We start from the raw sequence: 144,179 nt of genomic DNA on the forward strand, positions 1-144,179 counted from the left end.
AATAAACTTAACGTCAATCTGAAGTGTATTGTAGCACAGAGAGCCGTAAATTTTGTTCTCAGCTATGTAGCTATTTCTTATTAAGGCTGCACATGGATTTGGTGTTAGAACCAGGATTAGAGGGGTCCCTGTTTCTTAGCCTATCCTAGGCTGCTGGGGCTTGACTCCAGACTTAACTGAAGTCCATATTGAATAACGCCTGTGTATCTAACCCTGCCCTAAGAAGCAAATGGCTCAGATCTGCAGAATGCAGGGGGCAAGGTCTAAGAACGTATCATATATCAAAAAAGAATTAGAACCAAGATCCCTTTTGAATTATTGCAAGGACGTTTTAAAACGATTTGTGTCTCCTGCTGTTCCTTCTCTCTCCTTTCTATAGACATGTCCATCCTGAATTGTGCCATGTCTTGCAATTAAAGCCCTGGGCTGGGACTCAGCGGCTTGGGGCTCAGTTCCTGGCTCATCCCAGATTCCAGGCAAGTACCTTAGGGTGGAGTTCTCAATCTCTCTGAGTGTGTCTACACTGACTGGGGATCGATGCTGCGGCGATCGATGCACCTGGGGTTGATTTAGCGGGTCTAGTGAAGACCCGCTAAATTGACCCCAGATCAATCTCCCATCGACTCCACCGGAAAAAGAAGCATAAGGGAAGCTGATGGGAGACACACCCAACATGGTGCAGACACCGCAGTAAGTCGACCTAAGTTACAGTAAGTCGACTCCAGCTACGTTATTCACGTAACTTTAAGTTGATTTAACCCCGTAGGGTAGACAAGGCCTTAGTCTCAGATTTTCATCTGTAATAATAATACATCCTTTGTCTATTTAAATGGTAAGTTCTTCAGGGCCGGGACAGTCTCTTCCAAGGTGTCTATACACTGCTAGCACAATGGGGCCCTGATCTGAGTCAGAGCCTCCGGATAGTACTGCAATACCAATAATTAATAATAATAAAGCAGCTTCTTAAGGTTATCAAATGACACTGATCTTGGCTCTGCCTGATTTCAGCAGTTTCCTCATGCATAACCTTTATATGTGCCTTGGCCTCCAATCATTTCTTACTGGATTGACCCACTCAAAAGGAAAAATATGTAGCTCTTTAGTAAGAAAATACATTTTTCTGGCCCGACTAGGCAATCAAGGTGAAGCATCAAAGCTTAATTTATTTCCACCTGGAATATGTAAGGAGCAAGTTATATTTGACTTTACTGTGCCATGATAAACTTCGTGTAGTATAACTTTTATAAAGGTAAAACTCATTTTCCATGACTTAAACCTTTGTGGATGGTTGCTATGCTATGGGCAATTAGATTTAACATCTCTGGAAGCTCTAAAGGCATTTTAAAGGACTCGGTCTTTTGTTCCAACTCTAGCTCTCAAAGAGACTGAGACATTTTTTGGAATGAGTTTTGATGGACTTATATGAAAATTTATATAACTAAGAATTGGATTTGTTCCTCTGGAATATTATGGATTATTTTTTATGTTGGAATTACACAAGTGTGCAGAGCTGCATGCAGTTGGCTTAATGTAACTAAAAATATATCTTGTGCTTTCCAACTGGATGTTTCCAGTTTTCCCTCTCATGTCATGACTTTATGGGTATGTATGGGTTATAGGCTATACGAAACTCTGAATTTTATATTAAAAGTGAGGGTTTGGAAATGGATTAATTGTTGGTTATTATATTTTTGAAAAGACAAATCTTGATGTGTGTCCCTGATTTTAAGCTCGACTGAAATTAAATATTTAGAAAACTTCTTTTAAAAACTGTAGCTACATGTAAACTCGGAAATGATTGAGCAGGTCATAAAATAAGATAGTGAGAGAAGAAAGTGAAAACTATAGGGGTTAGTGAATAGTACATATCCACAGAATAAGACGTGGCTTTGCAAATTCTTCTCCAGCATATAGCATTGCACATTTGCCTCTAATATAGCAGAAAAGAGTGGAGGTTATACTAGCAAGAGAAAATTCCAGGAAAATTAAAGATCACTTGCCATTTTTGTTACTGGCTAATATCTATCTATCTATCTATCTATCTATCTATCTATCTATCTCTAATCTGTGTTTGTGTGTGTGTATATTTAATAGAGCTGGCCAAAACTTCTTTAACAATTTTTTTTGTCGAAATGTGGTGTTTTGGCAAAGGCAACATATTCTGCAGAGGCATTTTGATTTTGACAAAGTTCCTGAGGTTCAGGGTGGACTGTCCAGTCCCTTCCAGAGAGAGGGAGACCCAAAGAGAAAACCTGACCTTTTTAATCTGAAAAACAGATATCTTGATACAATTCCATTTTGTGAAAACATTGGAAAGGTTTTGTTTTCATTCCAGTGCAGAAATAAAATGTCGGAGAAAAACACAGTTCTCGCTCTTTTCAAAACCTGTAATTGTCATTCTCCAGCCAGCTATAATATTTAGAGAGAGAGAGTGAGTGTGTGTGTGTGTGTGTGTGTGTAATTACTTTATCTACTGATAAAGAATACTAAAACTTTGGGGAAATAGATGATACCCATTTACTGGAATAAAGACGAACAAAGGATGTTCCTGTAACTTAGCTGTGCACTTATTACATAGCTTCAGCAGGTACCGTATAAAATAGAAGCATTAACAGGATGTTCAAGCCAGGGAGTTGTAAATACTGTACAAGACGAAACATACATTTTAACACTATAAAACTAAATTCTCAGCTGTCTTCTTACTCCTTTCTCTGTGCTCTGTCTTTTCTAAACAGGACATGTCACTTCAGTTGTATAATTTTCTCATATTTATATTAGACTTAAATCTTGTCCTTTCTCAACTGTGCTGTGCTAATGGAAGCCATTCATGCTTTTTATACAGTTGATCTAATAAAATCTCCCTCTCTTCTTTGCTGTTATTTTTATTTCATAGAAAAACATGGCAAAGCTGGCAATATACATTGTGTATACAGTTTAATGACACTGATGATCATTTGCTTGTGCACTCATATGATTCTTTTTCCTTTTGTGCCATGTTCATTTTAGTATAATGTTGTCTGGGGATGAACATAACTATGTTTCAGTTGCAAGATTGTCTACGACAGAAGCATAGTTTTTCAATATTATTTTGTCGTTTAACACATTCTGTTCTGGCATGCCTTCCCTAGAATGTCTGTGAACAGCTTTTTTTTCCTTTCAATTTTATAAGGAGGCAGCATGATCCACTGGGTAGTGAACTGGCCTCGAAGTCAAAAGAACTGGGTTCTATTCCCAGGCCTGGTGCCTGTGCAAATCACAATGACATCGGTGCCTCAGTTTCCCCATCTGTAAAATTGGGATAATAATGGATGCTCAAGCATTTTGAGATCTAGATTAATTCTGATGCATAATTATGTCCCCATTTGCCCCCCAATCTATCCCATTGAGTTTAGAGGGGAGGCAGAATTTGATCCCTAGATTTCGGAATTATATTATTACCCTTATTTTAAAGTGGACATCAGACACCAACTGATGTTTCTGGAGAACAAAGCCCTTTATTAAGGGAGCTGACGCACCACAGGCACTGCTCTTTACATTGTACCTTGACCCAGGGCACGGAGGAGCTACTGTAAGGGCCAGGAAGGGCTCTGTGTACACTCAATCCTTGGCATCTTTGCTCAGGGTACCTATTATATTGGTGGTGCTTATGATGTAGGCACATGCCCATTAGGAGTTGGCCTGGGTCCACCAACTCATTTTATATAGGCCACGGAACACAGATCAGATGCCAATGTTTCTTACTCACATGCAATATTTAGACAATCCAGGTCATTATGTGGGGTTCATTATTTTGCCTTTACTTGTTAGACTGTACAATTTATAGGCTGTACGATGAAATAATGTGCAATTTCTCAATAGAAAAACAACACAGGAATGATATAATCATAATAATTAGTAATTTATCTATATTACAGCAGTGCCTAAGGATCCTAATCAGAGTCATGCCACCACTGCCAGCTTGAAAGACATTGGTCATCCTGGTTAAGCTGAGATTGTGTCAGAAGGTAAAATCAGCCCCGGAGCTCTCAAAAGTTGGAGGATATTGAAGGGGGCCAATTCAGCCTGCTCTCCTCTCTATACCTGGCCATCTTCTTAGGTTGAGGACATGGGTCCTGGGTTCTTCTCCTGCACATCTTGAGGGATTCAGATTGCCATGGAGAAGCAGACGCCAGGCCTGTGGTCTGTGGGAACAGAACTGAGTTTCAGTGCAAAGCCTGGATTTCCATGATTATTTATTTTGTTTAACATTTATATTGCAGCAGCAGTGAGAGCCCAATCATGTCAGGGCCATGCTGTGCTAGGAGCTGTAAAAACATATAGTGAATGGCAATCTCTGCCTTTAAAGTGATTACAGCCTAATCCATGTTGTGCCCTACGCGCCTTCTGTGAAGTGCAAGGCCATTTTCTCCAGGGTGAGGTGAGGGAGAGGAGGATGCAGAGGAATCTTCATGAGGAGACTCTCAGAAAGTTTGCAGTGGACGTTATCCTTTTCTGTAGGAGGGGAACAAGTGGCTCGTTGTGATTGGCTCTCTCCTCCACCCAATCTGTCAGTGTTTTATGGATTAAAAATAAAGTTGCTGAAGAAAGGCAGAGTATCAGGGAGATGTTCCCATTTACAAAATGGTGATATTTTATTCCTTGTCTTAAAGAGTTGAGGTTTCACACATTGCAGAGCTGACATTCACTTTGGCAGCACAGCTGATTCTGACAGCATGGACCAATGATGCCACCCAAATGCCTCCCACTTGGGTGAGTAGGCCTTTCTCTAAGGGAAACAAAAAACGCAGCTCTGAATTGCTTCTAGTACCTGTGCTTAACCTGTCTGTACAATGTCTGTCTAAGTCTGAATCTGATGAATGGTTTTTGTCTGACTTGTGAAAGTCAGGTATGTGTGGGAATAAGATGGATCTCTAAATAGAAAAGCTAATTTCTGGAATATTTCAGGGGGGGAATTATTCTAGCCCACTTGCTCTGCTGTCTGATCAAAATGTGCTAAATAGTTCCTCTGTGTCAGGAACATGCAGTATGCTGTATTTTACAATTAACCGTTTTATGAGGGAAGACATGAACTGTTAGTCCTTTTGGTGATTAAGGTAACATAAGGATGAAGAACATTTTCCAGGGTTTCTTAGTTCATGCTGTAGAGCACAAAAATATCCATCTGCATTATAAAACAAGAAACCAAATAGCATGCCCCCATAACCATTAGGTGAGGAGACACTTCTGTACTATTAAAAGACCATCATTGATTGCTGCAGTGGTTCTCAAATTTTTCCATGTGCTGACCGCATGTCACAAAAGTGTTGGGAGACCTGACTCATCTAGCCATTGTTGTGGTTGTGACTCTCCTGGTCCTGTTCTCACCATTTCTCCACTCCCCTACGCACAGGTTGAGAACCCATGGATTCCAATATGAAGAAAAGCTGGCTTTGAAAGGTAATTGGAAATATGGTCCCAATTCTACAAAGGCTTAGTCAAATAAACCCCGATCCTGCTAGGCGATGCACGTGGACAGACCTCTTTGCTCCTGATGAATCTGACTGAGGCCAACTGGGTAAAGGTCCTCCAGAATGCATCACATTGCAGTGTCAGGGTCATGAGTAATCTTCCTTATCTTTTCAGATATGTGCATTGAAATCAATGAAACTATTTGCATAAATAAGGAAAGGAGAACTAATGTGAATAAAGGTTTGAAGGATGCAGACCCCTGTGTCCAGTTCTCCACACTGAAAATTTACTCCCTAGTAGGACATCTGGCACAGGATAGACAATTTGGAAACACACATTTTAATCCTTAAACTGGCTGAAGTTGAGAAAAGCTTGACATTGTATGGTACGTAATACAACAAAATGTAAACAGACCTATTCTACTCCACCCCCCCCAGCTGAACAAGAGGCACAGAAATCAGGTACAGTGGAGTCTACTGCGCCTTTTGCCAGATGCAATATATATTTTTATTATAATAAAAAGTGTTGAATTTGCAAAGGAGACTAAAAGGCCTTAAAATATTTATAAGAAGAGTATTCCAATCTAACATTTTTACTGTACGGTCTTTTTTTAAGAAAAGACATACACGAGTAGTTGTTGCATCTTTTTAAATCTCTTGTAAATTTCAGGGTTGATGCTCACATGGTATAAATCAGGGTATGTCTATAGTGTAATCCCAGGTGGTATCTGTACTGCCATGGGTTGTGATTGCAGCTCGAGTCGACCTACCCAAATTAGCTTTTACTGGAGTGGTACCCTGGGTAATTATTTGTGGAGCTAGCCTGCACCGGTCCGAAGCATGTACTACCAGAGCGTCACTGATCTGAGCTAGCTAGATTAAAGCTAGTTAGAATATGTCTGCTTGAGTTGCAGTCACAACCCGTGTAGTACAGACGTACTGTGCATTATAGCTGCACTGCTTTCAATGGAACTATGTTGATTTGTACCCGATGAGGATCTGATCTTGTACACTTTCCACAACGAGCCTGTTTTGGACCCTATAGGCACTCTGTTTCTTCCGTACTGAAATCAGTGGGCTTGCTTGGAAATCTGTGAGTGCACATAGAAAGCAAATGCTGCCACAGGGCAGGCCAGCTTCAGTATGTAAACCTCCCACACGAACGAGCAACTTATTGTATTTTCCTTTTTGCTCAATATGCAGATTCTCCGCCCCTTGGTAGCTGAATTTCCATCCTTTTGTTGTCACACGTGTAATGTACAATGTTCATTTCATTTTTATTAATCAGACCCATTATCAGAAAAGAAAAATACAGAGAGTGTTACAGACTGTAGTAAGTGCCTCCAAGTTGGATACTGTCATTTTTTATCTTTTGTGCATTTTTTTTTATCTTTTGTGCACTCATGTCTGTTTCCCAACACTGTTATTGCTTACAATATTTTGCTCTTTACAAAAAAAATCATACAAACAAAAATTGGGAAAAAGCGTTACTGGCTATCCGTAGGGAAATTCTCCTCTAGAAGTGTGCATTCAATTTCTATTAATGCTAATTAGAATTAAGGAGCTCTTTCCTAAACTAATGAACAATAGGTATAACCTGATATTACATAATGATAGGCACACACATTAATACACTGTTGAATTGCAGTACCCTGTTAAAATGCATCCTCTTCAAAATTCACTGGAGATTTTTTAGACCTTTATTGTAATTACATCTAGCATGGTTTCTAATTCACTTAATTTTCTTTTCTACCTAAACTGAGCATATAAGTGTGTTTTAAGAGATTGTATAAATACATTTTTAATTATAAAATGATGTTATAGCATACATTATTAATAATACCCCACAATATGTAATACATGTTTATGTATGAATCCATTAGGAAGATGACTTAATATATATTATTCCTAAAAGAATATCCTAATGTGTCTTATGTTTGTGGATGGAGGGAAATCCATGTTGAATGCAATAGAGAGATTTATAAAAGCATGAGACTGCAAAGCAATTAGCACAGCTGGTATTTAGGAATTTTGTTTTCATCTGTTGCAAGGTAGGAAACAGGTTTTCATTCTTTATTGGCTTCAGTGGCTTGTGAAATCATACAAGCAGAATTTTCTTTGGTAATGCTATACAGTTCTTCCAAAGGGACATCAGAGAATGCACACAGCCCTGGTTAGCAAACACTCCAATTATTTAAAAAATCTTATATCCTTTTTACTGTGTCAGTTTCCATTCAGACAGTTTGTGGGAATTCTGTCAATTGTTTCCTATTAGCGATAACAGACTTCAGAAATCTCCAAGGCAAGTTCCAGACATTCACTGGTTTCGTGACAGGATTCAAAAATGCTGCAATCAATGTCACAGTCACAGTTACAGTCATTGTTGGAGTGGTTTTCGCTGGAGGTATGGTGATATCTATAGGACGGACAGCACATATTTATCAACCAATTTTCACAGGTATTAGGCAGCATTATAAGAAAGTCCCAAAATTGGCAGAACAAGCAGGCCAGGATAAGAGATGCACATTCATCTAAGAAAAAAAGAAAAAGAGTGAGATACAGGAAAGAGAGGGGGCTTGATTCACTACCATAGTACTCCAAATTCAGGCAGATGTAACTACATTTAAATGAGACCCAGACGTCAGAGATCTCTGCAGACTACAAACTAAGCTTAAAATATAATTTTGAAGAATTACGGCAGTAAAACATATTACATAAAATGATGTCCTGTGTTGTTTGGTCTGGATAGAAAAAAACCCCACCATCTTTTGGATGAAAGTTTTCCATATGAGTGAAACTCACCTTTGTACAGAGGGATTTAAGTAGGGCTGATGCCCTGGGCTGGCCCTCTGCATAGGCGTGAATTTCACTCAATGAGGATACTCTCCATTGTACTACATTATTACAAAAAAGCACAATCATATCTCTAGTGTGATGCCAGTAATTCCACTCATACACAGCATCTGCCATAAGCTACAGAATAGATTTTAATTTTTTCGGATAGGAATTTGTAACTCAATGTAGAAATCCTCAGTCCCAATCTTGTACCCCTTCTGCAGGCAAAACTTCCAGTGGGGATTTTGCCTGCATGTAAAGATTTCAGGATTGGGCCCCTGGTGTTGAAATAATATTTTTCTGGGCTGTCAGCCCATCAAAGCATTTTAGGGCCTGACCTAATGCTCACTAAAGCCAACAGAAAGAGTTCCACTGGCTTCAGTGAGAATTGGATCAGGTCCTTAAAGTCTGCTAAAAGCTTAGTTATTAGTTGTTCAGATGGAAAGGGTCAGTTAGGATGCATATGATGCTGGATAGTTGAATCACAGAATTATGGCAGATGGATGAGGATTTAGATGAATTTATGGGTGAGAGCAGAACTCACTTGTGGAGTGGTGTAAAACAGCACAGATTAATCACATGCTTCTAGTCTGATTTTTATAAGGAGTCTGATTTAATAGATTCACAGATTCTAAGACCAGAAGGAACCATTGTGATCTTCTAGTCTGACCTCCTGTATAAAACAGGCCATAGAACTTCCCCAGAGCAGATCTTTTGGAAAAACATCCAGTTTTGATTTAACAATTGTCAGTGATGCAGACACCAATACAACCCTTGGTAAGTTGTTCCAATGGTTAATTACGCTTACTGTTAACAAATGATGCCTTTATTTCCAGTCTGAATTTGTCTAGCTTCAATTTTCAGTGAAGTTCAGTGAATGCTAGTTTGCAACACTTACCAAAAAGGGGGCGGAAAAGGAAGAGTACAGAGTAGAGTTAACACATTGCAGTTTGAACAGGAGTACTTGTGGCACCTTAGAGACTAACAAATTTATTAGAGCATAAGCTTTCGTGGACTACAGCCCACTTCTTCGGATGCATATAGCATATGCATGGTCCACGGTGGGCTGTAGTCCACGAAAGCTTATGCTCTAATAAATTTGTTAGTCTCTAAGGTGCCACAAGTACTCCTGTTCTTTTTTGCGGATACAGACTAACACGGCTTCTACTCTGAAACATTGCAGTTTGGTATTCTATGCTCTGCCCGGGGTCACAGTTCACCCTCTCTCTTAAATAGGCTTTTCACCTTCTAATTCACATGCTTGTTAATTTTTAAAAGGGAAAAAAATGTGGAAAAAGAGTATCAACTAGGAAAGATACATTTTAAAGGGAAGTCGTTTTCTTTCCAGCATTGTGTAAGGGAGTAACTCTTACATATCAGCAAGCATCAGCCCCAGAAGAACTAGCTTATGACTAGAGTAATTGTCCTGTAATAAGAACAGGAGTACAGACTAACACAGCTGTTACTTTGAAACCTGTCCTGTAATGTTGCAGGTGCTTTGGCAGCCACTTCATACTTACAGGATATATAACATGCCCCAGAAGGTTGCCTTAATGTGCTCACCCAGGCTCTGATTTCCCCATGCTTGGCCCCTAGAATTGGAGCCCGATTTTCCAAACAGCTCAGCTCCCATTTGTTAGCATTGAAGCAAGATAAGGTGTTCAGAGGCAAATCTGAACTATTTGGAAATTGGCGGAGACGCAGTTTGAAGTGCGGTGGATTCTGCCAATGATTTGCACTTCCAGTGCATTCACTTATTTCAGAAACCCTAACATGACCTTTTCCCTTGCTCATTCAGCTTTTTGTTTCTCTTTCTCTGTTGGTTGTTATTCTTAAGCTATACTTGTGGTGATACCATGTCAGAACCCACACTTGACTGCACCTTGTAATGCCTATCAACAAAGGTTTCTGTCTTTTTTTTTTTTTTTTTCCTCCTGAAGGATCAACGCAAGTAATTATCAGGGCCCAAATCTTTTCAACTGTTTTTTTTTTCTTTATTTTTTTAAGGAAAATATTTCTCAGTAGTGAGAATTGTTTTCACTGGTACTTTCAGGAAAAAATATTGGATGTTATCAAATATCTTGCTCTAGTATGACAAACTGTCAGATCCTACTCAGCTGCATTTGCCCTGTTGTGGCGTGATATATATCATGTAACATAATGCAACATGACCAGTGAAGTTAACTGAGAAGTTCACAGCCAGAAAGTTTCCAGAAGAATTTTTTTTAAAGCTTCCTTGATTAAAAAAAAATCAAATAAAAAAAAAATCACTCCAACGTCTTTATTTTTTTTAAAAACGTCTATTCAGCAGGTAGAATAAAGAATAAACAGCATGTGATTGAAATTCTTTCCGTAAGTAGCATATCATTGGCAATGTTATCAATTTTAATACTTACTTCAATATGTCAAGATCTATTTAAGTTCAGACAAGCACAACTAACTTCCCAGTCAGTTCTGTAGAATGAGAATGACTAGATTTTGGTGATACTTAGTAAATTCATGCTTATATTTTTTTCTGAGTAAATGAACTGAAATAATTAGAAAATTGAAACATTTTATAAGGTGACACTGCTGCATTTAATTGTATGAAATTTACAGTGTAGAAAATGTAATCATTTTATCCAGTAGTCCATGGTGTAATTAAGACTATTCTTTTTAGGTATCTTATATTTATGAAATTTTCCCCTTGCACCTTGATAAGATATATCAAATTCAAAATAATACAGCAATTAGGGATCATTTCAGCTTTTTCTAAAATAAAAAAATAAGATGTGTTTTCTAATAACACAGATTTTCCTGAATTTATTAACCTTCCTGGTGCTCACATAATCTTCTGAGAATAGATATAGTTCTTAAGGGTCTGCCCAGGAAAGGGACCACGGAAAAAGCACAAGACTTTAATAATAAAGTAATGTTTCAGCACAAAGTCTGTGATGTGCAGTAAAGATGCTTTTAAATTCCCATCAGAGCATACACCATGAACTGTGCTAATGGATGTAACACATCTTGCAAAATCTGCATGTGTGAGGCTTTTTTGTTCTGTTTTAAGTGGAGTAATGTATATAAATAATAGATATTAGCAATTAAGCATCCATTCCTATGCATTCATTTATATATTTGAAAATAAATTAGCCACAAACTGCACAAAAGAAGATGCAATCTCCTGTTTTCTCTTCTGTTTTCCCTGCTGCTTGTGAAAGGCATTATTGCATTTATCTCAGTGAGAACAATGACCTCAGCTCTCAATTTCTACATTATTAGATTAATTGCCACAAAAGAACTATTTTTAATAGTGTTCCGGGTCTGCCTTTGCTCTACATTTTCTTGCTCTTCGTGGCTTGTGAATGTCAATCCATCCTTAATTCATACTGCTGAGTCTCGCTATGGGCCTGATCCAAATCTCATTGAAGCCATGGGCCTCTTCTCCATTGACATCAGTGGATTATGGATCAGACTCTCCTAGAGCAGTTTCTGCAAAGTGAGCCAAATTCTTCTCTCAGTCATAGCCAGGTAACACTGCTGGCTTCAGTGGGGTTCACTGGCTTTAGGGTTTTTCCATGGCTGTATCAGAGAATAGGAATTGGCCATATGTGTGCCTAATAATCAGCTACAATAACGAGTCAGAATAGATTGAATGAAGTGTTCAGTGACAAACACAAATCTGGAGTTTCCTTGCCTTTCTTGGCTTAGGTCCAGTTCTTAACATTCTTAATTGAGCACAGATTGTTTTCGTTAATTTCCTTTGCTTTTCGTTTTTTAACTGTGTGAAATCTGTTATTGACTTCACATATGTACCACTCCTGTGTACCAGTAACAATTTACGAGACCAATCCTGTAATCACTACTCAGGTAAAACATCAATTTGTGTTGGAACTGCTGGATCAGTCCCCCTTAATGGAATAACTACTTCACCTCTTTAAAGAAGATTGAATGCACTCTGATATCGCTAGAAGTATATGAAGCACTACAATTATTACAGAATCGGTGATACAATATATCATAATGGTTCCTTTGGAGCATTGTGGTTTATTGTGTTGATCTGTACTTAGTAGTTCTTAATGCAAGGATCATTAACATGATATAGCTGACACGTTTCAGCTTTATTATAAAATGCCCACATAAGGAACTTTAGTCAAGGAACAAGAGCATCACAGATATGTCTAGGAGCATATTTAGGACTAGAACCTCAGCTGCTGTAAATCAGCGTAACTTCATTGACTTCAGTTTACACAAGATGTAGTCTGTACTAAATCTACAGAACCTGGGTGTTCTGCTTTGGTGCATGGATATATGATGGTTAGTGAAATTCTTATGAAAGCCAATGATTGTCTTGGTACATTAATGACTTGTGTAATAATGAAAGAGAAAGAAATAACTTGTTTTGTTCATATGAAAGAAAAACAACCCCAAATAATAGCCACATGCAAATTTTGGACCAGCAGCCAAATACATTTCCTTTTAGAAAGGGCGAACATTTCTTTGGGTTAGAGGTGCACTTGCAAAGTATGCAAAAGCCATGCGAGTTCTGTATTTTAACAGCCTTATATAGCATTTTGCTTTCAAGTTGGGAGAAAACAAGTTTTTAAAAACCCAGTCGTGTGACGTACTGAGATAAACATTAGTATTTTGCAGATATGGGGTCATATTGGCTAGCAAAGGCAGGCCAGAATCAAAAGCCTTAAGGCCATGCTTCACCTAGGTTCAGTAGCACATGCCTATATTTAAGCACATTGAAGTCAGTGGTGCTATTACCAGGCTTAAAGTTAGGCAAATGTTTAAGTACCTTGTCGAATCAGGGCTTGAAAGCAGCATAAGCAGGAGGCTGGATTCTGCATAAGTAGGGGCAGAATACGAAAAGGCCTCTTCACTGAGATCGTCTGAGAGTCTTTGCAGCAGGCTCACAGCGGCAGAATTGGGACTGGGGGAAGGGAAGGGGAAGGAATGGACCCACAACTATATGGATCCAGCAGGCAAGCCACTGTGCATAAGGGGTGTTCCGTACTCTTAGGCGCAGCTGCAGAAGCAATAACAATGCTATTCTGCTGCCTGGGGAGAGGGAGTCTGTCCCTCCAATGCCTACTGAGCATCCTATTTATATATATCTGAGCAAGACTATTTCCTAAGACCCATGCACAGGCACAGACATGTCCCCACTGGACTTAAATTCTCGTATTGTGGCCCGGCAATAGGAACCCTCATGTCATGGGCACTTTAAAGCAATCTTCCTTAGATTCCCAAGTCTAGAGTAAACAGTGTCTAGGACATCTCACGGTTGCTTTAGTTTCGATTCTTTAACTTCCTGTCCAAAGTTTAAGCAGGTGTTTCAGGGTATTCTTTAAACAGATATTATCTAGAAATCTGCTTACACTTAATCTGTTTTACAAAACATACCATCACTGTCTCTCTGATGAACTGATGCATCATTTTCGATGTAGGTGAATTGTGTCCTGCACTTCTCAAGGGAAGATAATGATGATGTACTAGAGTCTGACAATTTCTTCTCATTTTTGGTGTCCTTGGATGGAGCGTCTGTGATGCTGAATTCCGACACTGAACTCATAATACCTTTCATAGGTTTCTTGTCTTTATGTTTTTCACTTGTAAGCTGGTTATCTGGGGGAAGGGAATAAAAGGTCTACATGTAGTACTAAGCCAATGGACCAAAGGAATGACATTTTCAGACTTTCCCAACCTGTGGACCCAATCCTATAAGCCCTTACTCCCCAGCCTTCGCCTTACTCATCAGAGTTGTCCCAATGACTTCAATGGGAATATTTGCCTGGGAAAAGTGTATTCAAAAAGTAAGGGTTTGCAGGCTTACCGTTTAAGGTATTCTCCTACACCCAGAGAATTCAGTGGAAAAACTACCATCGACTTCAATGGGGCGTGATCAAACTAGGCTATACAGACTTTTATTCAAATGGAATCGAATTGGAGTGGCATGCTAGCCATTGCAACTATAATTCTTGGTAGTCAACTAGGAAGCAAAAAAGTTATCTTACTAGTTTTCAATTGCATCATTGTTTTCTTTAGACTGGCAGCCAGCTACATGATGTACAACTGCATGTAGGTGGTACCTGTGTGCAGCTGGGACAGCACAGATTGTTTTTTTTTTTTTTTGCCATGGCTCATAATTTTCTTGCAAAGAGAGCCAGGTGGTTTCTGATTAGAACCCTTACGCCGTGTTTCAGGACTTCCTTTTCATTTGTGCCTTGGATGTCCTAGTTCTGGGGACTAAAAGATGGGCTATAGTGATGTGAGAGATGCAGCTTAAAAACCAGGGGGGAAATTATGACTTTCCAAATAGCTCTTAATTTTAAGGACCAATTAGGGAATAGTTTAAGATAATTTTGAGCTCAGTCTAGCCTTGAGGAATGTCTCAGGCACTAGTAAACTTGCTCTGATATCTGCTTTCTACCTGCTCTCCAAAGTGACCGAGGGGCCAAGAAACATAACTAATAGTCAGTCTCACTGGTACTGGGATGATATAACCTCATCAACTCTTATCTCCAGTTGATTAATGCTGGCACCTCACATCACACAAAGCCTTACTTTTTATCTAACCTAAATCTCATGATATGCTTCCTCTTAAGCTATATACAGAAAATCAATCTCTACAAACAGCTCAGTTTTGCAAACATTTAATTCTAAGAAGAGCCATAAAGGTTTTCAAGAAGCTGGGCTGCCTTCTGCCGCAAGGATCCAGAAAGAGATCCTGCATGTCATTTCCCCCCCCCACATACTTTTGCTCTGTACTGTATAATAAGGAGCAGCTAAGGAAAACGTTGATAGCTAGAGAAACCTTGATGATTATAGAGATTGCAGTAGCTATTTACTTACAGAATTAATTAACAATCAGTTTAAATTATCACACATAGTCAGCCTGCATGTAATTTAAATTGCCTGTACACGAAGTAATTCGCAGAGACCAAAAAGTTGGCTAGAGGTTAGTGAAGTATAAGAACATGGGGAGAATATAAAGTTGAAGTACGGGGCTGTATATTTTACTTTTTAACTTTGAGCCCTTTTTTAAAAAGAAGACAAGGTACGCTACGAAGGAACTCTGGAGTGAAAATCCCTCCTTTGTCCACATAGGCTTCTAAGGGAGCTGAGCTGTTGTTGGTAAAACTATTTTTATTATTACTAAGGGGTGCACACTCCATAGCGTCTGTAGCTCCTTGCCTCCCTTCATTCCCTCTACTAAGTTTCCAGTATGCACCCTCCCATCCCCCTCCATTCCAGGAACTTCCTGCAACTCTCCCCCCATCCTCTCTGCCAGAGGTTCCGTGTGTCCCTCATTGCCCCCTCCTGACATACCCAGGGTCCCCCATTTCCCCCCCATCCCAGCTGCTCTGTGTATATCCCACTTCCCTCCATGGCAGGGGCTGTGTGCCCCCATGCCATGAGCTCTGTGTGCCCCCTTATCCCCATACCATGTCTCCCCAATCTCCCTCCCCCCAGAGGTTCTTTGTTCCCCTCATTCTCTCCTCCACCCATTCCCGGGACCCCATTTCGCCCCATGACTTCATGTTAACCCCATTCCCCTCTTTCCTGCTGTGCACCCCATTCCATCATGCTAGGCACTGTAGAAACACAGAACAAAAAGACGGTCTCTGCTCCAAAGGGCTTACAATTCAAGCAAAAAACAAGAGACAACTGGTGAATACAGGCAGACAAAGGAGCACAAGGAATCAATAAGGCAGTATTGATCAGCATACTAGACAGTGCTTGCAGCACACCCAAGCCTTTGGGAGCTTTGCAGGTGTTTAGGGGGAGCTCCTCCCGAAGTGTGAGGGGCAGCACAGGGGAGGGCTTGTTTGAAAGGGGATTTTGCTAGTTTAATAATATACCCTTCCTGAAGATAACCATCTCGTTCACATCAACTGCATAAAATTGAACATATATTGATTCATTGTCCAGCCTGGTCAGTCCAGAATGCAGTAAAATTGACTATCTTGGAGTGTATTTACAAGCGCATGAACTGGCATTTTCCACCTTACATAGATGAGGGACTAATCAAAAATGTTTCTGCCATTTTTATTTGATGACACTGTACTATGTAGTATCTCCAAGTAGGAGAGGCTTAAAAAAAAAGAGGATGCACAAATAGAGGTATCAGATCTCTGGAGGAAGCAATTTACTTCTAACGTATCAGTAAGCTTTTCTCTGATATGGGTTTTATTGCATAGTCCACACTATAGTTATCTGACAAAGCAAATAAAAGTCATGCGCCTGAATATTCGTTGATAAGTACTGTGATAAGTACTCTCTGGTATCCAGTGGGTTGACTTAAACTGGAGTTGCACAGGTGTATCTGAGCAGAATTTAGTTTTCTGTGGGTTACAGAAATGTTCTGAAATGTTAGAACATGTTCAGGAAAGTGAAAGTGTTACAGGCAAATATGGAAGTCTCTACACCAGCAACCTGATTGTGCTTTGATAAGAGTTAAAGGCAACACTCCCATTGATTTCAATCAAACTTAGAATCAGTGACATTTTCCCTCTGGTCATATTTTGTTTAACTGATATGTTAATCCCAGTTACAAGTATTTCAAGAAGCAGGCTGGTTTACTACCATATACATCTTGTTCAAACTATAATATAGGTGTACAGATATAGATAGAGATATGAAAATGTGGATGTAGGTACATATGCGGGTGAATCTATTTTTATGAGTTGCTGATGATAGACCCACCTACAATTGAACGAATATTGGCTCTTACATTAAAGTACATTTTGTTTCATTTGAATTCTAAAACAAATTCTCACTTGAAAGCCTGGTTTTCAAAAAAGGCCAGTAATTTTTTTTTTTTTTTAAATGGAGATATCCTATCTCCTTGACCTGGAAGGGACCTTGAAAGGTCATTGAGTCCAGCCCCCTGCTTTCACTAGCAGGACCAAGTACTGATTTTGCCCCAGATCCCTAAGCGGCCCCCTGAAGGATTGAACTCATAACCCTGGGTTTAGCAGGCCAATGCTCAAACCACTGAGCTATCCCTCCCCCACATTAGACACAATCAATGTTTCCCCCACAGTTGATGGTCATGACCAATTGCAGGCACAAGGGATAGAATTTAGACAACTACCTGATTTGTGGGTGCAAAAGACATTCACTCTCACAGGTCACTCAGGTCCCAATCTTGCAAACAGATCCATATGGGCAGACCCCTCCATACCCACTCTGAGACCCACTGATTTCAGAATGTGCAGATCCAGGAGTCCATCCTATGCAGAGCTGCTTGCAAGATGGAGCCTAGTTAAAATTTTGATTTCTATCATTTGCACCAGCATTTGTTGGTGATCACAAACTAGTGTTTGACTGCAAATATAGAGGCCAGGTGGAGAATTGGACCCTTTCAAAATTTCCCCCTAACATCTGAGCAGGATTTTACTTTTAATAAGAAAACAAATATGTCAAGTGCTCACTTTGCCCTGTTATGTAACAATGCACTCGCCCTCACAATACACTTATTCCTTCAATGGAACTAGACTGAAAAATCAGATGGAAATAGTCAATAAGTGCCAGGCTAACATTTACTGCATCCACAGTCGGCTAGTATTTGTGCTTCAAGTCAAGTTTTATCCTTGAAGTGCGTTTGAGGAGAAATCAAAACTAGAAATATAAATGCATAGACACAACCTGAATTTGTCAGTACAGCACCGTCAAACAAAAGAGTAACAAAAGATGCCACTCAACGACTTCTCTGTTTTTTGAAGAATACGACATCTTTGAAAATACAACAGAGAGTCCTGTGGCACCTTTAAAACTAACAGATGTATTGGAGCATAAGCTTTTGTGGGTGAATGCCCACTTCGTCAGATGCAACCGACAAAGTGGGCATTCACCCATGAAAGCTTATGCTCCAATACATCTGTTAGTCTTATAGGTGCCACAGGACTCTCTGTTGCTTTTTACAGATCCAGACTAACATGGCTACCCCTCTGATATTTGAAAATACAGTACATTTTTCGTGTCAGACTCTCCCCCTAAGTAATGTTATACTTGTCTTGTACAGCTAGATCGAGTCACGATGCAATCATCATAGCAAGCAACTTGCTATGACCAGCAGGTTCCTTGCTTCCAGAAAACAATGCAATAGGGGAGAATGCAGTGTACCGTTATAGATCTCCATTTCATTTTTATGTAATTACCTTAAGTTCAGCTGTGGGTCTATCTGCATTATGTCTTTTATCAATTTAATGTTTGCACAAAGTGTCTAAAGAAATAAAGATTATGCTAGACCAGCATAAAAAAGTGGGTAGCATTTTTTTAATAGTTTGATACTATAATGGTCAGTAATCAGTTTAGTGCTTGGAAAAATAAATGAAGCCAAATAATCTTTAAAATATATTATGTACAGTTGATATTATTTATCATCAATTTGAAATGTGAATATAAAAAATAACTTACCATTAGAGATTGGCAGGAGGTCAAACCCATTGCCACCTTCTAACTATGTGTGTAGCATAGCTATCATATACCCATATATGCCGTGATTTTAACAGTCAAATCAACTTCAACAAACTATCCACTGAAACAAATCAAGAGGGGATGGGGAAAGAAATGCACCCTGATGAAGAAGTCTCTGTCTACTCATATACCTCCTCAGGTCCGTCTGTGCAGCCATAGACTGTACCAGAAGCTTCAGAGGAAAGTGTTAACCGCCCCCACCACCATCGTGCAATCTTGAAATAACATCCCTATTGAGCAAGTTTCTTCCTAAGCCCAGAAAGTTAGTGGTTGGCCTAAGTCCTAAAGCATAAGGGTTGAAATCTCTCATACATTTTTAATATTAAAGCCAATATTGTTTTTAATATCCCTATGAATGTCCAAGCCTTTTTAGAATCAGACTAAGATCTTTGCCTTAATATCATGTGGCAAAGAGTTCCACTGGTTAATTATGTATTATGTGAAAATTTTCCATCAATTTTAAATATTTTGCTTTTTAATTTTATCGAGAGTCACCATGTTCTTGTATCAGGAGAAAAGGTTAAAAAGGGAATGCCTGGATGATCTTCTTTATCCCATTATTTCATATATCTCTGTCATTCTGTCTATCTAATTTATCATGCACCCGTCACTGTAATAGCTATGTGCCACGTCCATTCAATCCCTAGATGAAGTAGGCAGGACTACATTGGACCTGAAGGAAAATAACTCTTGTATTTTTAATGTTTTGAATTGAGCTCACTTGGCTTGAATAGAGTCACAGCAAAAGTAAAACCAAAAGCGAAGGTTTGTGTTGCCATGTGAAAAGGTGGAACTTTCTAGCTCTTTTAGCTGACTTCAGTTTGGTCTGTTTTCCCAACAGCCACTGCCTTACGGAGGTACAGGGAATTTGAAGGCTGGGAAAGAAGTGGGGTCCGCGGGATTACAATGAGAATATGGGAAGGTTATGGAATCTTACCAAGAATCTAAACATACACATCCTCAGTACCAAACACTAGGTGAACTTCACTTGAGGTTCTGAATTGTTCAGCAAAGAAGCCTTTCAGGGGAGATGGGGCAGGTCCTGCAATTCTGCCACCAAGCCCCCTGCCTCCATATTTTACCTGCTGCGGCAGGTCTTCTGGGGGACTAGAGGAGCAGGCCCATTATCTCTGATGTCTTCCAGGGGCCAGTCACTGCAGGGGCAGCTGTATGGAACTCCTCGCCCTCTGTGCTGGATGGGCATCATCTCCCCCAGCGCAGTCTAAAGGCTGGCTAGCGAGCATACTCCTCCCAGAGCAGCAAGACCTTAGGTGAGGAGGTCCTGCTGTTATGGTCCTTTAAATCTCACTGTATTTTGGTGCGTTAAGAACTCTGAAATTCCATATCTTGCACAAGATCATTCCCTGTTTACTCATTGCCACTGTGAATACTTTGAGGGAACACACCTTAATAGAACTGTTCTGATTAATTTCAAAGAAAGAGAGAGCTGCAACTATTCTAAACCCAACTGTTAAAGGAGAGCATATTCATGGCCATTTTTACTGTCTCAGGCCGACCATATTTTACTGGGCGCAGGCTTTAGGATACAAGGGATTTACATGTTTATTTTTGCAGCATGGAAGCAAGGCTGTAAATACATGTTGGGCTTATCATGACATTGTGAGAGATCCTCTCTTCTGATTTATGATGATGGATTAGTAATGCACAGAAGCTTTGGGTTTACTGGGTTTTGCTGTTGGAAGGGTAAAGCTAATGATGTGATCTCTATCGGAGGGATTTTTGACCCCATCACATAAATTCTTAGTTCATGAATCAGTGACCCAATAGACTGTAAAGTCTTCTATTGACTCATTATAAGTCTATCACCGGGCTGGCCAAACATTTTGGCCCAGATCCTAAAGTCTGACAGGAATGTGTTGATTAACCCCATCCCATCCAGTTCCATTAATACTTCTTACAAATTATACAGATATTCTAAAAATTAATTAAGCCAATATATGTATATAACTTTAACTGGTTTTGAAATAAGAAACACCCAACCCCTCCCCCCCATTTTTCCACCTTCAACATTTTTTATTCATTTTAAATTTTAATATGATGAATGAAATTGAGGTTTTGGGGTTTTTTAAAATATTGAAATCTGTTCAATGAATGGTTTAATTTACTTCCCTTTACTAATCTAGATTCAGGAAGTGAGAACAGCTGGGCACAGAAACAAGGGGAGGCAAATGCGGAATGCAAGAAATGTGTGAGGAATAGATGGATATAGGAGGGAAAATAAAGAGGAAAGTCAATTGGGTTAGTACCAAAGCCTTCCCACCTAGTGACATAAAAATACTTGTGCACCATGGGTCAGATTATAATATATCCTTTCCCCCCTCCCTGGCCCTTATCTTGCAGAGGCTTATTATGCATGTGCTTAACTTTATGCGGTGTGATTTGATTTGATGACAAGGTCTTTGCAGGATCAGGCCTACCCCACCACCCCGCTGCAAGGCAGAGTTCCTGAGCTTCTCCCCCGTCTGGTAGGTGGAGAATGGGGTGGGGGAGAGGCTCTGTGAGCTGCACTTTAATGGTAAAAGAGCCGAATATGGCTTGCAAGCCACAGTTTGGCCACCCCTGTCATGGCTATCCACACTATATGAATATTTATACTGCCATCCTTACAGCGAGTAGTGCCTCTCTTCTGGAGTAATCCCCACTGAAGTCAATGGGACTAATCAAGGAATAAAGTGCAACTCTCAGTGAGTAAAGGTGGCAGAAGCCGGTCCAAAGAGTGAAATTCGTGCCAAGCAGGAGTCACAATGAGAGCTACGATACAACAGGGGACTACTGCACTGTACTCCACGCTAGCTCTGCCTATGCGGGCACGGTGGCATGCACAGTTCCAGTGGGCAGGAGGAGCCAGTTAATAGCGGTTTGGCAGGGCTCCCAAGCCAGACCAGAGATTGGAACTAACAGCCACGAAGGGGCTTCCCTGCACCTTATTCTTGTATTGGGAATAGATTCTATGGCCAAGATTTTCAAAGTGGTTAGTGATTCGGAGTGCCCGAAATGAAACATAGAAGGGGTCCGATTTTCAGAAAGTGCTGCACACCCACCCTCTGAGATTTCTCAAGTTGGGCATCCAAAATCACTAGTCACTTTGAAAATCCTGTTCGATGTCCCTAACTCCTTTAAATTGCCTGTGTTTAGCCTGTTTACTCTGGCTCTGTGCAGGCTTAAAGATGGAAGAGGTGAAGGTCAAATTCTGGTCATGTGCGCAACTCCCTTTGAAGTAAATGGGAGCCATGTGCATATATCTAAGCATAAACTTAGGCCCAAACTATAATTTTACAGCTGGCTCCCAGCTTCATGAATGCCAAGACAGTAAAAGGCTCCATCCGAGTGATCTGATCAACACTATATTTTTATTCTTAATTTAAGGCACACATGCAGTGGGAGCAGACTTTGTTTTCCTCACTCTCAAAATCACCCTCCTCCCCGGAGTTGATAACATCAGTATAAAATGTTGCTCTCATCCCACAAACGAGAGAGACAGCTGAAAATATATGTCAAATAAAATACACAACCTTATGTCTTTCTGACTCTTCAGCGGCTGTTTTTAAAAATAGATTTGTTAATTTTGACTGACTAAAAGGTTCCTTTTAGGGATTTCAGTAGGTGACATGAAAAATGTTAATGCAAGTGATCAAGACAATGGAGGTTAAAACTGTTTTGAAAATATGTTTCTTTTATAGATCTCAGCTGTTGGAAGAGTTACAGAATAAATATATGGTAGTGCTGACATTCAGTGCTGTTTCATCTTAGTAAAAGAGTTTTTTCATAAAGCAATTTCTTTTCAAGGAACATATTCTGCAGCCAGTCTTAAAAAAAAGAAAAAGAAAAAAAGAGAGAGTTCCCCCCCCTCCTAGTTTAATAAAATTAAAGTAATTTATGTCATATTGATATGTCGATATGTTTTTCAATAAACTTTTTCACAGAGTTTTTTTTAATTCTCTTCACTTTAAAAATTATAATTATACGTCTTCCTCCCACTTTGAAAATGGCATAAGGTGCTCATTTGCAGAGTTCTACTGTTCAAATCTTCACTGAGAATAGAAATGTCATGACTCAGTTAACAATGCTTTATTATTCACATTGATCTTTTTTTGTAGTGTTCTTTATCTCAAAAACATTGTAAATTAGATATCTTCCTCCCACTCTTTTGTTCATTTGCAAATTTTTATTATTCTAGTTTAAGAAAGCAATGGAGTGTCAAGAGTCAGTGTATATTGTTTATGTTCTTTTTTGCTTTAAAATTACTTTTAACTATAAAAAGTAAGGCTGTACAGCCTGCAAAAAAAAATAGCTGAATTTAAAGACGCTTCGAACCATGCTTGGAAGGAACAGTGTGTTTCTATTTTGTTTTCTCACACAAAAGATAACTGTAGTTGTAATGGACCTTGAAAGAAGGTTGACCAAGTGTTTTATAGAATATTTTTGGATGTGTTAATCCAAAAACACCCCTATTACGTTACCTATCTTATCCACTTCAGTTCTTAGGTATAATTTGTCCTCAGAATATAGATCTCGGCAAAACAGTCAAATGCATTTACAGTGTGTGAATCTGTCTACATGCATGTGTGTATTCAGAGCATTTTGAAATGCTCCGCACTCACAATATGGGTCAGATTTTCAAAGTATTTAGTTCCCAGCTGGCACCAAAATAAGTGGCCAGATATTCATGCAATCAGGGAAATCGCTCATGCAGACAATCATTCAATGGTGTTTGCCAATTTGGGGTGGGGTTGGGGTTGAAAATACATCAATGGTGATCATGTTTGAAAAGTTGGTCCTTTGAGTCCAGCATTATGTACTTCACGTGTACTTGGGCCTGAGCCGCCGAGTTTTGTTTCTGGATCAGAACCTCTACGCTGTGTGGAGGTTCTAGTCTAGAATTCTGGTTCCAGACCATCTCTAATTCCTACCAGATTTCTTTTTGGTTTGCATTGTACATTTTGGTGGTTGTGGTGGTGGCCTGAGGTTTCTGACTATAAGCTCTTCCTCATAATAATGAATCTGGCCACCTCAAGACCCCCTTTAACCCCGTATTTTTTTACTTATTTTTTTATTCTGAATTCTGTTTGGTTCAGCTGGTGGCAAGAAAATCTGTGTGAACTTTTCTATTTGCTAAGTCTTGAGAAGCAGATAAGCTCTTTGGGGCAGGGATGGTCTTTCTATTCCATGTTTGCACAGGGCCTAACACAATGGAGTCCTGGTCCTTGGTTGGGGCTCCAGGTGCTACCATACAATAATAATAATAAATAATGAATTGCTTGGTCTTTTGGGTAGGGATATTGTTCTCCAATTTGTCTATTAAACAACATATATGTTTCTTTCACTTTAAAAAATAAGCAAATAATTCTAATGTGGGGCTGGTGCAGAGAGCAGCAGGTCTTTGTGGCATTTCACCTTTGTGGTAGCTAATCTTTTTTCCCTGTTTTTAATTAATTCCCTCATGTCTGTGGCCAAGGCACACTGGCATCATGCCATGACGCTTTCTGCATTTGAGAAGGTGAGAGTCCCCTCTCGGAGACAGGGCCGGCTCTAGGATTTTTGCCGCCCCAAGCAGAAACAATTTTGGATGCCCCCCTGCCATTTTTTTCTTAGCCCACCCCCGGCCCCGCCTCAGCTCCGCCCCTTCCCCAAATCCCCAGCCCTGCCTCCTCCCCCTAGGCTCTCAAGCCTAGGAGGGAGGGGGAGAAGCGCCGCGCCGCGGCCACTCGGAGTCTCCCCCTCCCTCCCAGGCTCTCAAACCTGGGAGGGAGGGCGAACAGCGGCGCGTGAATCAGCTGTTTTGCGCGCCGCGGCCGCTCGGGATCTCCCCCTCCCTCCCAGGTTTGAGAGCCTGGGAGGGAGGGTGAGCAGCAGCGAGCGAGCGGCAGCAGCGGAGGTGAGCTAGGGCGGCCAGGGCACATTTTTAGGGGCGGCATTCTGGCGCCGGCCATGCCGCCCCTAAAAATGTGCCGCCCCAAGCACCAACTTGTTTTGCTGGTGCCTAGAGCCGGCCCTGCTCGGAGACTCCTAGAAGGTATGTCTCTGTTTCTGAGCCTGAAGTTAAGCTCCAGGTTGGATCACCTAAATGGCATAGCTGGTATGTTCTGGGAGGCAGCCCCACAGGGCTTTTGTAAAGAAGCTCTCCCGTTATTAGTTGTGGTTAGTGGTTTTTTTTACACTGCTCTTTTCTGATCTTTTTGCCACTAGGGATGATGGAACCAGTTCAGATCAACCCAAGCCTTTGCCTGAAACCACAACACCATCCTCCCTCTTCTGAACAGAGAACAGGTTTTGTATTTATATTTATTCTTATTAATGGAGCATGTTGTGGCCTGTCCTGGGCACCAGTGCAGGGGAGAAAGAGGGCTTGAAGCAGTCCTCACGCTCCTGACCTGGCTACTCATATTGTGGGCAGCAGCATGGTCAGAACCACTATTACCCCTGTACGTAAGTGGGTTGGGGAGTGGGCTAGTAGGCACTGCCCCATAAATCTACCAGACAGCACAGCTACACCAGTATGCCATCGGACATACACTGCACTGAATACAGGGCTGAGGCCAGGTCGGTCTCCTTTTTGGAGCGGGGAAAACCAAGAGGTGAATTCAGTCACAATATGCTTCCCTGGCTACCACTGCAGTAATGCAGCTATGTGCTGTCCCACACCTGGGGCTGGTGGCAAAGCCACCAGTGAGTATTATTATTTATTACAGTTAAAGAATAATTGGTACTGTCTCATTCACAGTATTCTTCACTGCAGATTGTGAAGCTTAAGAGTACGATGCATCTTTCTACCTGTATTGCTCAGCTTGTTTTGTTTTAAAAAATCCCTTGAAATTCTAGCTTTTGCTATGTGAATTCAGTCTTCCTGCATGCCTCTCAGGGTTCATTGTTCACCTCAAGTTAGACGATCTACCAATATGATCAAGTTTCCAAAACAAAATTTCTGATCAGAATAGGGGAGCCAAAAATGGACATTGTTTTATTAATACATTGACACTATTACTAAGGGTAAGTCTCCATCAGATACACATAATCATAGAAATATCGGGTTGGAAGGGATCTCGAGATGTCATCAAGTCCAGCCTCTCCAACTGCAGTAGGACCAAGTAAACCTAGACCATCCTGCGCAGGTCTTTGTCCAACCTGTTCTTAAAAACCTCGAATGATGAGGATTCCACAATCTTCCTCTGAAGCCTATTCTACATGTTAGATACCTGTACAGTTAGAATTTTTTTCCTAATATCTAATGCAGGGATGGGCAAACTACAGCACAGGGGCCACATCCAGCCCTTCAGATGTTTTAATCTGGCCCTCGAACTCCAGCCAGGGAGTGGGGTCAAGGACTTGCCCTGCTCCACACGTGCCGTGGCTCCCGGAAGCAGCGGCATGTCCTCCCTCCGGCTTCCACGGGTAGGGGCAGCCAGGGGGCTCTGCACGTTGCCCCTGCCCCAACTGCGGCCCCCGCAGCTCCCATTGGCCAGGAACATGGCCAATGGGAGCTTCAGGGGGTGGCGCCTGTGGACGGGGCAGTGTGCAGAGCCATATGGCCGCGCCTCCACGTAGGAGCCAGAGGGGGGACATGCTGCTGCTTCTGGGAGCTGCTTGAGGTAAACACTGCCTGGAGGCTGCACCTCCGACCCCCTCCTGTGCTCCAACTCCCTGCCCCAGCCCTGACCCGCCCTGCCCTCTAAACCCCTTGATCCCAGCCCGGAGCACCCTCCTGCACCCCCAGCCCCTCATTCCCAGCCCCAGCCCAGAGTCCCCTCCCGCACCCCAAACTCCTCCTTTCTGGCCCCACCGCCCACACCCCATCTGGAGCCCTCACCCCTCCCACACCCAAATCCCCAATTTCATGAGCATTCATAGCCCGCCATACAATTTCCATACCCAGATGTGGCCCTCGGGCCAAAAAGTTTGCCCACCCCTGATCTAACCTAAATCTCCCTTGCTGCAGATTAAGCCCATTACTTTTTGTCCTACCTTCAATGGACATGAAGAAAAATTGATCACAGTCCTCTTATTTGAAGACTGTTAGTAGGTCTCCCCTGATTTGTCAAGGTAGTTTTGAAGTCTAATCCTGTCCTCAAGAGTGCTTACAAACCTCCCCTCCTCCACCCGGGCTTGGTGTCATCTGTAAGTTTATAAGCATACTCTCCAGTCCATTATCCAAGTCATTAATTAAAATATTAAATAGTACCAGATCCAGGACTGATCCCTAGGAGTGGGACCCCACTAGATATACCCTCCCAGTTTGACAGCAAATCATTGGTAACAACTCTTTGAATATAATCCTTCAACCAGTTGTGCACCCACCATACAGTAATTTCATCTAGACCACATTTGCCTAGTTGGTTTATGAGAATGTCATCTGTGACTGTCAAAAGCCTTACTACAATCAAGATCTATTACATCTACTGCTTCCCTCCATCCATAAGGCCAGTAACCCTGTCAAAGGAGGAAATTAGGTTGGGTTGACATAATTTGTTCTTGACAAATGCATGATGGCTAGTCCTTATAACCATATCATCCTCTAGGTGCTTACAAATTGACAGTTTAATAATTTGTTCCAGTATATTTCTAGGTATCAAAGTTAGGCTGACTGGTCCATAACTCCCCAGATCCTCTTTCTTCCCCCTTTTAAAGGTTTTATGTTTGCCCTTCTCCAGCCCTCCAGGACCTCACCAGTCCTACATGAGTTCTCAGTAATAATTGCTAATAGTTTTGAGATTAATTTAAATTGTTTTGCTCTGTTTAGTCTGCTAGAATATTTTTAAAAAATTAAAAAAGGGGGGAAAGACTAATGCTGAGTATATTAGGAGGGAAATGTTTACAAAAGTCATTTAATGAAATCTTATGAACCACTTAAAGCTTTAAGTTTAATTTTTGTACAGTGCTATCTATTGAAAAAATGAAACATTTGCATGGATCAGAGGCCAGAATTTGTGGATTTTCCAGAAGAAAATTAGCACAGCCCCCCCCTTCCTGTTCCTTATTCTTTGGCAGTGGTTTACTTTCTGAATGACAAAGTATCCAAACCTTTTGAATATGCAAAAATTGAGCTGGAAATCACAGGAGAATCACCTTTTCTCAAAATAATTTAGCCTTGGAGGTTCCAAGTTGTACGTTGAAAAATGAAGTGATTTAAAAGAAAAAAATCCAAATCTCTTACTAATTAAAAAGCTTTGGTTTACATTTGATCCTAGAAATGGATGCAGATTCTGTGGCGTCTTGTTCCTTCTGCACCGCCCAGTCCTAACCACTATTCTTATTTTTGCATTCTCAACTTCATACACTACTTGAACATAGTCTATATTTGGGAGATAGGAGGAGGAAATTACTTTATTTTGAATTCTGAAGCATATGACAGTATCACCTGAACTAAAGCTCATTGAAGCCAATGGAAAGACTCCCATTAATTTCAATGGGCTTTGGGTCAGGCTCCAAAACAACTTTTGCCATTGTCCTCTCCAACTGATGTTCTCATTCAGTTATAGTTCTTGTTATCAAGGGGCTTAACAATTTTTTTATGGAACAGACAAGGATGAACCATGTTATTGAACTTTTTCCAAAACTCTTTTGTATTCTAGAGTGCATTGGGGCATTCTAAATCCATTTAGTGCACTCATCTATAGTGTTTTCTTAATAAATGCATTATTACACAGTCAATCCATGTCTGCACTGATCAAGGAAAGCATCATAACACCCTGCAAGATCTCTGGTTAAGCAAGCTTCTGGCTAATGTGGTTCAAATACTATACGACAGTGTAAGGGTGTGGGTTTAACAACCTGCATTTTATCACAGTTCTAGAGGAGAGGAGAGGGGGGCCAAAGGAATGCAAGTTTAAGTGGGATTTCATGATGTATAAAAAAAACTCCATCAGGCTAAAAGAATGAACTAGGGAGCCATGAATCCCTGGCATCGGATGCAAGCTTGTTTGATAACTACCTTGGAGGCTTCATCCAACTGTAGTTCCCCCACTTGGAGGCATATAATATTTTGTTCTGATTAATTTGATATATCAAAGTGCCAAGAGTGTGTTTGGTGCTAGAGAAACAAACAAACAAAAAAGACAATCCCAACCGCAAGGAGGTTACAACTGAAATAAGAGCAATTCTTCCTCCTTCCATAACGCCTTTTGCTGCCCCTGTTCTTGCACGGTAATCGCATCAAAAGTACTATTGGCTTGATTTGTTAGCTTTGTGGGCTTTGAAAGGCGCTTAAGAGAGTAAGGTTCCCAAAATCTGATTGATATTCAGTGGAATTTGGGTGCCTATCTCCCCTTAGGCAACTTTTGCAAATCTCATCTATAACTGCTGTGATGGTACCTCCCATAAGGTTTTATGGGAATATGACATAACTGGAATATGTTTTGTGCTGCCTGTGCCATGTAACATATCTCTGTAAAGGTTATGGTCTACTATATCTATATGGTCTACTATATCACTTTGTACCTGAGGTTAAGAATATTGTCCATATACTTGCTTGATTTCTAAGTAAGCTTTGTGAGGCATTTGGTCAGCTTCTTTAGGAAGGAATTTGCAAGGTTAAGTATCTGATCAGGAAGCATTTGGGGAACAATGAATTTTGGAATGCTCCAATCCACATAAGAAGTCTTCCTGGAGACATACGAGATACCATGTGGACAATGGCTTCTGCCTGTAAAGACTGTGAGTCATGCATGGACATGTGACTTGCCCAGCTGACTCCAGAACTCCATCTTGGAGCTGGACTTGCATAGGAGTGAGGAGGGGGGTCTCCACCCACAAGAGAAAGTCTATTTAAACCCGTGGGAGACCCCTCCATTTTGTCTTCAGCTGGCTAAAGAGGGAGCCTTTCCACCCCCCAGGATACTTGAAAGAAACTGGAACAAAGGACAGTAACTACAGGGGGTGTGAGTGATTGCTGGACCCAGGCTAAAAGGAGATTAGTCTGTAAAAGGGAGCATTCCGCAATCGGTGAGGATCTTATCTGTATTCAGTTTGATTAGACATAGATTTGCGCATTTTATTTTATTTTGCTTGGTGACTTTGTTCTGTCTGTTCCTACTTGGAACCACTTAAATGCTACTTTCTGTATTTAATAAAATCACTGTTTACTTATTAATTAACTCAGAGTATGTGTTAATACCTGGGGGAGCAAACAACTGTGCATATCTCTATCAGTGTTATAGAGGGCGAACAATTTATGAATTTACCTTGCATAAGCTTTATACAGGATAAAACGGATTTATTTGGGTTTAGACCCCATTGGCAGTTGGGCATCTGAGTGCTAAAGACAAGCACACTTCTGTGAGCTGCTTTCAGGTAAACCTGCAGCTTTGGGGCAAGTAATTCAGACCCTGGGTCTTTGTTGGAGCAGACGGGAGTGTCTGGCTCAGCAAGACAGGGTGCTGGAGTCCTGAGCTGGCAGGGAAAACAGGAGCAGAGGTAGTCTTGGCACATCAGTTGGCAGCTCCCAGGAGGGTTTCTGTGATCCAACCCTTCACAACTGCTATTTGTGCAAATTAAGAGCTTGATCCTGTAAATAATTGCACACGAGTAACTCTGCTAACATATATAAGAGTTTGTGTAATGACTACTGTTGGCCCTGGGGATTGAACTCAGGACCTCCATGGCCAAAAGCATGACCCACAGCCCCTTTGGTGTCCATTAGCTGGTAGGTGTAGTAGACTAAATCTTGTATGGACCAGCCACTTCTGAGGGACATGTAACACACACAGAACAGACTCAGGCACACTCAAGTTTGTCAACGTGCATCCCAGTATCAGTATTCTTTATTCACTTATACTGATGCCACTCTTCCTCTGTCACCCTTAGGACTTCTTCACCATTTTATGGATGTATTATAAGACTGTGTGTGAAAGATATACTACAATCTGGAACCTAACTGTAAACCTAACCATGAACCCATGATCCACATGAGTAATCGCACTGAAGTCACCATTGAAGACTCGTGTGAGTAACTCCTCCCCAGTGGGAGTAAGAAAGTCACAGCCTGGACCTTGGAGGTGAATTTAGACATCAACTAAATGAAAGAGGTGTCACCACTTTTACACCAAAATCAGGCAAATATCCAGTGCTAAGTCTGGCATTAATCCTTTCGGAACAGGGCCCTTGGTTTATTCCTCTTTGAATCTATTCTGTATTCAAAGCAAGTACGTTTTTTCTGTCACTATACCGCTATTGTTAACAACTATAAATGTATTAAAAACACAAGGGCATTTCAGTATGTGTATTGTGCATGAGAAATATTGTTACATGACAAGCTCCAATTGGCAAGTGAAAAGAGGTTTTATTGAAGGAAATAGCAGAAGCAAACAGTGAACTATGCAGAATAATGGTAATTGTTCCTTTAACATTGGCAGCACACGTTCACTTAATATGACTGCTCCTCTGTCTCTGCCTCATCCAGACCCAAAGGACCTGTTAGACAAGCAGGCAGCCACCTCTCTCTGGGATCAAGCTGTCAATGCAAACTTGCTTTCTTTCTCTTTCTCTGAGCTAAGCTATACCCCCAGAGCTCCAGAAGCTTTTCCTGAGTGAAAGCTTTAAAAAAGCTCTATTCTAAATTACATCACACGAGCTGTTCTCTTCAGACTGACAGAACAAAAGAGGGGGGGAAAATGCCAAAAGTGCAGTCTGAATTACTTCTTAGTTACACTGAACGATTTGCCTCATCGTGGTTTAGCAGCACAGATTGTCGCCTTGACCTTGCCCAACTACCCCTCAATGAGCTTCCTGCTAATTAGTTTCTGATCAAAGCAAGCTCAGTCAGTGGGGGTGGAGGGGAACAATCAAAAAATGCAGCACCGAACTATTGTATTCAGCTCAGTTCAATGCAATAGCAGAACATTCTGAGATCTATTCCAATGGTAACTAGTCTGATTTGTTTATTGAGTGCCAGAAGTGTGCCCGATACTTTACAAACATGTTAGATGCAAGCAGCCTATTATTATAACATCCCAAAATGTGCTTGGTGCACAATCTTATAAGCTCACACTCTAATGCAGAAACACAGAGAAGGCCAGGTCAGGGGTGAGGTGGAGTGAGTCATGCAGTGATCGTAATGGCCTCAATCGCCAGCTTTGTCTGAGGCATCTCATGCTAAAGGCTATTACAGAAGTAGAGGGATTGGATGGACGTTTTCCAATCCTGCTGCGGCTGAATGGGGAGAGGATAAGCAGGCAGACATCCCACTCCTTTAAGGGGCCTTAAGTTGGATTAAAGAGGTAGAGAGTCCCCTAAAGCAGCAAGAAGTGGCCAGATGTGAGGGGAGTTCTTTTGTGATCCTTTCCACTCCAGCAGATAAATAAAGGTAGGGCAGAGGTGCGATCTTTTGGGATGAGAGGTAGTTAAATTCTGGTTTAAGCAAAAAAACAGCAAGATTCATTAGGCAGCCAGCGATAGTTGCCCGGAATTTTCAGCTTTGCATCAACCCAAAGTAAACTGCCAGGTTCGGGCAGCTGAAATTCTGCAAACTGAAACGAGCTGGTTTCATGCAGCTCACATTCTGATCCTCGCGGCTATTTATCAAAAGATCTGTCATAAGGTGCTGTTGCAATATTCACAAGAGAAAGAGTGTTTAACCTAGGCATCCAAGCAAAGTGCCCAACTAAGGTAAAGTGGGTGAGATAATATCTTTTACTGGACCAACGGTCTAATAAAAGGTGTTACCTCACCCACCTTTTGTCTCTCATATCCTGGGACCAACACAGCTACAACAATATTGCAAACAGCTGACATAAATAAATACAAAGTACAGTTGAGCTCATTCTGATGGTACGGTGGCCTACATACATTTCCTTCGTAGTTCTGAGTTGGATACATTATTTTACACATCTTAAACTGTTGCTGGTTCTAATAAATATGCACACACCTTCTAGAGATGGGCTGACTTGAATCAGATGACAGATCAATAAATAAAGCCAAATGATATGGAGACCAGGTTCCCTATGCAATAGTAAATTATATGTAATTAAATTCTTTCTTCTGCATGGCAGGTGCTATATAAATGGTTATAATTACCGTAACACCATTTAATATTGCTCACAGACAGGTGGGGAAGCTTACCTGAGTCTCCAAGAGGCTGTAAGATAGGACTGGCCAATTCTGAAAAACAAGAATTAAACAGAAAGCATCATGAGGCTGGATTTTGTAGCAGCACTAGTATGGCCTGGATATCAGAAAACCAATATATGTATCCTAAAGCCCTACTATTTTTACGGAAGAGACAGAGTCCTCTCTTGTACCACTGGCATGCCATATGTGCAGAATTCCCATTGATCAGAATGAGCTCAATTGCACTTTGTAGGCTATGTCAATAGTAACTTTCACCCTGAATGGTCCCAGAGCACTTTACCTACAGAGGGATCATTTCGCCCACCAGTGGAAAACAAAGAGTTTTGCGGCTGTGTTTAACCTCCACTCTACAACACTCCACAAAAATTTAGGATGGGTCATCAAGAGGAATATTTTTTGAGATGGAGTATAGCTAGGCAGAATGAAGTGATATGTGCCCAGGACACCTGCTCTAATACTCTGCGTGTGCATTGGGATCGCAGGCAGGGACGGCTCCAGGTACCAGCAAACCAAGCAGGTGCTTGGGGCAGCACATTTTCAGGGGCCGCATTCCAGCCAGGCTTTTTTTTTTTTTTTTTTTTGGTGCTTGGGCGGCAAAAGCCTAGAGCTGGCCCTGGCAGCAGCAGTGCGTCCTGCACCGGGGGTGCCCTGGGGCCGCTGTGGTTCGTGTCGGGGAGCAGCGCCCGCACCTTATAGCCGGGCGGGCTCCGAGCACGGGACACTCAGGCTGGGGGCTGCCACTCGGGGCACATGGAGCCGCCTGCAGGTGTCTCAGGGCGGCTGCCCCCAGCACCGCAGCCGGGGCTGGGCGAAGCAGACAGAGCCGCCCAGGGACTGCGGCAGGGTGGCCAGGAGTGGGGCCATAGAGGGCGGGGCACTGCTGTGCGGGGCCCGCATCCTGCTCTCCGGGGCTCCACTCCCTCTGGGGCTGCCCTGCCCCGGCTCCTCAGCTCCATGCCGGGGCTGTCCCCGGCTCTGTCCTCCCCGGTCCTGGCCGGTCCTGGAGGCGGGAGCCCCAGCTAGAGGGACCCTGGGCTGAGGCGCGGCCTGGGAGCCGCACTGCTTACCCCGACCCTGCCAGCGCTGGACCGGCTGGAGGCGAGGGGGGAGCCCAGTGCTTGGGCGGCAGGTGGGTGGGGGGGCGAACCCAGGGTTGGGGCAGCAGGGGGTGCGGATGAGGGGCAGCCAAAAATTTTTTTGCTTGGGGCGGCAAAAAACCTAGAGCCGGCGTTGATCACAGGGACCTGGGGAGAGGAACCACCATGAGCAGCAGGTAAGGCATGAGTGTGAAAAGGTGGCTTCCCCTTTCCTTCCTCAGTGACTCTAAGATGGTACAAACAACAGTGCCTCTAGCAAAGGATTACATAGTGAAGTCCATTTCCAAATGGATGCTGAGAGTCTTCTTAAAAGTACAATTGAGAATTCTGATGTCTTAAACTCTGACAGTTCCTCAGAGGTTAAATGAACATGGGCTATTTATTCAATTTCTTTGTGCCCCGATTTATCTTCTGTAAAACGGGGACAACTCCTTTCTATAAAGTGATGTTTTGGACATGCCAATTCAGCTGCAGAAAGTTTAATCTGTGGTGAATTATGTTGCACATAATTAAATTTCTGTAGCTATTCAGTTTATGGCCACTAGTTAGCTCCAATAGCTAGGATAAACTTGATAGGCTCGCAAATGTCTTTCCAGCCTGCAAGTTTCCTGTTTTTTTTTCCCCTCAGTCTCATTTCTACACTTGCCAATACTCCCCCTCTTGCTTCAGAGCATTAGTAATGCCAATAAAACTCAGCGTGCCCAGTATATTAGCTAAGTTGTTTCCATTTTAACCAGAGAAAAATCTATTTAATTTAGTATATTTGGCATGAGGGAGTTGTATTTGTATCTGGGTTGGGCCACGATAAGCCAATTGTCTGTCAGAGGCATAGTGCATTATGTTTAATTTTGCTTTTAGCAGTACATTTACTGGAATCTTCTGTTTGGAAAGTTGGTCTGAGCTTTGGTAATCTAATTTTGGTCTGGTGGGTGGCGATGGAAATATGAACTATGGGAAACAAAATGTTATTGCCACATGTGCTGGATTGTGGTTTGGTAGCAGGAGTTGCCTGTAATCGAGTGGTCATCAAAGCATTTCTCAGGGGATGCAATATATATATCTATCAGTTTTCAAAGAGTAAAGAAAGGTACAACGGTTATTGTGACATAGGTTTTCAGCATGTTTCTGATTATCCTCTTGGCTGGAGAGTTGGGATTTCTAATTGTAAGGTTAAGGAATCCTTTTTATCTATCTCTTGCCTCCTAATCCTACGCTAGACAGAATTGTTTTCTATGCCTTTTGTCTTCTGCCGAAGGAGACAATCTCTGGCTCATGCAAACATCTTGTTAAAGTCTGTTGAGGCTTAGGGGGTGTGACAGTTTTCTTTCTGAGCCTTTTTATTGGGGATTTTTATGCCTGATTTTCAGGGAGGTCTTTGAAATGTCTTTTATGTAGCAATCATTTCCCTGTTTCTTTGTTGTCCCAAGATGTTGAGGTTGTATTTTTCTCATCTGTTCCTGTTTATATTTGGTTCTGGTTGGTTGTAACGCTTTGGCTTGAAACTCTGTGCTATTCTATCATTCTACACCATTCTGAATCTTAAAAATGTTGCTAACTGCCTTAGAACTGTAGCAAAACTGATTTTTGTTTAGAGCAAATTGAGTTTTAAAATCCCTGTTGTCACTTTAAGAAAGGATTGAGTGAAAAGTCTGAAATGTTATGAAAGGATTCCCACAAAAGACTACTGAAGAGAAGAAATACAAAGAAACCAGACAGATTTTCAATAGCGATCTGGGTCTGATTTTCAAGTAGGCCAGGTTTGCAAAAGTGCTCGGCATCCAATAGCTCGCCTCGTAAGTGTGATGCTTATGACCAACTTATCAAAAGGCCTCAGTAAAAAGGTTGGTTGAAACATTTCTAATTTGACATGTTTCTTTGAAAACAAGAAACGAGTTTTTCCTCACAAATTTTCATGACAAATTGCGCCCATTTTTTGAGTACCTGTAGAGATGGCCACAAAAATGTTCAATAAAAATGCATTTTTTGCTAAAATGTTCCCATCTTTTTTTTTTAACCAGATCCACTCAGCATGCACCACATTTTTGAAAATTGGCCAATTAGTTTGATCTGAAATGACAGCTGAGCCCTTCTGAAAAATCTGGATTTGAATGTGGGAGCTGATGTTGGGAAAATCTTGCCAATAGGGCACTTATTGCAAAATCCCAGTTTGCAGTGGTGAGCACTTACTCATACTAGTAGTCCCAGAGCATTGATTATGGCTACAACCCCGCAAGCTATGAGGGATCCATGCAGACTCTGGGGTCCATCCATGCAGATTCAGGATCAGGGATTAAGCGCTTGCTGACATGAACCAGAGCTGCATGCTCTAGTCGATAATGAAAATGAATACAATGCTTCTCTGGTTTTCATAATGGGAAAATGACTGCACCACTTCTGCCTCGCAAAAGAACTGGTGTAAACTCTTGACTCCATTTAAGTCAATGGCAAAACTCCCATTGATTTCACTGGGGTCAAGATTTCAGCTCAGCTTTTTTTCTGTATAACTCCCATTGATGTTAATAGGAGCAGGATCACATCCTTATTAATTGAAGAAGAAAGGGCCACCATTTAGCCGCTTTCCTTTTGCTCTAGTAATTACCTGTACCTATTTTTGTCTCCCCTACAAGCAACTTGCCCCATGTAATACATTGTTCCTCCTGCCCCATGTTTCAATTTCAGCTTCCCCAATTTTTTTCAAGGTGTTATGCCTTCTTGTTTCATTCCCTACTGCCCTTAAAACACTCTGTTCCAGATCTGATTTCATCTTAATTTATATTACCAACTGTGTGTGTTTTGTTAATGGGTTTTATATGCAGCATAATACATATTGGTATAGCACTGATGTTTATAAAAATCAAGTTTCATACTGTACTTATTTCTCTTTCGATCATATAAAATGCTCAAACATGGCACTGTTGCAGATTAACAGTCATTTAAAAAATAGACTTTATGTTTGTATTTTTTCTCACTCCCTTCATTACATCCACAAGTTAGTTACTTGGATTAGAGTAATGGAAATCTTGTGGGACCATCAAAAGGGCATTTATTTGCTATTGAAATATCAATTAAGATAACATGCAAACTAATATAGTAATCAAATAAACCTGATGGATAACATAAACTTTTTTAAAAGCTGCAGAGGCACGCTAACAAATCTATTTGATCAATATATGGGATGCAAAAAAAGGGAAGACAAGATTGACTGATGAATAAAATGAAACTGACACAAATAGGCTGACAGCCAGTTGTAAGTCTCTTTAGGGCAAATGCAATTAACTCAGAATAATAGACTCAAATTTGATGGTTAGAAATGCATTTTTATTAACAATCACAGCCTGAATCATTATGCACTCCTATGAATAAAATTGTACTTATATTGCGTATGTGTGTGTATATATGTATGTATGTATATGTACAAAAATAGACCTCACTGGTGAGAGCGTTGTTTTTGAGTGTCAAAGAGAATAACAGGATTTGATTTAAAATAGAAAAGCATAAACAACTGTAAATCTAAATATTTAAAACCATGACATAAAATCAAGCATACTACTTTTAAACATAAAGGCAATATGCACCCGTCTAAGGACTGCTGGTCCTTTTGGGATGTGAAATTGCAGTCAGGGATTTACAGATTTCTTTTTGAAGAAGAAAAGTCATTACTAGAAACATAAGCTCATTCTCTTTACTTTAATAGCTATTTTAAATCATTCATTTAGAAAATACATGAACAATTTATTGTATCAGCAATATGTTTCTATTGGCATTCAGTCTCCATGCTTTTTTATTTCAAATTATTTCATTAAAAGACTATTAGAATTAGCAAAATGATCCTACCAATTTCTGCAAATGCTACTCTTGAAAAGGATATTTTCCTGATTATTAACAGGTATGAAGTATTAACATTTTTAAGGGGAGGGGAGATACTCAATTGTTAATATGTCCTTTTTCTTTTGACCTTCATTACAGAGGTCGATTGCTATTTATAAATTACTTTAAATATTATTAATCTAATTTAATTTCTGAATAAATATAATCTCTAGTTTTGCATGGATCCCACAGGACACAGATATGAAAAGAGATGCCTTGCAGATATGCATATAATGGCAAAGTGTCCTTTTTGTCAGAAATGGGTACAATATACAGTACCATTCAATACGTAGAATCTATAGATGATATTAACAAGCATAATGTAAAATGACTACACTACTGAGGAACCCACAGTGCTTGAGGGTTACATCAATGTAAATATCATGGCTGGATGACAACAAAGAGTGCTTATAGAAAAAATAGGCTCCACACTAAAATTACTTCAGGTCAAATGCTGTCCTCTGCTTTGTGGTGTGGACAGGAGCAATGGAACAATGAATGGCCAGGAAATCAATAGAAAGGGAAGTGACATATTCTCCGCCCACCCACAGCCTGAGGAAACCCTTTTGTACAAATGCCATGCAGCTGGTCAGTGCAGCGCAGGTTTGTTGGGTTGGAGCCAGGAAACAGCTGCGCACAAGTTATGCTTCTTTAAAAGTGACTTTAACTCTCCCCATTCCTAGGAAGAAAGTGAGCAATGTACAGTTACACTGGGAACCTGGGCTACATGACCTCTGTTGGAAGAGGCCAGTGAGAACCACAGAGAGCAGAGACCAGATTCCCTTGTAAATCCTTAGGTTCAGACAGGTTTTAAGGCTGCCAGTTTACATGCCTCCTCCATATAGCCATAAAGTTCTTTGCCCGGAGGGAAGAATTTCTAGGAAACTCCAAAAGGTTAATCCTCATGGATGGAGCAACAGAGGGTCCTGTGGCACCTTTGAGACTAACAGAAGTACTGGGAGCATAAGCTTTTGTGGGTCAGAACCTCACTTCTTCAGATGCAAGTAATGGAAATCTCCAGAGGCANAGATCATCACCACATATCATGTGCATATACATGTAGATAATGATAGTGTGGGGTGGTATAGCATAAAGTTGTTCTGTTCTGAAATGGAAGCTCTTAGAAGCTGTTGAGAGTTTGGAATATTAAGGAGTCCCTATGGAGATGGATTTGTGGGCACAGTTCAGGTGAAGTGGTCAAATTTGCACAATCCAGGCAATTTATGATGTGGCTCTTCAACCTTACACACTTGATGATGATATCCATATATCTGTCACCGGATGCTAGGGGGAAAAAAATCTTTCTTCTTGCCTGTGATGTCATCAGAAATGCTGTATTTTGTGATTTCAGCATAACTACTGTCAAATCAGTCATTTTTAAATGAGGGAAATGCCCTAAAACAACTTACATGCAGGGCTTCAGGATGTAAACCAACTAAAGTTAAAGGGCCAGATCCTCAACTGGTGGAAATGGGTGCAGCTCCTATTGATCTCAGCAGAGTTGAACCCATTTACACCTGCTGAGAATCTGGCACTATAGGCTAGAGCCTCCTTTCATTTCATTGATTTTATACCAGTGTGACTCCATTGATCTCCATGCAGTTATTCCTGATCTACAATGGAGTAAGTAAGAGGAGAATCAGGCCCTGTATGCTGACTCTTCACTGATACGATCATCCTCCCACAAAACAAGAATGATTCATTTTATCCATAAATGTCTCGAAGCTTGAGACGGGTCACATTTAAACTGGTTTCACACCAACCTCACCCCATTGATTTCAATGTCACTCCTGAATTACATGGCTAATGTGAGAGGAAAACCAGGCTCTTAAAATCATATCTTAAATAATTTGTCTCTTACTAGTCTCTTAGAAATCATCTCTCTCCAAAAAAATCAGCAAGCGAGAAGGAGGCTGTTTTTAAGTGCATGCTATTTTTCTTAACACAATTGTCAGTAACAGCAATATACATCTTCAATAAGTGAGCATTTTCCACAGTGTTTACATTTTCTGTTCCCCTCATTCATTTTAAAACTGTATTTAAACTCAGAGCTTTGCTGGGTACATTCTCTGATGCCCCGGAGAGTGTTTAAAAGGGGATTGCTGGTGTGTAGGAATGCCACGGCAACACCTTTTATGCCCCAGTTGTGTATAGATGGCACAGAAGTTTTTCTGTGCCATTGGAAGACAACTGTATAAAGGGGAAATCCTCACGTAAGATGACATAAAGACTGCACCAAATAGCCAGATTGAATGGAGAATTTGGGCCAAGGACTGTAGAGTCTTCCTTTTAGATCATTTCAAGCACTTATTTCATTCCTCCTCCTCTCACCAGTGAGGTCCAGGAAGCAATGGCTAATTGTCCTGTGTTCAGAGCGATAAGGATTTATGCCAATAATCCACCTTCCCCATCAGTTATCCCACCCCTTTCTCTGATTAGCATGCCGTGCATGTGACTGTGAAGCAATAAACAGGCAAATAGGTCAAAAAGGCCATTTATAGTAGTAGCTTCTGTTTAAGAGGTGCAACGCTAATCAGATTCACTGAGTCAGCATCAGCCCCTAGGCTGGCTTCTACTAGCCATCATGTTGACTTAGTGCTACAGGCATGAACTGGATGAGCCTGGGTTTTGAAGCCAAAGAACAATGCCAACAAGAATCACAGTGGATGGAGTTGGAAAAGACCCCATGGGTCAACTAGCTAAACCTCTTGCATGGAGTGAAATTTTCCTGTAGGCTAATACCTTAGGTGTTTTCTCTAACCTCTTCTTAAACACCTCTTAGTGACAGTGCCTCAACCTCTTCCTTAGGCAGTTCATTCCATTGCCTAATCATCTTTGCTCTTAAGACGTTGTTTTACCATCCAAGCTAGATTTTTCCTTTTCCTAAATAAGCAGCCTGGCAGATGTCCTGCTGTGGAAACAGAAAAAAAACCTTAATGTAGTTTGGGGGGAAGAGTGGGGGAGGCAGAAGGGATTGGGAAGAAGTAAAGTGAAGCCGGCCCGTTCCTGGATTTACTTATTTATTTTAAAATATTAAAGGGCTGAATTCTGTTCTCTCTCTCACATCTACCTAAATCTGGTGTAATGCATCAAGACACAAAGGGAGTTACTCTGGTTTCACACTGATGTAAACAAGTTCTGAATTTGGCTCCAGGTTGCTAAGCTATGGTAGCTGTTTTATATATATTAGGTAATGCTGTGGTAATAAAATAAGATTGAAATTATTTTAGTTATTAGAGTAGCTCTAATAAGACAGTTCTCTAGGGTACTGAGTAGCTGGCACCCAAAAAACATCTAACATTCCCAGTATTATAGTACATAAATACCTCCAGCAATCACCTGAGCTGTTTGATTTTCTAGTAAAACACAGTGACCCAGCATTTTATTAATAGTAGTATTAACAACAGTGGCTAGAGACCCCATGACTGGAGCTCCACGTGCTCTACATACACATAGATGGAGGCAATCCGAAAGAGCTGACAATCTAAATAGAGTATGGAAGTCTGAGGATTTTACACATGGGAACTGTAGCACAGAGAGATCATAGAAGATTAGGGTTGGAAGGGACCTCAGGAGGTCATCTAGTCCAATCCCCTGCTCAAAGCAGGACCAATCCCCAACTAAATCATCCCAGCCAGGGCTTTGTCAAGCTTGACCTTAAAAACCTCTAACGAAGGAGATTCCATCACTTCCCTAGGTAACCCATTCCAGTGCTTCACCACCCTCCTAGTGAAAAAGTTTTTCCTAATATCCAAACCTCCCCCACTGCAACTTGAGACCATTACTCCTCATTCTGACATCTGGTACCACTGAAAACAGTCTAGATCCATCCTCTTTGCAACCCCCTTTCAGGTAGTTGAAAGCAGCTATCAAATCCCCCCTCATTCTTCTCTTCTGCAGAATAAACAATCCCAGTTCCCTCAGCCTCTCCTCATAAGTCATGTGCTCCAGCCCCCTATATCATTTTTGTTGCCCTTTGCTGGACTTTTTCCAATTTTTCAACATCCTTCTTGTAGTGTGGGACCCAAAACTGGACACAGTACTCCAGTTGGGCCTCACCAGTGCTAATGGGAATGCTCACGTCCCTCGATCTGCTGGCAATGCTCCTACTTATACAGCTCAAAATGCCGTTAGCCTTCTTGGCAACAAGGACACACTGTTGACTCATATCCAGCTTCTCGTCCACTGTATCACCTGCTTCCTTTTCTTCAGAACTGCTGCCTAGACGTTCAGTCCCTAGTCTGTAGCAGTGCCTGGGATTCTTCCTTCCTAAGTGCAGGACTCTGCACTTGTCCTTGTTAAACCTCATCAGATTTCTTTTGGCTCAATCCTCTAATTTGTCTAGGTCCCTCTGTATCCTATCCCTACCCTCCAGTGTATCTATCACTCCTCACAGTTTAGTGTCATCTGCAAACTTGCTGAGAGTGCAGTCCACGCCATCCTCCAGATCATTAATGAAGATACTGAACAAAACTGGACCCAGGACTGACCCTTGGGGCATCCGCTTGATACTGGCTGCCAACTAGACATGGAACCATTGATCAGTACCTGTTGAGCCCGATGATTTAGCCAGCTTTCTATCCACCTTATAGTCCATTCATCCAGCCTATACTTCTTTAACTTGCCGGCAAGAATACTGTGGGAGACCGTATCAAAAATTTGCTAAAGTCAAAGAATAACACATCCACTGCTTTCCCCTCATCCACAGAGCCAGTTATCTTGTCATAGAAAGCAATTAGGTTAGTCAGGCATGACTTTCCCTTGGTGAATCCATGCTGACTGTTCCTGATCATTTTTCTTTCCTCTAAGTGCTTCAGAATTGATTCCTTGAGGACCTGCTCCATTATTTTTCCAGGGACTGAGGTGAGGCTGACGGGCCTGTAGTTCCCCAGACTTCCCTTTTTAAAAGATGGGCACTACATTAGCCTTTTTCCAGTCATCCGGGACCTCCACTGATCGCCATGAGTTTTCAAAGATAATGGCCAATGGCTCTGCAATCACATCCGCCAACTCCTTTAGCACCCTTGGATGCAGCGCATCCAGCCCCATGGACTTGTGCTCGTCCAGCTTTTCTAAATAGTCCCGAACCACTTCTTTCTCCACAGAGGGCTGGTCACCTCCTCCCCATGCTGTGCTGCCCAGTGCAGTAATCTGGGAGCTGACCTTGTTCGTGAAGACAGAGGCAAAAAAAAAAAAAAAAGTGAGTACATGAGCTTTTTCCACCTCCTCTGTCACTAGGTTGCCTCCCCCATCAAATCATTTGTATAAGCTCGCACAGGAAGTCAGTGGCAGAGCCATGAACTGAATGTTGCTCATCTGTCCCGTAGGCCAGCGCCTTAACCACAAGCCATGATTCTCCAATTTTATATAGTCTTGAAAATTATCATCATCCTACACTGGGTTTCCTGAAATTATCATTTCACTTTATTCCCTGATCAAAGAAAGGGCTACATTTCCTATGTATGATTTATGTTTGAAAATGTTGGAAACTCATTTCACTATCCTCAGCAATAATACTAGCCTCTTCCAAGCTATGCTGTCTGCGGTGACTGTGCATTCATGGCTTACTGAAGACCCCCACGAATCACCTTATCTTTCATTTCAGCCCCTTTTTAGTTTAGTTTTTATTTTTGCAGGTAAATATTTGCCTAATTCCAGTGACACTCCTGAAATTGTACCGAGAGAAGGTGAATTTGTGAAATTTCAAACTATACTGATCTTAAATCAAAATCCCAAAGAAATCACCAGGAAGCAAAATTCCATTAAAATCAAAACAAAATAAAGCTATAAAATACTATTTTCCTGTTTTTTTAAAAAAAGGATAAAATTAGATAACTATTATTCTCTGGAAATTCACACTTGTCTACCTAGCTTCATAGATTTGTAAGGCCGGAAGAGACCACTTGATCGTCTATCGTGGCACAACACAAGCCGCAGAATTTCACCCAGAAATTCTTTCAGTGAAGAGAATTATTCTTCTTTACTACATAAGTGAACGCTGTCAAATCCAAACAGTAAGGTCAATTTAGGCCCCACATTTAGGGCTAGATCCTGCTCTCCTGGAAGTCAATAGTTTTGCCACTGATTTTGATGGGAGCAGGATCAAGTCTTTTATTTTCAACTTGAGGCACATAGGTTGGAATTATAAAGAATGATTATTTAAAATAGCAATGATGTAATATCAGTGTCAATTCCATTATTTTAACAGATGTAAATTTGCTCTGCTCTTGAACTCTGGTGAATTGTAATGGCAATATTAAAGAGATACTATTAAGACTACTTAAAAGAACTATTTGTAAAAATTGTCTCAGATAAAAAAACAGTATAAATTGCTTTTTTATTCAGTCTGTGCAATTATTTATTTGAATGGGTTTGTATATTATTACAAATTAATGGGAATAAGCCGCTAAAAGAGACATGTTAATAATACTAGTTGACACTGGATACAGGAGAGCGTACACTGTCTTGAGGATGAAGATGGCCTTCCTCCAAAGCCACTGCTAGAATAATCTTAGCTGCAGAGCAAACACAGTTATCGCAGTGCACAGCATTATTGCTCGATGATGTAGAGAGATGCTGTAACTGAAAATCATCAGGTTAAGTATGTTTAACTGATGGAGCATATTTGTGTGCGTGTGCAGGGCAAATGTCCTTTCTGCAAACGCTTCGGGGCCCTTTCACTGCCCTCTGTTTTCCCAGCATTCAAAGCATGGGTGCCGAGCTTCTTGCAGGATTAGGCTCTTATTTTATATAGTGTTTTTCATGGAACGTGTATACCAAAATATTCAAGAGTTAAAAAATAGAAAGCGAGAGAAACAAACACTGAGAGGTATTAGCAAGGAGGAGAATGTGTAGCTACAGCAGAGGTTGGAAATGGACTTTTCCTAACCCGTATACATCTCCTACCCAGAGAGGGCTGTATTTTCATCCAGTTCATGTTAAAATAACCAAACTTTCCTTCCTGAAAGCACTAAGGGCCTGATCCAAAGCCCATTGAAGTAAATCAGAGTCCTGTCTGCAGTATGAGACCGAGAATCAGGAAACCTAGACTCTAATAATGCAGTACTGACACTAGGTCACTTTGAGCTCGATCCTGCTCCCACTGAACCAGTGGCAGTTTTAGCTCCTTGTGCTGTTGGGCCACATTTTTCAAAAAAGGGCCAGTGATTTTGGGTGGCACAAGTTTTGGTTGATCAATTTAAAACACAGAGGGCCTAACTGTCAGGGCATTTACAACTCCAAATGAAGTCCATGAGAGTTGCATCTCTGAAAATAAGGTGCAAGATGGGCACTCTAAAATGAGGTAAACAAGATCAGTGGCCACTTTTAAATGTTTGCATTTCTGTGCTTCAGTCTCTCAACCTCTAAGATAAAGGTTATAGATAGGGTGAACCCAGTCTGCAAAGTTTTGATCTGAACTTCCTCAGGGTTCGAGAAGGTTCACCTGTAAGGTTTGACTTGGTTCATTATAGAAATAGGATCCAGCCACAAAGTTCAGATCTGGAGCAGAGTTTCACTCAAGTTTCCAAAGTTTTGGGTCAGGCCAACCTTCAAAGGTGTGAGGCTTCGCTCGTTAAAGTCAGCCAAGTACATTGACATCATATAGTGGAAGGCACCTGTCTTATTGGAAAAGTCAATGGTTTAAAGTTCTCTCTGCAGAGCTGTAAACTGTTCAGTCAGTAGAACTATGCAAAATGACTAGGTGTTCCCCCTCACTGAGTATTCATGGGCCCAACCAGAGATTTTCTTTTTCACAATTACTCATGAATTTGATCAAAGCTGAAATGCGTCTACTTCCATTAGCAAAGGCTGCTCTGCTCTTTTTTTCGGTGCAGATAAAGTGAAATATCGCAAAGGGCAAAATCCTGAATCCCTCCCCCGCCCCCATTTGCCCCTCAGGGTGTAAAGCAGCTTTTTTCATGGTAAAATGGCAGTCTTTTACTTGTGTAAAATTGCCTCTCATTTCTGTAAAAGCCAGGAAAAACCCAAGGAAGCTAAAGGTATAGTTGAAGGCAGCAGATATAAAACCTCTAGTAGTAGAACTCCAGATTTAGTAAGTTATCCATCCTGAACCCCATTAACCGTTTATCTATTAAACTGAAACACCAAATGCCCAGTTGCTTCCAGTGCTTTTTTGTTTTTTAAGCAAATGGCCACGACTTCACCCTGATTTGATCTGACTGACCCAGAGCAGAGTGCTCAGTGATCTCAGGCTCTCGGAGAGTCTCAGCCTCTTTGTAACACGTGGCTAGAGCAATCGGAACTCAGTCAGCACAACGTTTTAAAGGGCAGCCAAACCAACCCGGATGGGCACAGAGCAGTGAGCTTGGAAGGGCTTATTTGCCAGAATCCAAGCTCTTGATCTGCAGTTTTGCTTGTGTCTTAATGGTACAGTCTACACGGTGCTCTTGAGAATAATGAATGTATAATCCCATACGCCACAGTCCATTACCACACCGTATTTGAAAAAGTTCCCATTAACAAAACAAAATACACATAGGTAAAAATATCAATATGTCTCACTAAAGAGGAAAAATGGAAAATATGGCCAAGTCCTGGGCCACTAGGCAAAGCCACAATGGATTTACACAGGTGGAGTCAGGGGAGGACAGATTCGTACCTACCCCGTCAGAAAATCAAAGGGATGGTGCTAAGTAACATTGCACCTGGGCCACAGAGTGTATTACAGCCTATTGGCAGAAGTAATGCCCACAGCCTTCCTCATCTTCCTACCGCCTCCTGCCGCCTACCGCGAGGGTTCTGCTCCGGTCGGCGGGGAGGGAAGGAAGAGGACTGCCCTGCAGAGCGCTCTGGTTCTCCGCGCCGCCGCCCCCTACAGGGCGGCCGGAGCAGAACAACAACAACAAAAAAAGCGGCCATGCCGCCCTAGGATTGGGCAGAATGCCGCCTCGAACAATCTGCCGCCCCAAGCACCAGCTTGCTCAGCTGGTGCCCGGATCTGGCCCTGGAGAGTGCTATTGAAAGTGACAGATAGGCAACACTGGTATTACCATCTTCACCAGGCAGCCTGTACTCCTCAGTCCTGAATTACTGTACCTCTTGCTGGCCACTGAACAGCAGGTGTTCAGTCTGTGGGCAACGTTTGTAATGTGAATAAATGGTTACTAGGTACACTGAGATATTTGCATGAACTCAGAGAGCATTAAAAAGGATCATACGCCTTACTGTTATTTATGAGTCAGTAAACTCTGTTTTAGCACCTTCCCTCCTCTCCATCTTCCTGTGAGGAGTCCTGCCTCCTTCCCTGAACCTGTTCCATTCCCTCTCCAACCCTGAAATAAAATGAAGTAAACATGGTGGTTTCAGCTGAGTTTCACTTTTTGTTTCTGGAGCTGTTTAAACTCAGGAGGCACAAATCCACAAAAAGTGATACTGGGCAGAAAACTACATCTTTCCCTCCAGACTCTACCAAGCTATACAGCTCTGCCAATGGGGCCTAGTCCTTCAAACCCTGTATTAACAGCTCTGTACTAGCACATCTCCAAGAGTAAGAGGTATGTTGGCTTCTTTTAAACCAGACACCAGGATGTACTTGGGAGTGATGCACCCTACATTTGCTGTGCTTCACACTGAGTAAGAATCTTTCCCATGTTACCTCCAGACCAAGCCATCCCAGGAAGTGTTTTTCCCTGGATTGCCCTGAACCTACAATGAGCACAATGAACTATTTTTACCATCAGGCAAGCACCTGCCCTGGATCTTCTTACCACACAAGTCAGAGAAAGACTAAGTGAGATGGGGCAACTAGATTGGTCTCCACTGTGATATTGTGTGTCAGTAAGGGCCAATGTCAACTTCCCAGTGAATTTATGGGACGTGAAGTGTACTTGAGAACTTATGCAGTTTGCATTTTTAACAATGAGGGTAACTAGCCACTTTACAACCTCCTTTGTTAATCCGTTTAATTCTCTGTTTCTTGGAGTCTTTAAAATCGGATGGAATGTCTTTCTAAAATATATGCTGTAGTTCAACCTGCTTTTGTTAGCCAAGATGCAGGAATTTCTGGATGAAATCTATGGTCTATGTTCAGTCTATGTTCAGTCTAGACGAACATAATAGTCCCTTTAGGCCATGAAATCTGACTCTGTTTGAATGACAATGTTCAGAAGTGAAAAAATAAATGGATTAATCCTGGCTTCAGCTTGGTTCATTCTGCACAGACATCTGCCTCTAAACTGTACTCAATATCTTTATCTGATTGAACACGAGAGATGTCCAAAGCCCCTGCCACTTGGGATCATTCAAGTGTTTACTGGGATAGAGGGGGACCCCAACCAGCACCTATGCAGTTTGGTATTTAAGTTGAAATTCACCTCCATGCAGAGGGCCTTCATGAGGAAAAACCCCACAAAACAAGAAGGGGAGCCTAGAGAGGAACCTGCAATGATGGCCCTGTCCAGCCAGGACTTCTGGCCTAGTAAGGGTGTTGCTATGGTAACATGGCCTAGACCCAGACCCTTCAGGCGATGGGCTTGGCTGGGAGGCCTGTGCCTAGGGACTTAACCCTCGCCCAGCTTGGAGAGCTGAGGAGACACTCTAGGCTGCTCCTCTAGACAGGGTCTCTATGATTAGAGTCCTCAAGGACTTTAGACTCTAACCCCCCCACCCCTGCAAAGGTTTTAACCATAGAGTGGAACTATGGCTACAGTGACATGGATCAGCCATTTCTCCCTGACCCCAGGGGCCTGCTAGCTATAACTAGGAGCAGTAGGCAGGACAGCTAGAGCCCCTAAGCAAGGGGTAACGAGCAGCCAGGCCTAGGTACCCAACTGGAGCTAGCAGCCCATCCAGAGCTTCCCCCAGCTGATTTCAGGTGCCAGCCTACCCCTCCATGCCCCAGCCCAGGGCAAGCAGCAGCCCAAGCAACCCCACCACAGTTTTTTAGGACAAAGAGCAAGCAGGGCACCAGGCGAGTCAGCAGGAGCACTGCAATTCCTGTGTCCTTAAAGCTCATTCCAGGCTGCAGCCTCATCCATCTTACATTCTGGTAAGCAGGACATTTGCTGCCATCCGTGTAAACAAGATGATGCATGTTAATCAACTAGGCAAATTAAGTCATGTGAGTGAAATCTCCAGATTTCTGAAATGTCAGGCTTAACAACTGTGCACACCTAGCCTGGTTACACAGTGATACAATCGTGTTAAGAAGCTATGCTATGGTCCCACACTATGGTGGTCTGTAGAAGTGCAGTAGCATGGCTGTTTTCCTTGTCAAAACTGGCTAGGGAAATTGTGCTAGCAGTCATGCTAGCGACGGTTGTATTTGCAAGTCAGTTGCAAGCACAGAACAAGATAGGTACTGCATTTCGAGGTATAGTGTGGTCAGGGCTTCGAAGGCTAGAAATGACAAATGTAGATGGCTGAGACTGGGTCTGGTGGCGTTTCAATCAAATATGTAACAGCTTGTCTTATTCAGCGGTGTAGGGCAGCATGAGAGAATAAATCTCCCATTCCTTTGTTAGGCCTACTCAGCCCTGCTCTTGGGATACTCCTCTCTTACAGGCAAATTGATAGAAAGTGGCTGGAGAGTGGTTGGTAGTTGTTGGACCCTTGGTTCTTCTCTTCCTTCTTGCTGGGCAGGTGTAAGGGAGGAAATACACTACATTCTTTCAAGGGTTGCAGTAGCATACTTTCCCTCCTGGAGCAAGAAGAGGGCCTCAGTGTCATGCTTGTGAGACAAAATGCCTCCTAGGGTTGTGCACTACCCCTTGCTCAGATTTGGGTCTAAAAGCACAATCTAGCCGGAAGCATTTTCCAGAGCTGATGAAGATATGTCACTATATCCAGCTAAACGCCTCATTGTTGTCCTAGCTAAGCATTTTTGGTTGGCTGAAAATTATACACAGATAAAAAATCTTGGGGAAATTGTGGCATTTTATATATAAAACTGTCTTGTTTAAAATCTAACTGAAATTATCGTAATGAGTTATGTTAGGTGAAATATTGGGTTTTCCTTTTTCTTTCTTTCTTTGCCCTGGCCTCACACAGGCATATTAATGATTATTTGTCAAAGTCACACTGTTTGCTTACAAGGTACGAAGGCTTTTTAGACACTATAATGACAGCTTTTGATTCACTTGATAATATTTAGAATAAGCCATAAAAGCCAATCTCTGAACGAACAGACCGTTTTTATTGGCTTTTAGTGCTATTACTGCTATCATAAGTGGTAAATTGGCCTAATGCAAGTAATACTGCTGTGTCATACTGTAAAACCGCTGCTTAGTTTTATATTTTATTTATTTTACATGAAAACATTTTAAGGCATGGAGACTATACTATCCTTTCATGACTACTGGCGGTTCCCTGCTGGAACAATGTGGAGAAGTTTGCACTGCTGCTTATGTTCTATCTATTTTGTGCATAAATTCTCCTCTGGGTGAGTGGAGATCACATTGCTCAAGGCAGAGCGCATGAGAGCCAGGGACAAAGCATTCTCATTTGAGGGGATCCAGCTGTGGAATGAACTTCCAGAGGAGATTAGACAAATCCTGAGTCTGAGCACCTTTAGGAAATGCTGCAGAGCTTTCCTATTTGATAAAACTTTATCACGATAAAGAGAGCGACATTCTCAACCACAACCAACTCACACTAGCCACTTGAAATCAAGCAGATCTTTCTATAACCTGAAATAGAAAAAAGAACAGGAGTACTCGTGGCACCTTAGAGACTAACAAATTTATTAGAGCATAAGCTTTCGTGGACTACAGCCCACTTTTTCGGATGCATCCACGAAAGCTTATGCTCTAATAAATTTGTTAGTCTCTAAGGTGCCACAAGTACTCCTGTTCTTTTTGCGGATACAGACTAACATGGCTGCTACTCTGAAACCTGAAATAGAAAGACAGACTCCCTGAACTCCCTAGGGCTTCACTATTGCTAATCTATTTAATGCAGAAGATTCTCAGATAGTATTGATAATGGCTAGCAATACACAGCTTCTAAAATCTGATACAATCCTTTTAACTATGGTGTTATAGAAGAAGTCTCAAAATATAAGAATGGACTGCATAAACAATGAAAAAGTATTGGAGAGGATTGCAACTCAGCAAATGCTAGTCAGAATCCGATGAAAAGAAAGATTCAATTTGCAGGTGATATGTATGCAGTGTTGCTGAAGCCATGTTGGTCCCAGGATATTAGAGAGACAAGGTGAGGGAGATAATATCTTTTATTGGACCAACTTCTGTTGGTGAGAGAGACAAGTTTTCAAGCTACACAGAGCTCTTCCTCATGTTTGGGAAAGGTACTCCAAGAATCACAGCAAAATGCAAGATGGAACAGATTGTTTAGTACAGGCAGTTAGCACATAGTCTATGGGACCATTCAAGGTGGTGTGGCCCGTTAATAATAAAGTAGTGTAAGTTGTACCAGTTTGGCATTCAATGGGTATACAAAATGAGTGTTAACTCACAAGGTGGAAGGGTGAAGGTGGTCTCAGGAAAAGCAACTACTGGGTGTATGTAGATAAATCAGGCTTGCCTTTGCATAGTTGGAATAACATGAGAATGTATCCTAGGCTTTTATGCAGCACCTATCAGTTTGGTATTTAAGCCCTATGTAGCTGAAATTTATCTCCATGCAGAGGCAGGGCTGGCTCCAAGCACCAGCGAAGGAAGCAGGTGGTTGGGGCGGCCAATGGAAAGGAGCAGCACGTCCCGGACTTCGGCGGCAATTCGGCGGCCGGTCCCTCCCTCCCTCTCGGAGGGAAGGACTCGCCGTCGAAGAATGAAGCAGTGCGGTAGAGCTGCTGCCGAAGTGCCGCCGATCGCGGCTTCATCTTTTTTTTTTTAATTTTTCACTTCGCCACTTGGGGCTGCAAAAAAGCTGGAGCCGGCCCTGTGCAGAGGGCCTTCATGAAGGCTTAAGTGGGAATTAATTGATGCATGGACTTTGTGCTGGCTCTGAGCACACAGAGGTAAATTTCACCAACTGGAATAATACTTGGAAAAACAGAAATGGGAAATACCAGTATAATTTTGCATTTGGCTTTGGAAAAAGTCTCTTTGGGTATTTTTTTTAGTTTGCAAAATAAGGGTGGTTGGAACCGGGGTTCTGTATCTGAATAACCAAAGGTTGGAAGATAAATGATTCTGCTTTGGGCCAAAGGGATATTCTGTTTTAAATTAAATGAAAATATGCAGGCCCCAAATCTCCCCCACGTTGCACAGAAAATTCATTTTTAAAAACCCTACTCATTAGTTGTAAAGACTGAATAGCAATTAACTGAAAAATATGCATGCAGCTAACACAGTGATTGTGTTTAATATAATTTACTTGTTTTATATATGCTACGGGAATAGGAAGGAGATTTGCAGATTCAGACTTTGGTTTTGGCATCCAAATGTCTGTGGGTTCCTGTAGGTTATGTGATCTCCTTTTTGCCCACACACATTGTCTGTTTTCCATTGGCATAAAGCTATTTTGTTTTTGTTTTTTTCCTCTGTAACTGCTTTTCAATGTGTTGTTTGATCTAATACTTTTTATTTAGAAAATTGCCCTCTATAAATTACCAAATAGACAGGACCTTTCTCTCCTTAAATTTTATTCCTGATTGGTTTGCTTCAATGGGAAGAGATTAATAGGCCCTGTATTATTTTACTCTCTAGACCCTACTTACACAATCATATTGAAGCAGAGTACATATTTTCCTTTTCATTATGGATGCAGTGATACTGCTAAATTGTGTACCCATCACATCTATTTAATCTCTAAAAACTTTAGAGAACTTGGCACCTGCATCTTCTCCAAATGTTGGAACAATATTTCCTTTCCTTTCAAATTGCTTATGGGCATATTTCAGCAACGATGTAGGGAAGCTTAATTTGTGTTAGTAATCAGTTCAGAGATGCATCATCAGCACTGAAACCTTTTTATTTGGCTGGAGGAGCTCAACAGAGAAGAATTCATCTACTTTTCTATCTCTGGAGCTTGTCAACGTGTTCACACAGAGGTTTTTGTTACACAGATTTCTGGAGTGTGTCTATACAGAATGTGTGTGTAAGAATATATAACATTATCTTCTTAGACAGCGCAGTCATGGGTGCATTAAGAAGATAATAAACAATCTGTCTGAATTTATCATTTACCTAATTTTGCATGTTGTTTCAATGTGTTCATTGGGATTAAAGCCAGAAACTAGAAGGGAATTGGAGAAACCTGAAGAGGCTGCTGCCTTAAGTAGGGTGAAAATCACCTTGTGGAGAGGGCCAGCCAAAGCTTGCCCACCACTTAAGTGGTATTTAAATCATGCATAGATCTCATGTTGATCCTTTGCACAGGGATAAATTCCACCTGTAGTGAATAAGGCCCTACTTTGTTAAAAGAAAAGTGGGAGACCTTTGACCCTCCATAAAAACTGATCAGTGCCTCAGCTCTAATTTATTTTTCATTTTGAGGAATTCAATCAGGTCTTGTTACTTCAGCTGTCGCAGGGGCTCTCCTCAGAATGACTGACACTGCCTGATTCATTCTTCTTATCAATACATAACCTCGAAAAGCTGCAAACTATTTTCTGAAAATGGTACCTGTGCAAAGAGAAACTTTTGAACTATGAAAAAAAAAATCTTAAATGGTAAAAATGTGCAGGTGTCGCACTGAAATACTTCCCTGCCAATGGATGAATGTGGACTTCCATTTGAAAAGATGCATAGGTTACTTCAGAATGTATGCATCTGAAACCTGTTTATTTGCAGAAGGACTATAAACTCATTCAGGAAATGGGGTCCATCACCAGGTATGGTAGTTTAGAGCAGGCTCCAGCTTGCTCTAACCTATGCTGGCGTGATTGCCACCAACTTATTTAAAACTCCCCTTCAGGCTGGGTGCAGCTGAGAATCTGGCCTATACAGCAGATGATTTCTGATGGGTTATCTCTTAAGTAATAAAAAAGATTTCTAAATGAATTTTAGGAAAACCTCAGTGAGACAGTGACAATTCTCACTAACAGGAGTGCAGACTTCTTTTTTACAGTAGTAAGCCTTCAGATACACACACAATATATGTGGCTTCATCAGGCCTTATCCTCCCCTGAGACCAGTATAAATCAAAAGCTACCCACTGAAGTCAGTACAATTATCCCAGAGTACAACTGGTGTCAGTTATTATTTGTTTTTTGAGCCTTCAAAAATGTTTCCATTGGTTAAGGAAAGTAACTGTATGTTCCCCTTTACCTTAGAAGAAAAGCAAACAGCTTACTGGAAATGATAGATGTACTAGAGCAGGCCTTTTTGGCCTTAGGGCTGCATCGGGTTTTGGAAATTGTATGGAGGGCTGGTTAGGGGAGGTTGTGCTGCCCCAAACAGCCAGGCGTGGCCTGGCCCCTGCCCCTTATCCGACCCCCCTGCTTCTTGCCCTCTGACAGCACCCACCCTGCCCCATCCAACCCCCCCTGTTCCCTGATAGTCCCCCCATCCATCCCCTGCTCCCTGTCCCCTGAATGCCCCTGGAACCCCTGCCTCTGACTTGCCCCCTCCACCCCATCCAACCCCCCCTCTCCTTCCTGCCCCCCCGGGACCCTTGTCCCATCAACCACCCCTTCTCCCTGTCCCATGATTACCTCCAGAACCCTGCGCCTGACTGCCCCCCGCCACCCCATCCAACCCCCCTCCTTCCTGACTGCCCCCCGGGACCCCTGCCCCCATTCAACCCCCCTGTTCCCCGCCCTCTGACCACCCTGACCCTTATCCACACCCCTGCTCCCTGATCACCCCCCGAACTCCCCTGCCCTCTATCCAGCTCCCCCACTCCCTGCCCCCTTACTGTGCTGCCTGGAGCACCAGTGGCTGGCGGCACTACAGCTGCTCCGCCCGGCTGAAGCCAGCCACGCACTGTGCAGCACAGAGCACCAGATCAGGCTGCGCTCTGCTGCTGCGCTGCCCCAGGATCTCGCAGCCCACAGCCTGGAGCATTGCGCCAGTGGCGGAGCGAGCTGAGGCTGCGGGGGAGGGGGAACAGCAGTGGAGGGGCCGGGGGCTAGCTTCCCAGCCCAGGAGCTCAGAGGCCGGGGACAGCGGTCCCGCGGGCTGTAGTTTGCCCACCTCTGTACTAGAGTCAAACACCAACAAATTCTTGTTAGAGAGAGGATTTATATTCAGGACCTTTAACAATTCCATTATGAGTCTTCTGAAATACTCACCACTTTTATTGGCAGTAAACGTTCTTTATAATCCAACATAGTTATTGTGCCGATTCACATACGTGCATCTTTCTGGCTTCTACTGGAGTACAACAGACCTGTTTCGCATTTAATAGGTCCTTAACCGAGATGAGAGGGCTTATGCTGAGACACCTTGTGAATGGAATGTTTGGCTCTCGCTGCCTCCTGAACGCCTGGCTGTCTCTGTCTGCAATGTACCGAATCAAAGATGGTTTCTACTGGCTACTTTAAACATACTGGGGCGAATTTAGATCAGCTGTAAGCCAGAACAACTCCTTTGCTTCAGTAAAATTGGTGACTGCTTCAGTAAGATCTTGGTCTTGCAGCTTGTAAGCGCACTTGAGCCAAATTCTGCAGTCTTTAATTGTTGACACCTAAGAGGACTAAGGAAATGGAGTCTATTCTGGATTGCACATCACCAAGAAAATTGTCAATTAAATTGTAGCTCTGGCGCAGAATTCTGCCCTTGGTTATACCTGTGCAACCAAGGGCAAAATTTAAAGACCATAAAGTTGCACAGAGCAGAATTTGGCCTGCAGAATCTTTATTGATGCATGAGACAAAAAGAACGTAGCCTATTTTCAGAGCTTGGCTTGTTTACCAAAATGCTAGTTAGAACAACTAGTTTTTCCTGGCAACTGAGCAAATTTGAACTGAAAGGAAACAAGACTTAACAGACAGGGAACCATTTTTACAGTTGACTTTCAGAGTGGAAGTTTACTTTTCAATATCTTCCTATTGCTGGGGAACAGTGTGCCTTCTTGTTCAGATACTGTACATTAGTACTATATGACTGTAGTTGATTTTTTTTTTCATTTCCAAGGGGTCTGCAGTGTAGAGGTCAAGGACTACTCAGTTTATAAAACTGCCATTAGGAGCAGTGAACTGGAATCATTCTACATTTCATATACTCCATTTCCATTGGAGGAGAGTCTTTAAATCTACTGTTTTACAACTTAAAGGAAGGGTTGTCTTAATTAATTCATTTGGTCATAGTCCTGAAGCTGACATGGCACCTTCCAGGAATTCCAACCCTCTGGGATCAGTAGCATCAGCAACATGTCTTCTTTTTCTTGTCATTTTTAGCTGGACAGTGTCAGCTAAGATTACAGCATTCATTGTGTAGGTATTTGGCTATTTTATTTGTTGCTGTATGAATAGGCCTGAAAGATCCTACTTCACCAGCAGCCTTTTATAAAACTGTCCAAACCCATTACCAGAATTCATGCTGGAAAGAGAGACTGAAAGCTTCTGAACCAAATCCCTGCCTTCAGCTTAATTTGGGAAGCCAGTTTATGCGTGTATGAGCAGATTTGGGTCCACTGATTTCTGAATCTTTAAGGGTTCTAATCTGCTTAATTAACCTCCTGAATTTAGGCTATGTCTACACCTCAAACTAAGGTGTGGGTAGGCATACCTGCACTAGCTTTAATCTAGCATGGGTAACAACGGTAGAGACGTAGTGCCCTAGTATAAACTCACTGGGGGTGCACTCAGATTGCTATTTGCAGTGAAATTCATGTCATGACATCTTGACTCATATTGTTACCTTTGTTAGCTAGATTAAAGCTCGTGTGGGTATGTCTACCCACACCACAATCACACCTTAGTTTGCAGTGTAGCATACCCTCCCATCGGGAGGTAAATTAAATAGGTTTGGACTCTTGCAAAGAATCAGAAGTGAGTGGACCCAATTTACACTGTAGACATATGCTTAGACCCCCTAAGTTATAGTGAGGGCTGCTAAGACCTCCAGGAGAAGTCCAGAAAGCCATCTTAGCCCTGCTCCAGGCTGAGAATTCTGTGTGGTGCCATTAAGAGATTCAGCACAGGACCTTACCCCGTGGGACTACTTGAGGAGTAAGGTACTAGTTGGTGTGAATATCATGATTACAATCAGGTCCATAACACTGCTCTACAGCCAAAATGCTTCTGAAATAAATGTAGTCAAACATTACTAATTCTGAGTCACTGAGAATGAAAATGATGCTTAAAATTGTTGATTGGCTCTAGTTTTCAAGATATGCTATTGGGTCAGTATATACGACCCTTGACTTGGGAATGGCGGAGGATAAGTGAGTTATAAAGGGAAGGGATCTCAATTTAAACCAGAAATGACTAAAATACATCTTTGACTGGATCTATGAATAAATCTATGACTGGGTTTGGACAGTACTTGCTTTTTAGGCAAAACAATGAATGATGCAATCTGAAGCTGGTATTGCATCATACATGATATGAATTGCATCATGTTATTCCTAGAAGTCATGGATGATGCAATCATAACGAAGCTTACATCACTCTGCTGAACAAATTGCCCTATATCAGCTCTAGAAATCATACAGTGTCATGCTCTCTTATTTGTCAGTGTTTGATTTTGCAAAAGGACACATTTTTGTTTAGCCAAAGTGAGCAGAGATGCTTGTACTTGTGTGAACAGTGCAGATAACTTCTGCTATGTTTGTGGTGAAGTGACTTTTGCATCACAAAAGCGCAGTATAGCCACTATGATTAAGAAAGCCTACCACCTTTATTTTGGCTGCAAAATTGGAGATCAGGACAAGAGATGGCCCCACACATATGCTGCAACACTTGTGCAACAAATCTTCGCCAGTGGTTGAATAGGAAAAGGAAATCTATGCTTTTAGCAGTGCCAATGATTTGGAGAGAGCCAACAGATCATACCAGCAATTGTTACTTCTGCATGGTGCCTGCAGTTGGGAAAGGTGTGTCAAAGAAGAAAAAGTGGACTGTGCATTATCCAAACATTCCATCAGCTATACGCCCAGTATCCCACGGAGAAGGACTGCCAGTTCCTGATGCACCAGAATCATTCTCACTTGAGGAAGAGGAAGAGGATGAAACTTCTGGTCCTGAACCATCAATGTCACAGGACCCACATTTTCTCCCATCCTCCTCCTCTGAACCACACCTTATAACACAAGGTGAACTGAATGACCTTGTCAGGGATTTGGAACTACCCAAGAGTAAGGCAGAGCTGTTGGGCTCCAGACTACAGCAGTGGAATCTCCTGGCAGGTGATGTTAGGGTTTCCATGTTCTGTGACCGTCAAAAGGATCTTGTCCCATTCTTCTTCATGGAAGGTGATCTTGTAGCCGGCAACAACATCGATGGTATGATGGCAGCCCTCAACATCGTTCAAGATCCAGATAAGTGGAGACTGTTCATTGATTCATCAAAGACGAGTCTTAAAGCTGTTTTACTGCATAATGACAATGTTTTGCCATCAATTCCAGTTGCTCATGCAGTTCATATGAAGGAAACCTATGACAACATGAAACAACTTTTGAGGTGCATAAACTATGACCAACATCTGTGGCAGCTTTGTGGCGATTTGAAGGTTGTTGCTCTCTTGCTTGGTCTGCAGACTGGATACACAAAGTACTGCTGTTTTCTCTGCAAATGGGATAGTCGTGCAAGAGATTCCCACTACATCAAGAAAGATTGGCCACTCCGACGGTCATTGGAGCCTGGGAGGAAAAGTGTTCAGCATCCACCACTTGTTGAATCAAGGAAGATTTTGTTGCCACCCTTACACATCAAGCCGGGTCTGATGAAGAACTTTGTCAAGGCCATTGACAAAACACAAGCAGCTTTCAAGTACCTCCGTGGAAAATTTCCAAGGTTAAGTGAAGCTCAGATAAAGGAAGGTGTCTTTGTTGGTCCTCAGATTCGTGAACTTCTTCGAGATGATGCATTTGACCATGCACTGCGTGGCAAGGAAAAGACAGCATGGAAAGCCTTCCAGTTAGTGGCAATAAATTTTCTCAGAAACAACAAGGCAGACAACTACAGGTTGTTGGTGGAAAACCTCCTCAAGGCATACAAAAGCCTTGGTTGCAACATGTCACTAAAGATACATTTTTTGCACTCTCATCTAGATTTTTTTCCACCGAACTGCGGAGCAGTGAGTGACAAGCACGGCGAGCGATTTCACCAGGACATTGCAACAATGGAGAAATGCTATCAGGGCAAATGGAGCCCATCAATGCTTGCCGACTATTGCTGGACAGTGACAAGAGATGCTCCATTTAATGAATACAAGAGACAAGCCAAGAAGCGCCGAGTAGACACTGAATAGGACTAAACTATGTACATAATCGTTTTTTGCCTTTTGTTTCATAATACATTTTATTTATATAACCCTTTTGCTGATTTTTAAAGTGTTACATAAACAGGACAGGTGAAATGTTATCATGTAAAGCAACCGTAAACACATGAAAAGACCTAGGTTTACAATTTATGATTAAAACTCTACTAGCTACACAATATACATAGACATAAAATGTAAAAACTTAAATATCTTAGAAACAGTAGCCAATCAGTTGTTTTAATTGTCATATTTGAATTCAGCACATCAAAATACATAATAAATAGCACATTTTATCTCTGAAGCAGACGACTTCTCAAAAATTGTAGACCAGTGTAATAGAAGCAAGACTCACTTAATATGTACTGCCTTCTTTGGGAGGTTAAATTTACTCCTGTGCAGAAGTCTTTACTACTTAAACCCTATTTTGTGGGTAAGTGCTGACATTGTTCTGACCCACTGCACTGGGCTCAATTTCACTGTAGGGTGAAGATCTATCGGTTAGAGCAGGGGATTAAAAGTCAGGACTAGAGACGTACACACTATTTGTAAGAAAATGAACCAACAAAAGCTATTTTTTTGCCAAAATGTTACTAATATATAAGAACTTTAGAGTGGAAAGGGGCTATTTTGGGGAAAGGCTGGAGATTCGCATTTTTTCACACGTTTGGTGGAGGAGCGAGGAAGCCAATTCATTCAGTTTTCACAGAAGTTACATTTGGAGGGGGATGCATGTGTGCAGAGCTGAGCGGACTGAAACAGTAGATCTTTGTGTGAAAATGTCATGGAACAAAATGTGAATTTTACACAAAGAAAATTGTTCTAGTGTCACTTCCTGGGTCCTCGCTCTAATCCCTTTGGGTGAAACCGACTGCTGTGCTTGGAGCCAGCACGAGGCTTACGCACCTCTTACATCCCATAAGTCCCACTGAAGCCCTTACAATAGGCACATAAGTGATGCATAGACCTGTTCTGGCCCCTGGCACAGGAGTCAGTTTCATCCTTTACTACTTTAAGCAAGTTTCGTAATCTCTCTCTGCCGTAGTTTATCCATACAGATATAATTAACTCATGTTGTGAGACTAAATTTAGTGTTTGTACAGAACTCCAAAGACTTCTTTTCAGTTGGAACTTTGAACCAGGTCTTCAGCTGGTGTAAATTGGTATAGGTTATTGACTCCCCTTTACCCCAGCTGAGGCTCTGACCACTATTGTGTTACCACTAGACCACTATAATGATGCAAGTGAGAGTTTGGGGGGCCATTGATCGGTTACTTCCCCCCCTGCATTCACATTTTCAGAAGTATCTCGGTGCTTCTTTAATATTGTCTTGATTCAATTTAAACATTTAAAGAGTGTTCAATAGTGCCCTCAGTGTTGTTTCTTACCTGGGGTGTGATGGTCTGGTGGTTACACATCTGGCTGGAGTGTGAAACCGGTGGGAACGATGGGTTACGACCGCTCAAAGGACATTTCTTTAACACTACCTGCAAGTTACATCAGTGTCTCTTTACTCATTCATATTTAGTACACTAATAAAATTGATGAAATGATGGGGATACTGATCCAAATTCTATGTTGGCATAACTGGGCAAAACGCCACTTAATTTAGGGGAGCTGTATCCATTTATGCTAGCAGAGAATTTGGCCTATCGTATTTTTTAGAGAGAAGTAGGTAAATGATTTTATACAGTAACATTCACTTGAGTTGAGATGTTACATATATGTTTTCAGTGTTTCACTTTGTGCAGTTTCACAGGCCGCCAGTTTTATAATAGCACAAAATACCTGGTTTCACTGTGAAAGCTGTTTGTGCTTAGGATATAGGTCCACTTCTCCTTATTATCAGGCCTATTTCAGTAGAAAATGAGCCAGTGTTTGCTTCACAAAACTGTTTGTGTACCTTAGCAAAATTTTTCAACCAAATGGAATGCAAAATTTTCCTCACAGTGAAATGTAAAAATCCTTGAATTTTGAGTTGTTTTGCATTTAATTACCAATAGTTTATATACATAAGGTCCTGATCTTGCAATCAGATCAACATAGACCCATCGAGAGTCCCATTACCTTCAGTTTGCAGGAAATCTGATTTATTTCTAGATGCATTGACCAATCTCTGCAGTCCCAATCCAATTGGAATGAGTGAGCTAGCCAACTGGAATGAGTGACAAAGAGAGTAGTTCCAATTATGCCTGTTCTGAGACCAGTTGGCAGCCTCATCCGATGGGAAAAGCAATCAGAACAGCTCACTTGCGGGAATATGAGGGGCCAGATCCTTGGCACCCCATTCTAGCTGTTTGGCACTGCATTGGGAGCACAAAGCAGCTGGAAAGCAACTCTAAAAGAGGGAGGGGCATCATGAGATGGCAAAAAGCCTACATACCAAACTCTACACACCCACTCAGCTCTCCATTGAAGCAAATGTATTGGAAGTGGGCTGCTGTCAGGAAGAGCTGTGGTTGAAGTCTCCAGTGATTCCTAACCGGTGGAATGAGGCCATTACTGCTGATTTAACTTACAGCAGCCCTTGCAGCAGTATTATGGTTCTAAACCTGTGGAGTCTTTCATATGGTGATCCAGTTCTAGGTCTACAAGTTTGACCCAAGAGGTATATAAATGTGCCAGGACCCTTTAACAGGCTAACAAGACAGGGCCACTCATTTTCTAGTTTAATTTTCTATAATTATTCTATTTATTTAAATTACGATAGTGCCACAACATGCTAGATACTATACAGACATAGGAAGAGACCGTCGGTGCTTTGAAGACTGGCTTGTACAATAGCAACCACCAAAGCAGGAGGGAAAGGGTTAAAACGTAACAATACAGTCAAAGTTTTCACTGGTGAGCCAAGATCTGCAGGTCGGCTGACTGTGTTAATCAAATGAACATAATATATTTTTATAATGCCATTAAGCCCATTTGATGGCTCTCTTGCTTTTGTGGCCAGAGGTTTCACCCTCAGTATAGAGCTTTGACTCTTACCCAATGCTAACACTATAATACAGAGTCAAAAAGCCTCCTGTTAGCAGTGCCATACTTTGGAACTAATGTAACACTAAGGTCCTTTCAGCTAGTGCTGATGAGGTGGAAGTTCAATATCCCTTCCAAAAAAGTAGAGAATAAATAAAGAGTTGATATTCGGGTCAACGTTTCCTCTGTCAGTTAACCAGGTTCTTATATTCAAGGCCGATGAGCACATGATGGGTCTTTCATTTGCATACAGAGTCACTGCACTACAATACGTAAGTTATTACTTTATAGAGCACTTTGGGAAACCTAGAGTATGACAGACACTATATAAAATCAAATTCTATACTATATTTCCTATGCATATTTCTGCTACTATGTGGTTCATGATTGTTTTTTCAGAAGGAACAAATAATCAATACAAAACCATGAATAAAAATAACTTGTCTTTAAAAGTGAATGCTAAAAGAACATACAGCTTTTACTCTGCCTAAAGAAAACTCTTTGTTTATTGGGATGGCTGAAAGCTATGTTATTATTTTTAAAATGTTTAAACATAGAAGTCGAGCTACTGCTGCAGAATGTTTGGTTTGCTCCTAGCTTGAAAATCGGAAGCGGTACACAAGTATTTAAAATAATGTTTGCACACACACAAAAATGTAAAAACTATTAATAAAACATACAAAATCAATAGAAATAACAGAAAAATAAAAATGTCTATCTCTTCCAAGAAATGTCACAACCATTTATTAACTCAGCCACCGTGAAAAACTTTCAGGGCCCAATTCTACTCTCAGTTACCCTCCACAATAAATTGTCATCAGTGAGTAGAATTTGGCTCTTAGCCTCCAGAAGCGCCTGATAACCTGAGAAAAATATTATTAATGCTAATGAAACATAGGACCCTGGCTCTACCTATCATTTCATCAATCAGGCATCCCTGAAACACACTCCTCAAGAGAATGAAGTAGATACATAATGAAACAGATTCATAGATTCCAAGGCCAGAAGGAACCATTGTAATCATCCAGTCTACCTATATAACACAGAACTTCCCCAAAATATTTCTTAAAGCATATCTTTTAGAAAAAGAGCCAATCTTGATTTAACAGTTGCCAGTGATGGAGAATCCACCCTGACCCTTGGTAAATTGGTCCAATGGTTAACTAATGCATGCATTATTTCCAGTCTGAATTTGTCTAGCTCCAGCTTCCAGCCATTGGATCTTGTTATAACTTTCTCTGCTAGACTGAAGAGCCTGTTCCCCATATAGATACATATAGACTGTAATCCATCACCTCTTAACCAGTTCGTTAAGCTAAGAAAATAGAGCTCCTTGAGTCTATCATAAGGCATGTTTTCTAATCCTTTAATCATTCTCATAGACTTTAAGGTCAGAAGGGACCATCGTGATCATCTAGTCTGACTTCCTGCACATTGCAGACCCGAGAACCTCACCCACCCACTCCTAAAATAGACTCCTAACCTCTGACTGACTTACTTCAATCCTCAACGCATGGTTTAAAGACTTCAAGTTACAGAGAATTCACCATTTACACTAGTTTAAACCTGCACGTGACCTGTGCCCCATGCTGCAGAGGAAGGTGAAAAAAACCCAGGGTCTCTGCCAATCTGGCCCAGGGGAAAATTCCTTCCTACCCCCATGGTGATCAATTAGATCCTGAGCATGTGGGCAAGACCACCAGGCAGATACCTGGGAAAGAATTTGCTGTAATCCTTCTTGTGGCTCTTCTCTGAACCCTCTCCAATTTATCAACATCCTTCTTGAATTGTAGACCCCAGAACTGGACACAGTATTCCAGCAGTGGTCACACCAGTTCCAAATACAGAAGTTCCAAATTAGCCTATCTGCTCCTACTTGAGATTTCCCTGTTTATGCATCCAAACATCATATTAGCCCTTTTGGCCTCAGCATTGCACTGGGACCTCATGGTCAGCTGATTATGCATCATGTCCCCCAAATCTTTTTCAGAGTAACGCTTCTCAGGACAGAGTCCATCACCCTGTAAGTATGACCTATATTCTTTGCTCCTAGATGTTTACATTTACATTCACCATATTAAACACATATTATTTGCTTGCACCCTGCTTGCCAAGGAGTCCAGGTCACTGCATCTTTTTGACCTATCCTCTTCATTATTGAACTCCACCAATGTTTGTGTCATCTGCAAACTTTATCAATGATGACTTTGTTTTCTTCCAGGTCATTGATAAAAATGTTAAATAGCGTAGGACCAAGAACCAATCCCTGTGTAACCCAACTAGAAATACACTTGCTCGATGATGATTCCCTGTTTACAGTTAGAAGACCTATTGCTTAGCCAATTTTTAATCCATTTAATAACAATTATTAATAATATAAATAATAATTATAAAAATTATAAATAATAATAATAACTTTGTGCTACGTTAATTTTATATCATTCTAGTTTTTTAATCAAAATATCATGTTACACCAACCAAGTCAAATGTCTTTGAAGGAAGTCTAAGTATATTATTTCAACACCTTTATCAGCCAAACTTGAAACTGCTTCAAAAAAGGGTACCAAGTTAGTTTGAAAAATACTGTTGATGAGAGTCATCAGCCTATAATGCAAGGATCTGCGGATCTAAGAGACACAAAAAAGCTATATCCTATTTGAGCCCATGCCGACAAATGGATATGATTAGGGTCAGGAGATCCAAACTCCCACCCACCCCCCTGGAGTCTTTCTATGATGTTAGGCTAGTCTCTTAACTTCCCTGTGCTTTAGTCTCCTCATCAATAAAATGGTGAGAATGATGCACCTTTTGCATCATGTCAAATTGTGTGTTATGCTGGAATGGATTTGGTCTCATTCAGTTGTAGTTTTGATGTTACAAGTGCTAGTGCAACATTGTCTTGTTGCATCAGAAACTTCTTTGGTTGTCTCTATCGGAACTATTGCCTTCTGTGACTCTCATCCTGCAAACCTTGCATACACAGAGTTCCCCCGACACTGGATTTGTGTGCAGAAGGAAGGAAGTTGTTACTGTTCAACCAAAAAGAGAACCTCTGTTGCCCAATCAGTTTTGCCCAATGCTATGATTTTCATTCTTTGGAAGTGCCACCTCTACAATGATCCTATCAGCACAGGGAGTGAGAAACAAGAAAAAACTCAAATCTGTTCTGTTTAATTGCAGGGCCAATTACTCCCAATGACTAGACCTTAAAACTCAGTTAACATACAGTAGGAATAACATAAATATAATTTTCTAGATTATAATATAATAATTAATATAAATGAGCTCTTCTTTCTTGCAAACCTATGCATCTAGTATTTAAAAATAACAGATCACTCCTTTTTACCCCTCTTAAAAATTGTTAGACTAAAAAGTCATTTTATATAATACAAGCCATAACGCACTCCTGAGCATGGGGTATGTGAGAAATGCATTTCATAAATCTTGTAATGTTTTACCTTTAGAATCTCCACTCTTTGGTGCACTGTTATCATATATACACTATGTGAAGTATTGTGAAGTATCATACAGTGACTCCACTAATCAAAGTCTTTGTGTCTGTTTATATCTTGTAATTTGTTATGCATTAACCTGGAAGATCAAATTTTAGAGTGTAAAATACTGAAGAAACTTCCATCTTTACAATTGTAGCTATGTGCAATTATGAAATAAATAACATAACCTTATATGTATTTTCCCTCTTAAATGCTTTTAAACAAATCTTATACTTGATAAAATCTGAATGCTTTTAATAATGATTAGCAGTCTCCTACTGTGGTACTTCTCTTCACTTTTCTTAACATTTGGTCATCTTCCTTACGCACAAAAAGAAAACAATGCTAACGGATGGATATTGGAAGTAAATTATAATATTGTCTTCCCCTAACATAGATAATATAGGGCCAAACTCCCAGGTACTTACTTGTTACCCATCTCTGTGTAACCCGTACAAACTTTGATTCACTTCACTCGTATTTTGAGTTAGTAAAACCTTGGAAAGGAGCTTTGGGTTTGGTCCATAATGCTTTGTGGACGTAGCAGGTTTATAATAATAAAATATTATTATTTATAATTAATAAACAATATAATAATTAATTAATAATAATAACGCTTCCCCTATGATTGCAAGCTCAAACCATTGAGCAGCTCTAAATTCTGAAACTTAGGCCATCTGGAAGACACAACAAAATCACTTGCACGTACTTCCAGCTAGAGGACTCTCAGGATGAAAGCTGGGCCCTATTGAAGTATTCTTTTGTCTTTCTGCTGCAATAAGTTTTAATAAACCAAAAGAATTATATCTGAATATAAATAGAAATTGTAATAAATAACAGTGCAACCTACCTTCATTCAACCAAGGGATATTTTGCTTGTCATTTTGAAAGCTTTCAGTTGCTCTGATTTTTACCTTGTCTGTCTTGTCTTCTGACATCTATTTGGGAGAAAAGAATTTGGGGATGTCAAAAGTTCCTCTTTAAACCAAGGTTCCAAAGAAGAAGTGTATTCTCTTCTTAGATTGCTGATATCATGCAATGAACTGTGAATACATATACTATTTTTTTCTGATCCCTGATATACTGTATAATCTCTCACACAATACACTCATATAGTGTTTCTAAATCAATATTAAATGATTGCTGATTGTAGATGCAGTCTTCAGTAATATTACTATAAATTATATTATGAAATGCATTAATAATACATTCTTAACATGGTGGTAATACAAGTACATTATAACACATTGCATAGATACACTACGGCTAAAAATATCCACTCTGCCTATTTAATGCAGTTATAAAGAATGCTATCAAAGTAAGCGATAATTAAATAAATAACAATAAAGTATTTATAAAGGTAACTTTAGCAAAGTGTAACCAATAAAATCTTTACTATCACTTTCAGCAATTTGTTTGCTCTAACGAGAATCATCCAACCCAAAGCATGCAAAGTTACAGTACCTGAGGGTATTATATATACAGTAACTATTAGACCGTACATTGTAGTTTACTTCCATCGTTTGCTAGGAATAACATTAGGCTGGCCAGTCTTCTTCTAACTGCTTTTTTATTCATTAAGTCCAGTTATCTAAAGCATTTCAATATTTTTACCTGTATATTCCAACCAGAAGAGGTAAAAGTCGTGGGGTTTGGAAGCAGTTCAGCAGTTCTTCCTGCAGCCTCCTTTGTTGTCTGTTGATGTCCAGCATTCCCTTACACAGACAAAACTGAAAGGATGAGCAATGCGCTCTCTTCCTCCCTGACGTGTGGTGCTGGATTTGTCTTGCTGCCAGAATCAGCCAACTTACTGCTGGGTTGGTTTTGGTTTTTTTTTTCATGTACTATCAAATGTGGAGAATTGGGGGTGGGGGATGGGGGAGAACAACATCCCAACCCTATCAGAGTTGCATAAAAACATCATCTTTACAAACCAAGAACTGTTTTGAAACACATTTGTGTTGCAGTTCATAACTCAGTGACTCTGTAAAAGAAGGGAAAAGAGCCGGGAAATTAATAGCGACAAATCAGATAAACGTACCAGAATGTTTTGGCTAAATGCAAATTAAAATAATAATGGATGTGTGCAAACGAGTCCAGAAGTGCCCCTTTAGGAGAGATGTAACCTAATCCTGTGAAGTGCCATGCTCTTTCAAACTCCCAGTGAGTTTAGTGGGCCATTGTAGTGAAGGGTGCCAAAGGGAGCAGGCCTGAATTAAGTAGGATTTATTTATAATTATTAATTGTACTGCAGTAGGGCCTCAATCAGGGACAGTCTCTGTCCCAAAGAGCTTACAGTCAGCGCCTTATAGGTTCAGAGCTATTGTCTCTCTCTGGCCTGATCTTGTGAGGTGCTGTATGCTTTCATTAATGGGCTGTATAATGCTCTCATCAGAGTCATTGGCAAAACTCCATTGACATTACTGGAAGCAGGATCAAGCCCAATGCTAGTGGGATTTGAGGGTGCTCAGAAGCTCACAAGATCTTGTTTCCAAAAAGATGTGTAATATGCAGCAAGAAAGAAAAAGCCACTCATTTCCAGAGCTGAATTTTGAAAATATTAATTGTGGAATAAATTCAGAGTTACCCATTTATCTTACCTTTTTGCAATATTTACAAAATTTCAAGCAGTATTTGTAACTAGATACTGTAATCCAAGATCCCAGTGCTTAAGTGTGGCCAATAAATAATAACACATTCCCTTTGTTATGACAATATCTTCCTCTCCTCTCCCATCACATGTCATTCTTTCTCACAGGGAAAAAATATTGTTTCTTTCTCTTTTTAAATCTCCGGTGCCAACATGACTGAGATTCTTCTACTATCCTGGCTAATTGTGAAATGCATATTAGGCTTTTATTATATATCACCATGATGCAAGAATGAGGCTTGTATTGGTTTAAAAAACGTAATTTAAACAGGGTAATTTGGGAATGACTGCAACCACTGGTTGGGTGGCAGGGAGATATAAAGGAGTATGTCCACACTCACATTTTAATATTCTGGGTGGAACTTCAGGAGTCAAGTGTTCTCACCCCCTGGCTTCCCCCTTCAACACACACATATCTTTTTCATGTGGTTACACTTGTGACTTTGGGTAAGGAAGAGAGGCAAGTGCTTGGAATCTACAAACAGCGATGCTGATACCACAATTGGATCCACATTGTTGCAAGCAGACTCCCGTGTCTGTGTAGAGTTCCACTGAAATCAATTGGACTTGCACAGGTATGCCTACATAGATCTGATTGTAAGATCAGGGCCAGTGCTAGTATACTATCAGGAAGTACCATGTCAAATGAAGAGATTGGTTGATTTAAAATATATCAGAAACAGACCCATTTAGATGTATCCATTCAGACCCTGCTTTGTTCCAGGGATTTTCTCAAGGTCCCTAAAGCCAAAACAACCCCCAGAACTACCACACCTCAAAAGTGTTCCTGGAAGGAGTCATCTTCTGGAATCCAAAAAAATATATGTAGTGTTGCCAGTCATCGACATTCCATTGGTAAATGTCTCCCTGCACACCTGTAAGGATTCTGTTTGTCAAAAAATGATTAAATAAATTGGGGCATGTGCTCTATAACCGAAGAAAGAAAAGATTCTCCTCTGATCTTCTAAATAAAGATGGTTATAGGATCCCTTTCAAAATAATAAAGCAATATATGTAGGACACGAAACTTATGTTATGGTTTAATATGAAGCAAAAGAAGGAACCTCCAAACTGGTTCAGAAGAAGGTCAGAAGAATTTCCTGATCAAAATGGTCTCCATTGCTGACTTTCAATGAATGGTCCTAGTATGTTTTCTATTCAGGAACATTAACTGAAAACTTTTATTATCTTGGTCAACTAGTTTTCAACTGAGACATGTTCCTGTGTGCTATTTTTGGCATCATTTAATTATTTTGGATGAATGCATCAATATTTTTATTTCCTAATCAGTCTTAAAAAAGCTAGAGGAAAGGCCGCTGTCATGCATTCTCGGCAGTGTTAGGCTTTGAAGGGGAGAAAAAAATAACATTATGCAAGAAGGTAGTTAATATATTGAGTAAACTTGTTTGTATTAAAATGGTAATTGAATTTTTAAAGCCATGGCCCATTTTAAGCAACCGAACTTTAGTTTATGGGTTCATAATTCATTTTATTTTTATTTTATAGGTTTTATTTTATAGCTATTAAATGGCTATGGGCCATCACTTGTTCCTTTTCTTCCAGATTGTGAAATAGGGCATTTATATGGAGGATAAAAAAAAATCATCATGCCAAAATAGATGTGATATCAATCTGTTGCCAGATAAATGTACTGCATCAAATGCTTGTTGAAATTTAGGCGTATAAAAGAGTTTATTTTTCTGGTCTGTGCAACTAGGAATGCATTCAAGGACTTCATAGAAAAGGATCCTTTAACAGCTTGTAATATCCATCAAATCCAGAGAAAAAATTCATCTAAATCCCAGTCCTAGCAAATCTCCAAACTGTCAGGATTGCTTTGCATGCTTAGGGCATGTCTACACTTACCTCCAGAGCGATCCATCCAGCGAGGGTCGATTTATCACGTCAAGTGAAGACGAGCGAGAAGTGTAGGAGTTGACCTACCGCAGTGAAGACACCGCGGTGAGTAGATCTAAGGGTATGTCTACACTACCCGATAAATCGATCCCTGATCGCTCTGCCATCGACTCCTGTACTCCACCGTAGTGAAAGGCGGAAGCGGAGTCAATCCCGCGCCATGAAGACACTAGGTAAGTCAACCTAGGATACGTTGACTTCAACTACACTATTCTCGTAGCTGAAGTTACATATCTTAGGTTGATCCCCCCCTGCCATTGTAGACCTGGCCTAAGTACATCGACTTATTCACGTAGCTGAAGTTGCGTAACTTAGATCGATCCTTCCCGGCCCCCCCCTCTCCCCCCCCAGTGTAGACCAGGCCTTAGTGTTAGGTCAAGAGTCCAGGACCATGTTCAGTCTCTGAATCTAAAGTGAGGAATAAAGATCTAAGAAAGTCCTAGGTATATTCAGATGGCACAGAGGTCAACATTATATTTCTGTGTCTTAAGTGACTTTTATCTGAATATATGAAGTATATCCCTAGTGGTTTCATTTCCGAGAGAGGTCATGGTAAATGAGGACATTTGCATGAACAACCACATGAAACGTCCAAAGCACAGCATTCGGTCCAGCAGTTATATTTCTCTTTTGCCTTATACTGACAGCATGTAGTCAGCTCAATGTGTTCTGGCAAGTGGTGCTTTGTAGCTTTGGAAAATCCCACGCTACAGTAAATTTGCACAAGAAGCTCCATTCCTCTGCTTCTTTTTTTTCCATGATCATTTCCAATAATAACGTATAATGGGATGTGTCCTGTCAGAGATAAGGACTCTCTTCTTGATCACACTTCTGTAGGTAGAATATTAAATTGAGGGAATATAAAAATGTACCGCCAAATTATTCTGGTGACTTCATGTACCATGTGTGATCTTTTCAGCCACACCGTCCAGTCTTGTGAATGTTTCAAATGCAAAATAGCTTGTTTATATGGACCTCCTCAAATTTGAGATATCAAACAAATGTTCTATATATTGCAACCACTCTGAGCAGTACAAAGAAAATAAAGACTTTGCAGAACTTCAGAAAGCTAATGAGTTTTGCAGAAACTCTGTGTACCACACTGCGAGCTGTGGAACTTTGTTTTACTTTGTTACTCACTGGCACAGCAGACTTGTGATGTGTGGCACTGTGTTTAAAGAGGGGGAGATGGGGAATAGACGATTATAGGGGTTTGCAGTAGAAGTGTAGCCAGAGGTTACTAATGTCATAGAGGAAGCAGTAGGAGAAAAATACTCCAAATACTCCCATATTCCCACTGTAAAATTAAAAAGAAAAATACCAATGGCTTGGCTACATGAACAGCTTGTTTACAGCAAGCTGGGATACAAATCTACCCTGCACTAGCCTGCTGCGTAGTGAGTGTCCGCGTGACACGCACTAACAATTCTGTAGTGCGCTTTGATCTACTCCCATTTGAAGGCAGGGGAGAGCAAAGTGCACTACTAGAGAACTGTTAGTGTACGTCAGTAGGGTCCACATGGACAGTTAGTGTACAGCAGGTTAGTATGGGGTAGATTCACACCCCAGCTTGACGCAAACTAAACATTTGTGTCCCAAGAAGCAATGGTAATTGTGAGAGCAGAATGTCTTTTCAGGTGCTAAGCCTTGTTTTCTTTGCCGCCAAGTCCTTTTTTCCTTTATTACTTCTCAGTTGGTGCCTGTGGTTCAAATGATATCAGGGCCCAACTGTGCTGGGTGTTGTAGTTACACAAAGTAAGAGAGAGCTCCCTGTCCCAACCAGTGTGCAATCTGTATAGATGACAGACAAAGGGTAGGAGGGAAAACAGAGGCTTAGAAATGTGAAACAATTTGCCCAAAGTTACACAGCAGATCAGTGGCCAAGATGGGAATGAAACTTAGGTGTCCTAACCCACAGTCCAGTGCCCTACCCACCCGCAAACTCTGCCTGCCCTTTCAGGTGTTAGTTCTTTCTTACTCTCTCTGTTATCTGGCCTTCTCATTCTTCCTCTCTCCTAACACAGTCTATTTCAGCTATATTTTCCAGCCATCTCCTTCCTGGCTAATTAACCTCAATGGGCTTCTCTTTACTGCAATGTGAGCTGGAGGTGTAACACGAGTGTTGCCCCCAATCCGACTTCTGTCCAAACACAAAAATCTCCAGCTTGAGTTAGGTGGCACTGTAAACCCAAGCTAACTGGCCTATATAAGGGTATGGGTTGAAGCTGGAATATGGCTGTTCAAGTTAGCAATGCAGTGGGGACGCAGCTGTCTGTGATGCTAATCCAGTCAGTTTGAGTGTTGTTTTGCAGTGTGGCTGCTTTCATTCGAGCTAGGCTAACAAGAGGAATTAGCTGGAGTGTAGATAACTTGAAGTGAAGATATACCCTAGGTCTTAGTTCCAATGAAAGTACTGTGATTTTAAACTGGAAGAAAACCAGACCTAAACATTTTCCCTATCTGTATAGATGACAGACAAAGGGTAGGAGGGAAAACAGAGGCTTAGAAATGTGAAACAATTTGCCCAAAGTTACACAGCAGATCAGTGGCCAAGATGGGAATGAAACTTAGGTGTCCTAACCCACAGTCCAGTGCCCTACCCACCCGCAAACTCTGCCTGCCCTTTCAGGTGTTAGTTTCCCCTGTTTTTTTGCACTTCTATATAAACTACTTTCCACCAGTCATCCTTAAAGAAACATGGCTTGATTGCAGTGCTACGGAGCTCCTACAACACCAGCTGAAGTCAACAGGAGCTGTGGGAATTCAGCACTTCTGAAAATCAGGCCCAGTGTTTAAATGAAACTGAACTTCAAAAAGGGAAATAGTTTTCTGGTCCTTTTGGATCCCAGAATAGGTATTTATTCTAACATTTGATCAGCTATTCACAAATGATGCCTTTGCATCTTTAAAATAACTACAAACCAAATTTAAAACTGGAAGCTCTCATCTCTAATGTTATCTGCAGATAAGATAAAGCTTTGAAGCACTAACAGCGACTAATTGGAACAGAATACCAATACAACCCCAAATTAATGGAAAACACAAAAACTGTGTGGGGGTCTGTAGCTTTAAACTAGGACCATTTATTCTCAAATGCTATAGAATATTTTTTTTAAAAAAGTTCAGCTCATTCTCTGGAGTGTAGATGAAAGACCAGAATTTTCTGATTCAATGTATGATGCTGCATACTTCAAAAACAACCATGAGACATAAAAATACAATTAATACAAAACAAAATAATTTTACATAACTATCAGCCTTTGTCAAAAATAAAACCAACTAGAGCTGTATGGAAGAAAAAATGTGTGCTATAGGTGGCAATGGTACCAAATGTACATTTTTGTTAGTTTCTGTAAAGTGGCTCATTTTTTTAGGTTTTTGATGATTTTGGGAAAGGATTTCTTCCATGAATATGAACCACAATTGTCCAAAGTTTCTGCAAAAAACAAAATTCAAGAGCTGTATAGAAAAAGCATGCACCAAAGATGAAAATATTTGTTACCAACTCTAGGTCTTTGACTTCTATAGGTAGATAATGGAAGACGTCATCAGTTCTCAGAACGTTTCAGTGATATCAAGGAGACTAAACTCTTGCCTCATGGCCCCAGCCTAAAACTCCATGGTTTGGCCACTTCTGGTATCCCTGCCACAAGGGGTGTTCCAGGGGCAGGGAGCAGGTGTGTCAGGGCCAAGAAGGACTGGAACCAGAATATGATGCATTCTGGGGAGCCATTATACTTGATTAAAGTTGGAATAGTCCTGAGGGTGCTCTAACTTCCACTGGGGGCTGTGTCAGCCAGTGGTCCTTCCTATGAGCATGCAGGCAGTTCACAAAGATGGGTGACCAATGTCCGCATTTCTAACCCCAAGTTGCATAAAGAACTGCTTTCTTCCTTTGGAAAAAGGTGTCATTTATAGCTACATGTAAATGTAGCTCTTTCCCTTTGCTTTCTCTCTAATTTAAACTATATTGTATAAAACAAAACCAAAAGAACATTTAGATTGCAAAGTCAAGCACTTGAAAGTAGGAAATGCCAAAATTAGGTTGCCCAAGCAACCTTATGTCTGCTCCATTGTGCGTACGCATTATACTACAGTTTTTAAATTATATGAGCGCCTATAGTCTTTTCCACAGGACTCCTGCCATATGCTGGTCTCAAGTTGAGGGCCTGGTCTGACTCTGTTCCCCCCACTTCCAGAAAGGCTATTTGCTCCCAGTGCAGTGTGTGCTGCTGATGCATTGATGGAGGCATGGGGCCAGCTCATTCGCGTGTTCATGTTGAGTTATTATTTTGACATGCTGCCAATATTTTGCTGACCATGAAAGTGACAGAAGGGAATTATCAAAAGTTTATATCTCTGTCAAACCTCCATGGAAACTAATGGAACAAAGGAAGGCATTTCTCTGGCCCAAAGGTTCTCTCTCTGACAAAGGTCAAAGGTGGCTGCAAACAATGGCGATGTTAGAACTTCTTTTAAAAGGTTGCTGGATCCACCTTACAAAGTTTTTCTCTCTCCCACACACTATATTAGTTTGCACGCATTGAACATTATGCTGTATTTCAATATACTCAGTATATTTTTGAGTGTTTTTTGCCTCTCTCCTTGGTTATGAGATTTTGTTTAAATGATACATGTGGTTTATCAGACTTTAAGAAGGACAACATGATGTATGGCAGTGGGAAACTGTTTATATGGATTTAAAGATAGAACAGGGAACATGGTAACTTGCCATATGAAACATGGATTCATGTTCTGAATCAACACTGAGGTATTCAGAACACATACAGTGATATTAAAAAATTTTTGAAAGTACCCCAGAGAACACACACACAAGATACACAACCTTTTAAAGTATTGATTAGAACACATAGAAGTTTCAAGAAAGGAATATCTCAGTAGTAATCTACATAAGAAGTAGAAGTAAAAAGTGTATGGAAGTAGCTACGATGGACAACTTAGGCACGGAAAATGTACTCCTATGGCCTTGTCTATACTGCAAAGTTAACTCAAGTTATAACTTGAGTGTTGGGTCTAATCTGACTCCCATTCACATATAAAAACCTCTAGCTTGAGTGTGGTGATGTTTTAAATTTCAGCCGGTTGAACTGTCAGTGGGTCAAGGTTGAAATTGGAGTCCTTCTAATGCTCAAACTACTGCTAGCTGCCTAGATGCAGCTAGAGTCCATTTGTGTGCTGATAATCCCTTGATGCCTTCCCAAAACTCCCCCTGAAGTCTTTGTTCTGTCTGTCTACCTACCTACTCACTGGTTCTGGACCAGAAATGACCTCCAGCCAGTATGAAAAGCCTGCTTTGGCCTGTGGCTCTCTATACCGGTAGAATTTTTTACAGCAGTTGTATTGCGCTTGTCAGATCAAAGGGCATCTAGGAGAATGTCCTCCCATCATACAGCTAACAGGCCTGAGGCTGACACCAAAGTTATGGCAGACCTGTGACATGAGGCCACCAAACCTACAATGTTGGGTTTAGGACCAGAAATCAAAAGCCTTATGATGCTATGTCTGTGAAGCAACCTCAGGAAGGGATCCACTGGACTGGAGAAGAGTCAGGAGAAGAGCCTCAATAGGTGCCCTTCCAACAGTGAGTCATCACTCCAGGCATATGGCGACCACACAGCTGCACTGGCTTACCCTTCCCACAGAGCCTGCTGTGACTCAGCCTCCAGGCATGCGACACCAGCCTATCCCTAAGCAGAACCTGGGTCAGGCATTTCTCCAACTCCGCCAGAGCTGCAAATCAGCCTGTGCAGCAGCACTAACCTGCTGCCTTGCAGTGTATCAGACTCTCAAAACTCCCAGCCTGCTCTTGACCCTGTTCCTGCCCCACTGTGGCCTGAGTCCTGTTCCAGTCTTGTCTTTGCCCTATTCTGACCTTGTGCCAACCTTGTTATGGACCTCAGACTCTGAGTAACTGGCTTTGACCTTTGGCCTTTATATGGACCCTGGCTATGATACTGACTTAGTTTGCCCCTGGACCACTCGACTTTGACTCCAGCCTTGTGTCCAGATTCCAGCGACGGTATTGATTCTGGCTTGACTATAGACTCTGATTTCAGTTCTCTGGATCTCGAGTCCAGCACCACCCTTGGCCCAGTCCCAGCCCAATGTCTAGCTTTGACCTCCGCTCCAAACACTAGGCCTGACTACTAGGAGGCATTACTGACAATTGCCTTCTTCCCTGATCCCCAAAACTCCTCCTTCCCCTGGCAAGGGCAATGCAAGATTTTTTAATACATTTTAAACATGCAAACATTGCTTTATTGCGGCACACATTGTTGCATGTGTGAAAACCAAGGATTATTAATACAAGCCTAGCATCCCTGTGAAGTCTGAAGCAGCTTTAGAACAGAGAAATGCAGAGATGGTGGAGAATGAATGCCAAGGAGATAAAAGTTGCAATTTTTCCTTTGGTGTGGTGCAGAAAATGGAAAGGAAGGAATATTATTTTTCTCTCCGGGGATTGGGGAGAATAAGTATTTCATTGCTTTTCAGGGCCATCTGCCCCAGTGCAGGCCAGGCACCCACCTAGGAGATTACTGACAATCAGCACCAGGGTCCAGCACTTCCGAAGCAGAAGGAAGGGATGATGTGTTGATGGCAATGCATTGGGATTTCATCAGTAGGTCAGACTGCCTCTTTGATCTGCAGAAAGAGATGATGGCGCAAGTCAGGCAAAACAAAGCTGCAGCTGAGAAGATGCTGGAGAGGGAGCAGAGAATAGTTGCAAACTGCATTGCCCATGAGGGACCAGGACCACCAGCAGCAGAGTGACCTGTTTTAGCACATGCTGAGGCTGATGGCCAGAAGTTCCAAGATCAGTCCAGGTCCGGCCCCAGCGTAGGTTCCACCCAAGCCTCCTATCATGACATCCCCTCCACATTACCACATCCTGAAACCAATAACCTTGGGGTGGGACGTTAGCCAGTCCATGGATGGATTTGCACATGGTCAACTGTACCCTGTTCTTCATTCCAACCCTGTGCAGTTGTGGTGGAGGGGCAACAGTTACTCTAATGATGTCCACTTCCAGTACTGTGGCATGGTACTGCACTGCTTGTGCACTTACTAGAATTGCTTGGGAATTAATTGACAACACGTTTTTCCCCCCTCAGAAATGCCAATTCATCACAACTAAAATTATTTGTAGGAAAGGGTCAGTTTTGATTAATTTTCCCATTCAAAATTTTTTTAAAAAAAGTTACAAAATTGTCAAAACTCCCATTTTAACATTATTTAAATACGTTTTTTTTTCAGTTAGAAACAACTTTCATTTAAATTTTTAGCTAATTTATAATAGAAAAGTAAAAATAAATATAGAAAGGTAAAAATAGGAATGAAACATTTCAAAATTATAAAAATGAAAGGTTTGGTTGACCTGATCTAAACTGTTTTTCAGATTAGCAATTCATTAATATTTTTGAGATTTCGACTTTTCAGCCACAAGAACATGAATGGCATTATACAAGCTGCAGTCCAAACAGGTTTGTGGGGAGTGCCATTTAGCCAAAGACACAGTCCACCACTCTCCTGCATTTGCTCAGTGTATAATTAAACCTTTATCTTACAGGGCTTCATGAGCCAGGGGAGTGGCAATACAGGACGGCATCCTATGTCAGTCTCATCATCAGGACCAAATGATGTCATCAAATGACAGGCTATATAAGTGAAGCAAATGACTTATCAATATCTACAAAACTTCATCTCCCAACTGGCCAACTCTTGTCTTACCCATCTTCTCAGGACCTTCACTCTACTGTGGAGATTTTAATTCATGCCATTCCCATTGGAGCTACCCTGATGATGATGTGGATGGAGTAAGGCTAGAGGCATGGATGTCTATGGTGGACCTGCAGCTTCTATATGACCATTAGCAGCCACCCACTTTCAATAGCAAAGGATGGACCTCAGGTTCTTTTCCTGACCTGACCTCTTTTGCAACTGAACAACACCTTCCCATGGTCATCAAGTGTAAAGTGCTTAATATATTTCCTCAATCCCAGCATTGGTCATGCGTGATCACAACAGTCATGCAAATTCCAATTACAAGCAGCCTCCACAAACCTCATTGGAATTTCCAGAAAGCAAGGTGTGATCTGTTCCGATCTGTGTTGGGAGTCTCTTGTGGATAAAGACTTGGAATCAGCTATTTGGAACAACATTAGTGCCATCCACCAAGCTTTCTGTGATAAAGTTCTGGCTCCTACAAAGAAATATATACCTTGGGGATTTCATCAACAATTCATTCCTGTATAGTCATTGATGCAACCAGACTATATCACAAATTTAAATCTGCCAAGAACTAACAGGAGGTTTTTGACAAAATTAGAGACCTCTCTTAACCTTCCAGACCAAACCAAGTAAGAGTGATGGAAAGAAACTGTTTACAAACTGAACGTCATGTATTCCAGTCACAAAGCCTGTCAAACTATTAAGAGATTGATCTGAAATTCTAGTCTGGACAAGAGAGAGACCCATTCACAGAAAACTCCATCACATCCCAGTTGGTGCCAACAGCAGAGCGCCTAACCCAGACTAAGTTTTCAACGATGCAGTTAAAATGATGGTTGCTGAGAAACTGCAGATTCCGAGTGTGGACACAAATCTGATGGCCCCTTTTACTAATCAAGAGCTCCATCTGGCTATACATCAGATTCAGCCTAACAAGGTTCTTGGTCTAGATAACATCCACAAGTGTGGCTCTCACTTTCGCCCAGACATTGAAAGCTAGCTGCTTCCGTTTCTGAATTGTTAGACCCAGGATTGCAGTATCCCAAAAGTGTGGTGCAGAGCAAATGTCATAGGTATTCCCAAGCCAGAAAAACCACCGACAGACCCAACCAATTTCTCCACAGTATGTTACCTATAAGCTCATAGACTAATCCTGTTGAGTTCTGGCTGGATTCAGGTGAGGACGATGCACCCGTACTGTGTCTGACTCAAGACCTAGAAAACACTTTTGAGTCAGGAAAGAAAGTTAGTGCGGTTCTTATTGATCTAATGGACGCCTGTGACACTGTGTGGCATATCAGGCTGACTGTCAAGCTGCTGCAAGTTATTCCTTGTAGGCAGTTGGTGCTTTTCATCCAAGAAATTATTAGTAACTAACACATCATCCTGCAAATTGCGGGGGGGGGGAGGGGATCAGTCGCCTTAAACATCTCTGCAGTGGTCTTCCACAAGGGCCAGTTTTGGCTCCCCTTTGTATGTATGTATAAAATAGTAAATGGAACAATGTAGTCACACTACTGTGGTGCCTTTGGATAATATTGATTGCTAATTAGGCTCCTAAATCACTGAGGGCTGAGTATCACTGTCCTAGATAAAACACACTGCCGCCTTCTGAGAGCAAGAAGTCACTGCCAAAAGGACCTCCTCTATGTCTCATGCCCTGTATCTGCCTCCTGTTCCCAAAATGAGAATTCCATTAATGCCAACATTTGGCACAGGTATTCATTCTGAGCGGAGTCTATGCCTTCGCACCAGAATGCAGGCTGCAAACACAAAATCAGAAGTAGTTGTACTATAATGATCTGCTGGTCTAACACCATTTCTCTCATGTGCCCAAAAAAGACAGAAAACTTTTCCTGCAGTACCCTCTGAAAGATTTGAAAGAGCATCTCACACTCATGCAGTGCTAAAAAGCAAGCAATGTGCCCCCCAGTAGGCTCAGCGCCTCGCTTTGTTCAGCATGTAAGGATGCAGTAACTAGAATATGGCGTGAGTTATCCTTTGCAGTGTGGATGCTCTCACTTGAGCTCCCTAGCTTGAGTGGAGAAACCCAGCTGTAGAAACTCGAGTTAACTCTGCAGTGAAGACATACCCTTAATCCTGCATCTGGAAACTGCTTTCACTTTCACTGACCCTTAATCTGTATTAAGTGTACCTTCCTTACTGATGAAGAGGTAGGACAAAGGAAAAATACGGCAACAAACAAAAATGCATTTCTAAGAGCCAGTCTGATGTTTAATCTTATGCGCATGAGATTCTCTGATGTAGGTTTACACTGCTTCATATTGTTTAATACAAGCAAATTTACAATCCTCTCCTTTTCTTAAACTTGTCCTTTTCTTAACTGATTCTGGTAGAAGTCATGTTCACTTACTTAGAACTCTGCAGAGCAAGAACATTAAAAAATAAATGTATAAATATATAACATTCTGAGTCCAATTTCTCCATTGAAGTCAATGGCAAAACACCCATTGACTTCAAAAGGAGTAGGATTGGGCCCATTAACATATAAACAGTTACTTTTGATGTCCATATAGCCAAAAATATATATTGAGTTATTAAGACAAACTATTACAACCTAGCACAATGAGCTTTTTTAAAAAAATAAACAAAGCCACTTCATAGCTGAGTTCAATTAGCTCAACTCTGATCCCATTGAGTGTCAGAGGGAGAATCACAGGTTTGCAGATTTCTTAATTCTGTTCAGCAAAGTAGCTACCGATCCTGGTGCCCAGGAATTGTTGTGATTATTCTTTGCCTTGATTATGACATTCAGCATATTACTCACTGTTATTCTCCTTTATCTTCTACACACTAGTTATTTCCAGCCTCTCTCTCCTACTTGCTGAGTGATTCTAGGCTGTTGTTATTCTTGTTCAACCTTTGCTGCAAACTGGTCAAATCTGATTTCACTGTATAGTAAATGAAGCTTTGAGATTATTGTATTATTGCATGTGTTCTACTAAAGCTTGCATAGACCTTACCATATTATGAGAACCTGGTAAGGGAGCTAGTGTTTACTATACCTCTGTTATCAGACTTAACCAACCTCCCAGTTTAGTCCACACCAAGCAACCTCGCCTTCTCAAAAATCTCATTTATTCAATCTTGCATTTAGGCATTCTTAGGTCCTGATCCTTAAATGAGCTCCATGCAGGCAGACTTCTTTGCAGGATTGGGGCCTAAATAACATTCTACTCCACCATGCAGTTAATTATTGCTGGTGCATATACTACAAATTCAACAACAGAGGAAAACCCGAGTCAGTTTTGGAGTTTGAAAATATGCCCTCAGTTTAAGTTTATATTTTACAGCCTCTATCCTGCAAACACATGCTTAACTTTACTACCATGACTAGTCCCATTGAAAACAACTCTCTACCACCAGCTGGTTGGTATTAGTAATTTCAGTGAATGGATAAAATGTAGCAATGTTTTGGTTCCTTCAGTGGTACCAAATAAATGAACCATCTACTTTCTTTTCTTAACATGATCGTAGTAAAAAATTCCAATTGTCTAAATTTGCAGAAAACTATCGCCTGCATAGACAATAGCACAATCTGTATTGATCAAGTCCTGGTAAAGTATGGAATTTAAAAGAACAAACTATTACTTGTTCAAGATTTTAGAGTAAATCTCATGAAATCTGTTGCAGAGGCTTTGTAATTATTTTGTGTTGTGACAGACAATACAATATGCTTATATAGCACTTCATGGATCAAAAATCATGTGTGAGGTGAATGATTTAACTTATATATTGGCAAGTTGGCAGAGTTGTAGTTGTGTGTAAATTACCATAATTTAAATCTCTAAGGGGCAGAAGGCTGGGTACAAAAAATATATTAGAGATTGTTATGGAGTTGCACTGTTAAAGCACAGAAGGGGTTAACACAGACCCAAAAGAGGCAGGAAGTGGACTGTCTGGTTAATTTCCTGTCAGCTCTGTCTCTGTTCTGGCCCTGGTCCTGTGAGGTAGCATTCTAATTTGCACAGCCCTAATAAGTAGTGGGAAAATGATATATAAGTGGTACCTGTGGGCCTAAGGATACCCTCCACATTTGGAATACTTGAGACTCAATTTAACTAGTTCTTTCCTTAGAAAGATCTTCTCAATATTGACCTTATTTTCAAATATTATCGAAGTGGGAGAACGTGAAGATTTGTAGATCTGCGGTTAGAGCCCCTTCAAGAGTGTAGTTTGAAAGAAAAACTTGGATTTACCATTTTTATTCTTATATCCTTAATTTTCTTTTTTAAAAGCAAATAATTTCTCTTGTGTCCCAGTATTCTAAGGAGTAAATACAGTATCAGCAGCTTGTTGAGTCATTGTCTATTGCTTTTTCTCTCTGAAAATGTGGAAGCTGGAATGTTGCAATTCTGTTAAGTGCTTGTTTTCCCTGATAAATATTCTGCACTGTTGCTATATTTCAGTTGTTAGGTTTCTCAGGGGGAAAAAAAGCATAAAGAAAGAAAATGAACAAACAGCTCAAAGTCTTGAGTGTCCAAAATATTGTAATATCTTGCTTTGAATAATAGAAAATTGCGAAGCTTTATTTGGGTACATTTCATCACTTCTAAAGGTTTGTATACAAATCTATAGTCTGCCATTCTCTCTCTTTTCCTTCAAACATTTAGACAGCTGATCTTTGGTTTTTTTCATTTCTACCAAAAGAACAAGCTTAAGAGTTATTTAAAACTAAAGGAGGTCGCACCATGGACTAGGTTGCAAGATGGCCTGTAAAGGAAACAAAAAATGAGCTTTGGCCTTCTCCACCCCCTTTTTATAATGTACAAAGCCTGTTTGTTTTTTTGTTTGTTTTTTGCTGCTTGTAATTTACCTGAGGAAAATCAGGAATGTCTAATTGGTGTTGCGTGGTTTTGCTGTAGCACTCTTTTGAAGTCTCATGGGAAACTTTTCTCAGCCTTAACTGGAAGGGCTGGAAATGTTGGATCTAACAATAATAATAATAATTAATACAGAAACAGCTCTTCTTCCAATTTTTTATTGGGCAATTGGAATCACACAGGAGTTAAAACAATCAGGCCAAGCCAAAGGGTTTTAAACAGTCTGACTAAATAGTTTCCTCTGTTATTTAGGACACAATCTGAAAAACATTGAAGTCAGTGGAAAGATTCCCATTGACTTTCATGGACACTGGATCAAGCTCTCAAGCTGGTTTCATTTGTATGGCATCTCTTGTGTCAGAATCCATTCAGTTCTTCACTTGTCCATAGAATCAGGAAAAAACAGGGTCGACAAGGCCTAATTTTCTAACATAAAAATCCAAGCTGGAAAAAAGCTTCAGTCTTGCCTTCCTATTCCCCCAAAACAAAAAAGCCAACCAATCCCTGCAGAATGTCTCCCTTCTCCTTCATTCCTCTCTCTCCCCTTCCTTTTCTCTTTTTTGGACCTGCTCTAAACCCCACTGAAGACTATGGGAATTTTTCCATTGACATCAGTGAGATGTGGTTGGGACCTTTAAAGGCACTCATTGGGCCGCCTAACCTATCTTATAATGTTTATTTTTTTTAATAGGTGGACAATTTTTAGGTATGCATCCAAGAATATCAGCTTAGCTTGCCTAGAAATCCTTAATAATTAATGGAAATTCAGAGTTGAGACATATTGATGATTTACACTATCCACTCTCAAAGTTTTCCAGAGCAGCACTCTTAGTATCTAATTAACTTTCAAAGAATGAATACTGCTCCTTTCACTGGACTGATTGATCAAGGACTTAATTGCAAGTCATATTTTCCAAGTGAATCCCAAGTGTCCTGTTTGTTCTTATGAGTTTTGCTTAAAAAACAAAACAAAACAAAAACCGGTCAGTACAAGAGTAACTCCTTCTAGCTTTTCATACCTTATGGTTGAAAACCCCAGCTGTTAATTTGCATACGATTTTACACAGGATATTTTTAGCAGAGGAATTTTCCATGTTCAGATATGCCATTATATGGTTTAGCTTGTGTTTTTCTCAGGGAAAATAGAGCCAAAAGGACTCAACCATCGTTACCCGAACAACTTCCACGCCCCATAAAATTCTATTTTTTCCAATAGTGGTTCCTCATTGAAAGTGTCTAGAATCATTGCTCCTTTTACTCTTCTGGTTACAGAAATTTGGTGTTAAAGCTATATTGTTAATATAAATTACTGGAAAGGATTTTGAGCCAAGGAGTAGCAACTATATCTTAATTTTATTGTGTTTTTACAGAGTCATCTTTTTGCAATGCACAATAACCTCTATTCTATAACTATCTGATAAGCTAAAGGTATCCGTCCTCCTAAGTATATATTCAAATGCTTTCTTATATTCTAGTGAAGACAAATAGCAAATAAATACTAATATACAGCATTTTAAATGAGTATTTTCCTAGCATATGTCTAACAAGCTCTAAGGCCTAGCCCAGTTTCCATTGTCATCACTTACAAAATTTCCACTGACTTCAATAGTGCAGGATCAATCCTTTAATACTAACTGTAACCAAATTGTTTCTTCATATTGTATAACAACTCGGTTCTTCTTCAAGGACTTGTCTAGGTGTATATATATTCCACTGTTGGTGCGCATGTGCCCAGTGTACTTGGGCTCAGATTCTTTTGTCCAGCAGTGTCCATTGGAGGCCATGCCTGCACCCTGAGTGTCCTCATGTCTCCCCACGGAGAGAGACAACCTCAGCCACCCTGCAGTTCCTTCTCACCGCCCAGTCCTACGAGTTGGAACTTGCAGTGTCTTTGCTCACTGTTCACAGTGGTAGCCTTGTTAGTCTGTATCTGCAAATAGAACGAGGAGTACTTGTGGCACCTCAGAGACTAACAAATTTATTTGAGCATACACTTTCATGGGCTAAAGCCCACTTCATCAGATGCATGCAGTGGAAAATACAGTAGGAAGATGTGTGTGTGTGTGTGTGTGTGTATATATATATACACTCACAGAGAACATGAAAAAATGGGTGTTGCCATACCAACTCTAATGAGACTAATTGATTAAGGTGGGCTATTATCAGCAGGAGAAAAAAAAACTTTTATAGTGATAATCAGGATGGCCCATTTCAAACAGTTGACAAGAAGGTGTGAGTAACAGTAGGGGGAAAATTAACATGGGGAGATAGTTTTTAGTTTGTGTAATGACTCATCCACTCCCAGTCTTTATTCAAGCCTAATTTAATGGTGTCCAGTTTGCAAATTAATTCTAGTTCTGCAGTTTCTCATTGGAGTCTGTTTTTGAAGGGTTTTTTTTTGTTGAATAATTGCGACTTTTAGGTCTGTAATTGAGTGACCAGGGAGGTTGAAGTGTTCTCTGACTGGTTTTTGAATGTTATAATTATTGGTGTCTGATTTGTGTCCATTTATTCTTTTGCATAGAGACTTGGCCAATGTACATGGCAGAGGGGCATTGCTGGCACATGATGGCATATATCACATTGGTAGATGTGCAGGTGAACGAGCCTCTGATGGTGTGGCTGATGTGATTAGGTCCTATGATAGTGTCCCCTGAATAGATATGTGGACAGAGTTGGCAACGGACTTCGTTGCAAGAATTGGTTCCTGGGTTAGTGTTTTATTGTGTGGTGTGTGGTTTCTGGTGAGTATTTGCTTCAGGTTGGTGGGCTGTCTATAAGCGAGGACTGGCCTGTTCCCCAAGACTCCAAGACTGTTCCTATTCTCTGTCAGTAGGTAGGTAGTTAGCAGTTAGTCATTAGGTTTAGTAGAGATTTTTGGTAGCTTTTCCTTTCTTCATTTAGAAGGAAATGTGCTTATTTATTTTCCCTGAGATTTAGCTCCAGTACCAGGATCAGTCATTATGAGTGAACACAAGTCTACAGACTTTAAAATTGCCCTTCATGCAAGACTTTAATGCTTCTCAATGATGTGTGCTGTGTCTGGGTGAAGGGCACATTCCTGAGAGATGTGCCATCTGTAAATCTTTATATTGGAGAACCCGGAGAGCTTGGGAATCTGGGTTGAAAGTGTTCCTTCTGGAGAAATCAATGCATCTCTTATTAGACTCTGGGATACCTGAGGCAGAAACGTCCAAGCACTTGTCATCTAAAAGTTCTCCTGCTGGCTCCTCTGTGCATGGAGATGAAGTTCCTGATCCTAAAGACCATCCTACTGAGTCACCAGAGGGAAGAGAACTAGGTCTCCTTTACCACGCCCTTCCTCAAGGAGCCATAAATTCTGTAGAGCCTCAAATGAAAAGAGTAGCATAAAGCATAAGGATCCCTCTGGCACCCAGTCAGGCACCAGTCACTGTGTCTCTAGACCAGCTCCCTTGGTACTGCATGAATTCCGTAGTACTGGCCTCCCTGTACTCATGTCCCGGTATCGATGCCATTTACTCATCTGTCTTTGTCACTAATGTATTTGGTATCAGAGTCCTATCTGGCACTGAAAGACCTACTGGTTCTTTGGTATTGGACTCCCCACGATTAGTGGTAGTGAAGGTGCATTCTACAGTATTGACCGCTACCAAGCATATCTGTGGTACCAAAGAGAGCACAGTCTGAGGACACTCCCAGATTTCAGCTGGAACTGTGCTGGTCTACTGCCAGCTGAATAGATTGGTCATGGCTCTGATGAGGGGCCACAAGCAGATCATCCTCTATTCTGGCTCACATATCATTATCATTATCTCCAGGTGAGGCTGTGGTTCCTGCATCATCTATCTAGAGCACAGAGGATACGAGATGTTCCAGGTCTTGTTACATGAAATGGCTGACACACTGGAGACTCCAGTCATGGTGATCCAAGAAAAATTACACCGGTTCCTAGACATCCTGCACATCTCCAGACCGGGATTTTTTGCAGTGCCCATCAACAACAGGCTTTTCAAGCTGGAAAAGTTGCTCTGGCAGATGCTTGCTTTTTTGCACCAAACTCAAAAAGAGCAGACTATTGCTACCAAGTGCCTTCCAGGCTTCAAACAATTTTTATATGCATCCCACACTAAGGTCTTTCGTGGTTACTGAGGCGAATGAGAAGTCAAGACAGAGCCAACACAAAGCAACACCAAAAGACTAGGAACTCATAAAACTAGGTTGCCAGGAATTATGGGCTTGAGTTCCTCAGTGGGGTCTGGGGTTAGGAAGCTCAGCCCTCAGACCAGTTAATGAGCCCAGCAGGGCTGTGACAGAATCGTCTGATTTGGCCGGCCTGCCCGATTGGCTGCAGGGTGACAACAGGTCCGCATTTAAGCTCATCTACAGTGACAGGTCACCAGTTGCTCAACACTTATGCTTGCAGCTGAGATCTCCCCTTTGCCTGCCTTGTTCCCAGTCTTGTTCCTGTCCTGCTCCAGACCTGTTCATTTGCCTGGTTCCTGACTCTGAATCTGACCACTAAGTCAAACCACCCACTACCTAGTTCCTGACATAGATTTACTTGGATGAAAAAATTATTCTACATCAAGGCTCCAAATGAGAATCACCAGTTAACAGGCCCTATTGGCAAAATAGGATTCTTTGAATTGCAACTCCCCAAGACAACAGGGAGGACTTTGAGTTGCTAATCACTGAATGTCAACTTGTGCATGCTGCATCAGGAGTGGCAATCACTTCTGAATTTCAGACCAGTGGAAGAAGTACCTCCAGATCATGAAGGAAAGGGGTTTTACTCATATTCTCTTATTCCCCAAAAGAAAGGGGGCTAGCCCCCTATTCTGGACGTGAGATCGCTGAACACCTTCATTCACAGGTGACTCTGGCCTCGGTAATCCCAACCTTAGGTCCACATGATGGACACTTGGCTATAGTGATTCACCCCGCTCGCAGAAGGTATCCAAGATTTCAAATGGGCAATTTCTGCTGTCTGTACAGGGTTCTTCTTCAGGGTGAATCTATAGAACAATGTATAGCTGAAAAGAGAACTCACTGCTACAGAATGTGAGAAAAGGGAAGGTTGTGGGGAGGCTGCTATCTAAGAAAAAGGGCAAGTGCTGAGTTTTAGATAAGGGAGTGAGAGTTGTAAGGGGAGGGTAGCGATGTCAAAAAGCAAAAGGTCAGAGTTTTTTTAAAAAGCAGGTAATTATTTGACATAGGATTGGTCTGATATATCATCACTATCTAATCCAAGACCATTTCACACTTGTGTTGAGAAAAGTAACCTCAACTTTGCAGACAACAGTGCTTTCCTTAGATAACAAGGATATGCAGAGAGGATGAGACACCATGAATAAATTAGCGTAGGACTCATTTTACGGGCTGTATTGATGCTTTTGGACATGGATATTGTGATGTATCTCGTAGGAGAAATTCACTGTTCTCACCCCCCTCCCTCGTATAATGTATTTTTGACCTGCACCTGTTTATTATGAAAATCCTGCTCCATGATGGGGTGCAGAATCAAGGGGGCAAGAAGGATGGTCTGAGTTCAAACAATAGGGGAAGAAATGCATAATAGTGAGAAAAAAACTTACATTTTCCCATAAGCTGGGGCATGTAAGATACTGCAGCCTCAGCTCTGCTGTATCTTATGCACAAACAAATTATGCATGAGTTTGCTCAAGGGACTACTCAGCTACTCAACAATAATGGGTAATTGCCCTAGCAAACTTATCCTCGTATCACTCATACACACCAACACTTATACTAAAAAGAAAAGATGTGAAGAACAAATTTCAATATAAAACACATTATTAGTATGAAAATGACACATTTTCATTTAACCCTTTGTTGATAAAAGAACTTGCTGCAAATCTCTAGGTTTCCAGGAGTTGGGGGCTAGGAAATTTCAAACCTCAGTACCAGTATTTTCCCTTTGGAAGGCAAACTCAAGATTATTTTACTTGGCACATTCATTTGTAGCAAAGGCTTGTGGGTAGCTCATGACACACTGACAGAATGGCATAGAAATTTGGAACAAAGTCCCCATTTTCAATACAATCGAGCAGATTCACGCCATATGGAAATCCTGCTGTTTAATGCAATACCCGTAAAAGCCACATATTGCTAAATTCGTCTTTCAAAGATTTTTGCAAAAGTTGCAGGAATAATATTATTTATGAATTTTTAACCTTTACTCAGACTCCAAGGCGCTCCAAGCCAAATACACATTTCATAACTGGAAATCAAACTGCTCCACACATTGTAGATGTTTTGATTTCTCCAAGGCATCTAGAAAATAATCTAGGTGTCTTACTCTTTTTTATTTTGGTTAAAAAACCATACAAAATAACAGTAGGATCAGTGATTGGGCAAGAGGTAAGCAGTGACTACAATTCATTACCCTAACATATGTCGGAATTACTGTTAATTTGTCCTCCACCTCTTTAGTCTATGAGTTTGTTTCATCCATCTATTTTGTTCTGTTGTAACCTTCTTTTCTATATTGTAAGCTCTTTGGGGCAGGCAGTGTCTGTGTAATAAGTGCTTATACAGTGCCTATCATTGAACAATGATTGGAGCCTTTTGCCATTACTGTAATACAAAACAAACTAATAATAATATCCACCCAGAACATTATTTCCCCTACAATCACTTGGGGAAAGCCCAAAACAATAGATAGGCCTTAAAGCCTGCTCTTATGGACGTGCTAAAACAGCAGACAACAAGGAACTACTGGCAGCCATATAGCTGCTTAATCCTACAGTCAGATACATTCGGGCAGCCCCTTCCACCCATGTGGATCCCCATTGTCTTCATTGGACTGCACACGGATACAAGGATCTGCCTGATTTGAGGGTAAAGGCCAAAGACAGTCATAGAATTTAAGGCCAGAAGGGACCACCACATCTACTCTGACTGCATTTATACCATAAGCCACCAAAACGACCCAGCACCCTCACACTAAACCCAACAACTGAAATCAAACCAACATTGATACAGCCCACAGGAGATGAGACAATTATGTGCAACTGGGAGAAAATAGGAGAGACAAAGGTACTCCAGTGCCTGAGGCTTCTACAATGGCAGAGAAGTGATTAAGTGAGATATACCCAGATAATCCTGGCAAGTGACCCATATCACCTGCAGAGGAAGGTGAAACCCCCCCAAGGTCAATGCCACTCTGACCCGAAGGAAATTCCTTCCCAACTCCATATATGACAATCAGTTAGACCCTGAACATATGAGCAAGAACCAGCCAGCCAAGCACCTGAGAGAATGCTCAGTGCCACCTCCGAACCCTGGCTCTCGCCATTCTGAGTCCTATCTCCAGCCATGGCCCCCCCCCCCCGATGCTTCAGAGGAAAGAGATACAAAATAAATAAAATTCCAGAATATGTTGAGGGAGGAAAATCCCTTCCTGACCCCTGCAGGTGGCCAACTGGAACCCTGATACATCAGCAAGAGAGGATTGCAGAGGCAGAGAACCAAGCCTTCCACTGTAGTATTTGTTACCCTTGGAGTGATTGAAACAGCTTCAGGAACTTCCCCCATACATTTCAATGGAGCATTTACTCTAAAGTTTAATAATGGATATGTCAACATTAACTATTTTGCTTCAGAGAGAAATGAGTGCTGATGGGATCCCCTGACACATTTCTAGTATATACATTAGCTGAGGCATCTGTACTTCCTGTTGATGTCCTACATCCATTTTCACAGTATTTCCACCAGCTGGATACAGAGTCCCAGGAGAAGAGAGATTTCCATTGTAATTCAACCAAAAGAGTTCCTTCTGGTTTGAGTCAAGACTAAAACTAGTTAAAGTGATTCAGTAACAAGCAAAATTTCTCTGACTCAGACCAATTTGATATGGATTCTAGGAGCTAGTTTCAACTTTCCCCTAATCTATTTTGGTTACCAGTGCAGGTGTTGTGAATGGCATAAGACTTGTGATATTTGTAATCCGTAATCATGATTCACGGACCAACTCTTGGATGCCTTCACACATCTGGCGTTGTGCTATTCCTCAGCGGAATACTGTACCCCTATGTGGTGTCGTTCACCTCACATTAAATTGGTTAACGTCAAATTGAACTCAACCACGCGTATCAGCACAGGCACTCTGCGCCCCACTGCTATCTCATGGCTACCAGTTCTGAGCAACATAGCCCCTCCTTTGCATAAAGACTACAGCCAAACTGGTGGAAAAACTACTTGCCAATCTAGGTCTCCCATTGTACATGGACATTTTCAGTCACCTCAGAGCATGCGTTACCTTAAGGCATCCATTGTGGCCTCAACTGCCAGATAGGAATCTGTCAGCACCAACCCTATGATGCAGTGAGTGGTAGGCTGAAGATGTTTGGCATGGTTTCCTTGTCACTAATCCGACCATTCAACTGCCAGGATTTGACCTGCCACATCACTTTTGGACTCTGCTGAACAGGTTCCAAACTGGCCAAGGAATATGCGCAGCCGACCTCTATGCATGGGGTCTGCGCGACAACCTACTTGTCAATGTGGCCTCCGTCAGTCAATGGCGCATATTTTCGATGAGTGTTAACTGACTAGATTTCATAGGGCCCTTCATTCTGCTGATGAAGCTGCTATCAGATGGCTCAACAAGCACTTCAAACGCTAGAAGAATGGACAACCTTTTGGGTGACTCATTTGTTAATTTGGTAAAATCTCAGATACTTGCTTAACTCAGTTGCTGGCAGCCTTCTAAAAACAATGGTTCAACTCCAGAGTTGCAGTGAGAAAATTAAGCTCTCTTGCATTTTCAAAAGAAGCAAACTGGGTTTTACATCTCCTTAGGGAAATAAGCAGCATAACACCAAACAGCCAAATGAAGGGAGGGACAATCCTTCAAAGAAGGTCATCACAGTCTGAGTAACAACACGGATAAAAAACAAGCTTTGGATCCATAGGCTTTCTCAGTCTGCCTAACGCATTTCCAGCAAGCCACATGTGTCTTTGTAGAAGGAGCTAGTGAAACTTTGTTTGAGGGCTGTGATGACATTTGTGTGTCTCTGTTATATTTATTACAGTGCAGAGTACTCATGTGAATCTGTCACATATTTTTCCTTTTAGGTATGTAGAGATTTAAGCAGGTGAAAATGTGTCCACAAAGGACCATAAAAGAGAAAAGGAGTTATAAGGTAATGCAACGAAGGTACTGATGCATGGTTATTGCAAGTAAAAATGGCTAGCATGGAGGCAGGAGGTATATAAATGACTGCGAGCCACTTTCAAATGCGTCTTTCTCTCTTGCTCTTAGCAATATCACTTGAATATAATAAAATATTTTTACACTGTTTTGCCATTGTAACTCTTGCAAATTAACAGCCATCTTAAAATAGGCTACAGGGTGCATGATAATTAATGTGCGTACCTTTGTATAAGCCTCAAACAACAGTAGGCCTTATCATTTTCCTTCATGGGACTTTTAGGGTGGGATTTTCCAAAGCTCTTATAATTGGCTTAATTTTCTTCCTACTGAAATGAGTGGTAAGATTTCCATGGGGTTCTGCGCAGGCACAGAGGTCCATTTGAATGAGTGAGCTTATAGGAGTGAGGCCATTGTCTGAACAAGTAGTAGCACTGCGTGTGTGATGTTTCCCCATGTGTAAATCTAGGAATATTTCTAATTTATTATTTTAAGAACAACAAAGATGCATGATTTGAAAATTGTGAAATGCTGTGTGTACATTCTCTCCGGCAGTCATATGCCTGTTTACTCACAGATTCCTCCAATGTGCATTTCCTTAGGCATTCATGTCTTCCAGACTTTCTCTACTTTTTCTCTCTCACGTATTTTTTAAACACAGTCCTGTGTGCTTTTCTTTACAGACCTGGTTGAACATTACCTTTCACTGGGCTTGGTTCCTTACTATTATTCTCTCCCCAAGTGCCTGTTGCTTGGCTTTCTTCCTCCCATAGTTAGGAGAATTTCTGACATAAACAACAAAACATCTTTCTCCCCAGCAAATGCCTATTAGAGAGGTAGGAAATGGTTCTTCCTTTGTAGGAGAATTTTGAAGATATTGAAATGTTTTCCTGTCCCCAAAGTCAAAATCTGTTCAGCCCAAGTCCCCTACTGTGAATGTAGCCCCTACTCGCTCTGTCCTTCAGCTCCCCAGCTGTACCGGGGGATAATAACTGTTCCTTCCTCCCACCCTCTGTGTGTCTCTTCTAGTTAGAATGTAGTCTCTTCAGAACAGGGACCATGTTTTAATACAGTGCTCAGTGCAGTCGGTTCCTGATCTCGGTTGGGACTTCTAGATACTGTAATTAAAAAATATATCATCATAAACATCTCTAGTCCTCTGGAAGAAAAGATCCACCTACTAAATGTGAGTTAAAACAGCCTGTCCCCTCATCTGGCATCATTGAATGGTCTCTGTCATTGAACTCCCCTTTCCCTCTCTGTAGAGAAAGATTATGTTTTTAAAAAATAAATAAAACCAATGTGTGTGTGTGTGTGGCGGGGAGCGGGGGGGGTGGTTTATCAAAGAGTTTGTAGTCTTGATTAGGAAATCTATTTAACCTGGTGTCAATTAGCCGCCTTGATGTGCAAATCTGTCCGAGTCCTGTGAGGGTGGGAAGGCAGCACCCCAGCTGAGCATTATACAGGAGCAGCTCCATTTAGAAAGAAGCATGGGGGAAAGCAAAGGCAAGCAGAACAGTCAAGAAGGGAATAGAAAGCCTCAGCAGAGGGTTAGAATGAAAACCATTCACAGGTTAGTGCTGCGGTTTTCTTTTAACCGTAGCATTCTGAGGCACAGCCATGGGAGCGTAAAAAAAAAAGGGGGGGGGGTTGTGACTAGAAGGAGAGTCCTTGGTGTTACTTCCACGGGGTTGCTGGGGCTGTTATTAAAGTCCTGCCAATGGTTTCAAGTGGAACAGCTAATGTTTCAAGTGTTCATAAATAATTGTTTAATGTTCCCAGCACTTCAGGAGCAGGTTTTAAAAACTAGCCTTGGACTGATAATTACCATTGCTATAAAAGCATCCTTTGTACAGTAGCTTTGTATGTTGTTTACAGGTTTCGATAAAAAGTTAATATAGAAGGATGCGCCTGAATCAAAACCATGGGCCTCTTCATACAGTATAAAGCTAGGTTTCAGAGTAGCAGCCGTGTTAGTCTGTATCCGCAAAAAGAACAGGAGTACTTGTGGCACCTTAGAGACTAACAAATTTATTTGAGCATAAGCTTTCATGGGCTACAGTCCACTTCTTCGGATGCAAAGCTAGTGGATCTCACCACCACAGAAGACCCTTGGCTTAGGGGGAGTCCCCACATGGTTTAGAACAGCTTTCTAACTCTATAATTCAATGTAGTTATTCTACAAAGTTTGATCTCTAAAGTAGAATTTAAGGTTAAGTCTTCCTGGAATAAGGAGGAGGCACTCATTTGTGCCATGAAGCAGAATTCACTTGGAGCCAGGAAACTTGTTTGGTAGAACAAAAAAGCTGCTCCTTCCTCAAGGAGAAAGCTGATTGCTAGTCTAAGATAGCCATAAACCCAGACACCAGAAAAACTCATTCCCTTGGGGAGCTGTGAACACATTCAATATCTGCGTTCCAGTGAAATTAAGAGTATACGCAGAACTGGTGGAAATACTGCGAGAATGGACGGGCAGGGGCCAGACTGAATAAATTTAAATATCAGGATGCTATTACAAGTCTGATTCTGATCTCACTTATGCTGATGTAAATTCCATCAAAGTCTGCTGGTGAGTGAGATTAGAATCGCATCCATGACCTTAGAGATACGAAAAAATGTTCTGCACCGTTCACAAAACTGACAACCCATTTTCCCTCACCTGGTCTTTGCTATTGGTGAACACTTGCAAATCATGGTGAGGATATAGTCAATCATGCTGCTTGTAGAAATTACATTGGTCATGAGTTCCAAAGGTAGCTAGGGATTTTGGTTGCTCAGCTTGAGACATTGTAAAAGAGGCCTGATATAGAGGTGGATGCTCAACATTTTATAAAAATCAGTCCGCTTTAATTTCTCATGCAAAGAAACCCATGTCAACAAATATCTGTTTAAAGTAAAGTCGACAAATATCTGTTTGGGAAGTGGGGAGCTATTGCAGAATGTCCAATGTAGTGTCTATCCCACATAAACTTAAAATTCACATTAGCTTTATTAAGGAGACCCTTCCAGTCTTATCACTATAATTTTCTGTTTGGGGGCTAAATTGGCTGAGTTTTCTGTCGGTCTGCTCAAAGAGAAAATTAAAACAACAGATCATTTAAATATTACACACATTTCCCATACTGATGGGTAAAATTTAGCTCTTTATAATCCACTTTTATTTGCATTTTTAAAAATTATTTGGGACCCAATCCCTGCAGACACTTACATACACAAGTAATATTACTAGGACAATTCACAGGAGTAAAGGTACTCATGTACAGTAGTGTTTGCAGGATTCGGGACTTAAATTCAAACAGGAGAAAAAGCATATTTAATTGGCAATTCTTTTCTTGTTGCAAAAATTTTGGTGTAAGATTTTTTTAAATCTGGAGATAACTGTTAGATGGGTCAAATTGTTTCAGTCTTTTATTTGAAGGTTTATTTATATAAAACCTATTTGTATTGGGGAATAAAAAGGGCAGGAAGGTTATACAAACATCAGTTGTTAACACTGAATCTGTGACTCTAGTTCTTAATATAGAAAAGTTTTATAAATACCTTGTCTGTTATCTTGGAAATACAGTGACTCCTATTCAGGTTTAGATAGTAAGCTGTGTGTGTAGTGAGCTGGACTGCCAAAGATACATTTGTCAAAAAAAGAGCATTAGGACATTAATTTGATTTGAAAAATATAAGGAAACAACATTATAGTTTCTAGGCTTAAGCAGAAGTGATTATTCTTGCTTGACTGCCCTCTGCTGGAATTGCTGAATTATGCACTTAGTTCAAAAAAAGACAAAGTGGGTATTCAAGGGCTAACTTAACGATTAATATGGGCAAGCTTATTACAGAGTATAAATGTACAATAGACCAGGTATAAAACACAGGGTGTTAAAACTGAGCTAAATACATTTAAATACAGTGGTGAAATGTTGATTTAATTAACCATGAAAAATAGCCAGCGTCTGTGTGAGTCAAAGACAACAATTATACATAATGGACGAACTGAAAACAATGGACTTTTACTGAATGAAAGGACTTCTCTAATTCATCCAAAAGATATACTCATTGCTAAATGAGGTGGAGGGAGGGAAAAAAGCTCCAGATTAGATTTATCTACTGGACATAATATAGCTGAAGCAAGGGGACAGTTTTTGACTCAACACAGTAGAATTTCTGTTTGTAACTATGATTGAAAAAATATAAGCATCATGATTTTCCTAATTGCAAATGATACCAAAATATGTAGAAATAATAATGGGTCTATTGTGTGAAAGGGATACATGTTTTTCTACTTTTGTTTTTTTAACTGCCTCTGGTAAATGCACATTAGTCATATTTATCCCACTCATGAGAGAGCTTCTTCCTATAACTAACTGCAGATTAACCCCTTCAGGGTTTTCATGAAGTGTCAGCACACTGTCTCTTTTAGGAGGATGGCAGTATCTAAACCTATCTTATTACTGACTACTATTTTCCCTTGATATTCGTAAGGTCCTGTGGAGTTAAAGAATAAATGTGCATTGAAAAAGGAGCAGCAAAATTATCCGCATGTCCCCATTTGTGTCTGATAGTTCTTATCTTGCACAGGGGACTGGGAAGAGGTAGAGAAGAGGATTAAGAAAGTGGTTATGAGAAAAATAAACAGGCATTAATGTCCCTTCACTTTTTTCCTTCTCCTATGTTCTCCCAACTCCTTCTCTCCTTTCATTCCATTTTCTCTTTTTTCCTCTTTTGTATTTCCCACCCCTGATAAGTAAAGTGATGGAACTGTCTAACACTCGCACTGAAACTGAATGATCAGCATCCTTTGCCCTTAAAACTTCCTTCTTCTGTTACATTTACATTGGGAACATTATTAACTCCACAGAGGCCAAAGATGTAATCCAGAGTAACCTGAGAGCAGAATACATCCATGATATCAAAAAGGAAGATATTGTATAAAAAAAAATCTACATGCTCTTAAGATGTCACACATCATCTATACTGTGTGTCTGTTCAGTGTCATAAGCACATTTACATAGACTGTCATGAATTTCAAATTGCACCTCAAATCAGTGCCAGTTTAAAATTACCTTCCAGCACAATGCCGCTTTACGTTAAGAGTTAATCTTATAGGCTGTGCCACCTCTGAAAATAGCATTGACCTTCCTATGTCACTTCTGGGTCATTATTTATAAAGCATTTACATAAATTGCCCGCACATGTTTGTAGTTTTGTGGCACAAGCAGCAGGCAACTATTGTCTAGTGGCTACCCCTTAACCATTTTCTTAATGACACCAAAGTGAACAATGCTCTCGTGTGATAGATAGAAAAACACTTTTAGCGGCGAGGCTAATTGGAGTGCGGTGTGTAGATACTTGCTTATGGTTCTGTTCTGCCAGGCCATTCATGGGTTAATTGTCATAACAATCACATGGGGATTATACTCTAAGTGGTATAATGACTATAGAAATTTAAGCAGACTCCTATCAACTGTGATATTGTATGCAATAGTGTTGTAGCTGTGTTGGTCCCAGGATATTAGAGCGACAAGGTGCGTGAGGTAATATCTTTTATTTGTATAAAAAAAGGTAAAAAAGGCATTACCTCACCCACCTTGTCTCTCAACTGCAATATTGTTGAAGTTATCTAATTGCATGTGTCTTGACTATGGGAAATGACAGCTTGAGTTTGTCATTCTCAGGTTCAAGGCAAACATAAAAGGCCAAATTCTTCCTTGTTGCAACTCCATTTAATTCATTGGAGTTGCACAAGGGATAAACTTGGACCAAAGTGCTTAGGCCAAACAATTTCTTCTTGAACAGTTTTGGCATGATGGCTCATCTTGCTGTCTCTTGCATTTGATATTCAGTAACAGCAATAATCCTTGCAGTTGTATCTACTTGAGTTACTGGAGGTATCTACGGTTAAGAAAGGAGGACACCAAAGAAACTCTGAGGAAACAACTTTTTAGAGCATGACTCCCAGAGACAGCATTAGCGGCTTAAAAACTACATATTAAAAGAGAATTAAACAGGCACTTTGGGTGGATGGGGGAGGAAGTGGTACATTACAGGATACAAACATCAGAGACATAGATGCTGCATACCCTCTTTTCTTCCTATGGCCCTTTTCTTAGGGCCTATCTACAATCCAAAGAGTCAGGGAACCCAGTTGCAGCATGGTTACAATTTGTAGTGTAGACAGAATCTATGTGATGAACCTTAATTTACTAATATTTACTTGTTTTTATTACTGAAGTGCCTAGAGACTCCAACCAAAATCAGGACCCCATTGTGCTAGGTACTGTATCATAGAATCATAGAAGATTAGGGTTGGAAGAGACCTCAGGAGGTTATCTAGTCCAATCCCCTGCTCAAAGCAGGACCGACCCCAACTAAATCATCCCAGCCAGGGCTTTGTCAAGCCGGACCTTAAAAACCTCTAAGGATGGAGATTCCACCACCTCCCTAGGTAACCCATTCCAGTGCTTTGCCACCCTCCTAGTGAAATAGTGTTTCCTAATATCCAGCCTAGACCTCCCCCACTGCAACTTGAGACCATTGCTTCCTGTTCTGTCACCTGCCACCACTTAGAACAGCCTCGCTCCATCCTCTTTGGAACCCCCCTTCAGGGAGTTGAAGGCTGCTATCAAATCCCCCCTCACTCTGCTCTTCTGTAGACTAAATAAGCCCAGTTCCCTCAGCCTCTCCTCATAAGTCATGTGCCCCAGCCCCCAATCATTTTCGTTGCCCTCCACTGGACTCTCTCCAATTTGTCCACATCCTTTCTGTAGTGGGGGCCCCAAAACTGGACGCAATACTGCTGAATAGAGGGGAATAATCACTTCCCTCAATCTGCTGGCAATGCTCCTACTAATGCAGCCCAATATGCTGTTAGCCTTCTTGGCAACAAGGACACACTGTTGACTCATATCCAGCTTTTCATCCACTGTAATCCCCAGGTCCTTTTTTGCAGAACTGCCGCTTAGCCAGTCGGTCCCCAGCCTGTAGCAGTGCATAGTATTCTTCCATCCTAAGTTCAGGACTCTGCACTTGTCCTTGTTGAACCTCATCAGATTTCTTTTGGCCCAATCCTCCAATTTGTCTAGGTCACTCTGGACCCTATCCCTACCTTCCAACCTATCTGCCTCTCCCCCCAGCTTAGTGTCATCCGCGAACTTGCAAAGGGTGCAGTCCCTGCCATCATCCAGATCATTAATTAAGAAGTTGAACAAAATCAGCCCCAGGACCAACTCTTAGGGCACTCCGCTTGATACTGGCTGCCAACTAGACATGGAGCTGTTGATCACTACCTGTTGAGCCTGATGATCTAGTCAGCTTTCTATCCACCTTATAGTCCATTCATCCAATCCATACTTTTTTAACTTGCTGGCAAGAATACTGTGGGAGACCATATCAAAATCTTTGCTAAAGTCAAGATATATCATGTCCACCACTTTCCCCATATCCACAGAGCCAGTTATCTCATCATAGAAGGCAATCAGGTTGGTCAGGCATGACTTGCCCTTGGTGAATCCATGTTGACTGTTCTTGATCACCTTCCTCTCCTCCAAGTGCTTCAAAATGGATTCCTTGAGGATCTGTTACATGATTTTTCCAGGGACTGAGGTGAGGCTGACAGGTCCGTAGTTCCCTGTAGTCAGCCCTGCCCCAGAGACTTTATGATCTACATCAACAAGACCTTCTAAGAATGGAGAAACAGAGGCACAGAGAACTCTAGCAATTTGCAACAGAAATAGAGCCAGGAATGGAATCCAGGCCACCCGAGTTCCAGTCACTCCCCTACAAATAGACCATACTGTTTCTCCCAGTTACACATAGTTACATGTGTTGTAACTGGGCCCCCTGACTTGCTTAGTGTTGGAGATGGACCCTAATTGCCAGGAGATGGACCCTAAGTTTCATAAAGTTTCACACATTGCAAAGCATCAGTTTCAGGTAATTTAAATCATAGTGTGAATGTGCCATGGGTAAAGAGCTATTTGCCTTGGGTCTCCATCTCTGTCTAGCCTCATTGACCTACTGCACAGACCTGTGTCATCAAGGATAGACTTCCAGAAAATATGGGAGATCTTCTAGGTCCGATGCCTGAATTTTTGCATGACCTGATGCATAAAGATGCTGGGATGCTTCAGACTGCAGAAAGTTTGAGAATTTCTGGATGGGAGGTGGGGGCGGGGAAGGAGCACAAGGGGCTATGACGGTATGGTGATGAGGGCCATGTAAATACCTGTGTAGATAGGAACTTTCCAAGCAGGAATAGGGACCCGCAGGTATGTCCTGGATGCTAGTCAAGAATGGAGGGAGACACCTTGTTAAACTGTTGATGGATATTAGTTCAGAGAAATGGGTTTCAGGCTCCTGTAGGCAGCCAACTATCAGGCATGTGCTCTGGCCATGATAGCAAGTAGTCCTGTAAAGGCTCTGATTGGAGGGAGAGAGCATATGTGGAAACACTACTTCTAACATCACAAATGCTGGTGTTTGCAGGCAGAAAGCAAATATTTTTGTGAGTTCTGGGAAGCAGGTGAAAGCTCCCTATCATCTGTCAGTGAATACAGGCTAGAGGCAAGCACATGACAGGAATCCCAGTATCTTGTGCGAGTGTGAAGGTCATGAACATTTCTGTGAACATGCATGGACAAATTAGAATTGCATGAGTCGGGACACACAGGAATGTGCGTGGCATGTACCAACCTACGACCTACCAAAAGCTATATCAGTAGTATGTGAATGAGTCAGCCTGGGAGCATGTGTGTGTGTGTGTCTGAATAAAAATCTCATGTATGAATGTGAAATGCCTTGTGTGAAGAGACATTATGGAAAAGATACACTCACACTTACCTCTAGGACAAGTTATTGTGGTGAAATTCAGCCCTTTGGGCACTACTCTCACTTCACATCAATTTGCTGCAGGTAGAAACATCTTTAAGAGAGTACACAACTCTGTCTTTCTATATAAAAAACGTATCCCCGGCCACTTACACTCATCCAACACCATATAGAAATTTTGCCCAGCACAGAGGTGTGATGTCTTGGCTAAAACCTATCTTGAATATTGGCCTTTTGTATACTTAATTCCTTCACCTGAAACAACAGGGGAAATATCTTTTCTTTTTCCTCCCCCTCCAAAAGCTGGTGTACAGAGATGAAAACAGAAAGGCTGTTCTGTTCCACCCCCGAGGTGGCTGCAATCGGTGGTGGGTGAAGTAAAGCCTATATATAGTCAGTGAAGCGCCTTGGGGTAGCTCTGGATAAAAAGTGCTGTATAAATGTAAGGTATTATTATTATTAAGGTATTATTATTGTAACTGTGCTGCAAGTTACAACAAAGCCGTCAAAATTACCTTGGAGCACCTAATACTGGCACGGCTGCAATCTAAAGTTCTCTGGTTAATCAGAAGTGCCAGGTAAAATTAACACAATATTGACAGACAAACTGATCTGGGATATGTTTACTCTCTTGATTTAGAATTCCTTAATGGAAAACGCACTAATGACTGAACCAAATAAAGTTGCACCCCTCTGGCATCCTTTATAAAAATCAGCTTTATAAAAATCAGCTGTGGTCACACTGAGTCTTAAACACTGTTCAGTTGCCATCATGCTGATTTAATCAATCCTGCTCAGGTAACAAAAGGTAGAAACTGGAGAATAATATGCCTGATAATATATTTTAATCAAATACATTTAATGGGAAACAAAAGTGATATGGAGAAGACCAAAACACGTCCTTACAGCGTAAAAAAAGCGCCGAACATAACAAAATAAGTGTATAATTTCAAGCAATGATTTTAAATGTGAACACCCTTAAAATCTGCTTCAAAGGGAAAGATGCTACTTGGAAGGAATGTGAAATCTCTGTGCAACACAGAGTGAAATTCTAGCTCTAGTCTGAGAAGTGATGGTAATAAGGGTACATATAAGGTGCAATTGAGACGTACACTTTAAGGTAGCAAGGCTACAAAGGGAATTTAGCAAAAAGTTCTATTGCTATGTGGCCAGAATAGCATCATTGCTGGTAGCCACCTAAAGAGATAATACTGTAGTGTTCACTATACCTGGAGGTAATGCGACTGTATGTGACTATATGATTATTATTAAGACACTTACCTCTTTTGCAACCACTTATGCCTCTGTGTGCGACTCGTTGCTGCTGATGGCTCCAAAACTACAGCTAGTGAAAAATTTTCAAAAAATTTAGAGGAAAAGATTATTCTAATGTTTTGCTTTTTTTAAAAAATGGTTCTACCAGCCACATGACTGTGTTAATCTCCCTCCCTCCGAGGACTACATGTTCTTCAATGCTAACATAAATAAAAAGTAATAATAATGAAAAACCCTATAAGCCAGATCCTTAGCTGGTGTAAGTCTGCATACACTGGTTAAGTCAGTGGAGGATCTGCTCCATAGTTTTTCTGAGAACAGTAATAAAAATGTCTCTGAATCCGCACAGGGAGCAGATCTTTTGAGTAGGAAGGTGCCATTTTTACACAGTCACTGTTCAGACCATAGTCACACTTTCAACCAAAAATAGAAAATATATTTTACAACCAAAAAATTCTCTAGTAGAACTTCACATTCTCTGACTTTTCAGACTCTCAGGTCTGCTATCCTGATTGCACATCTTCTAGTGGATGACATGTCATCAGCTAAAGATGGATTTTAAACACAAGTCTTGTCAAAAGTTTCATTTAACCTCTTCAATATAACAGGCTGCTGATGGTTTACATTTCTGACAGTAGAGGTAAATTAATCTCTGCCGGGTGCTTGGAGTAGGGAGAGAGAAGAATTGAGAAGAATGAAGATGAGGTAAAATGGTAACCAGTGAAGATACTGACATCTTTAGCTGAGTGTTGAGGGGTGGGTGGGAATGTGGGTGTGTTTAATATGTTTAATATAAAACATATCTACATATGTGTACACATTCTTTCTTTTTTATATACATATATAAGTGTTTTCCATTGTATTGTGCAAATTTGACATTTGATGAGGAATAATATTTCCAGATGGGCTGGATATTGGAGAATAGGGAGTAGGTTAGAATTTGTCTAATGAAATGTTAATTTTTTGGCAGACAGAGGAGTTTGGGGGTAAACCAGTTAAGCCCAGAGATGATTAAAAAGAGATCTGTGAAACTTCGGAGAAGTAATTATTATTAATTGAGGCCGTCACCAGTTTATATGATAAAGGTAGTGTGCACACAATCCAATTTGCTGGGTTCTATTTCCTCCTTTCAGGGGGGATGTAATAAGTTAGGGAGGGGGATCGTGTTAGCAAGCAACCCCAAAAGGCACAATGCTGAAAAACATTGACACAGGGAACTTCAGCTATGAGACAGTTGATTTCTCAGTTGGGAGATGCTTTGGGAAGATATGGCATCTTGCCTTCTCAATGAGGACTTGGTAATAATTCTCACTATTCATGAACAGATGTCTTGGTTAGATTCCCTAGGTGTATTTGAATTCATTAAAGGACCTAGGGAATCAAGATATTAATTCTAAATCATTACATATTATAGATGTTTTCTCTGGAAGAAGGAGAACGTGGCTAGAGGGGGTTATAGCAAAGATGCTAAGTGATGTTCAGATAATCTGTCATGGACTTTCTACTTTTAGGCTGTTCTGGATGTCCTTTTTGTGCTATTCTAAACAATTTAGTGAAAGAGTGAAATGTAAGTTCTATAGGTCTGTGGGCTCATTGACACATAGAGCTCAGGGCGGGGGAAGAGAGAGATTTCTGAATGAGAATGGGCTAGATCTTCAACTGATATAAATGAGTGTAGCTCTACTGATTTCAGTGGAATCTGGCCCGTTATGTTGAAGTATACTATAATTGACAACCCAAGTTATGTTGCAAATGGAAGTCATCAGAGAGGAAATATTAGTAAATGGTGACCTAAATGGATTGTTGGAATTGGACTGGCACGATCTCGCTCTAATTCTCAGTTGTCAGTATCTCCATATTTTAGCACTGGATGGTAGCTATAGTCTTCCTTGCATATGTAATCTTAAGTGATTCCTTCTTTGCTGGCTCAGGTTCTGATTGGCTTGGAGATCTTGGGGAGAGGGAGGAATGGATCTATGAAATCATGAATTACCAAAGGCATATCAGGTCCACCTGGCAAAACTCTGCTCCAATACTCTACTTCCTTAAAATGTGTGACTCTCCAATTCTTGTCAATGGGAGCTCAGGAGAAGAGTATTAATCACTGAATGTTTGTAAAATGCTTTGAATCCTCTGGAAGAATTGGACTGGGCTTGAGAAATTCTTTCTAATTGTATTACTGTTACTGAGATTAGGAGGGTTTCTTTCCCACTCTGTATGGATATATATTCATGAAAATGAGGGGAATAAGATTAGGGGGAAGGAAATAGTTGAGGGAGGAGAAATCTGCTCATTTATCTTCTCCCTGCTAGTTCCTTTCCCTCTTTCCTTCTAATCTCATTCTCCACAGTTCTTTCTCCCTCCCCTTCTACTCTACTTGCAGATTCTCCTTTGCTCATTGTTCATTTTATCCAAGGTTTAGTTAAGGATAACAAAGCCCCAGATGACTTCCTCTCAGGTCTCCTTGATGGACAATGTATTTTGTCCACTCTTGAGTCCTTGATCTTCCTCCAGTTGGAAACAGTCTGAACCCATCATGGGGGCATCCAGCCCCAGTTGGCTCTGCATTGCACTCAGATGCAGTCCTGCATTCAGGTACCTTCTCAGTTCAGTGTCAGAATCCAAGGATACTGGTTTAACCCACTCACTAATCTTCTCCACTTTATTTATATTCTCCTTTCCCTATTAGTTTTCTTTTTTCCTTAGGACCTTTTCTTCTTCTTCCTGTGAGCATTCTGTAATGGAATTAGTTTGTGAACGAATTCTTCCCACTGCCATGGAAGCCATATGTGATGGGCAAGCAGGGAACATTAATCTCTGTGTTGGAATTAGTTCTATTTGCAGTGCATCTTGCAAGGTCCTGTTTAACCATCTCTTATAGCACATATTACCAACACTGAAATGATTAATTTCTTCAAGAAAAGAGAATCTGCATTTCTTGAACTAAGCACCTGAAAAATCCCTCCAATCAGCCCAGATACTTTCTCACTTAATGTACCATGGCCCAATGCAGTATTGGAAAAATTTTTTGCACCGTTTCCAGAATTACGGAGTTTTGTGACATATAAAAAGTGCTTAGGTGAGTAACTTTTCAGGTTGGTGCCTGGCTTTCCCCCCCTAATTGTAGTGCAACATATGATTTAAGCTGGTTCTGATAATGTTTTTCAGTTACATTCATGTGTGATGTTTGCAGTGAGTTTCTTGGAGTAATTGTAATTCAGAAGTTGTCTGTAGCCCTGTGATATGTGCATAATTGTCTCTGTCCACTGTAACCAACAGCACCCCTTGTCAACAGGATTGATGGTAATGTTTTGGTTCCTTTTTTAATAATTAATTGCTGTTCCTTCTAATAACAGGGGATTGGAGTGGAGCTTTTGTTGTTCTAAATTTGAAATCTTAGGTCTGCAGAGATATTTCCAGAAGGTATTTTTTAGGTTTAACATGCACTCTAACCACAGGTGTTGTATCATCAAAGAAATAACCGATATGCTAATTTCAAAATAACAGGCCTGTTTATTGTTACTGTGCATCATCATCAAAGAAAACAACAACCACCTGTCTTTTGCTGTATAATTAAATTGATGGGTCTTTATTCTGTGCTAAATGATATGGTAATATATGGATATTGGGAATAATAATAGAAATCATAGTTTTAAAAAACACTTTAGAAATTTTTTTAAAATGCTTTTAAAAACCGTCTTTAAAATTGGAGAGTTTTTAAAAAATCCATCAATATTGATGTTCCCTTGTATATCAATGCTTGCTTTTTCTCTTTCTACCCCATATCAGAATCTCACCTTTCAGTAGTTTTGAAAGGCTATGTGTTTTTGTATTCTTTCTCTGTGTGGTCTTCTGTGATCCTTTCTGTCACACCCCTCCCCCCCCATATGCTCCCCTTCATTGCCACCCTCAAAGGCTCATATTTCATTAATTCTCCCTATGCCTCTCCAAGCAAAGGCTAACTAAGAGTGACTCAGAGAACTTTTTTCTTTTCTTCCTCTTTCCTATTCCACCTCAGGGGCTCCCTGTGCTGCCCATGTAATTCTCCGAGGTCCAGTCAGCCTTGAAGAGTGAGGAGCCTCTATGCAGAACCTTGCATAACACAAAACTAACAACAACACAGCATGTCTTCTCAAGCATCAAAACTTGCTCTCACTCTAAGAAAAATAACATGGGAGACTATGTGCAACAGCACCAATGGATGATGCCTGCCATAACCATAGACTTTTAACTGAGAACCGAAAATAGGAAACAATCAGGACTTTGGGAACTCATGAACAGCAGGTTACATATGTAACAAGTGTGTTTACTCCATGTTCTCTACACATCTACTAGACCAGGTAGATAAGTCTCATTTAAATCATCCTCTTGGATGTCTTGCTAACAAGTTCAATTTACCGTGGCCACAACTCAATTCCTTGTCTTCCCTCCCAAAACCTTCTCATTCCCCTTCTCTATCATTGTTAAGAAAACAGTCATTCTCCCTCTTACTCATGCCCATAAGTTAGGTATTAGCTTCTTCCTCCCTCCCTCTCTCTCTCTAGCAGCACACATACAGACTGTGTCTTCTTCCTCCAAGGCAAGATGCAGCCCTTTTTTTCAGTCCCTACTCCTATAGCTCTCATCCAGGCCTTGATCGCTTCCTATGCTGATCGATGATACCTTATCCTTTCTGGTCTTCCTGAAACCCCCTTTCCACTCTCAGTTCCATTTAAAATGTTGTTGCTATAATTATCTTCCTAGATTTTGTTCTGACCATGTTAGCTACTATAGGGGGGAGGGATAGTTCAGTGGTTTGATCATTGGCCTGCTAAACCCAGGGTTGTGAGTTCAATCCTCAAGGGGGCCATTTAGGGATCTCAGGCAAAAAGAAAAAAAAGGTTGGGGATTAGTCTTGCTTTGAGTAGGGGGTTGGACTAGATGATCCCCGGGGTCCCTTTCAACCCTGATATTCTATGTCAAGTATCAGGGGTAGCTGTGTTAGTCTGTATCTACAAAAACAACAAGGAGTCTGGTGGCACCTTAAAGACTAACAGATTTATTTGGGCGTAAGCTTTCGTGGGTAAAAACCTTTCACTCTATACATCTGAAGAAGTGAGGTTTTTAACCACAAAAGCTTATGCCCAAATAAATCTGTTAGTCTTTATGATTCTATGTTTATTCTAAGTCCCTCCACTGGCTCCATCTTCTCCACTTCTCATATACTAGCTTCTTACCTTCACCTTCAAAGCCCTTTGCAACTGTCCCTCCATTCTTGTATCTTATCACATTGGCCCCCACCTCCACTTCTCCATCTATAATCTTCAAGCATTCTTCCTTTATGTATGGAACTCACTCTCTAGACTGATCCATAAAGCTACTACTCTGTTCTCCTTCAAATACCTCTTCAAGATCCTCTTCTACTCTGATGGCTATGGGAAACTAGCAGATAATGGCAAGGTAGTGATTTCGTATATTAAATAAATAAATATATTATACAAAGTGTAAATGACTCAAAACCATCTAGATATGTTCACACTGGGTCTATATAATGACCTGTCACTGTTACCCTCTATCTCCTTACTTATTATCTCCAGTTGTGTAGCTGCTACACACCCTTGTTGCATCTAGTGTTAAATTAGATTGTAAACTCTTTGAGGTAAGGATTGTCTCTTACTATGTGTTTTCACAGCATCCAGCATAATGGGCCCCTGATATTGATTGGGGCTTCTGGGAACTACTGGAATACAAGTAGTGATAACCTAAATCAGGCTGAAAGATTGCAAAAGCTGATTGACCTAAACCTTGCAAAACTTGATGGGTTTCGTTGATTGTGACCAGTCCAAACCCCGGATTTTCAACTAAATCTCCTATTGAAATTTTGGGTGTATTTGAATTTGGATTTCAAAGCAAAACTCAGAAGGAGCAAAGAGAAATAAAACAATTCTTGATGAACTTCCTGACAACTTACTTCTACCTCCAGGTTCTTGCCATGATGGCCAGAAAATTTTGACATAAACAACAATATGAAGCAAAAATGAAATTTTCACCATTATTTTCTCTCTGTTTTTGACCAGTTCTATTACAAACCAATATCTACACTAAAATTTAATTTAAAAATAAAGGAGCACTTCTTGTTTTGCTACTCTAACAGTGGGAAGTGATTCTAAACCCTACTCCACCTTGAATATTCAATATTGAAGCAGGATAGGAGGAGAGAAAAACAGTGTTTCCAGAGCAAACAGTCGGAGTTTGAGCCATAGAGCTCAGAAAAGTTAATGCCTCAGATATTGCTAATTTCACAGAGGAAGGATCTTCAGAACATGACAGAAGCAATACTGAATTGCACATAGTGGCCATATTTTCTGGATAAACAGAGGACTTCAATCTCCAGAAATGGTTGCAGCATCTTGGAGTTTTCCCTCCAATAATAATAATGATGATAAAACTGAAAAATAATGCTCATTAAACTTCTTTCCAACTCAAGGTCTAACTCAAGAAAAATAAGTTAAAGGAACTGATGCCAACTTCTCCCCTGAAGTGCACATTTTGCACAGCATTTTCTTTTCAAGGCTAAATTGAGGCCCCTTTTGCAATTCGCAAGACCAGTAAACATAGCAGTGGAATTATAGCCTGCAAGAGTGTGTTCATAGCAAGAAGAAATTACTCTTCACCTTCAATTCTTGTTTCTACAGTTTCATAATTTGGTGACTAATATCTTTTACTTAAGTGCAAATTAGATCACTCCCTCCTGATTATGGTCAATAACAGATCAATCGGCTTTTGTGGAAGATTTTGGCAATTGTTTTCTTTTTGTGAAATCAACAAAGTTAGATGAGAATTATAGATTTCCACTCAAGACCTTCTGGGTCTACTCTGTCCTTCTTTTTAATTTTTCCTTGCTGTGTTTTTAAGTAGGGATTATACAGGCCAGCTCCTTTAGGCCCATTTGAAAATGGCAACCATAAAGAAGTTAGGAATATTGAGTTATCTGAAAGTCTCTCTTTCTCCCTACCTGCAAATACACAAGAGGGTATCCCTGCATTTCTGAAACGTCTGCTTCCAGAATTCAGTGTCTTCTCATTTAGGCACATTTTCATGTGTGCGCCTTTTTATTATCTCTGATTCTTAAAGCAAGAAAAATGTGTCTGCCGGTAAGGGATGCTTTCTGGGTGACTGAATTCCTATGGGTAGTAGGTTGGTATCTTTGTAATGCCAGTCATGGACTTATTATTCTGAGTGCAGTAGTTTGTTTTCAAGTTGCGTTGTTGAAGATTAATGAAGCATATGTTCTTTACTGTGCAGGTAGTTAAAAAGATGCATTTTCTTCAATGGAATTGTCTGAATGAATTAATGCCAACCAAGAGTACTTTCCAGGGATGTTTGTGGCTGTTCTATCTTTAGGCATTGTTTATGAAGTTGGCAGCGTGAAAGATAGAGTTGTTATATCATATTAGTTAATGTGTTTTAAACTGAACAATAAAATTATATACTTGTGTGTACAGCAGGCAATATTGTGAATTGTCTTCTGTATAACATAGGTTTGGGGATAGTCTGCAGAAACTACATTAGTCATTACCTTTGAGTAATGAATGTTGCAGTAAACCTGACACACCCCCTTTTCCACATGAACGTGGACCACAAATTAGTTCAATTACTCTGCAAGGGTTTGTTTAATGTTTGATCATTGGTTTGAAATTGGTTTACACTGTAACAGATAACATTGTTGGTCAAATGTTGCAAGGATAGGTTTTTAGTTTGTTCTGCAATTTCACCTCCGGGGTACAGCCTATACTTGGTTGTATTGTCAATACATTTTTGTAATCTTTTCAGTACTTTTTCTACGAAAGTATTTTCCATGGTCTTAATTTCAGTCACCCATAGGTAGGCAGGCTCACCAATTTTAGGTCTGTAATTGTGAAGCTGGGAAGCAGTATGACAGTACTCTCTAGGTGTTGAAACCACAGACATAGGAATCTGGAGTGAAATCCTGGTCCCCTTGATGTAAATGGCAAAACTCCCATTGATTTCAATGGGGCTAAGATTTCACCCGTGGCTACTATTTCAGGCTCTGCCAGAGACTTCCCATGTGACACTGGGTAAGTTATTCAACCCCCTATGCCTCGGTTTACCCATCTGTCAACTGCAGATAACAATAGCCATCTGTAAAGTGCTTTTTAGATCCTAGGACAAGACACTAATATGAGTGGAAAATATAATTTGTATCTATTTTGGAACATTGTATTTTCTCTATTTCCATTTGCAAGGCAACTTGTTCATTACTTTGCAGACACGGATTCTCTTTCAATCTCTCAATGACTCTATAGAAAGAGTAGGGTCAAGCCATTTTAATCAATGGTGTGATGAAAATGGTACTTAATTATCTTAGGGTTAGAGACATTAAGACCAGCTCATTGGGACTGGTTGCACTGGGCACATATGTAAGTGTTTGCAGGATCATGACCTAGATTTCACTTCACAGTAGAGGTGAGCAAATATTCTACAACAAATAATTTATTTGACAATTTTTTTTCTCTTTTTCATCTTGTATTTATTAAAATGCGTTGATTTTTTTAAAATCACGGATATTTCTGCAAATTTAAAAGCATTTTTGTTCCATTATTTTTGGTAATTTTTTTCCTGAATTTCATGTGAGAAAAAATGTAAATGAAAATATTTATACTAGTCATTGGAAACATTTAAAACGGAAATTTTTAATTTTGAAAAAAATCCACCCTGGAACTAAGTGGACCAATCAAAATTGGCAATGCAACAGCCTAAAAAAAATGAAAACCAAAACCATATCCTCTAAACTGCAGTTAACAGAACTAGCAATAGGCTAAATACTTTTCCTAATAATATAATTTTTTTTTAAATGGAAGGATAATCTTGGAAAAATTCTTTTCCAAAAGGTCAAAATTTTGAACCAAAAATATTTGTTTGAAAAGGTTAACTTGCTTTTATATTCAGTATTTAAAAATACTGACAAATGTTTAGGCATGCAGCTTGTGTGCAAACAGTTAATTGTAAATATTCATGATTCTTGTTATGTTGATTATTTACTTGTCACATAGCAATGTTTGTGTTCACTGAGAGCTGATTTATTAATGAAGCCCTTGATTCCAGAAAGACACATGGATGTTAGACATTGAAGTCAGTGGAACTACTCTGTGTGTAAACTTAAGCACCTGTGTAAGTCTTTGACATACCTTCCAAATGTCATGCATCTTGTGCGACATTCACACATGCAGACCACCCCTTGTGCATTGCTGCAGCCCAGCCTGAAGGTTGTGTGTCCAGCTGGGTGTGTGTCCAGCGGGTTGTGTGTCCCAGAGGCTGTTTTGACAACTGCTGTGCAGGCACCCAAGTGACCTCTGTCTCATTACTCCTCCGACTGGATCCTAGTGGGTTGAAAGCACCTGGAAGAGCAAGCAAGCTGTGGTAGTGGAAGCAGTAGTAGCAGAAAAAGGGATGTGGCAGCAGAAACAGAACATGAGGGGCCCCAGGCTCCTCCACTCAATAACCAGCTCTTCCTCCCATTCACTTAGCACCCCCTCTTGAACAGGTTCCAGCTGCCCACAGCTTCCACCCAGTCCTCAGCCCCTTCCCCCATCTTCCTCTGTGGACCTCCTGCAAATTCAGCTGTCCCCAGCTCCACTTCCCTCAGCAGACTTCTACTCCATCTTTCCTTCCCTGGATACACCCCAAAACCCAGCTTCCCTTAGCTACCCCCAGCTTCTTCCTGCCACTTCCACTCATCCAGTGCCTCTGGCAGCCTCAGCTACTCCCACATTCCATACGGACACCCCACAAACAAATCTGCCCTGGCTTCCCACTTCTCCCCACACACCCTTTAATACCACAGTGGCCAAGTTTTGTGCTGCTCCATGTCCTTCCCCCACCATTCCTTGGGTATACTGACCTTCATTTTTATATGATCATTTTTATATGACCCTTTATTTGGCAGTATGCAAATTATGTACTTGTCATATCTAGAAATTATTTGCAAAAAATGTCATACATGGAGCTGCACAAAACTCGGCAGCTATGGTTACTGCAGAATCAGGGCTCAACACACCATAAATTGCATATTTAAGTATACACAGGTGGGCAGGGGGAGTTCAAAACTCATAAGACACACCAAAATACCATGTAATTTAAAAAAAAAAACCTCATGATTTGGGGGCTGATCTCATGATTTCTTGGGGTCTGACTCGTGATTTTTGAATTTTGGTGGTTAGCAATACAGATTTAACCATTTTTTTACCACTATCAAGTTGATAATTTGCTTTTTGTGAGTAGTTGTGCTAGTAAACCTGTGTGTTAGGATATTCCTAGAGAGTGAACAGAAAAGGCTTGTAACCATAGTCAAATCAAAATCTACTTTCAAATTTAAATGTATATGGACAATTTTTCAATTTGTTTTGCTCACAGTAAACGGAGTTGCATGACTCCCGGCAAGAAAGGGAAGGAGGAAATGTATTATCGTTTATTAGTAGTACTGTAGGAGCATGTTGAGGCTTCAATCAGTGATTAAGTACTGTTCACACAGAATGAAAAAATGGTTCCTGCCCCAAAGGGCCTTGTTCCTGCAATTCACTGTGTATGGGGCAGTCGTGTCCCTGTGCACTGGGAACTCAGGTTCGGGGTCTAATTATACTGAGACACAACAGGAGAGTACAACAGACATTCAGGAGAAGTGCAAGAATACAGTGAGACAATTAGGATTTGTCACAGCACACCAGATTCTTAACTATTGTCATGTGTTTTCAGGCATCACCACAGAAGTGAATTTAAGGAGAGATTTGAAGTCGAAACTGTCATTAATCCCAGTTCAGGGTTTGATCCAAAGGCCACTGAAGTCAGCTTTTTTTTACTGAAACTCTTACTTATTTATTTTTTCACAGTGTTCAATATATTTCTCGCAACTCAGTGCATTTTGGAATGCACTGATATAACAGTCTGTGAAAATCGGGAACTATTTTTTAAGCAGAGCAGGAACTCTTGAGAAGAGAATATTCTGTTACAAAAGCTAAAATCATTGCCAGGACCTTTCCCAATCCAGACACAGTAGAACTCTTATATTGCTTACAACCTGCTTTGTTGACATTCTGCTAACATTGCATGTATTGTATATTTTCTTTGCACATGTATAAATAGCATATGGAAACAGGGACACTATTGAGGGAAAATACTAATTAAAATTAACAATAGAAAATGGGAGAGCTTATGTTTCTAAAATTTGAGGCTGGTTATTCAATAATAAAATAGCTCTGTCATTATTAGTTTGCAATCCCTCCTTTCCATTGTCTGCCACACATGCAGTATTGTTACTCATGTCTCCTGTCTAAACGTGGTTTCACTCCAAAATTCTATATTGTTTGCTAGCCCCTTGTTACAAAAGCTCCCCAGCTCTGGAGTTTATCTGGCAAAGGAAAATAAGAGGAAAGCTTCTCTCTACATAAAATGAGGTTTTGAAGGAATAAAATGTATTCTATATTGGGTGCACTTTCATGAACATCCTGCTAAATATTGTGTATTAGCATCTGATAATCCTAGAAAGCCAAAAGCTCAATCCAAACTTCTATTAATCATTAGTAAGTGGTGTATGCTGTATTTGATGCATCAGTTAGGTGCGTGTTTGGTTACCTTAAAGGGAAAAATTAGTTGCCGGACAGGTGCCAACCCTAGTCACTTTATCTAGGCACATGGCACTATTTCTGTGACTAAGGCAAGAAGCGTTTGGGCCTATATTAGTGTAACTATAATAAATACTTGTTGCCAAGCTGGTGGCATAGCAACAACAGTGCATAGGCCTGGGCTTAGGAAAAGCATTGGGTCTTCTGCTTTCAAGACTGGTGGAGATCTCAGGTATATCATAGAGATCATATGGGTCTGATTTAGCTCCTTAGCATGCATAAGGGATAATGGGTGTGGACCCTCCAGTTTTGGGACACAAACTAATCTTGGCTGGTAGAGGCATTTCACCTGTGGGCAGGACAGGTGACTGCTGACTTCAGGATTTTTTGAATCTTCCTCTGGCCACTGTTGGAAAAAAGATATTGGACTCAGTGGACTATTGGTCTAATTCAGTTTGGCAGTTCCTGTGTTCCTAGGTATAATAGCTGCCCTCTTGTTTGTTTGTTTTTCTTTTAAACCCACTCTGCATTTGATCTGCCCTTGATGCTTTCTGTGCCTTCTGTTACTCCTTTGTTCATCTAACACTCACCTCGTCTCTTCCTCTGAACACTGTTGATACAAGAGCCTTCTCCTCTGCAGCTGGAATATTCTTCTTGCATCTTTCCACCTCATCGTCTCACCATTCTATTTCAAATCTGAGCTGCAAAAGTTGGGTCATATGAACTGTTAAGGACCCCAGAGCAAAGGTGGGATAGCACCTTTGAGACTCTCCCCTGACCTCCCAGCTGGTTTGCAGGCCGGTTGTGGTGCCATGCCTGCTCCCCACCAGCAGGGGCACATATCCCAAAGTTGCGAATGCAAGAACTTCAATTGTGAATTGCCCTTCAATAGGCAGGAGTTCTTAGCTTCCTTCTCTCACTGTTTGCCATATTAGGGGCCAGTCACAGTCTGGCCCATGCCTTTTAATATTTAAACATGAGGTCACTTTTTGTGCTGGGGTTGCCTCATGCCATTACTTGTGTTTGCATTTGTTCATCACTGTAGAGTGGTTTGGAGAAGTTTGAAAGACAGTGAACAAAATCAAATGGGATTGTATTATCTTTGTTTCATTGCCATTACGGCCTGCAGCAGAAGTCCAACAATCCAACTCTATCAAACGAGAGAAGGGATGTGGAAGGTGTAGGAATCAAAGTGTGGGCACCAGGGACTGTATCAGGGGAAACAGAGAGAGGAAGAGAGCAAAATTCCCAGGGAAAAAAAATGAAAAAAAGGACAAAGGAGGAACAGGAAAGAAAAGGCATGAGAAGCCATAAAAATCCAGTGCTGTCAGCTGAAAACTGGGGCGACCCCATTATATTAATGACAGGAAACTGTACCTCTATTGGCTTTCACTGACAAAGCTCCAAGCAGCTGCTGTGGAAGGAAGGTGACTGGAATGTGGGTGAAAATATCTAAGACACTGTGCATTTGTTTTGTAGAGAGAGAATTTAGGCGGGGAGTGAGGATTCATCTGTCATTATCATATCCTCTGTCAAATGTATGTTGCCCTTGGCAATGGGTGCACAGTTACTAATTTAATTTTTGTTGTTCAGCAGCTCTGTTTTCTTCCTTGGTTCACTTAGCTGCTGTGATTAAAAAATAACTAGATTAGAAAATAAAATTTAAAAATACCTTTTGATTCCTGGTAGCCCACATCAACTGGCACTTAAAATGTCAGGTGCAAACAGATTGCTTGTTACTTGCTATACAGTTACATAAAGGCAGTAGGGAGGGGACCTAGCTCACTGTCCCTGTTCCAGATAGAGCTATATATCTGTTTTTGACAAAAACCTGTGGGAATTGTGTGTCAGAGCAGCCTCTCCCCAGCAAGGTGAGCCATGCTCCAGGAATTGTGAATTTTTCTTTCCCCTCTGTATTTAAAACCATATGGATCATTTAACATTCAAGATGAGGACACCAGACTTTCCTCCCCTGGAGTTATGTCTCACGTTCATTACAGTTGCTATTACTCCTGGCCTTGCCACCACTAGCTTTAAGTTTGATTCTGTTTTTGCTTCAGCATAAATCACAAGCGAACCCAACAATAACAATTTTACCTTTAAAGGCTGGTATATGTTGAGTGGACATCACTGATTTCATGAAAAATACTAGTTTTGCACTCAGCATGCCTTAGATCTGCTCTCGTTCACACCAGTGTAATTCTATTCACTTCAGTGTCATTAATCCTGTTTAATAGCACTGCAACTGGCAAGGAAATCAGGCTCTGTAGGTGTTCGCTTCCTAAAAGAGAGATATAGCATGACTCAGTGGATGAGGTACTGTCTGACCTGCGAGTCAAAAAACCCCTGTTCTATTCCCAGCCTGAGCTTGGAATAGTAGGTGTGGTGCTTTTTCAAGCCAACAGGTATAAGTGAAGGTGGCACACCCTATGATCATGCACTACTGTTCATAACCTTCCTCTGCTCTGCTATTATTCACCTTTTATACATATATATATATTTTTAGATGGTTGGTTGTTTGGGGCAATGGCTGTTTCTTTCCGTTATAAGTATTTGTACAGTGCCTAACACGGCTGCTACTCTGAAACCTGTACAGTGCCTAGCACAATAGTACCTCAGTCTCAGTGGGGATCTCTAGGTGCTACCGTAATATGAGTGATAATATTAGAGGCTGATTTTCAGAGGTGCTGAACAGCTTCTCTTCCTGTTAACTGAAAATCAAGGCTGTCATGCATTTGCATTTAGTTAAAATTAATTGATGGAATTAAACGGAGGAAAAATATTGTATGTATAAGGCACTAATCATTAACTGGAGAAAGCACATATGGGTGTGCGATGCTGTTCAAAATAAAGCAACATTTTTAAAACAATTTTTTCTGTGCTTTCCGCTCATTTAGTATTTTAAAGACGTAATAAATAACACTGCTGGGTATGATTGTAATAACATGAACAATTCCTATGTATCTGAAGCGCTATTCTTTGGCCTCCTGCCTCTCATGATGACTATAAGTCATGCCATGAGCTATTACTTGTACTGTCTATAATTTCCAGTATCCATTGAGATCCAATCACTCCTCTGATAAAGTGATTTTCAGACTATTTCAGCCGTGCTTACATAGCTGTTTGTGTATGTGTCTGTAATTTATCTGTTTGTTATAATTCTAATAAATGAAAAGAAAGTGAAATGCTATTATAAAGCCCAGCATGGTAATCAGTTTGTTGTTATCACTGATCATGAGAAGCATTTTAAAGTCTGCATTTCGCTTAGAGGTACACACTACATTTTCAGAGTTGCATGGGAGTTAGCCATTGACTCTAATGAAGATGAGGGCCTGTAGAAATGAAAGATTTAGGCCACAATCCAGCAAAGCACTTAAATGTATGTATAATTTCAAGCATGTGAGTTAACCTTTTACCGTGCGGGTGACTTCTCACATGCACAAAATTAGTCAGGCCAATTGAGGAAACAGTTTAAAGGATTGGGACTTTCATCTTGATCTATAAAACCTTAAGTATCATGAGTAAGGTGATCTTGATTTGGTTCAGAAGAGAAACAAACTTTCTATATCTACATTAGCTTATATTAACAATAGGAAAAGACATTTTTAGTTTTAAGTTATGCATACAAACCAAAGCAAATTAAAATGTAGACTAATATATAGTCACAGGATAATGGACATATAACTATTTGTAGCAAAAAGAAGAACAGGAGGACTTGTGGCACCTTAGAGACTAACAAATTTATTAGAGCATAAGCTTTCGTGGACTACAGCCCACTTCTTCGGATGCATATAGAATGGAACATATATTGAGGAGATATATATACACACATACAGAGAGCATAAACAGAGGTGGAAAGACAACTCCCACCTGTTTATGCTCTCTGTATGTGTGTATATATATCTCCTCAATATATGTTCCATTCTATATGCATCCGAAGAAGTGGGCTGTAGTCCACGAAAGCTTATGCTCTAATAAATTTGTTAGTCTCTAAGGTGCCACAAGTGCTCCTGTTCTTCTTTTTGCGGATACAGACTAACACGGCTGCTACTCTGAAACCTATTTGTAGCAACTAAACCTTCCAGGAGAACAATCATAAAATTAATTTGATAGCTTACACAGTAATATCAATGGGAACAGTTCCTCAGACAGTGGTCAAACAGGTTTCTAACACTGATGGATATGAGCTAGGAAAAGTATTGAATTTTATTTCTCATTAGCCTTTTTTTATGAAATTGCCTCTTAATAATTTCCCTTCATGTCCAGTGCATAAAGGTATCTGAGTGTTCGAATTTAATTTATATCCCAATGATGTTTTATGCATTGTCTTGTCTGCATCTCATTACTGTCATTAATAAGCACACCAATACATCTCGTTACAAGGTTAATTGGGACAAATGTAAAATATGTCTCCCTTTATATTGTAAATATGATAACTCCTGGCAGTGCATTCCTCCTGAATGGACACAAAAGTTACCTGTTCCATTAGATATCCTGGTTGCACTCAGCTACCAGAGTATATTGTAAATACAGCTGTATGGGAAATTGCGCATGTAGCACAATCTAAATGAAATGCCTTTTCATACAATGGGGTGAAATCCAACCCAGTGCAAAGGCCTCTGCACTGCTTAAGCCATATTTTGAAGACTTATATAGGCCTACGTGGTACATAGTTCTTGTGCAGGCTGTCTGCTCAGGGGTTAATTTCACCCTTTCTGAGTGAACATAAAAATCTCCTCTTCACAAGGTCCAGATTTGCACATGTTCATGAAGTAAAAAAGTAGTTTGCAAAAGTAGAAAGTGCTTTCAATAGCATCCAGAACACAGCCCAGAATCCTTCCCTCAGGCCACTGATTAGATAAGAACCTCTCCACTCTGGGTGGTCTCATCTCAAAATATGCCTGTCTGCCATCTTAACTTCAGACAGTGTAATCCGTGGTTGCATATCTTGACAGGCCTGGGGTGCCCCTCAAAATGTTCTCTCTGTGGGGCCAGGGGTGAAAACTGGGGGAGGGTGGGCACATTTTGATGAGGTCTCCATAGCCATCAACATGTGCCTTCCTGTACGCCTCAAGCCAACCCCCTATATCATACGGCAGAGTCCAGACAAAGTCTGGGTTCCATGGTGGACAAAAATGCCTGGGATCTGAATGAGAGGGAGCTTCTGGAGGCTTCACCCCCATCTACCACAGTTCAGTCTCACATAGTATTGCAGAATCCCTGCACTGATTCAGTGTACAGAGAGAAAAGGAAACACTCATTGAAATTTGAGGGCAAAGGGCAGGTTAAGGTCAGGGGATTCACTGAGATGTCAGTTCCCCAACGGCACATGTACACATGCCCACAAGATATGTTCACAGCAATTTGCACATGCTTCACAGCAAAAAGGTCACATTTTGATGCAGGGCACACTTCAGCATGACAGTTAATCTGTAAAGACATGGATCCATTAGCCTTACCTTCTAAATCCCAGGTACACTGAGTCAATAGGAGCTTCAGTGGAGGAGATTTATTCCCTATCCTATGGATGAAATTCATCTCTAGCCAAGGACCTGCGCAAGGCTTATGCGCCACTTAAGACCTGCTTAGCCCCTCCAAAATAGAGCTTAAGCAGGATATAAGTGCTGTACTGGGCTTGTACTGTTTTCTCTGCACAGAGTTGAATTTCATCCTATATGCTTTAATTAGATGGCTCTGAACCAAATTCCCAGCTATGTACAACTCCAAACTGAGGTATGGTTTGGAATCCAAAACTATGCCCAGATCCAAATTTAGCAAATAGCCCCTATCTTTATAATGAGTAGACTCCAGCCCTCATCCTGGCATTATCAGTGTTTTGATCTAAACTGTGGTTTGAGTCCATCTCTAATTCTATCAAGTTTTTTTGGAGGACAGACCTGTGGCGTACTTGGAATAAGAGAGGGAGAAATAGTCTTCAAGAGCACTTGCTAAATGAGGCATTGGAATATAGGAGTGGGGATTTTGGTTCCCAATTCAAGAAGGGTGCAAAAGTAATCAACACTGGACAAGAAAGCTAGTACATTTTCAGTTTATTAAAGAAAATTTTAAAAAATCCATTGCAGGGCGTGCATTAGTAAAATAAGTCCAGTTATTTTCCCATGATGTAGAGGGCAAAGTCTCACATCCCCAAGCATCGACTAAGTAGCTTCGCAGAGCTGAGTAGCTTAGCCCCACTTTAATTGGTTCAATATTGTTACTACAAACAAGCCATATTAACGGCTATTGTCTGTGTACTAGACCCTAGGCAACAATTAATTTTGTGTGTCATACCAACAAATATTTCATTTGGTTTCTGATATGTCACTGCCATTAGAACAACTTATGTAAATACAATATTCTAATAAAATACATAAATTAATAAAACCAGCAGCTGCTTAATATGAATTTGTGACAAGAAAAATAAGAGAAGCTATATATTCCAATATGCTCAACTGAATTTGCTCAGGGATTCTGCTAAACAGAAAGGACAATAATGCAAATTAAAATTTCTAGCTAGCCTAGATGAATTCAGCATTATTGTCTGGATGATTTCTGGGACCGTTTCATGCATTGTAAGCATGCCAAGGGCTGGTGGTGCTGTGGAGGCCTAATCCTGTCAGGTGCTGAGTGAAGCCAGTCTTTCTGAGTGGGATTTGAGGGTCCCCAGAGCCCTTCAGGACTTGTTCAGCACCTTGTACGATTCAGTCCTAAATGCATCGTGCTCAGCTATTGATGTACAACACTCCAACACTATGGAGGTACAGCTTGGTTCAGAAAGGCAGCTGGCAGTTTCACGCCTGTAAAATTTATGCTGATGTTCTTATAAGGTTTCCACCACTTTCTGCTCCTGGGGCAGTATGGCCGCTCATGGCTTCTAACTCAGAGTGGGCTGCAAGTGCCAATTCAGCCCTGAATAACTGAGTTTCTTAAAGGAAGGCTCCCCCAGTGAGCTAGTACATAGCAGGAATGAGACGCATCCTCTGCTCCCTGTTATACTCTTCATTATACTGGATGCTCATGGTAGCAAAGTGGTGAGCACATGAGGAGAGAGCCTGAGCAGGATTTGTGCCTACCTGACCAGATCAGTCACTGACTTTGGAGAGTAATTCCCCTCTGGAGTCAATAGGAGTGGCTCATGTGGAGGGCTTCTAGGGTTACTCCCCATACACGTTTTGAGAAACAAAAGAGAACCTGCTCTTATTATTTTATTGTTATTATTACCATTGTGTTTCGGAGCACTAGTCCAGCGCAGGACCCCATTGTGCTAGGTACCATATAAGCATAAAACAAAAAGACAGTCCCCACCCCAAAAAGCTTACAGTCTAAGTAAAAGACAAGAGACAGTAGGTCGATACAGACAGATAGATGGGAGTACAAGGAAATAATGAGATTATATTAGACACTGTGTCCGGGGTCCCGGGGAACCACGCTGAAGTTACTCAATTAGGGTGAACTGCAAAGAATGGGTCAGACAATCCCCAAAGCTGGTGGATAGTCCAATACTTAGATTTACCAAACCAGCACAAAACAGCTTCTATAAAACCTCACTGGTTACCCAGAAGCCAACAACACAGTTCCCTTAAAGCAACCCAGCCTTAGGCCTCCACCCAGACACCCAAGTCAAATATGATGAGGATTACTGAAAATCTTATTCATCATATAAGAAAGTTCTACCGATCCCAAAGGTTTGGACACATTACCTCCCAGGCTAATGAATATTCCAGATCTTACCAAAATACACGCTTACAGCCAATTCTTATTAACTAAACTAAAATTTATTAAAAAAGAAGAAAAGAGAGAGAGTATTGGTTAAAAGATCAGTATAATACAGACATGAGTACAGTTCTGAGATCAGATTCATAGTACAGATGGTGAGCTTTGTAGTTGCAAAGAGTTCTTTCAGTCCATAGGTTATAGTCCAATGTTCATATCAAGGGTGATCCAGGTGGGACTGGAGATCTCAGTCTTATGACTTAAGCTTCCCCTGCATGAAGCATCAAGCAGATCTGAGATAAAAAGGATCAGGACCCAAGACATCTTTATACAGTTCCAGGCCTTTTTTTGACAGCTTGGAGTCCTTAGGTAAACAATAGGCAATCCTGGAGACTTTGAAGTAGACCTGTTTCCTAAGCATCACCGGTAATTAGCTACAGGGGATTAACATAAGGCAATTGCTTATTTTCCGCCATTCGCAGGTGATTGCTATACATTTCAAAGGGAGATTTATAAAGTGATATCACTATTTTTGCAGTTCATTTATATGTTAGGATCTGCTTTTGATCTCTGAATTAACAGAATACAGCATAGACAAAGACTGTTTGATTACAATGTTAACCTCTAACAATATATATGTAAACACACAAAAACACAAACATTGTTACCAAAATGTCTCTAAGGGTTGAATTTGGGCAATTTATCCTGCAGGATGCTTAACCCTTTCTGCCCACACATCACAGTCAGAATGACAGACACTGGTAACAGTGGACCAGTGCCCTAACTGTCATCAAGTTTTTTCTCGGCATCACAGCAAAGGAGAATTTTAAGGGTTTTTTTGAAGGAGGATAACGAGGTAGCTTTGTGGATATTTACATAGAGATCCTTCCAAAGATGGGGGATAGCATGGGAGAAAATACAAAGGTGCTTATTTGAAAATTAAACAAGTGGGCAACGGAGGTTGGCATTATGGGTAGTCGGGGCTGTGGTCAACATTTCAATAATGAATGTGCTCTGATAGGTCGTGAAGGGCCTTTGGAAGTGAAGACAAGCAACTTATGACTGATGTTGTCTTTCAAGTCTGGGGAGGCTGGTTTTGGGTGGAATATGTGAATGTTCATTTTCTTCAGAAGAAGAGATATTGTTAATACGTAGTGAAATCAGTAATCAAAGTGTCCTCTAACTCTAGAGTTTTCAGACGTTATAACGAGGAATCATCCCGATGAGAATAATTCATAGAAGTTTCTACCATGTGTGAAGAAGATAACAAAGCATAATTTAATAATCCTAATGCATTGGCTGCAAAGTCCATCAGTCTCTCTTTTGTCAAGTTATGAATTCCTTGATAGAATTTTCCTCACCCTAAAATACATATGAAGATTTGGAGATAACTTTAGCAAGTGTGGTTGTCTGCTTGTATTCCTCTACTACTGTACTATAAAAATGAACTGTTCAAATGTGCTTAAAAAGCTGAAGCAAAATGAAAGGAAATTTCAAAATGAAAGGAATTTTTGTCTCTGACTCATCCACTTGTAATATCTGAAATACTTTAACCCAAAGGGTCTCCAGTTAATACCAACCAAGTAGCCCAGCATCTTGTTCCAAACATCCCATTCCCTAGGCAGACACTAAATACTTTACACAAATAAAGTTCTATACTATATAAAGAATGCTTTTCTCATGAGAGTCAAAGTTTGAGATGAATCACCAGCTGTTCCTAACTCCCATCCTTTGCTTCACAGTTGTTACCTATTACTGCAGATGCAATCCCCTCTTATGTGGTTTGTAAAATATTTTTAGGCATGTGAATAACTTAACATTTGGATTCCTTCTCAAACAAGTCAAGGCTACTTCATTGTGGCAAGTTGCATAATGAGCTGCAGGGATGGCGGGAATTCTGTTTCATTGTTATTTCTTACATTAAGGACACTGACCTTTAGGGGGGATTGAGAGATCTGTGGACTAATGCACCTTGGACTTTTCTCAGCATTTTTCGTAGAAGAATGTTAGTTCATTAAGTTTAACATCTCAGTTCCAGAAGCCTTTTTGTATGAAATGGGGTATGCATGCATTGCACACGCTATAAAATAGGGAGTACATATCTCTTCCCTACCAGATAGCATCTCATTCTGTTTCTAGATTGCTATCCAAACAAAAACAAGTATTGCATGCCTAATCGGTGATGGTATTTTGATTTCCTTCTCAGCAATAAGTGCCATAAAACCACCAGGCAATCAGCAGGGGGAAAAAATAGAACATGTTCTCTGGATCTATTTTTAAATGCAAGTAATTGGCGTTGTAAAAGCAAAAAAAGAACTACTACTTACATGAGTTCCAGGTAAGCACAGTACAAATTGACCTCATCACACAATACTCTCTGGAAGAGGGGATTAAAACAGGGGACCAAACAGCTGTGATTTGTGCCTATCTCCATCCCGTTTTCTCCTGATACAATATCTTGACTCGGCATGTGAAACAATAGCCTCTGCTTAGTCACCTAAACAAGTACCATCTCCAGTGATTCAGCTAGCAGAAGGGCCTATCTGGCATAAGCAGGTTAGCTATGTTCCAGCAGAAGGCAGTGGTACACATATCAGTTATGTGCAACCTATCTAAAGATATTTCCTAACTAGCTCAAATATCAGCCCTTATTTGAGAATCTAAATATTCTAAATAATGCAGCATCCCTTCCCCACAATCCCTCTCAGGCTTTCCTTCCCTGCCCAACTCCAGGATCCCACTTCCCCCCTACTGGCTTTGAGATCAACCTTTGTCTCCGGGGGGTCTAAAGACCCCTGCTCAATGGCACTTCCCCAGACAACTATCTTTAAGGTACTGAACATAGACAACTATGTTGAGGCTGCTCTCTCCTTAGATCTAGAAAAGGGTCTTCAGGGTTTGTAGGGGGTGCCTGGAAGCAGTGAGACCCTATTACTGTAGCAATAATAGAAGGAAGAGGTTCTTTCCTGCTACTGTGCCACTGCATTGACCACCTTGGCCCTGAGACAGCCCAGGTCCTTTGGTGGTAGCAGAATAAATCTCTGCCTGAGGCCCTGAGCGGTAGGAAGAAGAAGACTGGAGTGTCCCTGGCCCCAGGAAATCAGTGCAGTGTTGTAGGGGTCATTCTTGCTCTCTCTTTGACAGTATAGCCTGTGGGAGCTGTTTCTTTTGTGCCCCACATTTTGTAGATTTGGGATAGGAGAGAACAGTTTTATTCGGTAATCCCTTCCAGGTGGCTTCTGATTGAATGGTCACTTGACCAAATAGTTGGAGTGGAAAATAGGAGCAGTCCCCTGCCATGAAGAGCTTTGCTGGCCCCTGGTCCATATTCCCACCCCTGCCAAAAAGACATCAAAGGTAATTCCCAATGCCTTGGGTGAACAAGGTCCAGATTGGGAATGTCCAAATATCTGGATCTCTGACTGTAATTTCACCATGATTTCAATAATTTCCATCCCACCATCAACCTCAGCCTAGATCAATCCACACAAGCGGTCCATTTCCTGGACACTACTGTGCTAATAAGTGATGGTCACATAAATACCACCCTATACCGGAAACCTACTGACCGCTACACTTACCTACATGCCTCCAGCTTCCATCCAGGACACACCACGCGATCCATTGTCTACAGCCAAGCTCTAAAATATAACCGCATTTGCTCCAATCCCTCGGATAGAGACAAGCACCTACAAGATCTCTATCAAGCATTCTTAAAACTACAATACCCACCTGCTGAAGTGAAAAAACAGATTGACAGAGCCAGACGAGTACCCAGAAGTCACCTCCTACAAGACAGGCCCAACAAAGAAAATAACAGAACACCACTAGCTGTCACCTTCAGCCCCCAACTAAAACCTCTCCAGCGCATCATCAGAGATCTACAACCTATCCTGAAAGATGATCCATTACTCTCACAGATCTTGGGAGACAGACCTGTCCTCGTTTACAGACAACCCCCCAACCTAAAGCAAATACTCACCAGCAACCACACATCACTGAACAAAACCACTAGCCCAAGAACCTATCCTTGTAACAAACCCCGATGCCAACTCTGTCCAAATATCTATTCAAGTGACATCATCATAGGACCTAATCACATCAGCCATACCATCAGGGGCTCGTTCACCTGCACATCTACCAATGTGATATATGCCATCATGTGCCAGCAATGCCCCTCTGCCATGTACATTGGCCAAACCGGACAGTCTCTACGCAAAAGAATTAATGGACACAAATCTGATATCAGGAATCAAAATACTCAAAAACCAGTGGGAGAACACTTTAACCTGTCTGGTCATTCAGTGACAGACCTGCGGGTGGCTATATTACAACAGAAAAACTTCAAAAACAGACTCCAACGAGAGACTGCTGAGCTAGAATTGATATGCAAACTAGACACAATCAACTCCGGTTTGAATAAAGACTGGGAATGGCTGAGCCATTACAAACATTGAATCTATCTCCCCTTGTAAGTATTCTCACACTTCTTATCAAACTGTCTGTACTGGGCTAGCTTGATTATCACTTCAAAAGTTTTTTTTCCTCTTAATTAATTGGCCTCTCAGAGTTGGTAAGACAACTCCCACCTGTTTATGCTCTCTGTATGTGTGTATATATATCTCCTCAATATATGTTCCATTCTATATGCATCTGAAGAAGTGGGCTGTAGTCCACGAAAGCTTATGCTCTAATAAATTTGTTAGTCTCTAAGGTGCCACAAGTACTCCTGTTCTTCTTTTGACTGTAAATTGCATCTCATCCAATTGCTACATTATGTGTCCAGCCTTAACATATACACTCACACACATGATGGACACCATCAACACAAGCTGCTACTCCACTGATTTTGAACACATAGACCCATTCCCTCAATGTTGTATTATATTAGTGAAGAATGTGAGTCACAGTCCTGTGCTTTTTTTGGAGCAGAGGTGAGGGTATTGTAGCTATCTAGGTATTTATTCTGTGCTTACCTCTGTGGCATCTGAAAAGAACAGTATATGGTTGTTTCAGGGTGAGAAACCAGAACCTCTTGTGACTTCTGATCCCTCACATCAGAGTCCTTAAAGTTCACTTTAAAATGTTGGAACTGATTCTCCCCTTATGTATACGCTGGTGCAAATCAGGAGTAACTCTTACACCAGTGTAAAATGGGTGTAAGAGGAGAATGAAGCTGTTGACGATGTTTGTGTTTTCTTGTCAGTCTCAGAGGTACATTTCTGTTACTTAGGTTTCTTATCAGAAAAGTGTAATAGAGAGAGTCTGTGAAAACAAGAGCGCCAACCAAATGTCAGCGTTTCTTCTGATAACACTAGTTCAGTAACTAAAACGAGAAATACGCCTTGTTTATTGTGCCATTGCACTGAAACCGTCCCCGCTGAAAATCAGCACACCAGAGATCAAGACAGAGCTCCAGGAAGACAGTCTTTCTTAGTAACTAATATGTAAAACATGCTAATGGGTGCTTTGCTCATAAAAGTAATGCATGCTCTTGGAAGAAGGCGGGGGAGGCTGGTATTGTCCACCCAAGGAAACAGAAATAACAGCATGGTCTCTTTGCCCTACTAGAGCACAAGTCCATTCACATGAAACATTCTTGGACTCTCTTCTCCCTGTTGCTGCAAGATAGCCAATTTAAGGAGATAGCAGCAACATAGACGCATTCTAAAGCATTTTGTACCCCGTCTTGGAAAAACCCAAATCTTTTTGTTTTGTTGCATTTCCATTTGCAAGCTCCATCCCCATCTAGAGAAGCTGTGGTTTTACCCTTTCACAGTAGCATGTAGAAGAGTGGTGGCAGAGATTTTGGGGAATTTTGGCAGATGTAGAAGAGGCCAGGGCCTGTTCTGGTTTCACCTACAGAAATAGTCACAGGTCTCTCCAGGGTCCTGTGGCTTATTGATCCTCAATAGTGTGTGACCCTTTTTGATCTAAAGTCATGAGCTTCTACTGCTTGAGCTAAAGGGCCAAGTCCATTAGTAGAGCGGGGCAGAGAAAAGTCATTCCATTTTCCAGGATTTTGCGATTTTGAAATTTTGAATTTGCTCCAGTTCAAAACCAAACCAAAACTGTAGGAATTCTCCATTCAAGGGAATGGGGCCATGGCTCTGGGGCAGCCCCCTAGGCTGGGTGTTCTGGAGCCATGGTCCCTGGAAGCCATGGGGCTCCTGACTCTGAGGCTGTCTGCACAGCGGGGTGCCCCGAAGCTGCCAGTGGAAATTGTCAACATTGAACTGTCTCTACAAAACATTTTGATTTTGACGAATTGGCAAATTCCAGCCAAAAATGTTTCTGGGAATTTTTCTAACACGCTCTATCCTTTAGCCTCTTAAGAGCAGACTGTATATTTGGTCTAGCCACTAGAGGGAGACAAAGAGCCTCAGTGAATAAGTGACCGAAAGGTCAAGGCATAGAAGCTGGAAGTGAGCTATCAGCTGCCACAGCTTTCCATAAGTGGGAGCAGGCTGTCCATGACCAAGCGTTGACGGAGGTATCGCCCTGGTTGCTCTGTCCTAGACAAAGGTCCTTCCTACTGCTCTGCATATTTCAACAATAAAAAATGTTGCATATTTCACACAGTTCTCTTGCCTCCACAGCAAGTTGAGTGTCCGTTTAAGCACTATAAAACAAACTGGGCCTCATCATTTCATTCCATGACAACTTTCCAAGAACAGACTTGCCAGCAATGACCGTTGATTGATTCAGCCCATATTAAAATATAGCAAGGGGCTTGTCTTCCTCACCCATTCCATTACAATATTAGGATAAGCTATATCATCTGTTAAGCCAAATCTTTCCTTATACTGACCATTTCAAACAGATACCTTTACAGTCAAAAATATTGGTACATTATTGTTTATTAGCAATCTAAAGAGTGACAAATGTGAGCCAGTTTAGTGTTGCTTAAGAACAATGAAGCAACAAAGGCATCTGCATATCATTACCACAGAACAAGCTCAGGTATTCGTTTTATATTTTATAATGGGTTGTATGTTTTAATTCCCCCCAACTAAAACGTACAATATTTAAGTAGTCAGCATGAAATAGGTGGTTTCAAATATTTAGGGCCCCATTCTGCTACCATCATGCTGAGTAGTATCTTAAGCACCAATCCTTCAAACTAGTCTCTGAAAGTGGATTCCTGAGCCCACATGGAGCTCCACCGATTTCAGTGGTATCAGTGGGTAAGGTAATGCTCAGCATCAATAAGGGAGGCAGAATTGGACCATCAGACCATGATCCTACCAAGCTTAAGCATGTGGTTAATTCTACTCATGTGTGAAGTTACGGGCATAAATGTTTCAGGATTGGGGCCTGAATGTCTATGCTATGTCAGTTGAATGTTGTAAACTGAATGTATGTTAACTGGGAAAACAGTAATTAGCATTATACAAATATCTGCACGTTTTGAATATGGTTATTATTTATGCCGATGTATTTATAAAACACAGGTGTAATTTGAAAGGCGTGTTTTTATGAGCACTGATAATATTTTATTGCACACATGATATTAGATATATGGATTAAAACCATTACCGCAGAGTACTAGTGCAAATGTATAGTAAGGCAATTGAATTGACTATAGGCAAGGGATATTGCTAATGGAATTTGAATTTATGTGACAAGTTTGCAAACATGATATTGCACAATGTACAGCATGTGATAACACAAGCCAATCCTTCATTTCATGAGCATTTGGTTATATATAGCAGTTTGCCCTGTGAAGTTTATGTTGGTTGAAAGCATAAATTCTGCTGATGTATATACAGGTTTCTAGTCCCAGCAATGAACATTGTTACATTTAGAAAAGTGAAAAGATCAATGGCAATAACCTGAAGATCAATTTAAATTTCACATTTAGCTAAACGTTTTAGAGCCTGTACAAAGTGTACAACAACAAGCATTGCTTCATGTTTAGAAAAGGTAAATGAACACAACTATTGTCTATTCCAAAGTCTGTTTGCAGTAATATTTAATCATTTGCAGAACTTGAAAGTTCAAGGAGTCATATATGTAATGCAGTGTTATTCTGACATACCATTCTTTGCCCTGCTTGCAGATTGTTTTCTTGATCTATTGAAGGCATTATGGGATGACCAGTAATTAGCGTTATAAGACTAACTGATGGTAATATTGTGAGCAATCCAGGCTTTCTAAATTGCTAATTTACAATCCCATTCCAAAATATCTGACACTATAAAATCAGGTCACTATAGAGGCAGGGATCTATAAATATAGTGCCTATGTCATATCCCATCATCTCCAAAAGGATCATGCTCTCTGTCTGTTTAAAAGAGGTTTACATATTCCTTATAATACATGTATGATAAATTAAGCACTACTTTCTAGACCTCTTTAAATGGAATGCACTGAAAACATAATAATGATATAATTAATTACAGTCATATTCTTGTAGAAAAATTACACCTTTTTCGATTAACATGAAATATAAGTGTCAAATCAGTAATAAAATCCTGATCAATAAAACAATAATAACCATGTTGTTAAAAGTGGACTTAGAAAGGTGTTCATGGCAACATATTTTAGAGGTTAGAAACCCTTTTAAAATAAACGGATTTCATCTTTACACTATGTCATCTAAATCATTACAATGTTTGTGTATACAATTATCATCAGACGATAAATTGCAGCTATTGAATGGATTAAGTCTGAACTTTTTGACCTCATAAATCTGAGTTTGTCATAGCTTTAGAAAATGCTTGTGTAACAATCAGTTGATTACATGGCAGGAGCAGATGTATGTATGTTAACTGGAAAATATGAAAGGGGCAGGGTAATTCAAAGTTCATTGGTAGAAGTTTATAAAATTTGCCTCACAATCTCTTATGTTAACACTTTCAATACACTTTTCTAGTTGAAAATTGTTTTCTATTTTGATTTCTATTTTGCTCCCTATTTTAATGCTACAGTTACAATCTCAGTAGTAGAAAAAGATAAACGATATTAGAACAAATAATTTACATGGATACAGCTGCTCTGCTATAGAACTAAAGAGCTTCTAACTGCTCCGGTGAGAATCAGACCTGAGGTAGGGAGAAAATATGTAGGTGGGATGCAGGGAGTTGACTTTTCAACATATAAATAAAAAAATACCTCAAGAACCCAACGAATAATATTTTGTTAGCAAAATTGGAAGAGTACCTAACAGTGAAACAGTAATGGATGAGACAGAAGTCTCTGGATGCAAAAACGTGAGACTTCTATGAATAGTCTTCACAGATTTCCACAGAATTCTTCTGAATCTAAGGCCCTGATCCTGGAAAAAGAGATTACTGACATTCAGGGCCGGCTCCAGGGTTTTGGCCGCCCCAAGTAGCCAAACAAACAAACAAAACAAAAAAAAGCCGCGATCGCGATCTGCGGCGGGAGGTCCTTCGCTCTGAGCAGGAGTGAGGGACTGTCCGCCGAATTGCCGCCGAACAGCTGGACGTGCCGCCCCTCTCTGAAGTGGCCGCCCCAAGCACCTGCTTGGTAAGCTGGTGCCTGGAGCTGGCCCTGCTGACATTATTCATGTGGGTAGGTATGGGTGGGAAGAGGGCCTAAGATTATATCTTCAAACTAACTTTCTAGCTCTTCTGATTGCAAAGGGAGCTTGTACTTTTACAGTTAGTAATCCTGCTGATTGAGACCACAGAATTTATAGCAAGCATAAAGTGTCTTAACTGGTTTCAGTTATACACATTTCAAAGTATACTCTGGACTCTATTCTATTTCATGATTCGGTCTCTTTGGGCCAAACTGTCAAAGCAGCCCTCAAAAATGTTCACACACAATTTGCACAGATTTGTACATGCAACTGTCTCATATTTGTCCATGAAAAATGGACAACGGTGTATACTGAGATGTGTTTGTGTGTGTGTAAAATGCATGGTTCAGTTCTTGCCAATGGGTTTGATCTGACACTTTGCAGGCCTGTTGTGGAGACTGCTTTGAAAATGTGTCTGTTAATGGTTAAGGTTATAAGACTATGATTATACACACACACACACATATATATTTTATTGCTAACTACAATCCTGTTAATGTTAAATTCAGTTGTGAGTGCACATTGTGGTGGCTGTGTCTCCTGCCATTCTAGTTCAGGATACTTTGCAAAATAAATGAGAATTCTCAGTGAGAATTTCCTGATCAATTGTTTTAAATAATACTTTCCTATTTTTATATGCCCTGCTAGAAAATGTTTGGATCTGTTCTCCTAACATGTAACTGAAATTAAAGCTACCCTGGAGATGCTTCAAAATTCAGGAGGGTCCTTCATGACAATGGGTACATGTTTCATTTCTGGAATTTTCTATACCTGGGGGCATATCTTAGTGGTCTAAGCATCCAGTGTGGGAGAGCTAGATTCCCCGAGAACCAGAACTCAGAGCCCACTAGGGTTAACTTAGCCCTCCATCCTTCCAAGGAAATTGAGGACCATGAATTGTACTGTAGTTTCTTTTTGAGATTCAACTGAGGTTGTGCCAGGGTGTCCTTCTTCAAAATTCTCCTAAAGCCTCCTCCTGGTGTGTATGCACTGCTTTTTGGACATTGAAAACCTTGCTGGTGGCTGATTTCAGAGACACCACGTACGAAAGTACACCTCTACCTCGATATAACGCTGTCCTCGGGAACCAAAAAATCTTACCGCGTTATAGGCGAAACCGTGTTATATCGAACTTGCTTTGATCCACCAGAGTGTGCAGCCCCGCCCCTCCAGAGCGCTGCTTTACCGTGTTCTATCCGAATTCGTGTTATATCGGGTCGCGTTATATCGGGTAGAGGTGTATATTGGGATCCTTCTGGATGGAACAGGAAACCTTAATTCTGGTGTTTCCTAACTTTTGAGGGCATGACTTTGCAAGTTTAATAATGTTCTTTTAATGCAGGATTGTTTTTTCTGTGAGAGGTGGTGTCTGTTGCCAATGATTATTTAATTATTATAAACCGCTTTGATTATAGTGCTATCAGATAATTGTGTTCTTTTGCCCCTAACTAGCACTTCCTGGGGCAGATCCTCAGCTGCTGTAAATTGTCACAGTTCCACTGAAGTTAAGGGATAACCATTTATACCGGCTGAGGAATCTGCCCCTCCGTAACACTGGGCTGCACAATATGCTGGGATCTGTGTTAGCCCTCCCCATCCTTGGTATAAATTAAAGAAGATTGGGAGCCTAAATAATTTTTTAAATGGTGCATCCATGTGGCTATGGAGGAGTTAACTCAGAAGGCATTACAAAGTCATTTGTCTAGATGTTGAAGTGACGGTCTGTTTGAATTCATGCCATTCTTTCACATTTAAAAAAAATCAAACTGTCATAGAGATAATGTTGTGGTATCACATGAGTTACCAGCGAACAATGGTCTATATCATAAGAAAAAAATATACATATTTTGCCATGAGCCTCTGATCACTAGACACTCCGTGCAGAGTGAGCATAGCAACTACATTATCTTTCACCCTGAGGTTAAGGTCATTTTCAAGGATTTGAGGAGAAGCTTGTATTGCAGCTGCCTGCATTTAGAGCTGTCAGAGCTTAGAAAAACCTGCCTGATGGACGTGTTCTTGTTTTGTAACTTTTTTTTAAAGCCGTGCAAGCCTGGGGAAGATTTAATTAAGACCAATGCAGAAACCTCTCTGAAAAAATACCATCTCATGTCTCTATTGTGGTGGTGGTGGGGGGTTGTTCTGCTCTTGCAAACTTATACTCCTCCCTTGTGTGAATTCCGTCCGAGATAAACCCAATAAAACAATGAATGATTCCCATGTGTTTAACCAACTTCTGATTCTTTGGTTAATCAATCAGTAACAAGCAAGGTCACTAACTTCCCCATTTTTGGAGGGGCTTCCCCAGACATTCAGCTCTCCAACAAAACAGCTCGTTGCAGCTCTTAACTACATTACACTTGGCCTCTTAATGAGCAGATGAACTTTTCTGTCCAGTGTTTTAAGTCTGTTATTCCAGACTAAAGGGTAGCATGGCTATTTCATTCCTGACCTGCTAACATATAATTAGAAGGTTCCTGGAGGTACTTATAATTGAATTATGTAGTGCTTCTAGTAGGTAGAGGAATAAAAAGCAAAGCTCACACTTAACTTCAGCAGGAATGCAAACAAGGCATTCAGTTATACTGTAGATCTCCTAAAAGGCCAATGGATTAGAAAGGATTTTCTATCATACTCGTAAAGACTTTTTTTCCTAATAAAAGTAGATGTTTTTAAACAATGTCCAGTCTGCACAGCCAATTCTGTGGCTGTGTAAATGGACCCAGCGCTATTGATTTCAACGGATTTTGCCCTTTTATGCCAGCAGAGAATTTAGGATGGGAGAGTCCAATACATTGGTCTGAAGCATCTTTTTACCAGATATTAAATATTCAACTAATCAATACGGTGCCATAATTGGTTGACTATATATTACTGCTGTATGGTCAGAGTTAGCGTTGACCTTTCAAACTCATGTTGTTTAAGAGGTTTGGAAAGGAGGGGAGATTAACTATAAAAGTCCATTTTCTCTCTGACCCTAATTCAACATTTACAGCTTGATTGTCAGACTTCACCTCCTTAAATGCCAACAACACACAAATAATACTCAGCGATACACTTCCTTCACCTCTGAGGCAAAGCATGCTATCCCACAGACTCAACAACATAAACGCCTGGATCAGAATCAGCAAATTGAAGTTCAGTCAGGAAGGTGGAAGTACCACTAGCTCTGGTGCTCTGGTCAGGGCGCAGGGTCAGGAGTCATACTATGTGGCTCGCTCTGGTTCTCCGGCAGGGACGCAGGGTTGGGGCAGCACAACATGGCTCCCAGAAGCCGCGGCATGGCCCAGCTCCAGCTCCTATGTGCTCCAATAGGAGTTGCAGGGGCAGTGCCTGCAGATGGGACAGCATGCAGAGCCACCTGGCCATGCCTCCACGTAGGAGCTGGAGAAGAGACATGCCACTGCTTCCGGGTGCCACTTGAGGTAAGCGCTGCTCGGAGCCTGCACCCCCTGAGCCCTGAGGAGTTTGGGGTGTAGGAAGGTGCTCTGGGCTGGGCCCGAGGGGTTCAGGGGGCAGGAGGGGGATCAGGGCTGTGGCAGGGGTGTGGGAAGGGGTGCAGGTTCTGGATGGGGGTGCGGGCTCTGGGGTAGGGCTGAGGATGAGAGGTTTGGGGTGCAGGAGGGTGCTCTGGGCTGGGATCAAGGGGTTTGGAGAGCAGGTGGGGCAGGAGGTTGGGGCATGGGGAGAGGCTCACCCATCCCTAGTGGTGATAATCTGACAGTTCTCAAAAGGACACTGAATGTTTTATTTAAAAAGTGTATTGGGTTTCTTTGAGTTAATGAATAGTTCCACTAACTTGTAAGTGGTCGCAGCAGGCAGTTATAAAAAAAGACCCTACGTTTAAGGAATAACCCTCCCTTATACTGTGCGCATCTCACTATCATTAAAAATAAACTACCAGAATTGGGAGTGAGACTTTCCTTAATTTTTATTGTTCTCAGATGGGGGCCCAGTCGACTACCTACTCCTCTTCCCCTCTGCTACCAGGTTTTCAGTGTACACCATCTGGCCTTTTCCCGTTCCCTTCAGCAGGGGATGTGGTTACTGACTCCCCCAGTCACCATCCCACATAAGGTAAGAGGCAACAGGAAAATTCTCCCAGTTCCTCTGCAACAAGTTCCCAGATTAAGAGTGTGCCATAATCTTTGCTGTGGCTACCGTGTGTGTGTGTGTGTGTGTGTGTGTGTGTGTTTGCGCATGCATACCAGGAAGACACCCTGTTGACTCTGTTGGGGTGATCTGCTACCTTTGGAAAAACAGGGAGATGATGAAGGAGGTCACTTAATATTAAAAGTCCAAAGGTGGGTAAAATACCTGCCATGCTATCTCGTTTTTTAATGATACAAAAGGTACAACAATAAAATAAAATAAATGTTATTTGCTTCATAACTGCAGGTTGGTGCCTTAGCTTCAATCCATAACGAACATGACATGGGCTGAAATATAGGTGCCTGAAAATATTAATAATACATAGTGCTGACAACAGTTTTGGAGCCATTATGATGTATTGTGTCAATCCCTAGTTTGGAGACATAACAAAGTGTCTCTTTCAAGTAGATGCAGTGATGTACTACGTCAATTTGTAGTTGATACTAATAAGGGTACTCTGTAATCCATATTAAAAGCATTCGGGGGGGGGAAAATGTAACTTTTATCCAAAGCACATTTTCCTGTGCTACTGTATTTGAAGGTGGTTTGTAATATGGACAATTTGGTATCCTATCACCAGATATTATTGTTACTATATCCACAGTTCAGCATTTAAGGAAATCCTTGTCCCACTTCGTCTTTGAAAACGGTAACTTTGCGCTACCATCTTATTGTATTGACAAAGATAATGTTAGAAAAATATCCATCATGGTTAACTATAATGACTCATGATCGTTAACTGAGAATCCTTAAGTACGTTAGTGATCTTTTTTATTACAAAGTATTGAATGACATCAAGAGATGCAGCCTGTTGTACTTCAGTAAAATGAGATTAATAAAATACATTGACTGGGTGACGATGAAAATGAAAAATGTGACTCCTCCCCATCTTCAAATAAATCAGTCAATCTGCTGTTTTCATTGTCCCTTTGGAGATGTCATTTTCTTTATGATCTTCCTGTATCTCTCCCTTTGATGGAATCAATATTTTAAATATAAATCAAAATGCAAACCAGGACCCTTAGACATTCATAACTTTGCCATACTTTTCCCCCTAAAGATTTGGTGTCATTCATAAATAGCAATTTGACTGGTAACAATACAGCCACAGACAAGCTATACCAATGCATCAATACATGCTGGATAGTCTGTAGAATTACTAATGTTGGTATATGCTTTTGTTAACCCTAAAAAACATACTGTATACTTCTGAAAGGTGTTTAGGAACAAAAGCAGGTACAGTAAGATCTGACTAATGCATCTGCAACCACTGACCTTGCCAAAAAAATGTGTTTTCAAATAGTGACCCAGATTCTGTGTTCCATCCAAGCTGCACTTCACACAGCTCAAAATAGAGGGGCCTGATCCAAACTTGGGTTTCAAGCTTGGCACCTCTAGCCATATTCATGCCAATCCTCTGGCTGCCTGAGGACTAGGGGCAGTGACTGTATAATGTTTTAAATTATGAATGATTTGAACCCTTCTTTGTAATATGTTCAGTTCTTAGCATGACGTCTGTTTATCTTACACTGACCACTTCAATCCAAGGACCCTGATCTAAACAGTAAGGTATGAAAATAATATTCATTTCTTTCAGTTAGTGGTCTGGATGCAAAACTTAAATGAATTTAAAAAATAGCACCTGATTGCCACAAAAGAGAAGCAGATAAATCATATGAATCTCAAAATCAGTCATAAGTACCACAATGTCCCCAGTTGTATTTCCCTCAGTATATGGGCCTGACCTTTGGATCTGGAACTGAACATTTGGCTAGGACTCATCTTGAATTTCTATATTTGATTTGTTCTATCATTCTCACTTCTCCATCTGTGGGAGACTTTTTGATTTCTCATCCTGCCATTTCAACTTTTGCCTTATGTGTGAGAATCGCAACTGAGCAAAGACTTTATAATCTTTATTTCATGTATCAGTCTTTAGTAATTTAGCAGGCAAATTCTAATGTTTGTAGTCTATTTCTGTAGTGCCCTCTACTTATAGACAATACAATGTCATTCTACCTGTGATTTTCCCTCCGCTCTCCCACTGATGTCCAACATCCTTCATTCTTTGGCATCTGAGCAGACCCACAAGATAACAACTTTAGGATCAAGTGAAAAATTCTCTTACCATTTCCCATTCTCATTACATCATTGTCAAGACAATGGATTCATGGTGTGTCATTTCCTGTTCTCATTACAGTCTTTGCCATGAGAATAAGGTATCAGAATTTCAGTGCTTCATGCATACTTAGAAAAATAATAGTTTATTGTGCTGCTTTGACCTTTTTCACTGTTCAGTATTTGCTTATTCAGCTATTATCCTACTCATTTGTTATACCCTTAGTAATCTGTGATGAAGATAATTCAGGTACATAATATTGAAATATCTACGCATCCTAACCTTTTTTGCATTTTAAACTATCTTATTCCTTTTTAATGGAAGAACATCAGTTCATTCTTGTAGCAATCATTTTAAAACCATGGTGAAATACTGCCAACAAACACTTTTTTCTTATAAACACAAGATTGTAATTCATGTTGCCTCATCCCCTTTCCACTTCCCCTTATTGCATTAAATCTACAACTGCTTTCCAAGCAGATACACTCATCTAGCACATTCAGGTCTTTGATGCTCGTGTCCCATGTCTTCAAGTGATTGTAAATGTTTGTTTGTTAAAATGCTTTTACTATTTTCTGAATAAATTTTGAATGGATTTTACTCTTCTGATCTTTTCTGGCTGCTTTTACTAAGATTTACTTTTCAGTCGATGGCTTTGGGTAAAAATCGTAAAACTGTAAACAATGATTGGTTACGAAAGGGGACCTGTAGACGAATCTTAGATCTTGCTGGCACATAACAGCTTCCTACAGCCACTTCACAATAGCCATAATTCCATCTAGCTATTGCAAAACATGGAGAGCTTTGAGCGCCTACATTTGAATGGAAATGCAAGTTGTTCCGGCCACACCTGTGCTGGGTATAGGACTTAAAAAGGGAGGAAACCCAGAAACTAGGGGCTGTCTGTAGTGGAAAGCAGCTGAGCTGGGTTGTGGCTAGAGAGCTGAGCCAAAGGAATGGAGCTAACTCAGGGGTAGGCAACCTATGGCACGTGTGGCACTCACGCTGCCCGGGTCCTGGCCACCAGTCCGGGGGCTCTGCATTTTAATTTAATTTTAAATGAAACTTCTTAAACATTTTAAAAACCTTATTTACTTTACATACAACAATAGTTTAGTTGTACACCTCTACTTCGATATAATGCTGTCCTCGGGAGCCAAAAAATCTTGCCGCGTTATAGGTGAAACTGCATTATATTGAACTTGCTTTGATCCACCGGAGTGCGCAGCCCTCTCCCACCCCCGGAGCACTGCTTTATGGCATTATATCCGAATTCGTGTTATATCGGGTAGCATTATATCGAGGTAGAGGTGTATATTATAGACCTATAGAAAGAGACCTTCTAAAAACATTAGAATGTATGACTGGCACGTGAAATCTTAAATCAGAGTGAATAATTGAAGACTCGGCACCCCACTTCTGAAAGGTTGCCGACCCCTGAGCTAACTCCTTGTTCCAGGGGCCTGGCTCTAGGGATGCAGTCCTGGAGCCAGTGTTCTGTAAGAGGAAAAGGGGAACTGAAAAGATGTCCAGTGCTCTGATAAGAGTGAAAAGAACTGTGAGTTGACCCCAGAGGGGGCAAAACCCCTTTTTTATGTTAACTTGGGACAGTTGTTGAAGGTGGTCTTCATTTTGGGACGTTGAGTACTTCAATAGGGGATTAACCTTTTCAGTGACCCGGCCGGAGGGCTAGGCCACAGAAGACCCAGACAGAGGTGACCACCTGATTTTAATGGGCCAGTACTGCCACCTGCATGTTAGTATTACCATTGACCCCTGGAAACATTGGCACAGGAGAGTCTGCTGTTGTGCACCGTCATTGGTTTTAAAGCAGACATTTTCATCAAAATCAATAGAAAGTTCTGCCAAACAATTCCTGGCACAATTTTTCCCAAGATTTTGGAAGAGTGAGATATCACCATGATAATGTGCTTGTTTTGTTTGTTCAATAAGAAGAGTCCCATTAGCATAACCATCCTAGGGAGATTGTGCTTAATATTTACCCTCTTACTATAAGCTGAATGCAATGTATGTCCTGATATTCTGGGTACTGTATCTAGCCATACATAATAGACATCACTGTCGAATATTTCAGAAGTTTGCTATTCTCTGCATCTCATGTCAGATTAAAAACCAAACCAGAATGATTCATAAAAGAGGGGGGGGGGGGGAAACGGAGTATTAAGAGTTCTCTTTTTACATCCATCTTGGATTGTAGAATTTATCTGCCTAGTATCATATTTCAAACAAGACGATGTTCAAGATTGCATCTCAATACTGCAGTGAATGGTACTCTCCAAACATCATAAATAGGGCTCCTTCTTTTGACCTTTCTCACTCACTGTCAAGGATGAAACTGAGGGTCTGACATTGCAGATTACTTGGTAGACAGAATTATCGAAACAAACAATTAATTTGCAGAAAGCTGGGGTATGAATCTACTCTGCACTAGCCTACCATGGACTAACTGTCTGTGTGCACCCTGCTGATGAGCATTAACAATTTATTAGTGTGCTTTGATCTAGTCCGGTTTGAAACACACAGAAAATACATATACAAGAGAAGCACCAAAAAGAGGATACCCAAAGGAGGAGAGCTCCCTAGCCAGCAAGACAGAATCTTTAGCCAGGTTCTTTGAATATTAACCTGATCCTGAATAAGTAATAAGTAATGTCTGATGTAATATGTTAACGTTTTATTGTAACTTTTCTCTAATAAAATGTTTCCAAAAAAGAAAGAAATGGTTGTATGAGTGGCAGGATGGGCTAGCCACCGAAATACATACCTAGAGTCATGGACCGGATTGTACTCGGGACAACTAGCCCATCCTGCGGCAACACTTCTATTTTTAGTGTGCTGTCTCAGAGTTAGTGTGGGTGTCTGCTCAAACTGGAAATCACACCTTCCTGCTTCATTGTAGACATCCCCTCAGACCCTCCTAAAACTGTTTTCAGAGAGCAGAAAGGCAATATTTTGTCTGGGCTAAAACTGTGCCTTTTGCTGTTACAAAAAAAATTGGGAGAAGAAAGTCAAAAGCCTAAAAAAATTGGTGAAAATAAGACTCCTCTGCCTCTCAAGTTGGGCACCCAAAACTGAGACCTCAATTACTAGTGAGTTTTTAAAATCTTGGCCTTGGTATTGATCATGGACTAAACTCATCCCTGGCATGACTCCATTGACTGCAGCAGACACACCAGGGATGGAATTGCTGCATGCGGTTTGCTGTTTCTTTAACTTCAGCATATGTTCTTTTTACTCTAGTAGCCATTATACAAGCCTCTTTCAGTCATTATCTATGGCTTCTCTGACACTTCTGGCTCTTAGGTTTAGCCTCTTCTCTTTCAATAGATCCCACGTAACAGAGGTTTCCTATTACAGTCATATTCAAGTAAGCAAATTACCTCTTGCTCTGTTTTAAGTACACGTGTTTGCTGTTCTGTAATCTGTGTTTCATAGTACTCCAAACTGCAGCATACCTTTCCCTCTACTTTTTGTTTCTTTATTTAAGAAATTACTATCCTTTCCGTTTTCCACTCACTGCCTCTCTCCTTATTATTCCTTTCTGGCTCAGTGCATTTACCTGCCAGCTGCTTCCCTTTGAATTTTTTCAGCTTCCTTTGTATTCTCTCTCCACCCATCTACTAGTATAATAATATATCCTGTTGCAGCAAATGTATCTGTTCAAATGCATAGTAGTTAATCCATGAATTTCCTCATGTATTTTTTCACGTGCAATTTGCTCTGCATATGCCGCTGTACAATTATATTTTAATTTGTTAAAACCACTGCTAGTTATTAAACCTGATTTAAGTATTAATGAACATGTTTTTTCAAATCAAAGCCCACAGATAGAAGGAGACCGTAGAGACTGTCATTGTTTCTTATCGAAGGCTCACAAAAAAAGTTTTCACCCATCTCAAAGAAAGCATCAGTATTCATTTTCAACACTGTGCCTTATGAATCCTTATGTTTATAACACTTCTCGACTGGAATAAATCTTCCAGCTGATTAGCACAGCATTTGGCACGGTGCCACCTGCAGTTCTGGGAACAGTATTCAATCAATGTGTAAACTAGTGAAATGCCAGGAACTTTTGAAAGACCAAGACGGATGATTAGTTATTAAAGAATAAACAATGGTAAAATGTTGAGTGAATCTACCATCTAAAATAGTGCTGAGAAGAATTTTCCATGATTCAAAATCTATAACTTAGTTATACTTTAGAATTTAAGATGTTGATTTATATTTTATCTTACTGTCCTACATTAATTTAATTGAAGCAAAGTATACTGGTGAGACTTTAAAAGAAATAAACACTTTTATTATACACAGAAGATGTTTATATTTCCAACTATCAACACACAGTTTTATTTATAGTTGAATAGGAAATTTAAGATATATACATAAAAACAAGAGAATAACCGAAATATAATAATAAATCTCCACAAACTAAAATCGCAGAGAATTTTGATTACTATTCCTGGCATAGAAGTATTAGGGTAATTTGACAATATCATGGTACATTGTGATTCTAAATGTAGTGTTTGAATCTGTTTTTAATATCAGACTTATTAGCTTTCTTGCTCCTAATTTAATAATATCAGTTGTGCCGTTTTGGGAGTGGGAGATTGGATAAGTAAATTTCTATTGATGTAAAATAAGTTATCTTCTATATGTGAATATTTGAAAATTTCTAGTTGGGTAACCATCATAGACACCCGAGTTTTCCCTGGGAGTTGAGCACTTCAATTCTTTAAATTTTAAGCACCAAAATCATTCAGATTTTGGTCCTAAGGGTTTGCACACTATTCTGATTTTGCTACAATTTATGGTTTTAGGGTCAGATGTTGTCCTTCATTCACCTATGCAACTTCCATGACAGTGGAAGTTCTGAGTGTGGAATAAAGGCAGCATATGGCTCTTAAAGAGCTCTTAAATATTCTCTCAAATAGGGTGACCCATGCTGTATACAGAACTCTCTCTATATAGCAACTGAGGTGTAACCAATGTCTCTTAAAGCAAACAGATGTCTTTGTACATACCATGCATTGTATAATGCACTGTATAATGTGTGCATTGTTTATGGCAAGACAATGTCAAGATTTTGTGTCGGTGAAGTTGAAGTCAAATTGAAATATGCTGGAGTTGTCCATGACATACGAATACCGGAATATTCGGAATACGTTATGCAGTATATAGACAGCTAAAACCATTATTAGTACATCTACTCTCAGTCATGCTTTTTGGGGGGGGGGGGGGAGAGTGGGAGGGAAATGCGCAAAGCATTCATTCCACTCACAAGAAAGTTCAGTTATTTTATGCCCAAAAAACACAAGGGATCATGCACTGGTTTTATTAGCTCACACATTTTACTTTTTATACTTTTATTCCTAAAAGTTCAGGTCAGCTGTGTATTTTCCCCATGATCTCATTATGCATGTCAGCAATTGATATGCATACAAAAGGGAAACCTTTGAAAATATTTTGATAATAGAAGGATTCAAGTTTTCATCCTCTGAATTTGTAGCAATCCTTTATCATTGCATTACAGTGGTTACAGTATTTTTCGAGTAGAAATAGCTTCATGACCTCTAAGGACAGGAGCAATATTATGTCAGAAAACTGGAAAACGTGGAATTGGCAAGATGCAATAAACTAGGAGGAAAAGAGAATTATCCAGTTTGAGAGTTCTAATTTAATACAAGTTTCTGGAGAGATGTAAAAAGATGAAACTCCCATAAATTATAATTGTGCAATGTGTATAAACTGTTGCCCTCCAACAAATTATTCAAAGAATGTTTGCATTATCTTTTCCCATAAATGCATGCCTGTTTTATGTATACACATAAATACTTTATCTGAGATTTCTAACTGAGTGTGTGTGTGTGTGTGTGTGTGAGAGAGAGAGAGAGAGAGAGATGAGGCAGTAGGTGAAACAGACTTGGAAACTGCAAAAAACAAACAAACAACCTCCACCACTCCCAATATTAGTAAATGCATATGTTAAAATATTCTTCACATATTTTTAGCACTTCCTAACAGATTCTACTTTTTTTAAAATCTATAAAGAGGGTGAAAAGTAGTGTCTGTGTAAAATAGCTACTGTATGTGTATTTTTCAGATTTATTTTTCTCATGGTATAGGAATGGTTTTCAGTCCCTTTTAATATTTGTTTTATGTCCATGCACTATATATTGCCACCTTACTTACTGCATTAGTAAAAAACTGCTTATGTGCTATGATTCTCTTATGATAGAAACATAAAATCTTCAGAAAGATCAAAGTCCACCAACACTCACACTTCTGCAACAGCAGGAAATTGATCACGCAGGAGATGCCAATGTAATGCCAACACATTATTATTTATTATAGCACGTACAGTGTGCTAGGTGCATTGGGCACTAGTATGAAGTCAAAGTCCTTGTCCTGGAGTGGCTTCAATCGAAGTGGTTGATTCTGCAAACACTTACTAGGCGATTAACTATCGTCACATAAGTAGTCCCAGAGAGAATCTGTTTCTGGCTCACTTACCTAAGGTGAAATTCTCCTAGGTATGGACAGTCCATATAGCACCCTCTGCACCAATTATGCCTTGCACTGAACACCAGGTCCAGTTGTCCAAAACCCCAGAATAGGGCTGCATTGCAATCTCACAGATGACCTGCTCCGAGGCAGTATATGCTGTGCCCCATCCACCTCTCAGAGAGTTCCCTGCACAGACTTGATATTAGATAGACAAGGTGGGTAAGTGTGGTGTGAATTTCACCCAGAATGGCGTGTGTACATACACAATATGTATTGCGGATATAAGCTGGTACAATATGAGCTTGATTTTCAGAAGCGCTGAGCATTCAAAAGTTCCGCTGAAGTCAATGAGAACTGTGGATACTCACCACCGCTGAAAATCTGGCCTTGTGTGCTCATCAGGGCCGGCTCTAGGCACAAGCAAAACAAGCTGGTGCTTGGGGCGGCACATTTTTAGGGTTGGCATGGCCGGCGCCAGAATGCCGCCCCTAAAAATGTGCCCCGGCCGCCCTAGCTCACCTCCGCTGCTGCTGCCATGGCG

At 40.8% G+C, this 144,179-nt stretch overlaps 1 protein-coding gene across 1 annotated transcript; it reads right to left on the reverse strand.

The window, feature by feature from the left end:
- Positions 1 to 7,581: 7,581 nt before the first annotated feature.
- On the reverse strand, positions 7,582 to 67,245 carry MDFIC2 (MyoD family inhibitor domain containing 2). Its single transcript, XM_034777159.1, has 5 exons — positions 67,167 to 67,245; positions 66,403 to 66,490; positions 32,823 to 32,861; positions 13,674 to 13,895; positions 7,582 to 7,978 (listed from the first exon to the last, which is right to left on the reverse strand). The coding sequence occupies exons 2-5, from the start codon at positions 66,488 to 66,490 to the stop codon at positions 7,719 to 7,721; spliced, it is 609 nt and encodes a 202-aa protein (XP_034633050.1). The 5' UTR covers positions 67,167 to 67,245; the 3' UTR covers positions 7,582 to 7,718.
- Between the last annotated feature and the right edge of the window lie 76,934 nt (positions 67,246 to 144,179).

The sequence above is a fragment of the Trachemys scripta genome, chromosome 7, assembly GCF_013100865.1.
Source record: "Trachemys scripta elegans isolate TJP31775 chromosome 7, CAS_Tse_1.0, whole genome shotgun sequence".
NCBI lineage: Eukaryota > Metazoa > Chordata > Testudines > Emydidae > Trachemys > Trachemys scripta.

Excerpts from the sequence above, each read along its gene's own strand:
- MDFIC2 (XM_034777159.1), bottom strand. The coding sequence starts at position 66,490 with ATGTCAGAAGACAAGACAGACAAGGTAAAAATCAGAGCAACTGAAAGC. Across the intron at positions 13,896-32,822 it reads ACAGCCTCTTGGAGACTCAG|ATAACCAGCTTACAAGTGAA; the intron begins GTAAGCTTCCCC and ends CCCTTCCCCCAG. Across the intron at positions 7,979-13,673 it reads TCATCAGAGAGACAGTGATG|ATGAATGTGCATCTCTTATC; the intron begins GTATGTTTTGTA and ends TTTTTTTCTTAG.